General features: G+C 50.3%; 1 protein-coding gene and 1 long non-coding RNA gene across 12 annotated transcripts; both read right to left on the bottom strand.

Moving 5' to 3' along the window:
- Positions 1-3,863: 3,863 nt before the first annotated feature.
- CHD2 (chromodomain helicase DNA binding protein 2) lies at positions 3,864-84,845 on the bottom strand. Of its 8 annotated transcripts, none has more exons than XM_044445073.1 (40): positions 84,181-84,844; positions 83,684-83,820; positions 61,866-62,085; positions 60,538-60,624; positions 59,806-59,871; positions 54,953-55,014; positions 53,970-54,095; positions 53,113-53,262; positions 51,693-51,826; positions 50,264-50,489; positions 50,002-50,102; positions 48,287-48,331; positions 47,550-47,725; positions 45,858-45,982; positions 44,398-44,614; positions 43,187-43,276; positions 41,513-41,703; positions 40,223-40,411; positions 39,162-39,324; positions 37,290-37,442; positions 36,442-36,513; positions 34,106-34,255; positions 32,974-33,122; positions 29,044-29,140; positions 27,951-28,043; positions 26,473-26,646; positions 25,154-25,329; positions 23,488-23,529; positions 21,876-22,015; positions 20,227-20,365; positions 18,869-19,019; positions 18,403-18,525; positions 18,003-18,131; positions 17,183-17,317; positions 13,741-13,875; positions 12,734-12,912; positions 10,193-10,292; positions 9,383-9,584; positions 7,026-7,272; positions 3,864-6,772 (listed from the first exon to the last, which is right to left on the bottom strand). In XM_044445073.1, exons 2-40 carry the CDS (start codon positions 83,743-83,745, stop codon positions 6,439-6,441), a joined length of 5,550 nt encoding a protein of 1,849 aa, XP_044301008.1. In that variant the 5' UTR covers positions 83,746-83,820; positions 84,181-84,844; the 3' UTR covers positions 3,864-6,438. The 8 variants fall into 8 exon arrangements, 7 of the variants coding, with proteins under 7 accessions (XP_044301008.1, XP_044301007.1, XP_044301011.1 ...); XM_044445072.1 differs by having other exon boundaries at positions 9,383-9,587; positions 84,181-84,843; XM_044445076.1 differs by lacking the exon at positions 18,003-18,131 and having other exon boundaries at positions 9,383-9,587; positions 84,181-84,845.
- Positions 84,846-86,730: 1,885 nt separating this feature from the next.
- LOC123030825 lies at positions 86,731-97,650 on the bottom strand. Of its 4 annotated transcripts, none has more exons than XR_006416172.1 (4): positions 97,196-97,650; positions 94,470-94,538; positions 91,691-91,759; positions 86,731-87,098 (listed from the first exon to the last, which is right to left on the bottom strand). It is a non-coding gene; the product is annotated as an uncharacterized LOC123030825 (long non-coding RNA). The 4 variants fall into 4 exon arrangements; XR_006416175.1 differs by lacking the exon at positions 97,196-97,650 and adding an exon at positions 96,871-97,147; XR_006416174.1 differs by lacking the exon at positions 97,196-97,650 and adding an exon at positions 96,460-96,864.
- Between the last annotated feature and the right edge of the window lie 20,090 nt (positions 97,651-117,740).

The following is a 117,740-nucleotide window of genomic DNA, read 5'->3' as shown; positions in this document are numbered from 1 at the left end:
CCCCCCCCTGCCACCCCCCCCCCGATGCATCAGAGAGCGCAGCTGGCTGAAGGCTGATGGGAACTGAACTCCAGTCCCGCAGGAGGGCGCCAGCCTGGGAAAGCCTGCCCAGTCTCTCTCTGCAGAAGCGGTGCCGCCTCGAGAGGGCTTAGCTGCAGATTGCTGGGCAGCTTGCCCTGAAGGAGCCCTTCCCCGCCGCTTTGCCCCTTCCCTCACTCCCCTCCCGCTCTTGGCCTCGGCTGGCTTCCCGCATCCTTTGACTTTGGCCCCACCCAAGCAGGCAGTGTGTGAGCAACTTGTAGTCTCCCAGATGGCTTTGGCCTACAGCTCCCAGCAGCCTCCTGGCTTGCATGGCCCATGACTGAGGGCTCGTGGGAGCTGCAGGCAAGACTATCTCTAAGACAGGTCGCCTGTCTCTGTGGCCGAGCCTCTGGCCCTTGCTTGCCACACACGCAGCCTGGCCCACCGGGTGGAAGCCAGTCCCAGGGCTGCTGTGCCTGCAATTCAGCCAGTGGTCCAGGGCCAAGTGGAAAGTTTCCCCAGGCTGGGAGGAGCCACAGTCCAAGTCCACTGCAGGGAACTGAAGGGCAGATCAAAATGGCGCTCAGTGCTTGCTTCTGGAAACCAAGAATCCCAGAGGTGGCTGGGCCTTCTCCCATGCAGGCCTACCAGGCGTGTGATGTGCTTGGGAAAATGCCATTATGGTGTGGCTGAGGGGGAGAATTGCAATTTTAACACGATGTTCCATTTTATTAATAAATTATAGCCTCTTCCCCAGAAATTAAGAAGGTGTCCAGATTAGGGTAGGTGGGGTCCAGCTTCCTCAGCTGATGCTTTTCTCCTCGTTCCCTCCTCCTCTTCCTCATCCCAGACTGAACCATCCAATTGCTTCCGCATCCATTTCCTGGTGCTGGAGTATCAGTTTTAATGCTCAAATAATAATTGAAGGCACTTTATTTTGGATACGTTTGGCCGAGTTCTGGCTCATAGGTGAAATGGAGCCAGCGAAGACACAACAGAATAAAAAAAAAATTGAAGACAAAGCCAACCTCACAAGTCCCGTTCCTTTCTCGCTTATTTTGTGTGTGCAGAACTTGTGTGGGGTATTGATGTAAATATTGTAAATTATTTATTGACAAAAATGCTAGTAAAAACTTCCTTCCCAAAAATGCAGCAGTGAATGACTTTCCATTCCAGGAATCTTGCAGATGGTAGATTTTGCAAATAGTTGTGTCTGTTACCACAACAGCCCTCACGCCAAATAATCACCCTTTTCTTAAAACAGTGGTGGCCCAACAGGCCATGGGCCTTCCAAGCACTGGAAGGGACCTCCCACTAGCCTAACTTGCCTGGTCAGTGGCAAGCGATGCTAGGAGTTGGGCCAGTAGACGCAGTGGCCAGAAGTTGCCTTCCTCAACTTGAGAACATTAGAGAGAAGCGTAAAGTATGTGGCTCCGCGTTCTATCGCCACTGCAGCGCGTGAAGACAAGCTGCATCTCCATCCAGCGCTTTCATGCCAAACCAGAGTGCAAAAGCCACATTGCTAGGAACCTGGGTTCAAATTTGTGGCAGACATCCAGCTTACAAAGGGCTTCCCAAAAGAGTTAGCCCATCACTACTTTGCAAGGTAACACAACTTCCTGCTGCCTGATACCCAAGCAGACCTTGTCCAGCTGGCCAAACCAAGGTCCTTCGGTGCGCCAAGTGTGTGTTCCACACGGCCTTTTGCCAAAGGGGCAGCCTCCCAGTCCCATAGCTCCAAGCTGGACCCAGATCACATGCCTCCCGGGATCCTTCTTCCACAAGCTCTGCCAAAGAACACACAGTATCTTCCCCATGGAAGAGACCAAATAATTTAGGAACACGCATGCTTCACAATAAAGGCAAATTTAGGACACAGTATTTGGGGGCTATCATCCTCTTTGCAGGACTGGACAGCCCATCCTTGGCCTGTTGCTACAGAGAGTTGAGCTGCAGAGCTGTCTTGGCAGCCTAGCCTGGCATGTACAGGATCCAGTTCTGCCTTTTTCAGTCTTTGTTGTCCAGTAGCTGCTCCTTCAGGTAACTGTTGGAACCTTCTTCAGGAAGAAAACGCAAGAGTCACGGGTTGTCCAGGCAGAGGAGGAGGTGATGCATTTACACAGCTGAAGGGTGTGAGACCCAGGAGGAGAACAAGAGGAGGTGTGAATTGGGGAGGTTGGCAACTACCCCCAGACCTGCCCAGCGTTCAGAGGAAATCTCTGCTCCAGCCTGGGGCCTCTTTGCAGAGCCAGACTGCTGGCCTGTGCAAACCCGCTGAAGTGAACGGCTGAGTCAGTGTTTCCAGTATAACAGCCGGCTCCGTGTGGAACAGGGCTCAGCTGTGAAGCTCCCGTGGCTGCACTTTCTTCCAGGTGCAGGGAATCCTTTGCTGGGATCGCTCCTCGCTTCTACCCTTGCCCGGGGGTGGGGGGGTGGGGATGACCTTTCCCTTGCAAGAACGGGGTTCTGCTCACTCTTAGGAGAGCGGGAGGAAGGAAGCGGCCGACAAAGCCCTGGCAGGAATGGCGAGCGACCAGGCGAGTCAAGCGCCTGGGCAAGTTCGGCAGCCTGACGTTGCCCAAACCAGGTGGCCGAGAACTAGCACGGGATGAAGGAGCCGCGATGGAGCCGGAAAGCGCTGCAGAGGCGCGGCTCCCGTGGACAAGTGTCTGTCCCTGCCAGGTGACGTGTCCCCGGCTCGCGGAGAAGCCTTTTCGCTCGGCGGTGGCCGAACACAGTCAAAGGGCCCCCTCGGAGGCTGGGGGCGTTGGGGTGGGCGGCCGTGAAGGCCTCTGCAGTCGCCACAGAGCTCTTCAGCAGGCGCAGCCCACGCGGGCACCGGGGACGGACACCGGGAAGCGCTGCTGTGCGGCCCGGGAGGCACAGTCTGGCTTGCTGGGCGCGAAGGTGATGCGCATCATTTGTCCCTTCATGAACCGAGCTTGTCTGAGAGGAAAGCAAGGGGCGGTTGGACGCGGGACGGCTCTTAGCGGGTTTGTTGTGCAAGCTGCTGTAGGCATCAGTGGCATCACACCCACACGGACCGTGTGGCTGGGGATGATGGGAGTGGTAGTCCAACACTTCTGGAAGGCGCTGACGGAGGGAAAGGTACTATAGTTAATGGAAGGTGGCACATTTGGGAGTGAAGTCATTCAGGCAAGCTTCGGGCAGGGCAAAAGTGAAGATATTCCTTGCAGGTCTAGATTAAAAAGTCAGTGCTCCCCTTAAAGAAGTTGGTGCATGGTGTTTGTTATCCTAGTGGTTTACACGCACGTACAACACAACATTTTCAAGAAATTAATGGTGTTTGGATTTGGGCAGAAGAAGATACACCTTCTGGGGGTGGTCCAGGAAACTGTCTGAATTGGTAGCCTGCCCTTCTTCTTACCAGCCTTCCTGAACTCGGTATTCTGCAGATGCCCTGGACTACAATTCCTATTAGCCTGCTGGAGCTGATAGAAGTTCAAGCCAGGTCCAAACCATGTAGCCGATGGCAAGGTTTGGAGATGCTGAGCTCCGGAAGTCAACCCCATCCATGTTGCAACTTTGGAGACCGGCCGAAGTTTTCTGGCTGCCTGGGATTTGAACCTAGGGGACATTATGATATTAGGAGTGCTTGTAAACTTTGGAGTATGCATCCCAAAACCCTCTGCCTCTCAGCTGCATTTTTATAGCCTTTAGAGACCTTGTCTGCTGTGCCAAGGACCAGTCCAAATGCATCTTCAGGTAACTAAAACCTCACTCAGCTGAACAAAACGCCAAGATGGAAATCACAGCAAACACGGGCAGAAGGATCTCTCTGCTTCTGTGGCAGCAGTAAAAAAAATCAGACGGTGGCCAGATTTGTGAAAATGTCCATCTCACATTTTAATATACAAGAATCCAAAGTACAGCTGTTTTACAATGTAGGAAAATTTAATGCATACTCTATAAACAACATATTTACATCAGAAATCACTAGGACAGTGGCAAAGTTTTGTCACAAATATAAATTAATATTAATTACTGTTTTCTTTTTCTTTCATCAACGGGGCTTATTTTTTTCCCCTTAAGTCCATGATTTTATGGGCGTGTTCTTCCACCCACACATTTTTCGGGGGGAACAGGGTCACTGGCCATAGCATTAGGTGAGTGATAGAAAGAGGTCACCACAAGATCCATGAATAATCCAATGGTAAATTGGATCCCCTGGGTGAACCCGTCCTCCTTCCTTACCTCCAGGACACACCCAGCAGTAAGAGCTCGATCTACTTTAAGTCTTAGCAGTTAAGTCCATGTTTAGGAGAAATAAAGATCACCCCATGAAACCCCCGCAATTCTGCTTGCAGAGAGATGGAAGCAATTTGACAACTGAGCCGGGGAGACCCCAGGTGTGCTGCAGAAGCAAACACGGCTGCTGCCGACCCTCACACACTCCTCACAATGACAACTGTCTTCCATGTGGGACATTTCCCGGGGTCCTACAGCGGTAACGATCCAGTGACACTCGGGACGGTTACTGAATCTGAGGTTTGCCAAAATACAAAACCTGGCAAGTACCAGCGTGCCTCCTCCACCCCTCTCCCCTCGTGGGCGCACCCTTGGCAAAGGTCGCAGGTTAGACTCTGATCCCGGCCTATCCCTCTGACCTGGCCTTCCTTCTTGAATGCGCAATGCCTCCTTCCTCACAGCCTGATTCAAGTCTCATTACTCTGGATTGGCTGAGTTTATTTTGGCCGACCCGTAATACTTTGTGGATCGGGCGTTTAAATTTAAAGAAAAGGAAAGGAAAAAGGCTACACAGTCACACCCCACTTGTCGGTCCTGCCTTTCGCGACGAGTGTATGGCACGGGGGTACAGTTCATCCTTCAAGCAACGCTTTATGTTTCCGAATGAAATAATAACCGTTCTAATGAATTGTTATTTATAAACGCCCTTCTCTCTCCCCCTCCATCTTCCCAGTAGGGGAGAAGGCATTCAGAATTCACATTATAAGCCAACCACCCCATGTGAAAATGAAAGGACCTCGTTAAGAAACTCCATAGTGTGTTTTCTACCATCACAGCTTAATGAAATCAGAGGAAACCTAGTATGTGAACACACACACGTGCTTACACGTCACTCGCACACACATTCTCTCTCACACACACTCCAAACCCTTCTGAAACTTAGGAGAAAATACTGCAGTTTAGTTTATCATTCCTTCTTCTGTAGTTAACTTTGACACTTTAACACAGCCTCACAAACGTTTCAGCTCCTGTCCCCCCAGGAAGCAAACCAGGGGTGTTGTGTTTTGGGGTGGGGTGGGCAATGGGGAGGGGCAGAGACTACTTCCTGGCTGGTCGGTGGATGCCTGAGCGACAGCAGCAAGCCTAAGGACGCCCTTCCAGGGCAACTGCAGGTGCGACGACGGAGCCAGTGGTTTGCGGAAACGAGGGGCTGCTTGGTGCATTTGCAGGACAAACAACCATACCCCAAAAGAGCAGATTTTAGGCCCGCGCCCACAAGCACGGCTCCCGGAGAGAGCGTCTTTGCACATCACTGTTTCTCAGCGTGACCCCCCCAGACCAGCAGGCCTCGATCGCTTCATCTTGCACAAAGCCGCCCTGAAAACGGCGGTGGTAGCGGTGGGGAAACCATTCTGCGGGTCCGGCGAGATCCTCCGGTTCAGAGGACATCCTTCCCTTGGGCCCCGTGACCACGCTTGGTTCTGCTGCACGCAGCAATGCGGCCGAGATCATGGAAGGCAGACGGGGAGGGAAACAGAGTCGGGAAGGAAAGCGACGGACTTGCGGAGACGCCTGTGCACTTCTTTCATGGTTGCGTCTGTGTTTGGCGTTGCAAACTGAAAGAAGAGGTCTGGGAGCTGGAATGCCCAGGCACCTGCAGCTGGATTTCCTGGGTCGCTCATTTAAGGGCCGCTTCACCTCCTGGGAACGCATCCCTCCCACTCGCCCCTAGACTGGATCTCCCTCCTCTCAACCAGTGGGCCCTTAAAGCCGGGGCTCAGGCCGCCTCTTTGCCAGGACCCTTCCAGAAGGAACATGACCCGCGGCAGCCCAGCCAAGCCAAGCCAAGCCACACGCGGCAGTCCCCCACCCCACCCCCATGGAACACCGGCGGGAGTCCAGCTTGGCCTTCCACACAAAATCCATTGCTGAGGCGGGCACAGCCTTTTCCTTGACGGGTCACTCGTGTGTGGGGAAGACGATTCCCGCCCTCCAGCCAGCGGGATTATGGGAAGAGAGGCCGGGGCGGAAGCCAGGTGGGGCCCCGGCTGTGTCCAGCTCCGACGACCCTCCCTTTCAAACACGGAGCCCGGCGGCAGCATCTTCGGAGTCTCTGAATCCGGGCGCGGCGAAGCAGAAGCAGCCGTTCAGCTCCGGCCAAGGGGCCTCGGGCGCGGCTCTCCCTCCTCTCCATCCGACCCTCACGCTCTATGTTTTCCGGCCGCTCCAGTTATACTCCGGATTGTTCTTCTGTTCTAAAGACCGGTCCAGGGGAGACCGGTGGTCGAGGGGGGACTTGGCGTCGTGTGGGGACTTCTGCGAGGGCGGGGAGCGCGGATCCGAGACTTGGGAATGGGGAGGGAGGAGCAGCTGTTTGTACTCGGCCGATTTGTCTGGATGGAAAGGCCGGTAGTGGTCCGAGGGGCCCTGGCCGTGGTAGCCAATGGGGGGCCGGTGGTCGGACATCCTCCGGAACTCTTGCTGGTGGTAATTCTGGGACCGAAACTCATCCGATCTCCGCCTCTTAGAGTCATGGTGGTGCCTAGACCGCAGGCAAGGACAAAAGGGCTCAGCAGCGGAAGACGACCAGGAGCGTGTTCCTCGCCAAATCCAGACTGAGCTCGGGCACCGACCACAGGCGGCGCCCCCGCCTCTTCCATCCGGGTCCCGGAGGCCCCGCTTCCTGGCCTCTTCCCCTTTCCCCTCCCGAGAGTCCATGCCCTGAAACGTGCGCCAAGAACAACGGCCCCTCCCATCCCCAGCACCGGCCACCCGGCCCAGGGCAGGCCGCTCACCTGTCATAGTAGTCCCGGTGGCCCCGGTGGTCCCGGTCGCTGTTGTACTGCTCGTACGGCCGCTTGCGGGGCGGGTTGTTCGGCCGGTAGTTCCCCGAGCTGCGGTGCGGCTCCCCACGCATCCGGCGGTCTCCATAGTGGTGGTCCTTGTACCAGGGCTCGTACTGGTGGTGCCGCTCACCACCCCACACCTGGTTGGCATTCCCGCCATAGTTAAACTTGCGGTCCCGCTGCCAGTCTCCCCGATCTGCACAGCAGAGGAGGAAAGGCGAAAGTCCCAAGGGCCAGCCCTGCAGGGATGCTCCTGCGGCGAATCTGCCAGCACACCTGTCCCGCACACCTGCCCCACACACCTGTCAGAGCGCCTGTGATGGCCTTGAAAGGCCGAAATGCTTTGAGGGTCAGGCACACAGAGGGACTGGCTCCTCCCCAGTCAGCCGGGCCGCACTCAGAAATCCCCTTCTCTACGGCAGGGCCCCATCCAGGAAGGCGAGAGGAAAAACGCACCTTTCCTGGCCACATCATTACTGCGGCATTCCTTAGCCCGGGCGGCTTAGTTAGTTGCCCGTCTCTCAACACAGCAGAAACCGCAGCAGGTTGTTTGATCAGATGGGTAACTTTCACCCAAAGCCTATTTAATCTGCAGCATCGGTCTGTTTTTGCTATGCTGCAGCCGCTTTTCTCCTTTATCATTCATCCATCCATTTATTAAATTTGTTTAAAGGCCACCCATTCACGTCATGCTGTCTGGGCAGGCATTATAATAGAATGTTATTGTACTTTATGACCGATACTGAATTTTGCCATCCTGGTTGGGATACAAAAAATTGCACAAATAAAAATGAGGCATTATTTCTTCTGACAGAGCTGTCCCGAAAGGGAGTAAAGGGGGTGCCAGTGGCTTTGAATGGGCTTCCTAAAGAGGCCCGCATGGAGCCATCGCTACTTTTGCTTCAGCGCCAGGACAAAAACTGTCCTCTTCTGCAGATATTTCGAGGCTGGATTTTAACACCTGATTGTAAGCGCTCACTCTGCTCGGGCAGATTTCTCACCTCTCTCCTCCCCCTGTACTTGTAATTCTAATGTTGGATTAATTTATTTTTTGTAATTAATGTATTTTAATGTTGTTAGACAGCCCTGTCAGGCTATTCAGCAGCACATAAATTTGAAAAGGGGAAGGGAAAGGAAAGGCTTCTGTAGCAAGAACAGGGAAGTCTCCTAAGGGACCCTTAGAAGCTTCTCACGAACTTCTCCTGGAACGCAGCTCCCTCAGTGACCTGTAGAACACTGCCCTTTCATTAAGTGCTTCTCTATTTATTGCCTTTGTTATGATCAGGCGATCCTATGGAATGAGGCAGCGATTGAGATCAAAGTGTGAGACACGCTCTTTCTATCTTTCTAACGAAAGGGGCAACAACGGCACAGCCACAAGAGAAAGTTTCAGCCCGGGGTGTGTACGCGATTCCCAGGGTGTGACAACACCTAGATAACGCACTGGCTACCTGAGCCTACAGAAGCCCTGCATCTCTTCCCAGAATCCTCGGCTGCAACAGCAGAAATTCCTATCCCACCCCCATGGAAAATGAGAGAGCACAACCTTAACCTAGAATGAAGCTGCCTCCTTTAGCCAGAAGCTGAATGTGGTCTCTTTTTTATTTATTCTTTGTTAGGTCACCTTCCAGCCAAAGAATCCGCAGCACTTGATGCGTTATAACACGTCTTCATTTCATTCATAGCCTGCCCGTCATTAAAAAAAAGTCCAAGGGCAGGTGGCAACAATAGTTTGAAAAGCCCAACTCGACAATAAAAGAAAGGACTCTGGTAAAACCCGCTGGCAGCTGCAGAGGTTATCTTTTCGTAAAGGCTCAGGAAAAGAACGGGGCCTGAGCCCAGTGACCAAAGGCAGCAGAGTTAGAATCCCAGAAGAGCAGAACTGGAAGGGACCAGAAGGCCACCAGGCCCGGCCGCCTGCTGTTGCAAGACGCCACATTACACCTTCCCACTCAGGTGGCTGGCCAGGTGACACCTGGCGTGCCGTCCCCATCCTGACGCCAGGCCGCCCCCGCCGAGAAGGGAGGAATGGGGGCCGCGGCTCAGTCTGCTCCCCTGCAGTGAGCCCCTGCGACGAGGCGAGGGCGGGGGGCTTCTGGTCGGTCAGAGAGGCAAAGCAAAAAGCGCCGTGGGGAGCACTCTTGCCCCAGGCCCGTCTGGCGTGAGGAGCACTGTGGGGGGCAGCTTCCGAAGGGGACGGGCGTCCCTCCCTCCTCGTCCCCCGCCTCCTGCAGCCTCTCCGGAGGGCGGAGGGCGGCGCCGGCACAGCCAGATGCTTTCCTGCCACTCTCCCTCCTCGCTCTCACCTGCGTTGCTGAAGTGCCTTTTGTTCGGGTTGTAGTTGTCCCGCTGCGTGTGCATCTGGGAAGGATGGGGCAGCGGCTGGTGGAGCTTCTGGGAACGAGGGCTGTGAGGGATCTGGGACATCACGGAATCTCGGCTGGATCCGGAAGGCTCCGGCCGGAACAGCTTCTTGCCCCCCGTGGCCTCCTCCCGCTTCTTCTGCTCCTGCTGCGTGGGGACAGGAGGGGAGAGGAACACCTGAGCACCTTTGGGGCCCCGCAGCGGAGCGAGCTCACCACGAGCGCTGCAGGTGGGTCTCCGGGCACAAGTGGAGCACCGCGCCTGCGGCTCCACCCCCGGCACCTGCCAGCACACCTGAGCGGTTGAGACACGGCGGCAGGCCACACTCCATAAAGCCAGTTCGGTGCTGCCGGTTTGGGCCCTGCCTGCTGCATCTACGGATCATGGGCTGCATCCGGACGCAGAGCAGGGCAAAAAGATGCAGTGGGAGGAGGGCCGGGGCTAAGGGCAGAGGCCGGGCTCCAGAGCAGACCGAAAGAGCTCCACCTGGGCTCTCTTGAGCCCAGCCCGGCCCTTCCAGTTGCACAACAGCGCAACTCCATTCTCCCCTGCCAGCATGCTGGGATTTGCAACCCCACAGACTAGCAAGGAAGCCAGTTGCAGAAGGAAGAACTGTTTGGGAGGGTGTGCTCCACATTTTTTCTTCTCCAGAATGTCCCCTTGCTTGCCTCTTCGTTTGGAGCAGGATCGTGCCACGCAGCTACAAAAATGCCAAAGGAGCACTTGGCCACCCCACCCACGTCTGTGCTCACCTCCTCGTCCTGGGACCGCTTCTTATGAGCCATCTTGTACAGCTTGTGCAACTTCCGGGCATCAAATTCGGTGAACTTGGACACAAATATCCACAGGTTCCTGGGAGGAGGAGGACAGAAATGACGCTTGCTCTGGTGAACCCCGGAACTGCCGTCCGCAGCCCACGCTCTTCCTGTTGGGCTACCCTGGAAGTGCTGCCCCTTAATACACGGTGAATTTGGCACAGCTGGAGATAATGAAACCGTGGCAGGGAAACCTTCCGGGCATGTGTTCAGAAATGCTCTCCCTCCTCTGAGAGGGTCGAATGTTCCCGTCTTGAAGATCCTCAAATCAAACCAAGCCCAGGGACTTCAGTGTTCAGCACTGTACATCCCTGTCCAGATATCATGCACACCTGGGCTAAAATCATTATTTTTACAAGCTGATTAAATCAAAATCCTGAGCCAGAGTAGCCCAAAAATAGCTTCTGCTGCCTCTCCAGTTTCGTTTTTTGTTGCCTTTTGATCCTGCCCCGTCCAGAGCATACAACATAGGAACCCACTGATATGCCTAGCACCGAATTGTGTCACCTTAGAAAAAGCACACACGGGTCTGGGTGACAATGCTGGCAGGTGGCCTTGCCCAGGATGAGTGCAGCCACCCGTCATGACCGACAACTCCGGCGTGGCCTCAGGAGTCCCCGCCAAGGGAGGTTTGGAGGATGGCAACCAGAGATGGGCCTTCTCAGTGGCGGCCCCCAGACTGCGGAACAGTCCCTCCAGGTAGGCCCAGCGGGCACCAACACCGCCGTCCCTCCACCGCCACCTGGTCAAGATGTTCCCCTGCTCCCAGGCACGTCGAGGCAAGTGAATCAATGGCTTGGCTTATGCCCCAGTGTTTGCTTCGTCATGGTTGGGTATTTCCATTTTCAGCTGTTTTGAATGCCTGCGTCAGTCTGTTGGAAGTCATACGAAGCCGCTGCCTCCTTACTGACCAAGGCTGTCCAGGGTTTCAGTCTGGCGGCCCAGCCCTCGTGAGCGCTGGGATGGCAGGGGGCCTTCCTTTGGCCTCGTGGCAAAGTGCACTTGCGAGAAGCAGCCACGCAGGCCGTCCCGCCAAGCAAGCTCCTCCTGAGCAGAGACGGGCGGGCAGCGCCATAAATGCACGCTGACTCCCTGCCCTTGACCCAGCGATCGCCGAGCCCCGGCGGAACCCCTCCCTGGCTTCCAAAGATCGCTGGCATTTCTCGGGGCGGGGCGGGGGGGGATCCTGCAATTCACACATGCATGCGAGGTGATTGCAGAACTGAACAATAACGAGGGGCTGACCACATAGCATGCAAGCTGTTGGAGCGGCGATGCCAGAGTTCAGACCGCCGAATGTCCCAGTTCAGGGCTCCCCTCTGCCACACACGCGCTTGGACAGCTGGAGGCGAGTGAGCTGCTCTCTTCCGCGGCCTCCGAGTGGGGAAACAGCACCTGGCCACTGCACTGGGAACCTTGCATCATTTACCTAAACCTTCTGATCATTCACTATCTAAACACCTCATATTAATCGCTGTTATTATACGAATGGCAAACATTTCCCAGTGCAACCAAAATGGGTTAGGATGACGGCATCCGGGGAATGCCAAGCTTTGCAGACACACCAAAGGGCTTCAGGGAACAAGCCCTAATGGGGCACTGATGCAAAAACAGCTCAATGGAGGCGGTGGACACGCTCAGTGGACAAGAAATGGAATGGAGTACCCCAGAAGGGGGCATAGAAGGCTGGCTGGCTGGCTGGCTGGCTGGCGTGCGAACAAGAGTGCTTCGCAGTGCAACCCTTTGTTCCATTTTCTGTTTTTTCCTACAAATATTAAAATGTCTGACCTTTTGAAGGGCCATAAACACATGAAGGGGAGGCTTACATATTGCAAGGACGAAAGAGGACTGCAAAGCGTCTTTTCCTGGCTGTTACTACCACTATTAAGGAACTCAACCCTGACTGCTCTTTAGAAGGCCAGATACTGAAGCTGAAGCTCAAATACTTTGGCCACCTGATGAGAAGGAAGGACTCCCTGGAGAAGCCCCTGATGCTGGGAACAATTGAGGGCAAAAGGAGAAGGGGACGGCAGAGGATGAGGTGGCTGGATGGGGTCACTGGGGCGGTGGGTGTGGGCTTGGGGGGACTCCGGGGGATGATGGAGGACAGGAAGGCCTGGAGGAGTGTTGTCCGTGGGGTCGCGATGGGTCGGGCATGACTTTGTGACTAAACAAACAAAAAAACCCTACAACTTTTAATATTATGATTATTGCTAGTGATTTGAGGGATATCGTGCCCTTCCCTGCCACGAGCCCAGGGTGGCGAATCACCCTCATGAAACAGCGCAACACACAAACCCTATTAAAATCGCAACTTTGACATCACAAACAGAAAGCAAACTATTGCATGGTCTTTGAAACCAAGATAAGGCATCGGCCGGCGACACCCGCAAAGCCAGGGCCGGCCAGTGGGGCTCTTGCCGGTGCCCCGCCCCCCCGCAGCGCGGCCCTTCCGGCCCGTTCCCGGCCCAGGCAGACCTTCTCCACAGCTTGACATGCTCCTGGTCAGAGTACGCCTTCAGGCACTCGGAGATCCGGTCGCCGATCTTCAGCAGGCAGCTGCGCGTGTGCTCCAGCTGCTCCTGCACCGACAGCCCCTTGTCCGGCTTGTCCAGCTGCTTCAGCGCCTTCTTGACCGGCCGCATTCTCTCTTTGCACTCGGAGGGGAAGAGCAGAGAGCAGAGCCACAGGTCAGCGCGTGGGTGGAGGGCAGGGGGGCGTTTCCTGGGGCCGACCCTGCCCCAGTCTCAGGGGCTGCTTTGGGGGCGGCCCATGGAAGGCGGAGTCCCAAGGCAGCTCGGCGCGAGCTGGAAGCACTCTGCTAGGGTTGGACGTGCCGAGCTGGACTTGGGATGGGAAGATGGGAAGAAGGGCTGTGGTGGCCGATCTACCCAGGTGGGCGGACGGTTGGCCAGGGATTGCGGAAACCGCCCAGAGAGCTTTGGCGGGTGGGGGGGCGTAGGAAAGTGAAGCAAACAAGCAGCCACGTGGCTTGCCACAGAATGGGGAGGGGCCCCGGCTCCCGTTGGCAAAGTGGCGTTTTTCTCCTGCCTGAGGAGGCCGGAAAGGAGCACGTGTCAAGAAGCAGTGAGCCGAGCGATGGGCAAACTCACGGCCAGCTTTCCCGTGCACGACGCTGCTGATCCGCCAAGCAGCAGGGAAAGGAAGCAAGGGCAAGCCATGTGCCGCGCGCAACAGGCGGCTGCTGCTAGGTTTATTTTTGCAAGAAGGGGGCTGGCAACAGAGCAGGGGCCACCTGGGAAAGCAGCGCTTGCTGTACGGGCCCCCCAGGGCCCCTCCCTCACGCCTCATCCCAGCACGCAGGCGCAGAAGCCTTGCTCCGGAGTTCACAACCCTACATCGCACCTGGACCCCCGAGCCTGAGTAAAAGTGACCCATCCGAACGCAGAGCGGGTCCCACAACCCTCCACTCGTCCAGCCCCAACGCTGAGCGCCGCCTCCCCGCAGAATCCGAAAACACTTACTATGCTGAAGGTCTCCTGGTCCAAGTCATCATCCTCGTCTTCCCCGATGGGGACAGGGTCACTCCCTGCGGTGATATGAACGGGCCCCTGGGTTTGCTTCCCTTTGCTTCCAGATTTGGCCTCACCACCTTTGGGCTGCAAGAGAGCAAAATGAGGCCCGGTGCAAAACCCACACTTCCGAGAGTTCTCAGAAGCACCAAATCAGGGAGGGCACCGCGATGTGAGAGCTGCAGGATCCAGCCACTGAGGTGCCCGGTGGATCGACGGGGACAAAGCACCGGGAGGCAAGCACGTTTCCATTTTCAGGTGAACAGCCCAGAGATGCAGGCTTTGGAGCCCACAGGAAAGCAGGATAAATATTCCTGGCTTATTAAATGGAGGCAGAAGCGCGGAGAGGCCATGCAATTAAACCACCAAGGAATTGCTGATACACACAGAGCAGGTTGACAGGAAACAAGTTCCTAGACCAGATGATTCTGAAGAAGTACTGAAGTATCAGGAGCCAACGGGCTCACTGATTAAAATTTTCCTAGGATCAAAGACAGAAGTCCAGAATCTTGCATCACTCCTGCACTCACCTAACAACTAGCAAAGCCAGTACGGAGTGTGTGAAGGAAGACAACTTAATGCTAATTGCATAATGAGTGGGCATTTCATAGCTGGCAGTATAATAATAATTAGACCGAATCACTGAAATGCATTTCTCTCAAGGGGAAAGAGGGTTCCTATTTAGAGGTCTAATGCTTCTAGAAACTTTGAAGCAGTCGAATAAAACCATTTTTTCTCCATTTTTTTTCTGTTAAAAAACGGTGTTTTCAGAAAAATGGGGTGAATGCAATACTAATATCCTTTATGAATGGAAAGCTGTTTGGTTACTTTAGGAATAGATACTGTGTTAGATCTAATTTGATTTGGCATAAAATTATGTTTTGCATATTACAAATGCAGCTTATTCAGACAATAATTACAAATGGGATTCACTTTTTCAAAATCTTTATTTTTGTTTATGTCCTGGACTGTAAGTAACCTCTTTGATTTTGCCCATCTGTAAGAAGCAGGCAAGAAACAATAAAAACAGAGGAAAGCATCAATTCTTCCACTTCCACATGGCTACCACAGACTTCAAGAAAGGGAAGGCCTGCTCAGAGGGAAACAACCATCTCTCCCCTTTCACACATGAATTTCTTCACTGGGTGCATTTCCAAACACAGGCCCATTTCTTTCAAATGCTGTGGAAGAGGGAAGAATCTGAAGTGGGTGGGAAGGGAGAGGCGGGAGAAGCCGGGTCCGGCAAATGCCCTGCTGCCACATGCCGTTCCTGGACCAAATCAACAAGGTGTTGCTGTTCATTTTCCAATCCAGTCCAATGCAGTGTTTGTGCTCTCACCACGTACATTTCTACCTTTGAATCTTAGCTCTGAAGGATCTGTCGCAGCATGATGAAGGCTACAAGATTCCAAATTTTCCCCATCCCATTCAGGAAATCTTCCGCTTTCCTTTCTTCTGTACTGTCAATGAAGATACTTGGATTCTCAAAGAGGGTTGGCCAATGGGTAAGGAATTTCCAACAAAATGCAATATCTGATTTGGATGCAGTGATGGCTGAAGAAATTGGCTTTGGGCTTGCAGAGAGATCTGCAACTGAACTCAAAAGGCTTCCTGATCACATAAAGGGTTCCTTACATTCTGGGTACTTCCAGATCCTCAGCTATCACCATTTCTGGAAGAGCATCTCTGTTTTGTTTAGTAAACTTTTGCAGGCGATCTCCACTCCACCCATCACGTTTCGGTGCAGAACTTCACTCTCACCGTTTGACTTCTGCATTTCTTCTTCTTGCTTCTTTGGAAAGAGTGTGCGAGTTGCTTTTGCCTGTTTTCGATCTGTCTTGCTTCTGCGATATCCTTAAGGAGTAAGTTCCGATAGAACTCACACACCCTCTTGCAGGAATGCATGGACGCTTGCCCATTAAGATCTCCTGGACTGCTTTCAGGTTACCTGCACGGTCTTCGGCAGGACACCACGTAGTGTAACGCTGATAAATCCTGCAGGAGTTCTGTCCTCTCCTGTGCCAACGCTTCCGTACCAAGCTGGATGAACTGCTGGCACCACAAGGCCTGACATTCCTTCTGCCCTTCACAACTGTCCACCTGCCTGTGCGAACTGCGAAAGCTGATCTTTTCTTGTATTCTGACTTGAAAGGAGGGTTTGCTCAAAGAAGATCTGCTGAGAAACAGTGAGGCCCTCTTAGGAAGTCAGCTGCTTCCTGCCAAGTCGCACGTCCAGTTATTGACGATGGGACTCCAGAGGAATGTGCAGCTCTCTGAAGGGTCTGGCAATCCCTCCCCCCTGGTCTTCCGGTGCCACCGTGCCTACAAATGGAGCTCCTGCGGATTTGGGGGGTCCCGTCGATTGCATTTGTCCCCTGAAGACGCTGCTGCTGGAGAAACGCTCAGCAAGGATGCTGGAGCTGGAAAACAGGCCAGCTCTCATCAGTGTGGCTCCCCGCCCTTCAGTCCAGGAAGGGCCCTGAATGCCTGCAGGCCGCTTTCAAGCCTCACATGATGCGGGGGTCTGCTTTGTCATCCCAGTCGCATCCAGAAATGCACACCTGACAGGATGCCTCTTTCCTCCAAAGTACTTGCAGTGCGGAAAGGCCTTCATAGGCTAAATGTTGGGGTCATCATTTTGCTGAATGGAGGGAAAGGAAGAGTCATTCAGCGACAGCTTGTCAGCACACACTCGGCTGCGGCATGGCAGCGAAGCGTCTGATTAGCAGGAATGTAATTGTGCTTCAAAGGTGAACAAATGCAGTTACACTAGTCAGATGAACTTAAGCACGTACCTGTCACATAGGTATGCTTTCCGGTCCTTCTTGTGGCTTTGTACTTTCTTCCAGTCCTTTGAGGCCCAGTCAAAGGGACAGAGACAAGCCCGTCAACTGTACCAACGCAAAGCCAACAAGCGCAGGAGGAGCTGAAGCCTCCTTCCTGCGCTCGGCAATGCTCCCGAGAGGCAGAAAGAAATCTCGCACCCACTTCTGAGAGCGGCACTCTCCGTTCACAAGCAAGGAGCTGCTTCCCCCTCGGCGCACAAGAATTACAACGGCCTGATACGTTGTCTTCCACATTCACCCATTCCATAGTCTTTAGAAAAGATCTGTGGGAGCAAATGCACAGACACCTTGTCTGGAATATGTTATCCTGCATCCTGAAATGTTCTATAGTGCATGTTAGCCATTTCTGGGGAGAAGGGCTTCAGGACACAATGGAGAAAAAATGGTTTTTCCCTGTTTTCCTCTCCTGGGCTTCCACATCTCTAGTTCTGCTTGTGGCATTGCCCGAGGACCACTCGCACCTGTGAACCTTTCTTAGGAACGTCAGCATGGCCTAGTCCAGGGTAGGCCATGGGCCCTGGCAGTCCCAGGTGAGAATCATCCAGTACCTTCTTTTTCTCCTTCGTTCTCCTCCTCTCCTTCTCTCCTTCCTTCTCCTTTCTGCTTGTGGTCTGCTTGTCTTTATTTTCCTTGTTCTCCTTTTTCTGCTTCTTCTTCACGGGGCTCTTATCCAATCCATCCTCCTGCAAAGGAAGCAGGGAGGGAGAGGCATCCAACATATTTACTCCAAAGGAAACTGCCCCTGCTTCCCATGAAAGGACCTTGAGGCGGCTAGCAAGCAATGGCTGAGATCAGCAAAGTAAGGACACCAACAGTTAAAACGGCAAAAATTAGGAGGAGCAAAGTTTACAACAGCAAAGCAAAGAAAGTGGCAGCAGCAAAATTTAGAACACCAAGCGAGACCAGAACATGTCCAAAGGCCACTAAAGAGGCAGAAAAGGTGACTTCTCTCGGGAAGAACTCAAAATGCTGGCCGCAGCCTCTGGCATCCTCCATGAGATGCCTGTCTCCCCCTTGCAGCTCATTCCCCAAATTTCTGGCATGTACACGCAGGGCCTGGTGGGCTTAATACGCTAGCTGACTTTCTTGGCTGCATTCCCTGAGACCATCATCCTCAGCAAGCCTCAGTCTGAACAGTGACCCTACCAGAAGCTGTCCAGTTGGGTCCACAGGGTCACTGGTTGGCCCATGAAGGAGTCAGGCTTTGGTACCCAAGGCCCGCTCTGGGGTGGCGCAGAAATGTCCCCTTCCCCCATCCCAGAGGGGGCTGCTGCCCCCTGGACTTGAACCCGGGGTCTCTGGCACGTGAGTCGGCTCCCGCTGACGGGAGGGGGGCACATCGCAGCAGCCGGGCAACACCCCATTTACCTTGACCTCCCCCTCTTCTGACTGGTTGTCTGAGTGCCGGGGAGAGGAGACTTCGTTCCCGTGCTCGTCCCGGCCTTTGGGAGACTTGTTCTCTTTCTTTCCCCGGGGCTTCCTCTTTTTCACCTTGGTCTAAGGCAGGAGAGATGCTGATCAGGGGAAGGTCCAAGAGGCCGGCGCAGCCCTCAGCGCCCAGCAAGGCAAACGGGGCCCTCCCGCCTGTCCGCTGCAGAAGCCCTGCCGAGACCCTGCTCTGCCCAGCGCAGGGAGATGCTGCAAAGTACCAGCCACACATCCACAAGCTCAGACCTGCCACCACCAGGACTAGAAGCTTGACATTTGCACGAACGCAGGAGGACCCCAAGCAGAGGCAGAGGAGATGCAAGGCCCGGCCTGAACTGACCTCTTCCATTTCCTTCACGCTATCCTTTTTCTCCATGTCCTTCTTGAGTAACTTCAGTAAGTAGTCAACTCGGGTCTGGAGCTGCTTCCCCTGAGGTTTTTTGTCTGTCTCAACAGGCAGGATCTTGGAAAGAATTTTTTTAAAGCATGCGAACATCAGTGAAACCCAAACCCAAGAGTTGCCAACTGCAGGCAAATAACACAGGGAACAAGGAGCCTTATCAAAATGAGGAAGTGGATCAACTCAGCAAGAACCCAAAGGGAGGTGGGGGAATTGGGTGCACCTGTTGGATTGACAGCCAGCGCTGCAAACGGGCCTCTGCTTTCCTCTCCAAGTGCAACCCGGCATTCCGCCAAGGTCTCCGCCTCACATCATTTGCCACCGTGGCAAGCAAGCCGGGCAGGTGTCTGGGGGATGCCAAACATGGAGACGCACAGAACAACACCGAGGGTCAAGTTCCTGGTACCTTGTTGGTTAATTTCAGCTCCGGATCCGATTTGATGAGCTCCCAGTTCCCGTAGCCGTGCTCGTAAATTCCGAGCAGCAAGCGAGAGTCGTCTTCCACTCCCCAGTCCACGTCAAAATGGGCAGCTTTGGCGCGGCAGGTCAGGCAGAACCTGCCAAGGTGATCAGAGAGCAGAGGATGAGGAGCGCTTTCCTGGAGGCACACCCTTTCTGTGACATTCTGGGGCAGGAGGGTGAAAGGACAGAGGACAGCCGTGTGGCTCTCTCGTGCCTCCGCACCTTCCGAAGGTTTGGGAGGCATAGAAACATAGAAACAGAGCGGGTCAGAAGGGACCTCCTGGGCCATCTAGTCTGACCTCCGGCACCAGCCGGCTCCACTCACGACATGCCCAGCATGTGGACGTCCAGCCTCTCCTTGAACACCCTCACCGATGGGGCCTCAACCACCTCCCGGGGAAGCCCATTCCACACCCTCGGGGTCCTGACTTTCAGGAAGTGCTTCCGGCATCCAAATGGGACCTTGGCTCCCTGAGCTTTGCTCCAGACAGCCTTGCAGCCCAGAAGGAAGACAACTAGCCTAGGGACAGGCAGGTGAGATGCCACAGCTTCCTGGCCATGTGCACACTGGATCACAAGACACGGGGCAAGAATTGCGCTTAGCAGTTAGCCAAAGTGATACCGCTTCCATTTATCACGAAGCCGAGTGTTGCCACGGCAAGGATCTCTTGAGCAGCGGCAAAGCTGGTGTGCCTTCCACTGCAACAGTGGGTGTTTTCAAATAAACTCCCTTTTGGCAGCAGCTGGCAGGATCCTTGCAAGGGGTGCAACCCGGGGACCGCTTCCCAGCCTCATCCCACACCCCCGTGGGGCTGAGCGTGAGTGCCGGCCGATCCAAGGGGAGCAGAAGGACGCCCACGACGTGGTCCCTGAGCTGTGGCAGGCCGTCCTCGCAGCAGCCCTGGCTGCGGGGGCAACCCCGTCACGCTGCTCCAGCCCAGGACCTCCTCCAGCCCAGCCCAGCCCTGCTTTGCAGGCAGTCCAGGCCCGGGGGACATGCCCAACCACAGGGGATCTGACAGACCCCAGCGCAAGTTGTGGCTGTTGCGGCGGTTGTTGCCACTCCCCAGGAGGCAGGGAGATGACACACCACACCGCCGTCCCTCCCAGGGGCTCGGCAGCCAAGCCAGCCCCGTACCTGTGCAGCACAAGCCCCGCCGTGGCTGGCCGAAGCCATCCTACTGAGCTCCTCGGCTTCGCTACACGCGGGAGAGGCAGGCGCTGGCCTTCACAACACGCGGCCCTTCGCCACCTGCCGCCATCACACCCCGCGACCTGCCCGCCCGGCGCGTCCGCGTGCACCTGGCTCTCTCCTCCGGGTCCCTCGGAATCGTCTGGTGCAGCAAGGCGAAGTCCTCCTCGTGCTGCATGATAGCTTTCACGTTCACCTGGACGCCAGAGATCTTGATGGTGGGACCTCTTCTCTTCCCCGGCCCTTTGCCTGCGGAAAGGGCCAGCCCTGCATCAGCGACACAAAGCAGAGGCCGGATGCAAAGCCCCCATTCCAAAGCCGCCCCCCAGCAGCTAGCAGCCTGCTTCTCAGCCCTGTGCCATTTCCGAAAAGCACTGACGTCATGCGTGTCTTTGAAGCATGCCCTTCCCAGCTCGCAAATGCCCATTGGCCAGATTGCTGACACTCCAGCAACGCTTTGTGGAAAGCATTTTCGGCTACACCTGAGTAACACCAGTGTCCATGGGCAGGTGTCAGGATCTGCAGCAGCTTCACGGCTCCTCCTACTCGCTGAGCACCAGAATAGCAGCCGTGGTCACTGCAGGATCGGTCCCATACTCTAAGCAGCGGCCGGGCCCTCAGGAGCACTGCCTGGGAGCCCTGGGGAAAAGGTGGGCAGGAACGGACCCCAGAAGCTGCCTTGGCACGGGAGCGCTCCTGGTTTGCTGGGAGTGTCTTGTTTCCTTGTTGTTGCTGCCTCAGTCCCCGTTCTCATTCCTGGACTTTGCTCCTGGATCTTGTCTCCTGCCTCGGTCCCAAGGTACCCCCTCCCGCTTGCATCGCTTCTTCATTACTAACTCCCGACCTGCCTTGACTACGTTAATATCCAGCGGAGAGCACTTTGTCTTGCGCCTCTGCTAACCCCGGCTCTGGTTTTGCCTGACTGGACTTGGTTAGGACTGGCATCTGGGCACCGGCTTGGCTGCCCAGGTCCTGGTGCCACGCCTTGCTGTTCTGCTGCACATGACCCAGGCTCTGGCAGCAGGAGGGCCAGCAATGCTTTTGTGAGCTCGTGACTTTAGCATGCCTTTGCAAACGCCGCCCAAAAGCACTCCTTTGGCTTTGGGATTAGCCCAAGAAGGAAACGTCCTGAAAAAACTGAGGCAGAAAATTGCACTTGCATGGAACAAGAGCACACTTCTTGTGCAGATGAGGAGTGATGGAAGTTCAGGGCAGAAATGGCCACCCATTTCAGCCGCTGTTCCCACCTTGGCCAGCTCTGGAAAGAAGCCCTGTAGTTCCTTTCCAGAGCAGCACCCCCGTCGGTTCCTTTCCAGACCTGCATTTCCTTTCCAGACCAGCACCCCTCCTCCCTTGCTGGCTGGAGATACCCCAAAGTCAGAGGGGGTGGCCACTCCCAAGGGCTGCCGGGCCTTGCAGAACCCCTGGCCAAGAGGTTTTTCTCCCATCCCACTGCCACCCCACAAAATGAACGTCCCATTTTGGAACTGACTGGGACCCACAACCCTGAGATGCTCATCTTTGCAGCTTGCTGTCACCTTGACTTAATGAAAACAAATCCAATGAGCTTCCTCAGCAGTTCTGCCGCCAGCAGAATTCTGCTTTCCTTAGCAGAACGACAGACTCACCTGGCACAGAACCTGAATAACGGAAGCTCTGCCCATCTGCCTCCTAGAAATAGCAGTGATTTTTCTGCAGTCCTAGGCCCAGAGAAACTCAGCTCTGACACTCTGCCAGCAGGCAGAGGAAACCGGCGTACCTTCCGTCGGGTTCCCCTTCAGCTGCTCTTCATACTCCTGCATGGCTGAGACGCAACTGCTGTGGAGGAGCTCTCCCAGCCGCTTCAGGTCTGCCACGGACTTGTCCACCAGTTCGGCGTCCCTGGCAATGCACTCCAGCCTGGGGAGGAGAGCGGAAGGCGGGGAGTGAGAGCGAAGGGGTGCCGAGCAGCCCGAAAGGGGCATTCCAAAGGCCGAGCCAGTGTGGTCCAGTGGTTACAGCAGGGGCCCTCAAGCCTTTCCGCCAGGGGGCCAGTTGAAAGCTGCCGGTGCTGGGCGCAGGCCGGAAAGGTGGTGCCAGCGGTGCGCAGGCCAGCACGGGGTGGCATGTGTGGGCACGTGGCGAGGCGAGGCGAGGGGCAGGTGGGGGTGGGCACGTGCCTCACCGTGAGGTGGGCACACGGGGCAGCAGCTTGCTTGCTTGGAGATCGTTTTTCTCTGAGCACGCAAACCGCTGCCTCCTCATGCATGGGGCGAGGTGGCGGGTGGCGGGCGGGCAGGCAGTGGGTCCAAATGGGCATGGCAGCCGGATAAATGGGCATGGCGGGCAGATCCAGCCCCCAGGCCACAGTTGGAGGACCCGCGGGTTAGAGTGTTAAGTGGGAGATCTGGATTCCAATCCCTGCTCGGCCATGAAGCTCACTGGGCGGCCCCCTCTCCGCCCGAAGGATGAACGAAGGGGAAGGCAGAGTGGAAGCTCTGCGGGAACTGCCTTGGGTCCCTCGCAGGGAGCAGGCAGGGTGTGAACAAAGAAACAAGTATTTATACTGCCTCTGCCCTGTCTTACTGTATGCTGGACCTCTTCACTCTAAAGGGCCAGAGCTACAGAGGCAGTGCGGAGTAGTGGCCAGAGTGCTGATGGCACTCAATGGGAGGGTCAAGCTCCCCCCTAAGCAATGGCTGTCTGCAGCAGCTAACCACCCATTCACCATTCATGCAAATGCTTCTCATATGTCACATCTCCATCCTAGCTGCCTTCCTTCCAACGACGTCACAGGAGCACCACGCGACTTCCCCCTCTCCCATTTATCCCGCAACCACCCTGCGAGGGACAATGGCTCCTGCGAGGTTACCCACGGACCCTCGCAGCTGAGCAGAGGTTTCCACACTGGGCAGTATAACTGACGCCCAGCCAGGCCAAGGGTGGCGAGCTGCTTCGGGGCCGAGGGCCACTCTCCAGCAGTGGGCAGGGCCGGAGCCCAGTACAGGCAGCATTTGCATAGTGGGCGGAGCTGGAAACCAGCCCGAGGCCCATGGGGGGCCCTTGGGCTGCAGTTCCCCACCCTCACTTAATACCCCCCCCCGGACTGCCCCCACACAGAAGGAGAGCAGCATTCGGATCCAGGGCTAATGCTAGAGCCAACCATGGTCCCCCACTGCCTGCATCCTGCTGCTTTCTCCCACCAAAAACTAAGACCACCCCCATCACAACGAATAGCCAAGTCTATCCCCCTAGGAGAACTCTGGATAGCTCTACAGGCTGGCCTGGGGGCCCAGTGGGTTGGACGAGGCCTGCGGGCCACGGGCTCTGAGCCTCTGCCCTTGTGAGGAAGGTCTGAGGGTAACTCCACAAGCAAATCTCTCCACACTAACCTCTCCAAAGGAACGCCAAACTTCTTATAGGCCTTGATAAACCTGGGGAAATCCAAGAAACAGAAAAGCAGAAGCTGTCAGGGGTAGCAACCAGGAACACCTTTATTTGAATCAACTCTTGCATGGGTCTAAAACTTGCCAACTCCCAACCCACAACCTGTACCCCCAGCCAAGCAATAAATTCAGCAATGCGCCAGCTAAAAAACCCCAAACAAATGTGGACCGCGCACCCTTAGCAAAAGAGGCACCCTGTGCTGCCGTGGCGGGGATTTGGCGCACACAGAACTTGTGCCCCATGATGCACAGGGGCCCCTTCAATCCATTTTAGGGTCCGGGCCATTCAATCAGCAGAAGCGCCCTGAACGGTGGTTCATGAAATGCTTCTCCTTCAGGCCCCTGTGCTGCCTTTCGCATGCATGCATCAAACACGAGCGGGCACAGCGCCACGTTGCGGGTCGGCTGACATCGCAGCAGCTTGCAAATCTGAACAGCTGCAGCATTTCATCAGCCGATCAGGTGCTCAGAGTGGCGTTACACAGGAGAAAGCAAATTTAACTACCACTGTCCACCCAACTCAATGGGCAACTGATTTGAAATACTTTATTTTCGGAATGAATGGGGTAGCGCAGGGACTTGTTCAAAAGCCCGGAAACCAGCAAAAGATCAGCGGTGGGGAAAGGCGGGCTGAGCCTCGAGGGAAGCGCACAGGGCCAGCTGACAACCTGGGACCCCAGGCGCTTTCCCGTGACCCTGATCCCTGCTCCTGTCAGGGTGGGACTTGCTTCCAGTCCCAACTTGATCTCACAGTAATACAGGTTTTAAGAAGAAACCATTCATTAAGTTAGGACACAATGGGGAGGCCGTGGCAGGTCCGAAAGCCAAGGTAGATGCATCCAGTCTCGTCATGGGTAGCTGTGAAGCAACAGGGGAAGCATATGAGCCCACAGCTCATGCACGCTCGACCCTGTTCCATCGGAGCCAGAAATTTGTTTTTGTCCATACACACAGTTTGATTTATCAACAAAGCATGAAAACATGCACAGCCCTCTGACTGCTACGCAGAATCCAGACGGCCACAGGAACGGTTGGCTGGGAACCCACGTGGGAGCACCTCCCTCCAGGGCAACATGGCCGCTCCCACGCTGGCTGCAGTTCCAAGGCTGCAAGACCAACCTCGGAGTCAGTGTTGGGCGGGGGGGGGGGCGCAGTGAAGCTCTGCCAGGACGCACTGCATCCTGGCAGCGCCTCAGCCTGTCCTCCCTGTGAGCTGTGGCAGAGTTGGCCGTCTGTGTTTTGCCCTCCGCACCCCTCCCAGCCTCGCTGGAATGGTTCAGCTCGGAGGAGGACAGGTAGCGCCACTGAATCATGCCATCCGTCCATTAAGATGCCCTTCAGCTGCTGGCAGGCCCAGTTACTGGACGGGAGCACGAGCCTGCCAGGGCCATCTGGTCAGCTACTGCTGTGCACCAACTGGGATTACAACAACTGTTCTACATAGCAGGAGTCCTTCGCTTTGGGGGCGGGTGGCCACAAAGCCCTCCAAGGATGCTGCAGGGACTTAATTTTTTTTTAAGTAAGGGCCATTGAGGATATATTAAAGGCAGGGGAAGCAGTGAATTTGGAGCTGTCCCGGTATCCGCAACCCTAGTTCGGGCCCAGTGCTGACCTCCTGATTTCTGTGTCTGTGAATCCCTCCACCATGTCCTTCCGAACGCTCCGGGGACGCCCTCTGCGTTTCGGCCTCTTATCATCATCCGAGTCCTCCGTCTCGCTCTCTGAGCCCGAAGACCTCTGCAATTTTCTCTTCATCTCGACGTCCGAGTCACTGTCGTTGGCCTGAGCCTGCAGGAACCAGGACGGCAACAGACCACTACAGATCACCTACCAAAGGTGTGTTTCCCGCAAACCCAAACGCTGTGCTTCACAACCTGTGAGAGAGGCCAACTGACTGGGCAGCAAGCTTACTGGAGCTCGGAAGGACCAGCAACTGCTTAGAACAGTTTGCAACTGTTTAGAACTCCTCAGAGTCATTTGGAATTGCCAACTGCTCTTCTCCAGAGAGAGGCAAAGTGGACAACTGGTTTATACTGGAGCTCCGAGTTTCAGGAGGGAAAAGAAAATTCTGCACCTTGCTAGCTTACACAGGCCCTCTCACCTGCAAGTTTACTTCGGAGTGCAGGATTTTTGTCAAAAGGCTTTTTGATGCCCCAGAAAACTAGACACTTGCTTAGCTGAAGGAAGCTAATCAAAGTAGCAAAATGCATTATGAATTACAGCAGGTTCAGAAACATGAGGTGGGCGCGGATGGTTGGGAGACTATTAGCAGCCACATGGGAAAGGAAGTCCCTGGAAGAATAAGGGGCTCATCTGTAAATGGACAAAAGGAAACGATCAGCAGTCTATGACTGCATCCACTTCGTTTCCGGAGATCGTGCTGGTGACGTGGGGTCCAGAATGTCTGTTTTCTGTACTTCTTGCGAGACTGATTTGGGAAAGCTGAAGGGCCGTCTCAGCGCATGGGCCGGATGGGCCCCATACTTGCCCGTGGGCCCCATACTAATCTGTGCATGTCAACCCTTCAATGCACCTTGTATCATATATGGTACATACCAATCAAAGGCGTATAGTCTCTTCACTCATTGCTAATTTAAGTTCTTTTCTGCTTGGTATCGTAAATATATGTTTAATTTTATCGACATTTACGTTTTTATTCCTGTGAGTAGTTGTCGTAGGGGCCCCAGCGCACTGCTTTGCCCGGGGCCCCTCATGCTGTTCAGACGGCCCTGCTCTGTCCCCGTTTATTCTGCAGGGCACTAGAATAAAACTGGTTTTGGCTCCAAGTCTCCTCTCAGGCTCCTTCTGGCTCGGGGTCTGGGGTCCACCCGGGTTGCTCCTAATGAGTACGGTAACGGTGAGAAGCTGCACCCATGACACACCCAGCACTTCTGCCGCCAAACCGCGGCACCCCCGCCGCCTCAGCAGTACCTTCTTCGCCGAGCTGCGAATCCTGGGAAGCATGTATATTTCCTCCAGCTCCTTCTGGCGCTCCTCCTCCTCCACTCGCTTCCTCTGCTCCTCGGGGATGATGTCATCCCAGTCCCGCTGGGACTTCTCCTCCAGCTCAGCTTCCTCCTCTTCCATGGTTGTGAAGTTCGCCACCTGCGACAAAAGGCCTCCGTTGCCGCCTTCTCCGCAGCACATCCAAGACGCAACGCCCCGGCTGCCCACGCTGCAGCCTCCCTGCCACCGCCACACTCACCCAGCTTGGACTGCCGGGCTGCGTCTTCTCCAACGCCCCGGGCAAAACCAGAATCCGAGTCTGGGCCACCAGGCTCAAGCCCAACAAGCCCACCACCAGCTGGACCGTGAGGGGGTTGTGGCTCCCCCAGCGGCTGCTGCCATTCAGACTTGCTAGGCAGGATTTGAAATGAGTGGGGTGGGAGCATTTCTCCCCTCCCAAAATGGGAACCTGGCCACCCGTCCTATGCTGCAAGCTGCCGGGGGAAGACAAAGAGTAGCGACTGAGGGATTTGGGGAGCGGGCCAAGTTTAAGTGGCCCTGGGCCCCGTTTCCCAGGCAGAACATGCCATGCACAGAATCGAGCGTCTGCACGTCGGCAGAGCCAGGGGCAGGAGCGCCCCGAGCCACTGTGCGGACAGGGCAGCTTTACAGGTGTGCTGGCCCGACTCCCAGCGTGACAGTGGCGATGCTCGCTGCAGGTGGCGGAAGCTGCCTCTTGCACTGACCATGCAGTGGGGTGGGCGGGTGGCCAGGCTTGGAATACAGCAGCATTGTCTCGTCCTGCCTGCAGAGATCTGAAATGCTTCCACCCTACGAACCATCATCCTACGAACTGCCATGCCGGGTCAGACCAAACTGCCCGCCTGCAGTCCGGCATTCTGACTCGGAAGGGCTGTAAGCTCGGTGCCCAAGTCCCCGCCAAGGCGTAGACGGTTCGAGCCATGCTGCGGAATATCCTGTGATCCTGCCATTCCAGGTCCACGGATCCCCTTGCTTCCTGGCTGGTGGACGCATTGGGCATCCGTGCAACATTCTGGGATGGTCACGAGCACTCTCGCAAGGCTGCCACAAGACAGCCTTCCTGGTCACAAAATGACAGCCAGGATGGGTGCGGCCAGTGTCAAAGCCCTGAGAAGACCAACTCAGGAAGACTCAAAAGGAAAAGGACTTGCCCAAGAAACTAAGTTTCTTAGTTTCCAAGTTTCCACACACACACAGGGCACCCCCTGCACCAAGACAATGACACAAACCACGCGAGGACAGCAGGGGGGCTTGTGGCCACCAAGGAAAAACCCACGGGCACAGTGCTGCAGCCGCCAGCACCACAGGCCGGGAGAGCAATATCCACGATGGCTAACGGCCTTGGGGAAAGCTTCCTCCCCTGGGCCTTCCCCCCCCCCGAAACTTGCACAGCTCCGCTCCCTTCCCTCCCGTGCCCCGACCTTGAACTGCGAGAGGAGCTCATCCGTCGCACTCGAGGACGCTTCGTTCTCCCGCGTTTCAGCCAGGCGCAAGATCTCCTCGATGTCCATTTCCTGACAGCATGGAAAAGGTGGAGGGTCCGAGAGAAACACGGCCAAAAATGGAAGAAGAGGACAATCCGAGTCATTCTCACCCAAAACAAGGTTTCTTTCGAGCCCCGTAAGGCACAGTGTGGAACCCACGTATTTGTGCGCCAGGCTGGGGTGCCATTTTGCAGAAGGGCTCTGGGGCTGCACTCCAGAGGTGGCAGAGTGGAAGGCAGAGCAAGGTGAGACATGGAGCATCTCCTGCCGGTGACCAGGCCGTTTAGAGACAGCGCAATATCTGGCAACCTACCAGGAGGGCAATCATCCGGACTGGCCATCAGGAGGAGGGGTCGTGGCTACCTGAGGAGCCCTGGTTCTGCCCCCTGAAGCATGAGGAGCGGAAACACCTGACCTCAGTGGAGCTTCACGTCATGACCATCCTTTCTGGAATCCAGCTCCTCTCCACTTGCAGACTTTCTCTTGTGCTCAGACCAGGCTAAGCCAGCAAGCCAAGCCAAGAGGAAGTCCACGAACTCTCATGGGACGAAAGCTGTGCAACCGGCAACTTTCTTCCACAGCACACACGGCATCACGAACAAAGGTTGCAAAGAGGGCACCCCCTTGCGCGGCATGTGCCGGGGCTCAAGTCCTGCCTTGAACGAACGCTGGGTGTGCTCCCCAGCAACTCAGACGTGCAGCTGCAATGAAGTAGGCCAAAGACCAAAGAATCCACAGGGTTCCCATCCCTTGAATGGATTCCTCACAGATCCCCAGTGGAGCAAGGGATATTCCATCTCAGAAGCATGGTAAAGGCAGTGGAATCAGCAAGAACCATGGGATGCAGCCACATTGAAGCATGCTGGTCCTCCTTAATCACTGAAGCACCTTATTCATTGTGGGATACCAGGTTGGGAATTAGAGTTTTCTTCAGCTAACCTGAATGTACAACAACTGAAAAGGCCCAGCCCGTTCCCCATGAAGCATCAGGCTTAAATGCTATCGACCAAGGTCGTTAGTGCCACCCCACCTGGGGCTCTGATTCCTCCCCTTCTGCTTCCTTGAAGAGGTCCTCTGCTCCGAACTTCAAGATGGCTGTCAGCTCCTCTTTGTTGAAAGGGTTTGAGCTGTGGAGGTACAAAAAGGCACAGGGTCTCACTCAGGAAGGATCCCACTAAACCACGGTGGAAAAGCACCTGAACGGCTCCTTCCCCTTGCTCCTGACACAGGACTCCCAACAGTTTTGGTTCCTCTGATGCAATGAAGCCCACCCAGTTTCCAGCCCTGCAGCCTGTGCTGAAACGAGGCATTACGGAGCTGCATTCAATGTCACTGACATTTTTCACTTTGATTTTTAAAAAATATTTGGATGTTTTCTTGAGTAAGATCACATATTGCACAAAACCATGAACTTAAAATAGAAATGAAGGATGTACTTTCATTTCATCAAGCATTCCAAATATCTGTTGGGACCAAGCTAATTTAAATTATCAAATGGAAAAATTCCAAAATGGAATCAATTTAAATAATTTTAAACATTAAGAAATAGATTTAAATAAAATCTCATTTTCCCTTAAAAGTCTCCATCAAGTTACCTTTTTTGCTTTCTGTCTTTCCTTATCCTACCCTCTACTTAGTTATTTAAGGTAGGAATTGTGCCGACCTCTTAATATATACACTATACTGATTTTATTTCTTCTGTGTAAGCAGAGATGTAGCCAAAACTACACTACCAAGAGAGAGAAGACTGTAGCCTCAGTGTAACCTAATCTTTCAAGGTATGCAAAGCATTGTCTGGAAAAAAAGTTAAGGGTGTACAACCCCCAATTCACAGAAAGCCCTGCAAGAACTCAGGAATTCATGGAACAACTAACTGAATAGGGAAAAAACTGCCAGGTTGGTGGGAGGAGGGATTAGAAGGGAGTAGCCAGAAAAGGAGGACATAGATTTACATAAAGGGTAGAAAGAACCACTTCATTCTAGATAAGTCACTTCCTTGTCCATACTGAGAAGCTTTTTTTTTTTTTTTTTTAATGCTACCAGTGGTGGAAGAGAGATATCAGCAGAGAAAGTTTTTTAAAAATGACATAGCTGGGACTGGGAATGAACGTGCCCAGACACATCCCTAGCAAACACACAGCTCAGCTAGCAGCAGCAAGAAAGGGGAACAGAGAAGGTGACGGCTGATCACAAAATGAAGGAAATAATGCTAAAATCAATTATCAGCATCACAATCTTTTCTAGGCCAGCTTAAAGGTCAAGAAATGCTGTGCAACCCCCTTCGAGTGCTCCAGAACTCTTCATTAAGCAAGATGGAAAAGAAAACAAGCAGGGAGGGCAGCTAGTTGGCTGATGTTCAAGCCATGGAACTTGTATTTGGTTACAGTCTTCGGATGGAAAATAGGAGAAGGCCACAGACATTAAAATTAGGCTGTAGCAGGTACAGAGATCGTTTCAACTTACTCCTGCAACCTTCCCAAGGGCTGCCAGGAAGAAGAAACTAAGAAACATAGATCTCCGATTCCTTGGTCAATGGAAACAGCAGGAGGCTGTTTTTATATTGACAAAGCAAGCTGGGATTAATTCCAGATGATGCACCCTAACCCTGAGCAAAAAGGCTGGTAGAAGCCACGTTTGGTGGTTTCAACCAATCCAATAATGAAAATAATGTTCTGCAGCAGAGAAATTCAGTGGTATCGGCCAGAGGAGCCTTGCTCCGTGATCGACCCATTGTGGATTCCCAGGATGACAGGGCAGAGGACCGTTACTCCTTCGGCTGCTCTGAGGGCAAGGAGGGTCCCAGCAAGCTGGACGTGACACGGGCTCGCATGCATTAGTTATCCACCCTGTGATGCTCCATCCAGACCTTTTCCAGTACAGAAAGCAGATTTGGGAGAATGAAAGGAGGTGGGATAAGAATAAATGAGCTTTGTGTGACCCACAGTTAACAAGCTAGCCTGACTTTGAATACAGTACTCAAGGGAACAGAGGAAACTGGTGGCAGCCGCCATGAAAGTTGCAAATGTGCAGGTAGGAAGAACACGGCAAGCCCTTGTGAAGCTCGAGCTGATAAGAAATAGATAAGGAAATGGAAATGCCAGTCCTTGACAGAAGAAAGGACTCTTGGAAGCAGGGGAGGCGGTGCACAGATTGGTGTATTGATGCATTAGAGGCGTATTAGGTGACCTAAATGCTCATGTGGGGTATAAAACGCACGTACTGGGGCGCAACACTGCTTTGGGGAGCGTATCCTCTTTCATCTCCCTTTATTCTGTAGTGCACTAGAATGAAGCTGAATGGCGCCCAGTCTCGTCTCGGTCTCCTCTTGACTCGGGCTCTGGGGTCCACCCGGGTTCGCCCTAAGTGGTTGACCGGTTGAGTTCAGCAACAACGGTATGGCAAACGCACAACTACGGGAATGCACTACGGGATCTCAGCACTGTGCAGGGAGGGGAGGCCTTAGACTCTCAGAACGGGGGTTAGCACAACCTAGCTTAATGCAGGAAATTTAGCGTCAGAGCACCCGCCCCCTCCGAGGTGGCTGTCCCGTCTCTGCTTGGAGATCTCTAGAAGGGCAGAACTCACCCCTGTTCTGGGCCATTTCTGCCCAGGCTGAGCACTTCTTGCTGTTCAGAAGTTTCTCCTAAAGCTCAGCTTACCCATAAGACTATCGGAAGCTGCTTTGTGCTGAGTTGGACCGTTAGTCCACCAGGCACAGTACCATCAGCTCCGATGGGGAGCAATGCCTCTCCGGGGTTCAGGCATATATTCTTCCTGGATCCACTTGGGGACACCCGGGATCGGAGCTGGAGACTCTGCTCACCCGGAAAGGGGCAGGCCTGGTCCCGCTCTGAGCCTTCCAACCTGGGCCACCGCGAGAGCGATGCATAAATCAGTGGGCGGAACTCTCGCTGCTTAAGTCATGTGATCGTTGACAGAACCAGGCCTGAGAACAGCCCTCTTTTCTAGGAACCAGCACGTGGGCATCCTCACGACGGAGCTCACACTGGCCAGGCACCAGTCCAGAGAAAGCTGGTTGGCACTGGCCGGGTAGCAGCAGCTCAAACAAAGGGTAGCCCACACCAGCGCCCCCACCCTCCTCCTCCATGGAAGGGCACCGCATCCTTCCCATTCCTTCGGAGCATCTTCTTTAGTATGCATGTGGGAAAGATGCAACTTCTTGCTTCTGTAACTTATTGGAAAGCGTTCGCTGCATTATGTGTAACGCTTTAATGATCAATGCGTGAATGGGCCAGCTGAGGCGGCGCACTGGCTGGAATGATTCATTGGTAGCCGCTTAGTCTCGAGAATGAATCCTTTGAAAGAAAACCTTCCCCTGTCGTGCATTCTGGGCATGGGCACACCAGGATACCTTTTGGTCAACAAGAGGAGCGCAAGATGGGCTGTCAAAGCCCTTCCACCAAGAAGAAAGTTGCCTCTTCGGACAGTGGCACCCAGTCCCTGTGATCCCTCAGCAGGAAGGGGGCTCAGCAAGCTTGTTTGCTTGCTTGTTCATTTTATAACCCACCTTTCTGCTGCAAGTAGCATTCAAGGCAGCGAACAATGCCAGAATACCAAAATATGCTTTGAACACAGAAGCAAATCAGTTAAGAAGCACATCACTAAAGAACAAACAAGCAGCACCCACCAGCGAAGGCCTGGTACATTTACCCTGAGGTGCTTGGCAGTCCTTATCTATCCGTCTCCTACAGTGGCGGGGGGACAAGAGAGCCCCGAAGGCTCAGGGGCTGCCTCGAGACCAGGAGGAAGGAGGCTTTTCTGTTCCATGCTGCACTGCGTCTGCATAGCTTGCCAACTGCAACGAGCAGGGGGAGAGCCCCCGTCTGGTACCAGCCTCCATGGATGAGGAAAGCGTCCACCAAAGGAAGACTGCTACCATAAGTCTGCAGAAGGTCCCAGCTCATCTCCAGCCACTCCGTTTCCCTCCTCAGCCCCTTACTTCGATCTGCCAGAGCTGTTGTCCAGAACGGTTCGGCCTGTAGTGTCCATACGTTGTATCACGAGATGGTCCAGCACCATCTTCTTCTTGGCTCGTTCAATGATCTCCTCTTCCACTGTCCCCTTCGTAACCAAGCGGTAGATGTTCACCTGTAGGGGGAGGAACAATATGGAGCTGCCTTATTCCCAGAGTGAAGTCATGGACTCCAAGACCCTACAAAGGAGGTCTGCTTTCCCATCTCTGATGCCTGAGAACTTTGGAAGTGGAGATGGTCAGGGACTCAGCCCTCTGAGTCATGGCCCCAAAGCTATGGAGCCCTTAGAAGATGCCACACACGCATCCAAGTCTTATCTCTGTACAAATGATGTGCCCAACATGGCAACTTGTCTGTTGTTCCTCTCCTGCAGAAGCTCGATGGAGGCTCAGAGACCTTAAGGCCGAACCTCAGCCCGAGGCCCACCTGGGCTCCCAGTCCTGACCTCAAGGACGCCTATGATGGCGACACTCCTTTCCTGGGTCCCACCCCATGCTCCCGCACTACTGATCATGTGTTTGTTTCTCAGCTTTTATCCCGTTTGTTCTTCCATCCTAAAAGGCTTAGTGACCAAAAGCAGGAGATTCAGCTAGAAAGAGATGGTGGCTCCCCAACCACCTGGGGGAGTATGACCTGCGGGAGCATCTCCCAAGATGACTCTCCTGGGGCTGAAAAAGCTTCCTCCCCCTGCCTTAAGGCCAGGCAGCTTTCGTAGCTTAGCACATCCTCCCAGTCAGTGACCCACTGTAGAGTAAAATCCAAAACTCCACCAAGGACACAGAATTCTATCTACTCCTGAAAAGCAGTGGAGGAATGCAGGATGGCACCCTGGTGGCATCCAACTGGCGCCCGTGATGAATGCACCAAGAGGGAAATGGGTTGCCAGAGAGCTACGGGGGCAGGCGTGGTCCCTTCTCTCTCCCCTTAGCCCAAGGCCTATCCCTACAGCTTCCCAACTCTTCCTAGGGTCCCAAGAGGCTCCTCCATCAGACATGGTGAACGTTTGCACAACTGGGGGTGTCTGCAGGAACACTGAGTGGATCCAAAGCAGCCCACCTGCGGCCCCCAGCCCAGCCAGCACCCAGGTGTTCTCCTGACCTGCTTCTTCTGCCCGATCCGGTGAGCGCGCGCCTGGGCCTGCAAGTCGTTCTGGGGGTTCCAGTCCGAGTCGAAGATCACCACCGTGTCAGCAGAGGCCAGGTTGATCCCCAACCCTCCAGCTCGTGTGGACAGCAGGAAGCAGAAGTCCTGGGCACACAACCAGAGGGCCACACGTTAAGCAGATGTGCTTGACCCAAGCAGTTGCTCTGACCAAGGGGCGTGCCTCCCACGAGCCAAGTCAAACACTGGTACTTCACGCTATATCTAGGCAGATCTCAAAGAGAAACCGCCAAAGCCACAACACCCATTGCAACAGGCCAGGATGGCAAACCGAAGTAGCAAAGTTGCAGGGAAAGGCAGATGCAGCGCAAGGCTCTGAGCAAGCCCATGGCAGGGGCAAGATCCGGAAGCGGACGCTTCTCAGTTCACAGCACGTTTCTTTAACTGTGCAGCCACCTAGGACCATCCGCAACACGGCTTCAGGGCCGGCCCTCCCGTTCGGCAGAGCATTAGAGTGAGGCAGCCCTCCAGCAGGTGGACTGGAAAAGTTAGCAAACGAGTCCCAGTCCCTGGGAACAGGCGGGATATACACAGATACGGTGGGTCACTGCCGCTGTGTCTCTAATGCCAGGGGCAGCCCGAGCAGGGGCACTCGTGGAATTTCCTGCCTCAGGTGCCAAAATGACCTGGCCGGCCTTCTGCACTTGGTACATCTCACCTTGGACTGATTCGCTGATTTGTAAACCAGCATTATTAATACCAGTCGCTGCGCAAAGGGCCAAAGGTGAGCCGCCCCCTTCAAGTGTGCCCCTGCCCCTTGGCACATTCTCTCCAGCGGAGATGCGGTCCAGGCCGCTGCCTTTGGCCCAGGCCTCCTTGGGAAGACAGCTTCTTGAAAGACACAATGCGAAGCAGAGGAATGCAGCCAGAGCCAGAGGTTTCCAGCTTGCCATTCCCACCCATCCTAGCCGCCAGTCAGCCGTGAGAGATGCCGGGAGCTGCAGGCTGACACATCTGGCAGGTCACATTTATTTATTTATTATTTGTTTAAAACATTTTTATGCCGTCCCCATCGCAACAAAGCCTCGGGGCGGCTCACAACAAAATTTGCCCACCCCAGCCACAAAACGTGGTCAGGGAACTGACACCGGAAGGTCGCATCCACCCCACGGAGCACTTCGAGGTTCAGAAGGACAACACCCACCCTTGGCTTTTAAACCTGAAGTTTTCTTGTTTGGCATCATACCGGAAGATATTAACAGACAGGAAATGTATTTGATGTTACACTTAATCACAGCGGCGAGGATTGCATTTGCTCAGTACTGGAAAAGTGAGGAACTACCCACCGATGAACTGATTTTAAGAAAGATTCTGGACTGTGCAGAAATGGATAGATTGACTTTATCATTGAAGGAGAAAGAAGACACTGACTTCTATCAAACTTGGGATTTTTTCTATAATTGGCTGGAGAAACGGGACCTGGCGTAAATGTAGACATGTTTTCAAGTTATTATAAACTGATTTGAATATGATTATAGAATGTTAAAAAATATGTAGTAGAGGGTTGACCCAGTAAATCTGATGTATGTGAGAATTGATGTTTTTAGTATTAGTTTAAAACTTTAATAAAAAATTCTAAAAAAAAAAAAAAAAGGACAACACCCCACCGTGGCTTAATGTTCTTCCGGTGGTCGTTGGGCAGCCTCTCTCCATTCCAAAAGGTGGAAATGGCTTTCATAAGGCTTAATTATTTGTAAGACTTAATCATTAGCAACCAGAACCCCAGGCAACAACAGGCCGGTATGTGGGGCACGGCCCATGTTCCTCTGCCTTTCTGTTTTCTCTCTCATGCTCATTTAATGGATCGTTTGTTGATGGAACGCCCCACTGCAATCCAGGACACACTTCCATGTAAACACAGGGGGGCTTAGCTCCGAATGCACGTCCCTGAGGGCGCACTGGGAAGTGTCTTGGACTCCCACTGGCAACCAAACAGCAGAGGCCTTGCAGAAGCCGTGCCCGCTGCCCGTGTCTTTCTTCTCCCAGCCTTCCCTTCCCGATGCAGGCAAGGCCAGCCCTGTTCGGGTGACAGCCAAGAAGGAGATCGTGTTTCTCTAGCTGGGTTACAACAGGAGCCGGGACTGGAAGGAGGGAGCAGGTCTCACCCCGGAGGTTTTTACCAGAAGCCCCAAACTTTCAGGCCCCCACACACTTGCAAAGAGAGTCTCCGGCTGCCAGGCAAGCGCACTCTGGCACCCAAGCCCCACGGCTTCCCCTCGGCCACGCCACCACGGCCCCCCGCCCTGTCTTCCCCCACACGGGCCACGCGGTACCTCCGAGCCTTCTGCGTTGAAGTGATCCAGTGCTTGCTTCCGGATCTCGCCTTTGATGGAGCCGTCCAAGCGCTGCAGAGAGAAAGGGCAGCTGAGCAGGAGGGCTCTTGCAGAATCATGGCCCCCCCGGCCGGGGAGGGGGCTGCTGCGCCTCCGGAAAGTCAGCCCCCGCCCCAGTGTTGCTCCCTCCGGCTAGGAGCAAAGTGGCACTTTAAAAATAACAGCAATTAAAAATAACCGTGCCGCTGCAGGGGAAGGCGCTCTGGCTGCCTCAGCCAGCACCAGGTGACTGCAGCTCCTGTTACAGGCTCTGGGCCAGGGGAACATGGGGCCGAGCAGAGCGAGGGGCAAGGTGAGCCCAGTGGCTGGGCAGGACTTCAGTCCTGCAGGGCCAGGTCCAACCCCCGCATCCTCAGGTCGGGCTCTGATGCAGCGAGGCAAAGCGGGGGAACCCAGCTGGGCTTCTGCCATGCAAGAGAGGTGGCTGGGCAGGAGGAACCGGAACTCCCGGTGGGTACTGAGGCAGTTTCCTGCATCCACCGAGGCCAGGCCGAGGGCAGCGGACCCCCTCCACACATCCGCGGTGCCTTTCAAGGGCCGCCTCTTCTGCAAACCTCCCCACTCAGTGTAGCCTCCGAGAAGTCAGTGACCCCACCCCGTTCTGAGCGTCCCTGGCCGCGCACGTGTTCCTCACCGTGAGGCTCTGCTTGTCCATCCGGGGCTCGGAGGGGCACAAGCACGGGGCAGATGGTCTCCCACCCAGACAGGCCCACACCGAGCCCCTAAAGGTCATGCCGAGCTCCCCGCGCCACCTCCAGCCAAGCTCCACCCACCGTGCCCATCCTCACCTGGAAAGGGTAGTGCTTGATGGCCAGGTACTCTGCCAAGATGTCCAGCATCCTCACCATCTGGGAGAAGATGAGGACTCGGTTGCCCCTCTCCCGCAGCCTAGTCAGCAGTTTGTCCAGGAGGATTAGCTTCCCGCTGCTCCTGATTAACGACTGAAGAGAACACAGGCGGCATTGGCACGGAGCGCTTCCAACGTCGATGCAGCGGAGCAGCCGAGAGGCTGGGCTACCCGTTGGAAGTCCCCCCTTTGAATCTCAGCTCTGTGAGGAGCTGAGGAAGGAATGCTTGGCCAGCTGCTCTCCCTCTCATTCTTGTGGCCTCAGTTGCCCATCCCCATCTGTGAAACGGGCATAATGCCACAGGGCCGGGTGGCACTCAGCCGGAGAACGTGCAGCGCTTGCAACACTTAAAAGCACTGTACAAATGCATCACCATCAGCTTCACTGTCAGCCATTTCTCCGCCTCGTGCCAATCCTTCTCTGGAGGAGTGACCACGTGCCACGCTGAAATCACGTGGTTCACGACTCAGTGGCAGCACTGGTTCAACCCCTCTTCTCCGGTGAAAGCAGCGCTGATCTTATCAGCTCTGGGATGTTTGGCCACTTGTTTTTCGATCCATGCATTGTTTTGCAGGCCAAGCCTGAGGAAGGAATCAAAACCAGCAACAGCTGGAAAGGGCAGCGCCACTCATTGCCTCTGTATTTGAATAAGCTGGCCGCATCACCACCGCCTCGTCTATTCCTGTCCCTGCGAGCTAACACAGTGGCCACCACTGTACGCAACAGATGTTGTGGCAACCCACCAGGGAGCCGTGTGGCTAATAGAACTGGTTAGAATGCCAATACATGCATGCATGCATAAATACTCATAAATAAATTGCCACACTGGAGGAAGTGTCCATTTATCGCAGCATCCGATTTTGCCCAACAGCTGGCCAGATGCCTCTGGGAAGCTGAGACACTGTGCTCCGCCCAGCTCCCCATCTGCTATTCCCAGATGTTTCATCTCTCACTAGGGAACTTCCGGCCGCAGAAATAGCCATGGACTGGTCCCCCAACCACAAAGCCATTAAGAATGCGATGCTGAGCGTGCTGAGCTAAGAAAAGGGGCTTGAATTCCCAGCATTTCCCAGCTAGTCATGCTGGCCAAGGAAGGCTGGGAATTCAAGGGCCGTTTCCTGGCTAAACACGGCTAGGATTGCCCTCGTTGTTCCAAACCATCAAAATGGGTGGTTTTGCAAGCTCCTCCAGTCAGCGGGCACCTCCGGAACCTCAATTGTTTTGGAGCACTTTGCCAAAGCAGCTGCCACAAGGATGGGGTTTGCCCAGGGCTGGTGCGGCCGGCCAAGCACATGACGCTGATGTCTCCGAAGGCAAGCTGGGGAGACGCAGATGGAAATAACCTGCCCAAGGGCCTAAGTGCATGGTAGAAGTAGGAAATGAGTCCTGAAACAGGACTCTTTTATTTAACTCGGATGAAGACGGGGCTGGAGGAAAGCCCTCTGCCTCTGCAGTGTGACAAGCTACCAGGTGTGTGTGTGTGTGTGTGTGTGTGTGTGTGTGTGTGTGTGTGTGTGTAAACTAAGAAGAAAACTAAAATTCAGGAGATGCATGCAGTGCCGTGGCTTCCCGTGGTACCCAGGCCCTTGACATGGAGACCCCGGGCTATGGACACATCGGATGCCAGGGACCGTCACTTCCTTAACCCGCAACTCGCTGGTCAGTCAACTATTAAGCTCGCTGGGTTTGAAATGGCGCAGAGAAAGGCCTTCCTTGCAGGATCGCCACTCTGGGCTCCCTTCACGAGGCCCATCCGACCCAGTGCCACCTCAGAACCACACACAAGCGTCCGATCCACACCCGAGCACCCACCAAGAGCATCTCCTGGCTGTTCTCCTTCTCGTTCTCCTCGGGGGCCTTGATCAGGAAGCAGTGATTGCAGCATTTCTTCAGCTCCATCACGATGTTCAGGAAGCCGGACGTGCTCCCTCGGACCCCCTTGGAGAGGGCTTTGTAGTTCCTGGTTAAAATCCACCTGCAGCCACACGGAAAGGAAAGGATGCTCTGTTGAGATCTGCCGCAAGGCTTCCGGGTGGGGAGAGAATCAGAACCGCAGGGCAGAAATGGCAGCAAGTTTGCAGAGGTTCAACATGGGGCAACTGGGAAGGCGATTCGGGCTTTCGATCCACCTGTTGCCGGAGGCCACCTTAACCTGGCGTGCTCTCCAAGCAGCCCAGTGCAAGATCACTCCAGGCTGCCTGTAAGGTGTCTCCTGGATTTCCAACTCGAGACACTTAGTTTTACCTAAACTGGGAGGCAACACGGGGCCCTTTCCGTGCAGGAAGCAACCGCGAGGAAAGGGCATCTGGTTAGCAGGGTGGAGGGCAGAAGGGTGAAGCAAGCCAAGAGCAGTCCGTTTCACTGGGGGTGGGGTGTTCGTGGGCACACGCGTGTGCACAACCGCAGCCCTGCACCAGCCATGCCCCCTGGCCAAGGGCTGGAATGGCTGCTTACCGCTAGGATAGGGAGGGTGTGAGGAGCAAGCACGCCCTTCTCCGGAGGGCCCTGAGCAGGGGGACTTCTCGCTCGCACATCCTCTGGATGAGAATGAGTGGCTCAGAGAGCTAGCTGCAAGCAGAGCTGTGGCTGGGGACATCCCGAGGGTGAGAGCGAGCACATCCCTCCCGGCAGATGCGGGGGAAGTCAACGTCATTCCGTCTTTGCAGAGGGAAAGACAGACTGCTCCAGACGGCATGCTGAAACAGGGAAAATTCCAAGACTTCCCTTGGCCAAAAGCGAAGCCAGAGTGAGTCCCACGCCAGGTGGCCTTTTTCAATGGGGAAGAACCCAGGCCCTGTGGCCCCCAGTTCCCATTGCACACCGATCGATCCACGCTTTCTGGGCACAACGTCGTATCCCTGCAGGGCACCTACTTATAATATTGCTTCTGGAGGGCAGACATCTCCACCCGGAGAATCTGTTCCACTTTGGCCGGCAGGGACTTCTCCACGTCTTTCTTCACCCTACGCAGCAGGAAGGGCTCCAGGACCTTGTGCAGGCTCTGGTAGCCGTTCTCCCGCCCTTTCCCGTGGTCCTCTTCAAATTCCTCCCAGGACTCAAACCTGGTGGTCGAAAAGAGGTACGGTGAGATGCATGGGCGGTAAACATTCCAACCTCCCTTTCCTCCTAAAATACTGAAATGCTTGATGAATATTTCGCAGGTTTGGAAAAGAGGCGTTTGGTGTAGCTCGCTTTTGGCAAGAATGCAGAGTGGTTGCAAGGTGGGGAAGTGCGGGGGGGGGGAGGTTTGGGAGACATCAGGGAAAAGGTGATGAGCTAGCTAGCTTTACACACTGTGTGTGCTCACTTTCTTCCTCACATTTGCACGCACACGCACACACACCCTGCCCAAGGAACCTCATAATGCAAGCTACAAAGAGCTGAATGCCACAACCTTTCGTGCATTGGCGTCTATGGTGTCCTTCTCCGACCTTTTATTCTTCAGCACAGCACTGGCAGAGGCCAGGAGCTCTAGGAAGAGCAAGAAATCTTGCAAGATGTGCAAATCTGGCCCTTCAAAGCTGCTTGGCACTCCGCCCATGCCCAGCGCCTACATATCAGGGTGTGGGCCACTCATCCGCCATCGTCTGTGTACTCCGAAAGCTTTGCTCTCGGTCTCAGGTTCAACGATCCATTTTTCTAGCTAAGAAAGGGACTGAACATTCAAGTGACTGCACTGAATTATCCAACACTGCAGTTCCCTGGCACAAGAAAGGTCAGGGGGATCTACCGCGTATGAAAATGGATTTCCATGACTGTGGCTTGCAAATTCTACAACAGACCGGCCTTTTCTGACTTGCATGGATTCCACACCCCATTTGGTTTACTCCTTGGAGAGGTGTGTGCTAAAGCAGATTAGTGCAAGCACACATTCACTTAAAAGCACATTTATAAACAAACATGCAAAGTGCAATGCCATCATGACAATGGAACAAAAGACATTTGACAAGCTGCTAAAGACACATGGAACAAATTAAATAAAATCCGCACACCCCTACATGGCTCCCTCTCACAACGTGCGTGACCCAGCATCTCCCTAATGTTTGCACGCCTGTTGGTGCAAAACCTGTGTGCTTCATCCCATCAGCCCTGCATTTGCGCTACAGGAGGAGCAGCTGGTCCTACGGCCAAATGTCAGTTTCCAAAACAGGAAGGAGGCTTACTTCTCCGGCATAATAAAATGCAGCAGGGACCAGAGCTCTTTGAGGGAATTCTGCAGCGGAGTCCCGGTGATGAGCAGCCGGTGGTTAGACTTGAAGTCAATCAACGTCTTGTACAACAAGGAGTCGTCGTTCTTCAAGCGATGTGCTTCGTCCACACCCAGGAAGGCCCAGTTAATGCTTCCCAGAACCGTCTGCAAGAAGAAGCAAAATGTCAGCACTCAGCCTTGCCATCCGTGGAGATTCACAGCCTTTCTACAACTAGCCCCAGGAACTTTCTATTTTTGCCGAGGAAGCTCTGCACACCAGCTGCAAAACATCACTGCGATGCAAAATATTCCAGAAAGGATTTTAAGATGTGCAGTCCAGGCTGTTGTTCCCACTCAGCCAGAGTTTCCCTGGGTGACCTTGAGCCAGTCGCCAATTCTCAGCCTAACCTACCTTGCAGGGATGTTGTGAGGATAAAAAGGAAAATAAGGAGGAGAGGAGGAGGAAAATAATGGACTGGGTTCCTTGCAAAGTTAAAAGCCAGGAGTTGAATAAATTAAAGGGAGGAAATGCTGCAGCGATGGATCACATTTAATAAGGAAGCACATTGCCTTTGCAACAGTTACTTGGTCCCAAATATTTCTGCCAGGAGCTGCGCAGATACAGTACCAAACGGACACGGTCATGGCAGACTAGGGTGGACAATCCAGAAAAAAATCTTTCCCACTCCGTTGGGAGAGGCGCATCCCTGCCCTGGCCTAGTGTTCTGACAAAGCTCCATGAGTCAGTCCATCCCGCCAGCATTCGTGGCCTCCCTCTCGGGCTTGGCCTGGCTGCAGAAAACGAGCCGAGCTGAGAGGAAGCCTGCGAGTCCTCATGGCAGGAAGGCTGCCCCGCTGGGGACCTTCTTCCACGTCACACGCAGCAGAGGATGTGCAGGACCCAGTTCCTGGTGAGCGACAGGACGGGTGCTCTTGCCAGGGACTCGGACGCAGGGTTGCAACGAGGCGAGCAGAAACTGGGGAGCCCAACCTGGGGAACGCGTCAGATGGTCACCCCAGCGTGGATTCATGGAAGAGTCGGAAGGGGCCATGAAGCCATCGAGTCCACCCCCTGCTGCTGCAGGACACCAAGTCACACCATCCACTCAGGTGGCTGTCCAGTTTCTTCTGAATGTCTCCAGGGTGGGAGAGCCCCCCCACCTCTCCAGGCAGCTGGTTCCACTGCCGTATTGCTCTGACAGTGAGGAAGCTTTTCCTGATGTCCAGCCTGAACCTGGGTTGTCGCAACTTGAAATGATTCTTCCATGTCCTGCACTCTGGAATCAGTGAGAAGAGACCTTGGACTTCCTCTTTGTGGCAGCCTTTGAGGGACTTCTAGAGGGACAGCATGTCCTCCCTCAGTCTCCTCTTCTCGCGGCTGAACATGCCCAGTTCTCTCAGCCTCTCCTCACAGGGCAGTGTTTCCAAACCCTGGATCATTTCTGTTGCCCTCCGCTGGACCCTTTCTCATTAGCTGCATCTTGCTTAAATCTTGGTGCCCAGAACTGGGCACAGGATTCCAGGTGAGGTCTGCCTAGTGAGGCGCGCAGGGGAACCGCTCCTTCTCGTGATTTGGAAGCCATACTTCTGCTCATGCGCCCCAAACTCGGCTTTGCCCTCCGCATCCCTCCCATGCCGCCACACGCACCTTGTCCTTCAAGAGGATCTCATATGTGGTGATGAGTACATTGAACTTCAGCCGCTTGGTCTGCGCATGGACCCACTCGTACTCACGGATCTGATGGAGAGAGAGAGAGCTGCACGTCAGAGTTCCCCAGCGGTGTGTAAGGAAAGCAAGACGCTACTCTCTTGGCACGTGGCCGAGGATGATGGCCACTGTAGTCCAATACATCAGGGTGGCACCAGGCTGGGGAAGGCTGGTACACATGAACTGAGGTTTCAAGCTGCCTGGGCAGGTGTACGACCCATCTGGGGTTTGGGCTGGCTGGGGGTTGACTTAAGCACCAATTATCTGCTCCACTGCAAAGAGACTGAATCAGTCAGTCCTGGAGGAGATCAGCCCTGACTGCTCTTTGGAAGGTCAGGTACTAAAGCTGCAGCTCAGATACTTTGGCCACCTCATGAGAAGGAAGGACTCCCTGGAGAAGAGCCTGATGCTGGGAACGATTGATGGCAAAAGGAGAAGGGGCGACAGAGGATGAGGTGGCTGGATGGGGTCACTGGGGCGGTGGGGGTGGGCTTGGGGGGACTCCAAGGGATGGAGGAGGACAGGAGGGGCTGGGGGAATGTTGTCCGTGGGGTCGCGAGGGGTCGGGCATGACTTTGTGGCTGAACATAACATAAATCTGCTCCATTGACTTGGATCCAGATGCAAGTTGGATCAAATGTGCAACAGAAGAGCCCCCCCCCCTTTCCCACAGCAGCCCCTCCAGCCCCCAAATCATGGCTGTTAGGTCACCCTGAGTGGGATGAGCTTGATCGCAGGGGAATGCAGAGAACCCAAAAGTCCTCTCCTCTTGTGGGAAGCAGATCCCAGAGCAAAACCCTCTTATAACATGACTGATGCATTGCTCAAGTAACCAGATGTGGTACAGGGCCCCTGCCCAAGGATCCCAGCCTCCCTCGCTAAGTATTTTGCCTCCCCTTTGCACATAAAAATGCACCCTGTGCACTTAAAGTTTCTTTGCTTTTTGTTCAGCTTTTTGAAGGAGAAGAGCTTTAAAGCTTCTAGTCCTCAGGAGAAGTTGCAATTGTTGAAGAACACAGGAGCCTGCTTGATACAGAGATCCTTCCCTGGGCTGCCAAGAGATGCCCACAACTTTAGACAAAAGCCCACCCCAAATGGCTACCCCACTGCCCGCTTCCATCACCGCGCTTCCTTGGCTTTAGCTTACGCACAGCGTTTCTGCTCATCTGATCTCCTATGTAAACCACAACGTTTATCTCTGGGGCCCAGATCTCAAATTCTCTCTGCCACGACGTCAATGTTGACAAAGGGACCACTATCAGGAAAGGGCCGTACAGCTGATGTTGGTGGAAGAGGTAGGAGAGAAAGGAGATGGTCTGGATGGTCTTCCCCAAGCCCATCTCATCTGCCAGGATGACACTGTTGTTCCTAGAAAGACAGAGGAAAGGTGGCAGCTCCAGCCACACCAGCCCTTGGCTCCCCATTAACGTCAAGCCCACCCTGTGCCTAGGAAATGTTTGACGAACAGGCGTGCCACGGATGGAAAGACAACTCATATAACACAAGCCTGTGCCAATCAACTTTTCAGGAAAGGGGGAGGAAGTGAGGAAGGATCCGTTTCAGTAAGAAAAGCAGCCAGAATTCTGCTTGAAGCTTCAAGCTCCGTTCTCAGATAAGATGAAGGCCAACAGCCCAGTCCTATGGCCCACTGGATAGCATCGAGAAGGCCAAAGGATTTTTCCGATTCCCCAGTCATGCGGTTGGAAAAATAAGTGTTTCTGAGGAGTAGGTCCATGGGAACCTCTGAAACTGTTTTGTGCCCACTCAGATCAGGCTCATTATTGCCCGGGTTCAAATAATACGGTAACCCCCATTCAGGGGAGGCTGAGCATGGGCTGTGTTGAACTGTGGGTGGCTGTTGAAATGTGCTGTCTGAACCCAGGTGAGATAACAGTCCATGGTACATGGTCCACAGTGCACAACCCAGCAACAAACCAGAGATTCTCTTCCTGGATTGTTTGTGGTTTATTTATTTATTAATTTATTAAAAACTTTGCTACCCCCATTCCCCACTGGTGTCTCGGGCTTACACTAAAACGAGTAAGAAAAAACAAAATAGCACAGCATCCAATAATTGAAATAATAAAACCCCAGTTAAAATCAATTAAACATTAAAACAATGGGGAAATGAAAAGCTTTTAGCCTGATGCCAGAAAGAATATAACATTGGTGCCGGATGAACCTCTCTGGGGAGTGTATTCCACAATCGGGGTGCCACCACAGAGAAGGCCCTTTTCCAGGTAGCCACCCTCCTAATCTCCTTCAGGGAGGGCTCCCGGAGAAGGGGCTCTGCTGCAGATCTTAAGGGGCAGGAGGGCATGTCGGGAAAAGATGCTCCTTCAGGTATCCTGGTCCCAAGCCATTTAGGGCTTTATAGGTTAATACCAGCACCTTAAACTGAGCCCACACTTCAACTGGCAGCCATTGCAACCGGTAGAGGACCGGCATTATATGTGAATACCTGCCAGTCCCCGTTAACATCCTGGAGGTTAATAAACCACAGTGTGGCTTTTCCACGGCAAAGGAGCACGGAAACACGATGCTTTATTCCCGGGCTGGAGGGTCCCCATTCCATTCACAGCAGCGCTGGTGAAGCCCCTCTTTCACCTACTTGCACCATGAGTGAGCGAGCCAGTTGAGGCCTTCCAGCTGATAATCTCGGAGCTCCAAGTTCTCGCCACCAATATAGGAAGGCTGTTTCTTCAGGGCCACAAACCGCGGTCTTTGCTTCAGCACCTACGACAGAAAGTTCATAGACTCTCAAGCCGACCGAAGAAAGCCACAAGAGTTGAAAGGCTCAGTGCTCGGGGCCTTTTCATATACCACCCTGGAATTGGCAGTGAACCGAGAGTGCCCCAAGCCCCTCTTTTGTGATCATGGAGGTGCATCTCTGCTGAGATGGCACCTGCCAGAAACGAGGATAATGAAGGCGCCTTTTGGAGCACATGGAATAGCTGTCCTAGGTGAGCTGGCAAGCATCCAGTGGAGACCTGCCACAGCTTGAAGGGCCGGCTTTCTATAGTGAATGCTGACACTATCACTTTATTATTGAATTCATTCAATGTGTAATTTACATTTTGTTGTCAGTTATTAATTTAATTTTTGGCTGCTAATTTACAGATTGTATTTTCTCATGCTGTGAGTGCTATTATAATTTGATTGTGTGAGAGGTTTACAACCTATTAGTTGTACCGTTTTTATCTGTTTTATCCATTGTATTATATGCTGTTTGCAGCATCTGTAAGCTGCCCAGAGGATCTTTGGGTTATGGGGTGGCACAGAAATGGAATTCAGTCATCAATCAATCAATCAATAAAACAAGGAAGGTGATTTGCTGCACCTGTTCAAGGAATCGTCTTCCAGATTTGGATGGGTGGTCCACTGTGCATTTTAAAGAGGGGGGGAGCACCCTGTACACATGGGTTGCACTGAATGAGTTTTGCTGTAAGGAGGCACTGATGCACTTGGCCTGAGGTAGAGAAGGAAGCTGGGTTTGGAACTCAAATGCTACTCTAAATCAGGAGTTCCACAGAGTTATTTTCTACAAGAAAGACTCACAAGCAAGCTGCAATGGGTGTCTGTGCGTGTGTGGGGGGGGAGGGGTCTTCTTTGCAAAGCAAGGAGGGTCTTCAAGCTGAAAAGCAGGGGTGTGGAACCTCCGGTCTGGGGATTCCCTCTGTGGCCATGCTCCTTCGGCTGGCCCCTTTCCCTTTTCCCCAGCCACCAACCTGGGCTCGCTTCCCAGCTGTTGTACAGATGTTTCTCCATTCTAAAAAGCTGGATTGCCTTTGCCAAGAATTACTTACTGGCACCAAAAGGTTTCAGCTAAATGTATGGGTCCCGTCCTTTCTGTCCTCAGTTCCACCCCTTTACCCACCTTGCCCACCAACAAAACACAGCTCAAGAGCTTCTACGGAACGGGATGGAAAGGAAGTTTTCCCCAGGCTGAAAGCGGCACTTCTTTCTGCTACAGCAGAAAACAACTGCTAATCATCCACCGTACAATGATCAAAAAGCCCCAATCTTTTTTTCAATGCAGAGCCAATATTTAATTTGAAAAGTCCCTCTTATATCATATCATCTTATTCTATTTTAGCTTATTTTATTCTATCAATGTCCTGTGCCACTTTTATTCTCTCTCTCATTGGTCACTATAGTCTATTGTGATAGTCATTTGAATTCACTGATTTCATTGCTGCTTCCTATGCCGTGAGCCGCCCGGAGAGCCTATGGCTAAGGGGGCAGAGCACAAATCAAATAAATAAGCAACCAGACTTAAAGACAGCACGGGGGAACGGCCTACCTTGCAGTCCCGAGTAGGCATCGTTTTGGAGTTGTTCCTGCTGTTGAAGCTGTCGATGCAGTGCTGGAATTTCTTGCTTATCAGGGCTTCGTCCTCCCAGCTACAATCCGCGTACGGAAGCCCCATCCACTTACAAAGGTATTCCGGCTCGTTGGAGGGAGTTTTGCGGTTGTGAGCTACAGACAGTACGGGGAGACAAGGGAGCAGTGTAGCAGGGGCTTCTGCTTTGGTGGGAGATGAATTCCTCGGAACTCCGGAGTCCAGCCTCCACCTCTGGTTTCTCCCATTGCAATATCTTGGGGGCAGAGCTGGGAAGGTCAAGCCGAAAGCCCAGGGGGCTCCTGGGCAAGCCGCAAATGGCCCAAGCCCCTCCCTTGCCTGTTCACCCAAAGCAGCCCAGAAGCCCCTGCAGGTGAGTAACCCGGCTGGGCAAGACCAGCAGACCGACGGCGCTTCGTAGCCTCCTAGCAGGCTAGGACATCCGTTCTCAGGCCAGCGGCTTTTGTGGGTTTCTTTACCAGGCCACCGGTTACGTTTCCCTTACTATAGGGCAATTGGGCCATTCTTTCACCTATAGGAAAGAACCTTGCATGGTAAAGAACCATCCCTGCATGGCTGCAACGCAGCAGTTGATGGACGACGACCTGGGCAAGCTTTGAAACGAGGGCTCTGTGGGCTTTTACCAGACCTGTTCTTCTGTACGCAAGTCAAGTCAAAATGTTAAGAAGCCAGCTTACCTAGAAATTCAGACCCCGGTGTGGCCGATTTGCTGGTCTTCATAGCTACAGATACCAAGGACAGAAGAGTATCCATTAATTTCATGACTGAGGGCCTTCGCCACAGACATGGAAGCATGAAATGTGTTTGCAGCTCGCACTGTGTGCTTAAAAGAGAAAGCGCTTCAGTGCAAGCCTGCTATGGGCTTTGGAGCCTTCTCGACACGATACTGCTGCATCACAGCCTTGCCCCTGGAGGCAGGCTCCTGTGATTCCTCGAAAAGTGATAGAACCAAGTTGAACCTTCAAGAGATCAAAGAAGTAATTGTTTGTATGTGTTCATTGAACTGGCTGGGTCAGGTCCAGGCACATGGTTTGCCTTTTTGAATAAGTAAAATCAAGGAATCACAGAAATAGGTTTTTAGGAACCGTGCCTTTGACATATGCTATGCTTACTTCAACTAACTCCCTTCTGAGCATCTCAGCAACCACTGCGAATGTAGCACTTCGCTCCATGGGACACATTTAATCTGGTCAAATAATTGCTTTGGATATGGCCCTTAACATCTGGTGCTCTATAGCCTGAAGTGCCAGATCCTGCCTAATCTCAGAAGCTAAGCAGGGCCTGGCCTGGTTAGAGTCTGGATGGGAGACTTGAGTCCTGCATTAAACAGGGGGCTGGACCCGGTGACCTGCTAGGCCCCTTCCAGCTCTATGATTCCATTACTCTAATTAGCTGGTTCTCAATCTTCTCTCTACGCCCGCCAGGTTATGATGTACCTATGTCCTGTTTTATGTTGTAGCATGTTGCAATTCTGCTTTCAACTGAGCCAACTGCACAAATTCTGTACGAATTTTGCAGCACAAATAAACAAGCTTGGAGCAAACACCAGCGGCATGAAGTGCTGCTATTCCAGGTTCCAGCCAGCCATGTCCTTTCATAAGGTGCTCCATGCCAGGCCTCCACTGCTCCTCTTTGCCCCGCAAGACAAAGTCAGCATTGTGTCCCCACTGCGTCTGATCAGTCTTCTTTGAGCAGGTCGTGGCGAGTTCCATTTCAGTCCTTTCTCTCTCCTTTTGTATTCTGCAAACCTTCCTGACACTTGCCCTGTGTTTTATGCAGGAATGGGGAATTTTGGGCTGTAATTAACCAGTTACGGCGGCAACTATGCACATGATTAGGCAGGGAAAAGTCCCCTAAATGGGAGCCGTAGGACTTTCTCGGTCTAGATAAGGATACACTCGTGCTCTAAACTGAGATGTGCTGTGCAAAGAATTCCGAGATGTTCAAATAGGTGACAGCGACCTTCCCTAATAGGATGCCTGAGAGATGTGCTGGATTACAACACCCACCAGTCCCAGCCAGCACAGGAATGATGAGATTTGTAGCCCAAAACCATTGCAAGGTACAGACTGCAGAAGGCTGGGGTACGATATCAATTCAACAAACCAAAGCCATCCTTATAGTTCAAAGGAACACTAGCAGTAAAGTTTTATTTTTCATTCCCTTATGTACTTTTTCCATTAAAATATTTCTCTGCCAGCCTTGCGCCATCTTCTAAAGCTCCGACAAGACCTCCTTCAGCATCAGAACCGAAGCAGCCTCTAAAGGACGGCAGGCTTCCCCATTGCTCAAGGCTTTCCCCACCAAATGACCCACTGAAGGTTTCACCGATTGATCTCACCCACTCCCACCACCCACGGCACGTGGGGCAAAAAGAAGCCATCGCTCTCACCAATGACTCGTTCCACGATCTGGTACTGCTTGTTCAACTCGGAGGCCAGTTCCTGCTGGCAGTTGTAATACTCCACATCTTCGGGGGTCACCTTGGCCAGCCTGTACAGGAAGAGGCAGATCAGGGCCTTTGCAGAGAAGGGGCTGGCAGAAGCTGCCTTCACTTCAAAGGCCGCCTGGTGCAGAAAGGGCCCCCTGGGCTTGGCGCAATTCCAGGCCAGGTCGGGAGCCCCCCCCCCAGAGAGTCCGGCGGGGCGACGTACCACTGCTTGACCTCCTCCTCCTTCTTCTTGTAGTTCTCCAGCTTCTTCAGGCCTTTCACCTTCTGCTGCTGCAGGGAGTCCTCGCTCTCCCACGTGCTGTGGATGTACGACCAGCCCTTCCACTTGATCAGGAACTGGGCCTCGCCTTCCTCCTTCTCCGCATCGAAGTCGGCGCAGGGGTCGCCGCTGGCTTCTGTCGCGTACACAGTGGTGGATGCGCCGGTGGCTGCCGAGAGGGGAGAGACCAGACCTGACTGAGATGCATACCGGAGTGTTCCTGTGCGGAAGCATTTTGGGGTCTCTCCCCCTCCAACTATACATCCATGTTCTGTCCCTGCTGAGTGCGCAGAGCACTTTCCATTTATTTATTTATTAGATTTATACCCCACCTTTTATCCTTCGAAGGAACTCAAAGCAGCTTACATCCTCCTCCTCCTCCTGCGCAAAATCTCACCCCCACAACAACCCTGTGAGGTAGACTGGGCTGAGAGTCCGTGACTGGCCCAAGGTTACCCAGATGGCTGAGCGGGGACTTGAACCCGGCTCACCCAAGCCTCAGTCCCACGCTCTTAATCACTGCACCACACTGGCTCACTGTCTCGTTCCACTTTGCGGTTCCCCCCACTCCACTGCACCCGCACACCCAAGACTTTTTCTGGGAGGCATTTTCATGATGGCATGTCAGTGCCAAATGTGCCGGCGGACGGCTGTCAGGCTCTAGCACGAGACAGGATGCCCGGCCCTCGGCAGGTGCTGCGGGTGTGTGTGCGTGGCCGAGGTTGGCCTGATGCCGCCGGAACGTTCCGAGCTGGTCTGCGTTCCGCCCCTGCTGCAATGCAGAAACGTGCTCCAGGCAGGGCTGCCCCGAAAACTGTTCCCAAGCTGTGGCTGGCCCAGAACGGCGTGGCCGCAGCATTGACGGGCCAGCCGCAGGGAGCATGCGAGCCCCTGGCCCCGGCAGCACCGCTGGCCACCGTGCAGGTGCTGCTTCAGACTTACAACGCCCCGTGCGGCTCGCAACCGGGACGCCGAAGGACCGCACATCTCTGCCAGGTCCCCCCGACCATCAGGAGAGGCCCTTCCCTGCAGAGCGCTCACATTCGGTGGTGCTTGGCGGCAGCTCCCAGGCTGGGCAGCTCCCACCCCAGGGAGGCCGCGTCTCGCCCTCTCTGCCGCCTCCCGAAAGCAAGCAAAGGCCGCTGTGCTTCAGACAGCCTTTGGCCTGCAAGTGGCCGCTGCCAGGAGCCTCCCGAGGGCCTCCCAGAACGGCTGCCAGAAACTCCCCTCTCGCGCCGCGGTCCCATGTCACCCCACCGAGCGTCGCCGGGCCCCTCGTGCATCCCTGCCCTTGCCCTGCCCACCCCTTGCAGCGTTCCACCCCCCAAGGCGAGTGCCGCTGGGCCGGGCAAGCCTAGGCACCCGTACTCACCTCCTTTCTTGCCCACCCGCCAGTCGAGCACTTTCTCGATGGTCTCGCTGTTGTCCTGCTGCTCCTCCGTGCCTTCCCCGGTCATCTCGATCAGGTCGTCCGAGTCCGTCTCAAAGTCGTCGTCTTCCTTGTAACTGCGGCGGGGGCAAAAGGAGGCCGCGTGAGGTTCTCCGCCCCACCGTGCATTTCCAGGAGACAGAGCCGAGGGCAGGCAGGCACCGTCCCTCTGACCGTGTGCCCATCAGCTCTGGCTAGCAGGCCATGGTGCAGGACGATGGGAGCTACAATCCAGGAACAAGGGCCACGCCTCCCCCAGCCCTGAACTGGACGATCATGTCCTGCAAAGCACCGGGAGGCATCAGCGCTCCAGCCACCTGGCCACGCTTTGGCACAGGCATCCTGCCAGCACCGTCCGTCCGCGCGTGTGTGTGTGTGTGCGCGTGCAGCGGGGAGGTGGCTCAGAAACAGGCAGTGCAGGTTAAAGGCATCGCCCTTTCAGAAGGGGCGCTGCCGCGGCCCCGGAGAAGCCCTGTCAGGACACGCACACGCAGGAGAGTGAGACGGATCTCACGCGGACTGGATGCAGGAGAGGCGGCCCAGCCCGTGAGAAAGTAAAGCCAAATGCTGGGGCAGTTTGAAGGGGCTGCCTGCAACAGGATCTCCAAAGGCGGCAGACAGATCCTTCCCCGCCCCCGGAAAAAACCCACAAAGCTAGCCAAAGCCTGTTCTGGTCACATTGAGGGTGGGGGTGAGGCATCTTGGTATCCCCTGGAATACCTCCAAGAGGACCATTTGGACAAAGCGGGCCCCTGCCCACAACCCACTTGCCCGTGTCAGGCAAGTGGCCGCTGGATGGCTTTCTGCACCACACAAAACCGTCCAGAGAGCTTTGCTTAAGGCAACCCCGCGTGGAAACCTCGGGGCACGAACGGCCGCACCGCAGCTGCTCCCAAGGAACTGCGAAGAAGAGCAGAGCTGCCTCCAAGCGTGCCAGATCCATCACGATCTTTACCAGAACCCCGAGATCTAGTCCCCCAGAGCTGTTTGCAAAAGACGTTGCCTTTGAATTACTGAATTCTGGGCCCAGGAATTCATTCTGAGCACCGGAACGCCTTCTCCTCGGAGTCCCACTGCGGGACTTCCACTCCTGGTTGGCCGAGGCCTTCTCCAGACAAGCAGCATCATTTCTGCATTTGCGCACGAGGAGCGGGGTGGGAGCATTTGGTTGCTGCCGCCGTGAAGCCACTGGGAGCCAGAAATGGATCCAGGCTGGGCCACCACACACCCTCCAGAGAAATACCCGCAGAGCCAGACGGACCACTTTCCCACCCTTGCTGAGAGGAGCAAAGACGGTGGCTGGATTTGGGTTTGGCACCAAACACTCAACCTGGACACATGGGCTCACGCCCCACCCCATTACCTGACGTTTTTAGCTGCTCGGCGCCGGGTCTGTCTTTTAGGCGCCTCATCGTCTTCTTCATCCTCCTCATCCTCCGACGATTCCGTCTTCCGTCGCCTCTTGCCACGCTGGGGCTTGTGCACTTTCTTTGCAATGGTTTTGCCCACTGCTCTAAAATGAGCAACAGACAGGAAGATATAATGCAGTTTGTAGGATGCGAAACACGGGGCAGGGGTCCACATGCCTTTGGGGCCAGCCGCATAAACTGTGAATGCGTTCACGAAACAGATGGCCCAGGCCGACACACGGCGGGCCACAAAACTCTCCTTTCCCGGAAGGAAGCATGGAGCGGCTGCAAGGGACGTTAATTGTCCAGGAGGAAGCTGAGGGTCTGATTTCCAAAATATGAAGCCACTCCTTTCAACCTAAATAAGAACGGGGCTTGGGGAACACCCAGGCTTTTTTAAAGAAGCAATTAAAAGTATTTTAAAAGTCAGAATAGGTAAGGAACATGACGGACACCAGAGATCTCTACAGGTATACTGGGCCCCACAGAAACCAGGATGGACCCCCAGGGGAGGGTCTGTGGGGAGGAAACGGGGGGCCAAGCACAGCTATCAGGACCCTCCACAAAGCCAAGCCGCAAAATCAACCACGCGCCCCCTTGGGAGGGTCCTCGCGTTGGAGGTCCTGGCCCCCCTCGGGCTTCTCGACAGCGAAGTGGCTGCAGAAACGCAGCGGGCGGCATTTTCCCCCTTGCTTTATGTCAGGCTGGGAAAATGCCCTCTTGCTGAACATCCGTACGCCAAGCGAGCCAAAAAGGGGCAGGAGCCGCGGGGGTGGCAACCCCGAGGAGGACCCCTCCCAGTCCCTCTCACCTCCTGAGCACCGGTCTCCTGGCCTTCACTTTCTTCTGCTCCGCCTCGCTTTCCGCACTGGTGCCTTGCTCCTGCCCATCCTCATCCTCGTCATCATCCCCGGAGCACTCCCTCTTCCACTTGTCTCTAGTTTTGCAAGCAGAACGGCCCGAGGCCATTATTATCCCTATTGTCACCAGCGTTACTGGTCTTTAACTGGCGGCTCAGGGTCTGACCAGGAGAGGAGAAGAGGCAGGCAGGAGTGCATCCGTGGGGCTCCTCCTTTGCTTCAGGGGTCTCCTCCTTCCCCTCCCCACTGAAAAAGGGGGCGGCAGAACCAAGAGGCAAAGGCATTCCTCCTGCTTTAACTGGTGTGCCGAAACGGGGGCTACAAGAAGAACGAGCAAAGCTGGGTCAGCCAAAATGCCCTGCATCGCGCCGACCTGCACTGACAGGCGTCCCGTGGCCTCCCAGCCACCTTGGCAGCGTGCGGAGGACCCTGCAGGGAGAGGACAGGCCTGCAAACGTCAAAAGGGGCAGCCGGCAAGTCTGCAGGCCGGGAGGCAGCCCAGCAAGACGGGCGTGTGAAACGCCCGGCCACCGGGGGCGATTCCGCTCCCCAGAGCGCACCGAACGGTGCCAAACGCGCCGCGACAGACCCTGCAGCCCGGCACGGAAAGGTAACGCAGATGACACGCCTTGTTCAGAAGCAGAACCGTGCTCCTCAGAGGTCCAGGAGGGCAGTTTTGCTTCCACACAAAGCGCACGCAATTGGAAGATGTGGGGTAGTTTGCAAAAAGGGTGAGGGGCGCACAGGTTGCTCACCCCGTTCGACAATGTTGGGTCATTGCTCCAGGTAAGCAAAGAACCCATACATGGGCCTGTTCAGAGGACAGAAAAGCGGGGGGCAATGAACCTCAGAAGTATCCCACACAGGTGAGAATTCTTCCCAAAAACAGAGCCCACGTTTTCTTCGGAAACAAGGCACATTTCTCCAAACTTACGCTTTTTTCACTTGCTTCTGGCTTCTTCTTTTGGGGCTTTCGCTCTCAGACTCGCTATTTCCCTTAAACGAAAGGAGAGAGGAAGGAGAACAGCCAATGAGGGTGGGTGGGGCAGGCGTTTCCCGCTCTCCACGCCCAGCCAGTGCAAGGAAATCAGACGCACAATCGCTCACACCCACATGGCAACACTGCGCCACACGGACAAGACGCTGGGGTGCGCTCGGCGTGACTAGGCACACGCTGCCTGCCAAAGCGATGCCTCTGGTGCCGGCAAAACCGGCAGTTTCTTTTGGAAAAGCCCAGCTGCACCAAAGATGTACAAACGGTGGAGTGACAAGTGCCCAACAAGAAACCAAAAGCAGAAACTAAAGAGAGGAAGAGTGGGATGCGTGGCTTCCTAGGAATATCGGGAGTGGCTTTACGCTGCAGGACGCTTGGCTCCATCCAGCCCAGTACTGCAGACGCGGACTGGCAGCAGTGGCTCTCCAGGGTTTCAGACAGAGCTTTCGCCTCTGCCTGGAGAAGCAGAGGCTTCAAGTTTGAGCCTACAGACCATGGGGTCCTTCAGGCTCACAAGCTAATCTCATTGCTGTAAACCCTCGTGAGATTACTAGAAAAAATGACAGGATAGAAAAGGTTTAAATAAAACCACTAAATAAATAATCCAGCAAGAAGATGCCCAGCAGAGTCTCTGTAGGGCAATTAGAGAGAAACTGGGTGGTTCAGTTCACGCGAGGATCCTCCTCCTCTATGGGGTGGGGTCTTACACCACAGAGGGCGCACACACGTCTGGCCGGCTTGCTCCACCACGCTCCAATGCCCGGCGTTGCGCAGTGGCCCCAACAAAGACGCTGATTTGTGAGGCACCCAGCACAGCAATGTTGAAAACAGTTGCGATGCCAAGATTCAGCACCGTGGATTCTCGAGGCGGCATCACGGCAGACGGCTCCATGTCCAGAACATAATGACGGGACTGCCGCAGGGAAGCGTGGCAAGAGGGTGGCAAGGGCAAGACCTTTCAGCACGCTCCGGACACTCGGGGACAAACAGGGCCCAAGCGGGGCAAAAGTGGGCCTTGCCTGGGGAAAGGGTGGGAGGGAGCGAATCGTCTGCCTGGGAGCGAGGGGCTGGGAAGGGCTGGAAACAGGCTGCACAGCCAGCCCCCGCCCTGCCCGCGGCCCAGAAGCGCAAGCTTCGCAGCTCCTTGGCAAAGGGGCGTCACGCAGCAGTCAGGCAGAAGTGGAGCTGCTCCAGCAGAGAGCAACTCACCTGCAGATTCATGCCCGTGCGGCTGCGATTCTGCTGTGGAAGGAAGGGGGCGCACCCACACCGCAGAGCGGGAGCTGCGTCCATCCGTGTGGCTCAAGGTGGGCAGGCGCCCTGTTTGCTGATTTCTTTAGGGGGAAGGATGATGCTGGGAGAGATCGGTGTGGGAGAGAGGGTGGGCAGCACAAAAAGCCAGCTGGAACGGGGTTCTTGTTTAAGCCCCGCACCTGCCCAAAAGGAAGCTTAGCAGGGAGAGCAGAAGCGACTGCGAGGCCCAACAGCCTGGGATGAGAAGAAGAAGCTAAGCTGGGTGCTCAATCCAAGAGGGTCAGAGACAGCAAAGGCAGGAAAAGAAGCGCTGTCGAGAATTTGACTTGTACGTGGCAGGAATTTGACGCGTGAGTGTTTGAGGTGTCTGTGGTCTCTGTATTTCCAGATAAGGAAAGGAGCTTAACGCAGGGCGCCGTTCCTCTGATGGCCTTCAGTTCATGCACATACGGGTTGCCTGCAGCATGTGAAGAGCAATGGCCTGCACCCCTTTTTAAACACTCCCCAATTCCAACTCTAAGGAACTCCCCTGCTCCCCCGCCCCTGCAGATCCTTCCACATGCACACTGAGGCTCGGTCTGTTCCTAGGTCCCCACAACCCCCAACCCGGCTGTTCCCTCTACCAACTTCCATTCACTGCAAAGCCTCCAGGCCGTGCTGGGGGACACGCCACTTCTCCACCAGATTCCGCTGCAGACAAGAGCTTCCTTGCACAAGCTGATCACCGGCCCCGGTTTGCTTGGTTCCCGGCCCCCGAAAGCTCTGCGACCAGGCCGAACCCGGCAGGCGCTGCACCCCGAGCCCTGGAGGTGGCAGGCAGGAGAGAGAGCTGGCAGCGTTCGGGGCGGATGCCTGCCGCACTTCTCGTGAGCCCACGAGCTCTTCAGGAGCCAGGTAGCCTGGACAGACCGTCGTCGGGCCTTGCTTATCCACAGACTCACACCAGCCCCGGGGAACAACCAGGGCTCCGGCTGTAAGGACACTGGCCCCCCAGGCTCTTGGGCAAGCCTCTTTCACTGAAGACCAGGGCTTCTTCTTCCAGGACATTCTTCCGGCCCTTTCAGGCCTTGCAGGCAATTTGGCCGGCAACTCCCCCTGGCAGCCAGAACTGACGTGAGCTGCGAACCACAGGCTTGCAGGCGTGCCCGCTGCACACCTCCAGCACCGACGCAACTGCCCGTTCTCCCTTCCTCGGCTAGTCAGAACACCTTGTTCGTGAATCATCAAGGAGGGCGTCTCTCTGAGGTGCCAAGCAGAGAAGGCAGAGCGCGAGAGGAAAAGAGCCGAGGGAGGGGCAATTTTGACCGGAAGCACGGCCTCCAACAAACCGGAGGCTGCGTTGAGGGGGGGCTCTCGCGTCATGCGTCCCTCAGCATCTTCCCTGCAGTGGCCCAGCCAAGAAACAGGTTCTCAGCCTCCACAACGGGGGGAAAGCTCACCTGGACCCACTCTTCCATGGGGCCGCAGAAATGTGCTGGTTAAAGGAGGTGCCGGTGCTAATTCAGCAGCCAGCTTCACCCTCGCACAGAGGCTGATCAGCCACGGAGACTCATCAAGCGACCCAGGCTGGCCGGGCACATTCTGCTCCATCTCCCAATTACCCACGCCGGGGCCACTGTCCCTGTGCAACCCACCCAGCGACCTGGCAAAGAGCACTGGTCCCAGGGGGCTGTGAAGCACCCGGCCACGTGGGTGCTCGGGCTTCCCGCGAAGCCGTGGCTGGCCGGGGGAATCGGTGGATGCGGACTGCCGGCACAAGGACTGCTGGCGAGCGTCCCTGTGTTGTGCGAACCCTCCTAGGCCACGGGATCCACTGGCAGAAATCCCAGCGAGGCAGGCCTCCTCTCCTCCAGCCAGGCTTGTACAGCGTTAAGCGGCAGACGCTTTTCTTCCCAACCCAGACCGCTCCGGATGAGCTAGACTACAATTCCCAGGAGCCCTCAGCCGCTGTCCGGCACATCCGAGCGGGATTGGGTTGGGCCAGGCCTTACAGAAGGCGCCTTCCTCTGCGTTGAGGCGGTGGGCTTGCTGACAGCTCTTTTTTGCCTCCTGAAGGGAAACCAGCGTTCTTTTTTGGCTTTTACAATATTGTGTGGCATAGCCAAGTTTGCTGACGAAGGATCTTTTTCAAAGAAGAAAGCAGGGCTGGTCGCGTAACCCACAGAGGTATCGGGGAGCAAACAGCCCATCCTACGTGAGACCACATAATATTGTAAAACAAAAAAGGAAGGGACTTACCTGAGCCCCTAACAGGTACTCTCGGGTCTGCAGCGGAGCCCTGGGGTGGGGGTGTGCTTGGCCAGCGAGCCTGGCAGTGGTGGAACTTGGAAAAAGGGAAACAAAAGCGGAGGTCAATGACGGCTGCCCTTTCCGCCCGACCCTTCCAACCTGCTTGGGCGGGAAGAATCTGTCACCGGCACACCTAGACAGAGCCCGAGTGGGCGTTCCAGCAGGAAAGACCAGGCCACCCCACCCACGACCGTGCCGAGGAAGACCAGGAGACGGAGGGGGCCGTGGGGACAGTGCCACCCAAGATCCCGGAACAGGTTTGGGGAAATGGAACAGGCTGGCTACAGGGTACTGTGGTCAGTGGTGGGCTTCCAGGCACAATCGCGAGGGACGCAAGATGGAGGACTGTGCCTGCAAACATGCCACAAACCACAAGCCTGCTTTTAATTCTGCCTCTGCCACCCGCTCACCTCAGGGTGCAATCCTGAGCAGTTTTAGGCAGAAAGCAGGCCTCTTTCCTGTCTGAACACGCACAGGTTCATGGACTAAGCCGCCGCAGTCACGCTTCTCATGCCCCCTTCCTCGGTTCACTCACCTCCGGTAAGAACCCTGGCTTACTTTACAGGGTTGTTGTAAGGACTGACTCGCTAATGCCCGTAAAGCTCTTTTCACACTGCAGAGCAACGCTATTACTGCTAAGGATGACGAAGCTGCCGTGAATAATAGCAGCGATAAGCCCACAATCGACAGCCGCCCTGTGGATGAAGCGCGCTCCATACGGACACTGCCGTCTCCTTGCAGAGAGGAGCAGGTGAGGCGGTGGGCTCGGATCCAAGGGGTGACAGAGCGGCGCAGCTGGACGAAAAGCGGCGGCCTCGCCATGTGTCCCTGTGTGTCGCCGTGTGGGGGAGCTGAGCTCCACCGACACTTTGGCACGATGAACGTAGGACCAGAAACTGTGGAGACGGCTCCGAGTGCTTTGGTGGACAGAGAAAATGCAAAGGTCGGCCCAAAGAGAGAGAAAAGACCTCCAAGAGAGGGAAACAGACGCGCTTTCCAAGGTCAGCCACATGGCACGGTGCAGCAAATCAGATCTCGCTGAAGGAGACCTCGAGATGGATGCGAAGAGCCGAGGGTCCTAGTACTAAATGCTGAGGCAAACCATTCCAACACGGGTGCCTGGTACTAGGCACCTAAATCCATATATAGGCACCCAAGCATAAATGGACCCATTTTTAGTGAACTCCCCAACGGGAGCGCCGGGTGCCGCTTATATTTTCAGGTGCTTGAATATAAATTTAGGTGCCTACCTTTGGAATTCCAACTTGGACATTTTCAGTCTGATTCTGAACTTTCCTGAGCCTCATTTTCTCCATCTGTAAAAAACAGAAGGGGAAACCGCTGCTTACCCTCCTTCCTTCGAAATCAGTCGTGTTGTGAGTCGGGTGGGGGGGAGATATGCACCAAATAGATACGAAGAAGCGTCAGCCACCCACAAAAACAGCAAAGAAAAGTGGCGAGTCCCAAGACCACACTGTGCTCGATACAACATGATGGGGGGGGAGGGAGGGGGGAGGGGGGAGATGCTGCGGCCGACAGATGAAAAAGCCCTAGTCCGTTTCATGCACTGAACTCAGGCGAGGGCTACCCTACAGACACAAAGGGGGAGGAAGGGCTCGAGAAAACAAAACCGTGCACACACTCACACTGGAAACATGCACGAGAACCCTTCCCCATGCGTCCCCAGCAGGCTGCTCCTGCAACAGAGTCCCTGCTTCCCTGCATTTCTTTTGCGTCGCTCCGAACCTCAGTTAGGCTTGCACGATTCTGCCTCGCAGGCGGCCCCTCAGCGCTCAACCGGCCGTGGGAAGCCCACGGATGAGTCAGATTGCAGGAACGGTGCTTCACCATTGCAAAACGCGGCCACCACGTTTTCACCGACACCTCGACGTTTGCAACGCAACACTGGCCAGAGCAGCTGGGCTCTTTCCACCCTGGCCAAGAGCTCGTTGCCGCTCGTTTCTCCTCCCCGCCCGCCTTACCTCTTCGTTGATATTAAAGCGCGAAGGCTCCTGCCGACTTCGGTTCGACCGCCTCACCCCATACACGTCGGGGTACTCTTCCCACATCTGCAAAGCAAACCAGAATCATGGGGTGCAAGCCATCCTTCGGTCAGGGGACTTCTAAGAAACTTTGCCACAAGAATTTGGCGAGGAGGGGTAGGGCGGAGAAAGCCTGACTGGCCCAAGACCCTCCAGTAAGTTTTGGGGCTAAGCAGGCCTTGAACCCGGATCCACTGGACCAGGTCCACCACACTGCCCTCCAGAGTGCATTAGAGATTCCAGCCAAGAAGGATCCCTCCCCGTTCAATGAATGCAAGAAGCCCCCCTCTCCACACATGCACTTGCCCCGGTGCATGGAAAGAACTTTTCCCGAGTTAGCTTGAAGGAAGCACTGGACATGCAAATAGAAGTCTATGGACCTCGAAGCCACTGGCCAAACACAGAAAGCAGCATTCAGTGCTCAGAAGAACATGAGGCCCGAACGACCAAAAGTGTACCCAACCAGTGCCAGGCGACTGGATCTGTTTTGCATCTCCAGCACCGGGAAGTAGACTGCATCCACCTATGGAGGCTCGGTTGAAGAAGGAGACCAGGCCGCCATGATTTGGTCCAATCGCCTTTTCAATCCCCAAGCAGTGCCCACCCACCAGCGCGCTGCATTGCAGTGAACGTCAGAAACGGATGACAACCCTCGTCTACGAGCCCCTTTATAAGGGATGCCACGGATCCACACAAGCAGAAATAGCTATGAATAGCAAGCGTTCACGCTTTTTATGCCAGAGGTAATAAATGCTCATGGCAGCCTTTCCTAGCCTGGTACCCTCCGAAGGTTTTAGGCCGGGGCTCCCTCCAACCCCAGCCATTACTGCTCACAGCCAGAAATGCTGGGATTAGTAATCCAAAACATCCGTAGGACACTGAGTTGGGGAAAGTGGGCTTAGTCGCTCTGCCTCGCACTGCTCCCCTCGTGCCTCAGAGCATCAAGGTGTTTCTCTTGGACGTTGCGCCTGGGCAGCTTGGACAGCCCTTTGCCCTATTTCCTTTTGATCATTTCGGAAGCTCTTTTCCCCATCCATCCCTGCAGTTGCTCAAACTCCTGTATCAGAGACGCTCGGGCCCCGCAAGACACACTACCTCTGGTGGAAGGAACCCAGAAGATCCATGCGGAGCTGGCCACCCAGACCCAAAGACCAAAGAGCAGGAGGCCTTTCCATGGCTGTGTGGCCAGGCCACCCCGCCACCTCACCCCAAGACCAGGCCATGGATACTGTTGAGCCACGTGTACAAGGAGTCTGGGAGTGCCGTACTTTTTTGACATCCGCTATCCTTTCTTTCTTGGAAGCCGGCTTCTCTTTGGCTTCCCGGGGTGTCTGCTGAGATTTGGAACCCGTTGACCCACTTTCCGAATCCGACTGGCTCTCCGAAGACTCCGAGCTGCTGTTGGATTCGCTTGCATGGTCGCTGCCCTGCTCACTGTCCGACTGGCTGGCAGAGTCGGACCCCGAGGCTTCTTCAGAGGCCGAGTGACTAGAGGCAAAAAGAGAGCGCATTTCAGCATCACTTCAGGCACACTGACGCTCCCGCATCCTCAAACACTTGTGCAGTCGCCTGGTGCAAAGGTTTACACAAATCTGCAAGACTCTGTCTCCACACAGAGGCATCGAAATGCTTCTCGAGAAGCGCTCGGGGGCCGCTGAAGCAAAAGGACAGAGTCAAAAGGCTCGAAACTGCTGCCACTGTGCCCTGAAAGCTCTTGGCACCCGTAACAAAACGTTCATGAATGTGGGGGAAATGACGGAAATCCCCAGTGGTCAGCAGTGGAGGGGAAGCAGCCAGGTGGGAGGAGAGCATTGCAAGAAAGGCTGTCTCTGTGCTGAAGAAAGGCAGAAAAAGGGTCACGGGGGTGACCCAAGTGGGCCTCTGGACGATGGGGGTGGAGGTGTGCTCCAGACGTATAGGGTGCCACCCGGGGAAGTCCAGGGGGCTGATCTGGCCACCGGGCCTGGGCTTCTTCAGACTGGTCCGTGGCCAGGATCCGAAATAGGCAGCCTTCAGCATGCAAGACCCTCTGCCTGTGAGCTGAGCTGGCTCGCTCCCCAGTTCAGGCAGGAAAACAATAGCAAACCAGTGGGAACCCAGTGCCCTTTACTGGCAGTCCCAGTTATTTTCATTACACAAATGTACTCTCTCCCTTTCCAAGGGCCCCAAGTTTGCAAAGTTTTCCTCTGCCCCATGTTATCCTCACAACAACAACCCTGTGAGGTGGGCTAAGAATCCGTGGACTGGCATGGAGTCACATGAGGAGCTTTGCAGTTGAGCAGAGACTGAAACCAGGGTCCCTCGTGTCCCAATCCAGCGTTTTAGCCACAATGCCATGCTGACTCTCTCTGGTACCGCATTTGGAGACGGCGTTTTATGCACTAAACAGAACCTTCCCCAGAATGATCAAGAACAACACAGACACACTTAACACCATGAACAGAAGTGCGGAGGGGGGAGCACTCAGGGAGGGGCAAGAATAAGGGACTTTGTGCCCCCCCACCCATTAATACTACATATATGCAACACAGGTGTTAAGTGAAGAAGCAATTTGCACATGCTCTGAGGCAAGGATCCTCAAACTACAGCCCGCAGGCCAGATATGGCCCACCAAGGTCATTTACTCAGCCCGCCTCAGAGCTTTCGGACTCATTCGGAGAAAACAATCTCCGAACGAGTCCGAAAGCTCTGAGCTGGCGCAGGCACTCTCTGAAACTCTTTCAGTTTTGGAGACTAGCAGAGAGCCGGCGCACACGCCAAATTGTGACAGCTCCATTCAACTGCGCGTGTGCTGGCTCTTCCCCCATCGCACGCATGCACTGGCTCTGAATACAGAGAGGGAATATGGAGTGGGAATACAGAAGAGAGGAGGGCAGAAGAGAAAGGGAGAGAGACGAAGACACTAAAGAAAAGATAGAAGGTAAGAAAAGTATAACTTTTAAAATATATTTTAACTATATAATACTTTTATTAATGAATGTTTCTGTGTCAGATTTATTTTATTTTCTAAATGCAGTGGTTCCTCAGTTCACGGACTTAATTCATTCCACAATTCTGGTCATGAACCGAATTGGTCGCAAACCGAATCAAATTTCCCCATAATGTTCCATATAATAAGGTTAATCCGGTTTTTTTTTAAACTACAAAAGTGCAAGCCACGTCCCCAGGCTGCGGGCCGAGCCACGGCCGCCTCGCCAGGCGGGGTAGACAGGCTGAGGCGGAGCAGGCCGCGGCTCCTGCGCCTCCGCCATGGCCTTCTGTGGGCAAGCGGCCGCCACGTGGCGGGGAGAGGCGGGGGGCGCCCCGCTCGGCCCCGTCCCTCCCCTCGCCGCCCTGGCCCCGGCCTCGGAAAGCAGCCCGCCCCTCCGGCCTCCCGCTCCTGGAGCCGGGAGCGCCTGCGAGGGACCATCCTTCCTCGAAGGCCCCAACCTCACGGCTCCCCCCGTGTCACGCTCTCCCTTTCGGCAGCCGCACGGCGTCATCTTGGGCTTCTGCTGCAGCCCGAGCGAGCGGAGGAAACATGTTTTACTTTAAAAAAATATAACACAGGTTTAAAAAGAGAGAGAAACTCACTGAATATTCACTACGTCCTGCGACCCGACTCCATCTTTGCAGACTATATGCAGAGACATAATTTGCAGAGATACACCTGGGTTGCAGGACCGAGCGGACAGTCAGTGAGTTTCTCTTTTTTTTGAAGCTCCTTTATTTTTTAATTAAAAAAAATCATCATTTTTAGCAGATTCAGAAGTTGCTCCCCTCCATCTCTCCTCTTCATTTTTGCTCATGAAAAATAAATTGTAATGCAAATTTTGATGCAGGATGCCACACGCCATGTATTTCTATGGGTGTGCACTGATGTGAGTGCAGATTTATTAGTGTCATTTGGTTGCTATTGGAGACGGCGGTTAAAACAGGTGGTGTGGAGGCGACAGATCGCTTCATCGCCGCCTGTCCATCGCTTTCCAAAAAGCGATCCCCTGTGGATCACAGTACAACATATGTAAATGAGCTCTGTGCTCATGATGAGCTCATGATTGTTCTCTGCAGAAATGGTCCTCATCGTATCAGTTTTATACTCATTGTGTTGCTGCGGACTCGTTTCTGGGGTGTCACCTTCTCATTAGCCGAAAGCAGGCCCATACTTCCCATTGAAATACTAATAAGTTTATGTTGATTAAAATTGTCCATTTTAAATATTGTATTGTTTTCTCCTGGTTTTTTGCACTACAAATAAGATATGTGCAGTGTGCATAGGAATCCGTTCATATTTTTTTCAAACTATAGTCCGGGCCCCCCAGCAGTCTGAGGGACAGTGAACTGACCCCCTGTTGAAAAAGTTTGAGGACCCCAGCTCTGAGGTACGATGTATTACTCATGTCTGTGATCCTCAAAATATTTAGGTTTGGTTGGGAAAAGCCCCCGCACCTGAACCCCAGGAGAGCTGCTGACAGTGCAAATGTTAAGTGTGCGAGACACGCTAGAGATGTATTTGCTGCAACACATCCTCCTGGGGCCCACACATCTGGATCACGCTCCAGCATCATCGAGCTACAAAAGCCAAGCCAGGGCAGTCGGCTGGGCTCTCAGCGGCTTCCATCCACTCCTGTGGAGCAAAATTAACATGCGGCCACTTGGGATGCAAGGGGCCAAACCTACCTTTTGCTAAAAACCCCCCTTCCGACCCAGCACCTTCCAGGTGTGCTGCCTGCCACCCTCATCATTCCCGGGGAGCCAGGCCGCTCCTCACACCTGGGGGCGGGGGGGCACCAGGAAGGAGAAGTGTGGTGCAGACAATCCTGAGCCAAGGGTCTGGCTTAGCAGGATGCGGCAGTTTCCTATGTCCCATCCTAAAATCAAAGAATAAATGTTTCCCATCCATCCATCCAGGCCCAGTCACCTTTCTGTTAAAATCAGACCCCTTCCTCCACAAGCATTTTGCATAGATTTGCACAGATCGGTGCACTGCAGCAAAGAGGGGGTGGCAGTGGTAATGAGAAGAAAGGGACAGCCCAGGAGAGTTTCTGTCAAGACAAATGCATTAGTGGAAAACTGCCTGGAAAAAACGGATGCATTCAAAGCATGGTGCTGCAGGAGAATTTTGGGGATACCCTAAAGCATGGGTCCTCAAACTATGGCCCGTGGGCCGGATCCAGCCCGCCAAGCCCATTTATCTAGCCTGCCTCAGAGGTTTTGGACTCACTGTGCACGCACCCAGCGGAGGCTTGCTCATGCGGGGATTGTTTTGGACTCGCTCGGAGAAAAGGCGCCTCGCCATGCGCGCACCCAGAGGCAGCTTGCTCGCAAGGAGATCGTCTTGGACTCACTTGCGCACCCCCCAGCCTGGCCCGGCCTGCGCCCCCTGCCTGCAGCCCCTGCCTGCACCGCCTTGGCGGCCCACGCCCATCGCCGACACCTTTCAACTGGCCCCCTGTTGAAAAAGTCTGGGGACTCCTGCCCTAAACGGTCAGAAAGATGTACACGAGGGCCCTAGATCAATCCAAGACAGAGCTTTCCCTGGCAGCAAAAATGATGGTAATTTATTATGTTCTATTGTATTTCAATGTATTTTATTGTGTTGTAAGCCGCCCCGAGGTTTCGGCAAGGGGCGGCATAGAAATGTTATAATGATGATGATGATGATGATGATGATGATGATGATGATGATGATGAAACCAAGGCCAGACTTCCCCGGAGAAAACCGTTCCCTAGGGCAAGTTGAAGCCAGAAGACGCAAGGGAGGACCAGCCACGAGAGGGATCGATTCCATAAAGGAAGCCGCAGCCTTGAGCTGGCAAAAGCAGAGCAGCGCTGCCATGGACAGCTCATCCTGGGGAACATTTATGCGGAGGATAGCCATAAGCCAGGGACAGCTTGACAGCACATGACAAAGACAACAACAAAGATACCACAGGTCTTCCTTGCATGCACTACACAGACTCACACATCCGCACTCTTGCAATAACAAGACGATGATGATTTTTGTCTCCTATTTTCTTTCTCAGTGACTCTGAGAAAGCATTAATTCTGCAAATGTGGTACACAATATATATATATAAACAATGTTAAAGAATGTTAAGATTGTCCTGCTTCAGAAGCTCAGCTGTCCCATCTTAAAGTCCGTCAGACTTTTTCCTGACTCATCAGCATGTTTTTTTCCTGTTCCCATGGGACATTCTAGATTTCCACAAGGGCCCTTTTATTTTTATTTATTTTTTATTTTTTATTTTTTTGGAAAAAAGCTGTTTTCTTCAAGTTGACTAAGCTACAAACCTATGCATGCTTAGAGAAAAATAACTTCCACTGTTCAAAGCCTTCCCCAGCCCATGTGGGGTAAATATTCAACTTATTTCAGTCTAAAGCCGCCCCGAGGTTTCGGCAAGGGGCAGCATAGAAATGTTATAATAATAATAATAATAATAATAATAATAATAATAATAACAACAACAACAACAACAACATGCATAGGACTGTCTGTTAACTAAATTATTGGAGAGGGGTTTGAAATTCAGAAATACTTTCAAGTTCAGTACAATGAAATGTGGCCAAATGTAAAATAATGTTATCTGTAACAACATACTGAATGCTGAGTGCTTTAAAAGTATACTTCTTTCAAACACAATGCAACATGCATTTAAAAGCCTATTCAAAAGGTGAATTATTTAAAGGGAAAATCATGAAAGAGTGAAAATAAGATGCACTTCTTCGGGAAACTGGCAGGGGGCAGCAGGGAAACAGCTGGAAAAGGACCAGCTGCAGAGATGAAGTAAACCAGGAGCCATTTTACATATATCCTCTCTTCCACTTTCCACCATCTTACAGATCTCCCTTCCTATTTCTCCCCTTGAAAAACTCTACCCGGACTACAAATAAATGCAAGGATGGACACCTAAAATCAGAAGGATGCACTAAGACCTGCCACCTCTTATTCTGTTGCTTCTGGGGGAAAAGGCCAGGTGGGAGACATTACAGGTAGCACAACGACCACCTCGCATCTTGCTGTGCAAAGGCCAGGTAATGCATCGTTTGGCACCATCCAGGCTTTCGACTTTGGTGAGACAGAAAGAGGCCATTTCTGTTCTAGCTGCATGCAGTTAAAGCAAAATGTACACAAGCAGTGTGCCTATTTTACTCTGAGTAAACAGACAAAAAAATCCAACAGTGTGGGACTCTCGGCTGGGGGGCGGTGAATTGAAGGAGCCCCTGTGACTAGCACCAGAAAAACCCAGCTTCCACAGTTCCCATCTGCTCTCACACAGTCATCCTCTCAGTCTAATGTTCCTCCTAGGCAGGCAGGCTCCAGGTAATCCACCTGAGAAGAGCCTTCTGGGATGGGGTGCCACCACTGAGAAGGTCCTGAAAAGATGGTGGAAGGGTCCAGGCAAGTACGTAGAGGAGAGGTTCCTCTGACGGAGGTCCCCAACCTTTTCGGGTCCATGGGAATATCTGGGGATTTGACAAGCTGCTGTGGACACCTCAAAATGCCAAATCAACGAATCGCCGCCATGACCTCTACCTGCTTTAGGTATGGCTCGTTACTGGACAGCTAAAAGTCTCTTCAATTCAGCTGCTTGCTGGCAGTGGGGTGCAAGTGCCCCGTCCTTTGAGGAGGAGGCTATTACACAGATAAATTTTGTCCTGGAACAGTCTTTTATATTCACTGCTATACGTCCTCTTTAAATTATCCACCTGCTTTATGGAAATTAACAAATGGAAATCCTTTAGAGAGTTCAAAGACTGGTTTTATAAAATTGGAAGGCTATGCACCCACCTCCCATAATGCCATGGATTGAGGACCTGGCAATGTTTTCGATCTACCATTAAAAAGATACTTAGTTGGATATTTATTTATTTGTGATATTTATATGCCATCCTATTGCAAAAGCCTCAGGACAGCTTACATAATAAAATACAAATATCAATATAAATAAATTATAACAAGTATCAACAACATAAACAAATCGACCCACTCTGGCTGCAGTTAAAATATAATATTAAAAATACCATATTAAAACTTATTAAAATATTGATGAAATAAAAAGGTCTCAACCTGCCACCGAAAAACATATAATGACGGCACCAGGCGGACCTCTCTGGAGAGCACATTCCATAGATGGGGCGCCACTGTACAGAAGGCCCTCCTCCGGGTACTGTCTCCTAATATCTTTCACGGAGGGTTCCCAGAGGAGGGCCTCTGCTGCCGATCTCAGAGGGCAGGAGGGCAAATACAGAAGAAGGCGTTCCTTTAGGTATCCAGGTCCCAAGCCATTTAGGGCTTTATGGGTAATAACCAGCACCTTGATTTGAGCCCAGCTTTGATGGGAAGCCAGTGGAGCTGATAGAGGACTGGGGTTATTTGAGAATAATGCCCAGTCCCCGTCAGCATCCTGGCAGCTCTGTTCTGCACCATCTGAAGTATCCAGACAGTCTTCAGGGGCAGCCCCACGTAGAGCGCGTTACAGAAATCCAACTGGGAAGTAACCAATGCATGTGTCACTGTTGCTAGGCAATCTTCCTCCAGGTAGGAGCGCAGCTGATGGATCAGCCAAAGCTGAAGCTGAAGGAAAGCGCTCCTCACCACCTGAGCTTCCAATGACAGCTCTGGGTCGAGGAACACTCCCAAGCTGCGGACCCTGTCCTTTAGAGGGAGTGCAACCCCATCCAGGACAAGGCCCAAGTCACCTACCCAGGAGCTCGAATCACCTACCAACAGGACCTCTGTCTTGTCTGGATTGAGTTTTAGTTTATTGGCCCTCATCCAGCCCATTACCTCGGCCAGGAATCGGTTCAGTACAGCCACTGCCTCACCTGGATTGGTTGAAAAAGAGAGGTAGAGCTGGGTGTCATCAGCATACTGATGACTCCACAGCCCAAACCTGATGACCTCTCCCAGCAGTTTCATGTAGATATTAAATAGCAAGGGCGACAAAATGGAACCCTGCGGAACTCCATGGCATAGCTGCCATGGCGCAGAGACATGGTCCCCCAGCACCACCTTCTGGAATCGGCCATCGAGGTAGGAGCGGATCCGCTGCCAAGCAGCGCCTCCTACTCCCAGTCCCGCCAGTCTATCCAGGAGGATACCATGGTTGATGGTATCAAAAGCCGCTGAGAGGTCCAGGAGAACCAACAGGGACACACTCCCCCTGTCTCTCTCCCAGGTCATCATACAGGGTGACCAAGGCAGATTCAGTATCATACCCGGGTCTGAAGCCGGACTGAATTGCGTCCTGATAATCAGTTTCATCCAAGAGTGCTTGGAGTTGTTCCGCCACCACCCGTTCCAACGCCTTGCCCAGAAACAGGATGTTGGCCACCGGTCTATAATTGGCAGCCATCTCTGGATCCAGGGATGCCTTCTTTAGGACAGGCCTGATTACCGCCTCCTTTAAAGGAGCGGGCACCTGGCTGTCCCTCAGAGAGGCGTTAATGACCTCCAGGATCCAGGAACCAATCCCGTGTTTGGCTTTGGTCACCAGCCACGAAGGGCAAGGGTCGAGTAAGCAAGTGGTGGGATGTACTTGTCCAAGCACCTTGTCCACATCATGGGGCCGCAATAACTGAACTCATCCATTAATGCCTGACCAGACGGAGTCATTGGCATCTCCCCTAAAGGATCTGAATCACTTGTGGAGTCCAGCTCGTGACGAATCTGAGCGATTTTCTCCTTAAAGTGCCGGGCAAAGTCGTCACAGCGGGTCATTGAAGGTGGTACAGGATCTTTCTTAGGGCCACGATGTATCAGCCCATGTACCACTCGAAAGAGCTCTGCGGGTCGGCACTGTGAGGAGGCAATGGAAGTGGAGAAGAATTTCTTCTTCACCGCCCTCACCGCCACAGCATAGGCCCGATAATGGGCTCTTGAGTGTGGGTCAGATTCATCCCATGATTTCCTCCACCTACACTCTAGACGTCTCCCAACCCACTTCATCACCCGTAATTCAGATGTGTACCATGCGGATGAACGGGCTCTGCCGGGCAGGAGAGGACGCTTAGGAGTGATCGTGTCAATCGCTCTGGCCATTTCCTCAATCCACAGTGAAACCAGAGCATCAACAGGAGCGCCAGCTTTATCAACCAGAAAATCCCCCAGAGCCTTCAGGAATCCATCCGGATCCATTCGGCTCTGAGGGCGGACCATCACAACCTGGTCCACACCCTTACAGAGGGAAGGGCCAGCTCCAAGCTCAAACCTCACGAGGAAGTGATCTGACCATGACAAGGGAGTCAGACACAAATTCCTCACCCTCAAATCACCCTCTTCCTGCCCCGTTGGGAAAACCAGGTCCAGCGTGTGACCACATTCATGGGTCGGGCCTATGACATGTTGAGACAGTCCCATGGCCGTCATGGAGGCCATGAAGTCCCGAGCCGCCCCAGTCAGAACAGTCTCAGCATGGAGATTGAAGTCCCCCAGGATCAACATCCTGGGGGTCTTCAACACCAGGTCCAAGACGATCTCCCTCAGCTCAGGCAGGGAGTCTGATGGGCAGAAGGGTGCACGGTACACCAACAGAATTCCCAATCTGTCTCGGTCGCCCAGCACCAGGTATAAGCACTTTAGACCTGGCCTCGAGAGGACATGAAGCCCCGCAATATACGCATATATTTTATAAACAGGAAAATGGAGGCAAATTCAGGTGCCTGTTGATGCAGCAGATATCAAAACAGCCCAAAAATTAGGTATTAAAGTAAAATGTACAATGTAAAACTTCAGTTTCCGGTGAGATACAGAGGAGGCCTGGAAGATTTCAGCCAGAAGGGCATTCCAGAGTCACAACATCACCACCAAAATGTCCTGTGACTCCTGCCAAATTTCCCAAGGTGGAAGTAAAAGAAAGATGCCCAGTAGTCACATGTATTTCTGGCAGAATATAGTACCCTGTATTTTGGCAGGAATTTAACCTGAACTAGCTCAGCTCCACACATTATACCAGATTAATTAAAGCTAGGATTATTTTCATTTTTTATTGATGCACCCCATTCAAAAAACAAGGCAAGATGACATCCACAGTAGGGCAATATCCTTACCCATAATAATCAAAATGTCACCAAATGGTGAGAACACCTTTGGGTTAGGCTAGAGGATAAACAAACCTGGAGCGGAGGACTAAAAATGGAGACTGGGAGTTAAAATAGAGTATAGGAGAAAGATGCAGATGCTGGATAGTGATGGATTCTAGCGCAACCCTATCAAATGCCGTTTCCATCTGATGGATTTTCTGTGGTAAGGAAAGAAGTGAGAAGTGGCACTGGGAGAACACAGGACATTTTGGAGCCCTGTCAAAAATCTGCAAATGAGGCAAGCCAACTACACAATAAAAGCTCTGTCCGGGAGCAAGCAAAGGTGAAGGAGCCCCGTGAGGGGAGAACGCGGTTCACCACATCCTTAAGACCATGACATGACCTAAGAGATGCAGAAGAGCACGCCTGAGAGATTCATGGAGAAGCTGTCATTACGCAATTGCTCGGAGATCCCATAAGCTTCCAATGTTTCCCAGTTTTTCTTCCACACAAAGTTGCAGGGGAACACAAGATAATTATACAACGCCATTTGACTCACCATCTGCCTAGGCTGGGAGCAGCTTTTGGAACTTGTAACAAACCGAGCATTTCAACAAAAATGTATTTTCCTCTCTCTCCTATGGGAAAAGCTAAAGATCACATCTTACATTTGCAAGAGCTCCAGAGGCAGTATGAAGGAAGGAGACAGATAAAAGCTCAGAAAGAAAAAGTGCTAGAAGAAAAAGCAAAGGAAACGGACATCCATCCCTAATGTAAAAGACTCTGCTCACCAAGGGATTTTTCTTTTAAACCTACACGCACCACTCCTTAATTCTAACCATGCTGCAACAATGCAGATATGAGGAGGAAAGCATTCTGCATGTTCTCAGGGGCAGATGCCTGTGCATTATTTGCTTCACCCACTGCTGAGATTTCAAACTGGTTCTGGAGTTGAAACAGGTACTGAAAATCCTTTGGAAACGGGGAGTTCAGACCCAGGCTGGTGCAGGAAAAGAACGATGGAAGGGACAGCAGTGTTTCAGAAATGATCGAGATTCCTGCAGCACCTTAAGGACAAGCAGATCTAGTTGGCACAAGCTGTCGTGCCCATGCATCAGGCGCATGAGAGGTTATCCTCAAAATGACAGATTATGAGTACATGATGGTCTGGGCAGGGGGAAAGGGGATGTCAGCTGGTGAGAAGCACAGACAGTGATCATTAGTTTAATAGTGGCCATGCACAAAACATCACTGGGTGAAAACTCAGACAACTATCAGCTGATTGTCAAATGCCATTTGATATATTAAAAATGTGTCCTTTTTCAAACCACAAAATAGAGTTAGACTTCATGAATTACATTTCGTGGTCCCCCATTTCAACTAACCTTAACCCTGTGCTTTTAGCAGTGCTTTGTTTGGAAATGTTTTGACCAGAGTGGACTGGTTCAGCTGAGGCACCTTACTTTAAATTCAAGAATATGTAGGAAGAAACAAGAACGGCTGTACCGAACTTGATATACAGTTTCTTAAAGACCTAAACACATGAAAGAAAGCTCATATTTCCATTGTTTGTAGCCATACTGGCTCTCTGGGGCCTCCCAGGTTGCTTGGATGAGTGGCCAATTCTTCTCCCTCATATGAGAACAAAAGACGATGCTTCTTGCCATGGATTTCATATTGTTCTTCTCTGCTCCTATAGTCTCCACAATCTCCCACTCGTTTCAGGGCACATGGAATGGCAAATCTGCTTCGGTAAATCAAACAGTCTTTTTTACACAGCAGAAGCAGCTCTTCTCTACCGAGTGACTGGGGGGAGCCACTTCCAAGCCAACTTTCTCTGCTGCTCCTCTTCCTAACAAGCTGGACACCACTAAGGCTTAGCATGGCTTCAAAAGACTGTCCTGGCTTTTAGATACTGGAAACGTTCACTACTTTACCTGTTGAACCTTAATAATCTCCTCGCCTTTCTTCTAGTACAGTCGATCCAAAATAAGAGATAAACCTAATTGCTTCTGGAGAACTAACATAAAGGTTAGTCTGCTCCCACGCTTTCTGTGTTTTGCCAGATCAGTTTGGCAATCTCAGTTGGGATAGAGTCACAGGAAGGAAATATATAGAAATTCATTGGTAACGCATCATAGGAGGCATTCCAGACACCTTGCTAGGCTGCAGCTTAAGCCAACAAGTCTTTCAGATTAGTCCTATCTCTGCAAACAAAAGAGGCCAACCCCAGTTTCAAAGAGGAATGGGGAAAGGCATGCCAAAGGTACAGGAAGCAGTCCCCCTCCCCACAGGCCTTGCAGCTCCCCAGCTCAAACCAAGCAGCACAAAACAACTGCAAAATTAGCCTCCCAGCACAGTTCGAGGAAGCACCTTGCGTGAGGAACGGGGCTTCCCCTTCTAGCGCCAGGCTGCTATGAGCAGCCTCTAGTGCTGTGGGCAGCCTTGGTGGGGGAAGCAACTCTAGCAATTTCACCCACGCGGCGCTGCCCTGCTGGGTACCCAGTCAACCGAAGATCGGCCAGGTGATCAGCAACACCTCCGGAACTGCAACCCAGGAAGGCGCTGCACACCTTCCTCAGAGGGCGTGTTAAACCAGTTATCTTAAACCACAAAATATTTTCAGTACATTTTCCCCCGGCCTCTGGATGCAGGTACTCTGGTGCACCGTGCCCGAGTATCAGCCAGTGAAGCCAACTTTCCTTCGCCAGCTCCCTGGGGCAGTTGGTTTGTAGTTTCCGCGGTGCCTCGCAAGGCGATTGCAAGCTCAGGGAGAAGCCCAGATCAGCAACCCAGAGACAAGGGGGCAGGGCTTGCTTTCTCCCCTGCAAAAATGAACGATGCTCGCAAAGAGATACTTGCTATTGTCCACTGAATGTGCACCCTGCCTTCCCCGCAATGGGGGTGACGGGGCTCTCTCTCCACACCCCCAGCCTCTGCGGCCAGGCCAGGGACAGCTCCTGCCCCAGCCCCTGGTCCCGCTGCCGGGTCTTCCCGTTGCAACGCATGACCGGGGGCCCTTGCAGCCTTCGCACCGGACGCCGGGGCGCCTCGGAGAAGGGCTGGAGTGCATCAGCCCGGCATCGCTTTCCTTGCAGCAGGGGCGGGGATTTGGAGAACCTCACAGGTGTGAGCAGGTGCAGCAGTCAGGGGTGTGGGTCTGGGACTCGGGCGATCTGGGTTCTAGTCCCCGCTCAGCCATGGAACCAACTGGGTGACTCGGGCCAGTCACTGAATCCCATCCCAGCCTACCTCGCAGGCTTGTTGTTGTGGGGATAAGGCTGAGAGCCGCAGAAAGAGAATGATGTAAGCCAGGTGGGACATAGACGATAAATCCCAATATTACTCCCATAATTCAGCAGAGAGGCAGTTATATGGGCCCTAAGCGGGGGGTTTGTTGCAGGGTTATTCCTGCATTTCAGCATGCTTGTCGTGAGGGAAGGGAGCGGAAGCAACGATGCGATGTGCCCCGATGAAGAGGATCTCCCCTTCCCCCAGAATCCTCACCCCTCCTTATGGCTAAAGTGTATGAAGTGCTGTGAAATTCCACCTGACTCGTTCTTGCTTCAGGTACTCTTTGCCTCCTGGGCACTGAACGGCCCAACCTGAGTCAGCGCTCCAGGTAAGGGTGGAACTCCAGGAAATAAGCAGCTACACCTGGCCCCAGGTACGAGAATGCTGCAGGCACTGGCCTCGTTCCTTTTCCAAGTCTGGGGCCAGGAAACGTCCCAATTTGCCCAAATGTCCATTTCTCGACAAAGCTGCCCTGCCCTCCGCCACATCTCCTACTGTCTTTTAAAAATTGTTTTCACATTTACAGGCTGCTGGATAGCATTCCAAGGGCTCTTAAAGCAGCTAAGATTTAAAAGAGAATCATAAAAGTTAGAAGGGACCTTGGAGGTCATCTAGCTGTCCCGGGATAAGGGCAGGCTCTGCACTGCAGGGGGCACCTTTGCTTAAATGACGCCAGCAAAAGAGAAGCCGCTGCTTCCACCACTGAGCAGCTCTCACGGGTAGGAAATTCCCCCTCATATTTCGCTATTTTATACCCACTTGGCTTTTGCCCTGCCTTCTGCAGCAATCATTATTCTCCATGTTCTGCAGGACAGAAGTATTTTGAGTAAGTAATTATGTCCGCCATTGATCATCTCTTCTCCCAGTTTCACACTGGCCCGTCTAGCCTTTGGAAGTCTGGTGGGTTCCAATAAAAATATTGCTCAACTAGAGTTAATTCATACATTTATTTGTTTGTTTTATACCACCCAATAGCCGAGGCTTTCTGAGTGGTCAACAAAAACATACATACACACATTTAAAACACAACCAAAATAGCAATTGCAATTGAATCAGCAGAGAAGCATGGTAGCAATACAAAATAAAATGCAATTTTAAAAATAAAGTTAAATTGTTAAAATAGTGGGAAAATAAAAAGGTCTTCACCAGGTGCCAAAAAGAATACAGAGTAGGATCACTTTTTAAAAATAATGAGCTAACGCAGAGAGCTTTGTTTTTACACCTCTTTCTAGTTTATGGAAGGAAACCCTATCATCCCCTAAACTGTACCCTCCCCTACTCCAAAAAAAAGGCCAAAAAAAAAAAAAAGGAAACGTTTTTCAGGGTTCTAATTTTCATTATTCCTTTTCGCTGCTGCCCAATGCAGAATTCAGGTCTGGTGTTTCCAAGCTGTGACAATCAGCCCCACAGTGAGTACCTATAATTTGGAAGGAAACCCTGTGAACAAGGCCTTTGCGGAGGAAAAAGGCTGCCTGGGTGTAACCAACCAAGAAGAAGGGTGGGAATGGAAGGAATCAGCAAAAAACCCCTCCCATCAAATGATTAAAATGGGTTCTTGTTGTGTGGTCAGTCTCATTCCAGTTCACCCTGCCTAAAGAAAAAGCAAAGAGGATTTTATACTGAAACAAAGAATATAATTCTGCACTAACCCTAGGAATGTGATGGGGACCATTGTTTTTTTTAAAAAAAGATAAATGCCCCTTCACATCTGCCCTCCCCGTGATATTCCGTGCTAGATGCCAAACTTTTCTTCGGTCAAATGCATTTAAGCAAAAAGCAAAGATTAAAAGGTGATGCTAACTCAGTAAAAATTTCTTAAGTCCAAAACCAAAGTGAAGAAGAGCAAGAAATACAATTTTTTAAAACATTTTTAAATGTTTTCTAAAACTTCACACCTTGTTTGGTAGTAGCTTGACTTAATGCATCACCTTCTTTCTTGAGTTTTTCAGTATATGGATTAAGGCTTTGGCCCTTTAGAAGCAAACACCACACTTCAGCAAGAGGCCTTTCTTCCTTCCCCCCCCAAGCATAAGGACTTTGAAGCTGTTCCCTTGAGCAACACACTTGAGCCATGCCTTGAAAGTGTCACTTCCCAAGTGTGAACAGGCTCTCCCCCTCCCACCTGCCTCCAAAACAGCAGAGGCAGAATTGCGTAACCACGTGCCCAAGCAAATATACCTAGAAGGCAGCAGATCTCTTGGGAAAAAAATCTGTGCAACGTCAGAGGAGCTCCAGAGTGAGTGCATGTAAGGGCTGGGATCCATACACATTACCTGTGCCACACGGGTGGAATCACGTTCTTGCAAACTCTCCTACGTTAAAGCAAACTCACACACAAAACTCTTTGTGCCCCACATCAAGAGCTAGATAAGAACCTTTCCCTCTTCCAAGCAGATCAAAATGACAGTCCCATTGTTTGGTCTGGAACTTGTAAAGGAGCAGAAAAAAGTAAGATTTAAATCAGATTACGCTTTGTGTTACCTTTATTTCATGAGCGCTTTTCTGAAGTATGAGGGTGTTGCATGGAATTTTTAGTTGTCACCTGTCATGGGGAGGGCAAAGAAGAAATGCAAGCTGCCCTGATGGTGGAGGAGCGGCAGGCGCATAGCGGGAACAGTGGGTCTCCAGCCCCAAATCTGGTTACTCCAGTGCTTGCCAGGAATGCTGGGATCTGAACAGCCTTTTTGTCTGAAGACACACAGGGACGCACCTTCAATTGCCACACAGGGATAATTTTCGAGGAGGAAAATACACCCAAAAGAAAATCTCCCCTTGTGTGGCAATACACATTAGGGGAAAAAACGGTTTTCCATTGGTTTGTTGAAGCATTTGTTTTATTTAGGATTCTTTGGATGAGAAATGAATTGGCTTTGCCTCATGTAAAGTTTAAATACTTCCTAGTAATTGCATAGCTCAGGATAGGTTTGCATTTTTCTACTCTCAAAGGTTTCACACAGTTTGATCCGTTGGCTTTTCTCATTCCAACTGTGAATTGTCCACAAAGAACAACCGTCTTGTTGTCTTATTAAAAAAATCAGCTCTATAAAAGTGTTTTTCACCTTTCCAGAAAACAAAAACCAAGTTTGCAAAACACTAGAGTCACAGGAATCAATAATTTTTAAAAGTTACTAACAATGTAGCATACTCCGATCAGTTGTATTCCAGTTACCTGTAAGACTGTCTATAGTTCAATTAGCTGATGGATATAATACCTAGTGTTAAAAGTTACCTAGAGCAAGGTAATTTGATTCCTCCTTCAGAAAATCAGCCAGTATTTGGACTAATGCCATTTTAACAGGAACTTGCTTCCGGGAACAATGGACAAACAAAAATGAGGTCACCTGTAAATTGCACCTATCATTCTGGCTAAGTCAGAAAAGCCAGGGTGAAGAAACCGGCCTGATAGCATTCCAAATCTCTTACATCTTAACTCGTTTACATTTGCCCTACTGGAGACCTAAAAGCCAGCTTGTGTAAGCGTTCAACAGTTATGGGAATACCACTGTACAAGGAAATTGCTCACCAGCAACCACATAATTCTTATTTTTGGTTCAAATGCTTCAAATTGCTAAATTAGAGTGAGGACCTACCCTGGGACCAGACTTGAACCCCAGAACCTATTTGCAAGCAAACTCTGAGAAAAAGCATTTCTCATGGGCAGAATATATTTCCTCCAGCACTCCTACAAAATTGAAAGGGTGAGCCTCCAAGGACAAGGTGGCGCTATTTTCAGGCAGGCATAGTTGAAGAGAACTTAATATTTAATTCCATCTAATTGCAAAACAGTTAAGTAATCGCTTGTAAATGGTGTTTTATCTGAATTGCGGCACAATCGTCCAGCTGCCTGAAATGGCAGGACTGGCAGCCTAGCCTTTCTACCAGTGGAGCCGAGTCTGAAATGCCACAGTTCGATGTCTTCTTAAAAAGGAAAACGGAAGCCTGCGGGAGAGAACACCAGCCTACTGCGTAAAGGGTTTGACTTCCTTTTGTTGAATTGCAGCCAAACACTAAACACAAACAAACAAAAGAGCATCCCTGTAGGTTAAAGCACTGTTGCCGAAAATAAAGTGATTCTGTTAAGTCGACAAAACCATCATAATTCTTCGGAAAACTGGAGGCAACAGAGGCTGTGGGACTGAGATCACAAACAGCTTCTGCCCCGTGAAGGCACGGGGCGCATGGCAGGCAGCGCAGCCTCGCCCAACCCGGCGCTGTCCAGATGCCAGCCCGGCCCGGGACCGCCATGTGCGGCCGGTGGATGCTGCGCGTCGCGGGGCAAGGCACCTGGAAGGCGCCAGACCGCTCCGAGGCGTCCCGCGTCTCTCTCTCCCATTCGCCGGAAACGGCGCTGGGGAAGGGCAGCTTCCAGCGAGCCGCGGGGAGGGGGGCGTGCGTCGTGCCAGCGCAGCCGCTGAAGCCTGGCGCACCCCCGGCGCACCGTCCACACGTGGCCCGATGCGAGGGCGAGCGCCTCCCGCAGCCAGACAAAGAGCGAGGGCGCGAGCCCCGCGCGGCTCTCCAGGAGCGGCGGGGCAGGGCAGGGCGCGCGGCGCCCCCCCCAGCGCGCTCCCGAGCCGAGCCGGCACGGCGCCGCCCCTTCCAAGAGGGCTGCGGGCGCGGGGGCGCGCCTGCCGGCCGACGTCACGGAGGCGGGGCTGCGGCTGCCGGAGCCTGACCCGCCCGCCGCCGAGCCAGCCGAGCAGCGCGCATGTCCAGCCCGGGGGCCTTTGAACTCCCCACCAGCAACTTCCTGCTGCAGTTTTTTTTTAAGGGTGCACAGTGCAATGCAGTACATGGCTGTCAGCTCTGCGGCACAAAGGAACAGCCATTTTGCGACAGTCCGGACGTGCGAGCCTGGGGCTCGCCGCTGGGGCTCTCCCCCGCCCAGCGCGCTCCTCTGCTCCAAATAAGCCCCTGCCGAGCGCACCGCAGCGCAGGAGACGCGAGAGGGTCTCGCCGCCTGCTCCTCTCCCCCGTCCCCTGTATTGTCTCCAGCGAAAATCCTCCTGCACGCCAGTGTGGCTACATAAAATGGCTGCCACGAAGCGAATGGTGCTTGTTACGCGACGCCTGCAACGTGCAACTCCACACGTAGCCACTTAATGAGAAAGCACTCGGAAAAAGCCCCAGCTTGCAAGCATGAGCAGACCCCGCTCCCTCCCCGCCGGAGAAAACGCTGCTTCTAACGCTAAGCTCTTTGTCTAGCCCTTCAGGCTTTGCTGCAGGAAGAGAGAGATGGGCAGGCAGAACTGTGTCGTGTTCCGAAGAGCACAAAGGCAACCTCACGCAGCCACTCGCCCCGTGAAAAAGCGCCACGCTGCACGGCATCCTCACGCAGCCATTTGCTGCACCAGTGCCCCGATCCTGTACAGTTTATCCAGAACACGTTCCACTGATTACAGTCGGAGCTCCTTCCACGTAAAAGCCTATCCCAGCCATGCTTATGGAGAAGCAAGTCCCACTGAGTTCAAAACAATGTCTGAGTATCCCTCTTTTTAAGACTGGGCTGAAAACACAAGTGGAATGGCAGTCCTGGGTTACTTCTTGGGCATCACAACTCTCCACCCCTGCAGTTTACAGGAATATAAAAGCTCTTGAAGATGCCCCAACCACCTGAAACAGGAGGCATATACATATTTAATATATGTATTATATACATAATACAGAAAATATGTATTTATTTAAGATGCAAAAGTGCATGTTGTGAGAGCTTTTTGGTGGTAGCACCCAGTTCTAGAACTCCCATGCCAGAAAGAATCTCTTGGCAGCCTTCCTGCTGGCTTTTACTCAGCAGGTGCAATCTTTGCATTTCAAAGAGCTTTTCATTAACATAGCAAGCCTCAGTTTGTTTACTTGCATGTCCAGCTGAGTTCAACGGAACTTACCCCTTCATAGCAAGCACAATTGGATCTCTGAACTTTCAGCTCTTGTTTTTTAACATTGTGTGTGTTACCTTTTTTTACAAAAATTATTTTGTAAACTATTCAGAGCACTTTGCTATGGAGTGGTACAGAATTTAAGGAATTAACTGGGGAGGTGTTTAAGAAATCTTACAGTTTCACTGAAGACCTGGTGCAAAACACCAATTAGGTTGTGTTTAGAAAAAGATGAACCACAGTGTACATTCCATCTTTATCATAACATGTTTGCTGCACAATAACAAACAGCTCTTTCATGGTCATGGGTAGATATTGGGGGTAAGGTTGCCCAACCAGGTGCCCTTCAGATGTAATTCCCATAACTGCTCACCAAGGCCATGCTGGTCAAATCCACTTGGGGCTCAGAAACAGCTTAGCCCAAAACATCAGAAGAGCATCCAATAGGAGAAATCTGGTCTGGATTTAGGATATATTAGGCTGCAGGTGAATTAAGACATTTACAACTATGAAAAGCTTTCATGGTTAAAAAAAAAACAAGGAAACATGTGACTTCTGTAACATGCAACAATTTGGGTAATGCTAAGTTGTATCTGAGTAGGAACAGGAAGCATTCTCCAGGAAGTCAGTGTTTGGGGGATTTTAGCCCCTCTGGTATATCAATACTGAAGGAAGGGAGAACAAATGAAAGGGCGAATCCTTTCCTAAAGATGTGGAGCAAAAGTTAATGCAACACTTCCCGGAAGAACAGGATGTGCTTTTCAAACATTTCCCAGAAGGAGCCTGTATTCTCTGCACAATGGATTCTTATACTCTCAACCACAGGCCACACTTGAGGAGAAAAAACTTGGGATAGTCTTTTTGGGATGAGCAGTAGAAGAAAGGATTTTTTCTACTAGCCATCCTATAAGGTATAGAAGCATCAATCACACACATCTGTTATGTAGATCTTGTCCCAGCAGCACACACACACACACACACACTTCCAATCAAAAGATGACTTGATGTCATGGGTGGATTACGTGGTCCCACACCCCCAAGTCTCATTCAGAAAGGAAGTTCCAAGTGTGATATGCACACACAAGTTTCAGTCAGCCTTCCTAAGTGTAATGTCCCCAGACACGCCTCGGAAATCTTACCCAAAGATGGAAGGGAACTTTTCACACTAAAACAACTTTTGCTGCTCAGAAAAGCAAGCCTCAAAAAAAGAAAAAAATACACAGCATGTAGATGTACTTTCCCAGAGTACATGTGGATTGCGCATTGCCAATAGTAAATATAAAGATATATAAATATGGTCTGATGAAAAGGAGTATTTTTAATGTAGGTTTTAAAGTACTGCTTGATGCTGAACATACTTTTGTTACCAAGAAAGCAAAAGTGCATCTGTGGAGCTTATGCAAATAATATACCCAAGGGGCAAAAATGTTAGAGGGCTCAACTTATCTTACTCCTCAATCACTCAGCTGCAGAGTTTATTAGCTTGGTCTTCTTCACACTGCCAAAACCCTTTGTTCCATGTATCACACTGATTAAAAAACACATTGCATTTATTTCTGTCATCAGAAAGCATTCGCTTTTTCAGTTTCAGTTTTCACCAAGTCAGTAATTTCAGCCTTTAGAATTGCATTTTCAGAGTAGTGTATAACCGAAAATTTAGCTATTTAAATGAGATCCAAGCTTTCATATATCTTTGTGTGGAAACTAAATAGATTTTTCCATCATCAGAAACTGCAGTTAAATCAGTTCAAATTTCCAATTAAATTATGCCCACTTCCACTGAAATATTTTGAATCTCTCACCCTTGAAATTTCTTAAAAACATTTAACATACTTTAGGAAACACTCTTACACCTCCAAGGATTTTTCCTATAGGCTATACATTCAAATCCAAGCATACGTAATGGAGTAAAATCTGGGCATCATACGGTATCAGTCATACAATTGTAACAAGGAACAGGTCTGAATACATGAGTTTGAATATTATAAATATTCAAAAGCTGAAAAAATTAACAACAAAAATGTAAGTAATATGTTGTTGAAAACTGTATTAGATTCCTCAGGGGCTCCCTTTTCATTTTCTATAGCATTAAAGTGAAAAGAGTCACAAACAAATTAAAAATCATATATTGTTTTATTTTGCTTGCCACCCATTATCCTCCAAAGGAAGGATACATAAATCCCAAAACAAAGTGCATATCGAGTTAAAAACAATAGCAAAGATGCCAAGAGAGCCCATTCAGTATCTTAGTTATTTCTCTTTTAATCATGGAAGCAAAAGCAATGAGAGTGAAAGCATGGTTAAAGTGTATCAAAATATCTTAAAATACCTAAACAGTACCACATATCTATAAAAACAAATTGAATATCAAAGCAAGGGGTGTCAACCGAGCACACACTTTCTGTTTTTTATTTTAAAATCTATGCTTTTTCATTCATAGAACTTTCTGTAGTTTTATTTACAATACCATCAGGCTTCTCTCTGGCCTTCAGGTGAAGTTTAGACTTCATAAATTCTCCAAAGGAAAAAAAAAATCCCTTGTATGTAAAATGGTGCAATGCACCAACAGCTACACAAGGCAAGGTCATTTTTCACAGCACAAAACCCCTCAAAACCACAAAATTTACCCACTGAAACTTGCATAATATACAAGAAAGGGTGGCATCTGTACAAAGGTGCTTTACCTTTTAACTATGGCATGCGGCCTTTAAGGCACGCCACAACTTCCAGAAAATTGCTACCAAAAAAATTAGGGTGTGGCATATTAGCAATCTCAAGGTCATTCCTTATGAGAAGAATCAAAAGCATTAAAATAGGTATTTTGCTTCTGTATCAAGAGTAAGGCAGGACTGTCAAAAGGTAAGCAGTGTGATCAGGTTAATAAAAAAATAATAAAAGTTGATAGAGCATACCTCGATGCATTGCTGTGGACAGAACCCTCCTCTCCTTGGCTTTTGTCCGTATTTCTCATCATCTTTTAATTCTTAAATATTAAGGTAAAGGTAGAGGGATGGCTGGTTTGCTTTGAAGTCCTGTGCCCGGGTATTTACTGTCAAAAGTTGAAAGAGAGATAAGGTCCCAGTTTAAGCCTTTGGCTTTCAACACTAAGAACAAAAAGTCCTGACGCTGCAATGATATTTGTTACAATAATGCAGAAGGCTCATCAGCACGGGAAAAACGGAGAATATTTACACTTTCTTTAAAAAAAAAAACCACACACACACACCAGGGTACACAGCCCTGGGGAGCATGCTACAAAGTTTCCTGAAGTAACCCTGGAAGCAAAGTATTCTCGGTATTTTATTGCGTCATTCCAGGGTCGTTCAAATCGGTTGAACGAAATAAATCCAAAGTATTCCAAAAAGGTGGAAAAAACCCTCGAAATGATAGTTAATCATCGCCCACCTACCTGATCCAGGCACCCGCGCCAGGTCCAGCCCGATCTTAGTTTCAGGTCGTGGGAAAACATGAGCTCCAAAATCTTTCAAAGGCAAGCCCAACGGAGAAAAGGCCGTTTTTCTTTCGAGAAAATTTCATAAATACGCGTTTAATCCCAACCGATCTGCATTCGTTTAATCGCCGGAGGCGACCATGAGAGCCAAAAAGAAAGAAGAAGATCCGGAGGAGACGCTCATTAGGACAGCGCACAAAAATGGAGGTACACCATGGCTTCCAAGCTGGGAAAAACAACGACCTGGGCTGCCTCCACGGCTGCTTCTTTCCAACCAGGCGAGGAAAAAGAGCCCCCAAAAGCTGCCTTTCTGCCCGAAAAACGCTCGATCCCCTCCACGCCAGCCCTCGCGGGAGGCCAGGGGCCGCCAGAGCCCCCTGAGGATGCCCAAAAGTTGGGCAAAGTTACGCAAAAGTGGCGGAGGGGGGAAAAAAGGCAGGGAGACTCAGCGCGCTCTCCAAGGCACAGCCGCCATCTAGAGCTTTCTTCCCAGCTCTGAGCTCAGCCTTTGATTGACACTCTCTACATTTACCCCACAACTCAGGTGATGTACCATAGACCCACCCCTTCATTTCCACCCAAAAAAAGAGAGGGAGCCTCCATCTGAAGGGAGCTCACCCCCCATCACTAGCATCTCCAACCAACTCCCATCTGGAGAGGGGGCAAACTTAACCCCATCTGGTTCAGGCACCCTTTCCAAGCCAAGGGAGAGATTATTGGTTGCTTTTGTAGGAGAGGATTGGCTTAGAATTCTGTCCTTGGGCTAAAATTACTTCCTCCCTGGACAGGAAGTTGTGGTATAGTAAGCCATTTTGAAGGAGTTTAAGAGGGACTTGTGCACACTGGGGTACAATCTGTAGTCTACAGGGCTTGGCAAGGACCCCCAAAGGGTAGCTTTGGAAGAAATGAGGTACTCCAAAATTTATGCTGGGCAATGTGAGATAAATGACTGTAAGCCATCCTCCTTAGAAAAGTAATCCCAATGGAGATTTAAAAAGATGGTGAATTAACCTCTCCAACTCAATGGCGCCTCCCTAGTGGTTCTGTCGGGAAGGAGCAAAACGGTATCGCTCACATTTCAACTCAACATCATTAGTTGAATGCTGGAAAATAATACTAGACCAATTAATTTTCTTGCAGGCCATTTCTTTAAAGGATCTGTATTTTAGCCACACTCCAGTCCCAAAAGTCTTCTGCACATCATTGATCAAGGATTAACAAAACCATCTGCAAATTCTAAGATGAAGGTAACAGCACAGTTCCTTGTCCATTAACCACCTTCACACTCATCCAAGTATTGGATATGTACCATACCATGACTTTTGACAATTTGTCAAGAGCCATGGCCTACAACCACATAGCAGAAGGTCCCAACAAGTTCAGGTTCCAGCACAAAAATCAATAAGCAGTTGTCATTTCCCCCATATCGTTTCAGTCCATAGTCCTTACTACATTTTTGAAGTGACCAATTTGAGGATTTGGCTTGAGAATCCTACAGTGGTGGCAAGATATTCTTGCAAATAGGCCCTTTGTCTCCCAACTCATTAATGCATTTGGGCAAATGTTAGTTGCACTACAGATAGGAGTATCTCAACCTGAATTAAATATCCAAAGAATGCTACTAGCCTGAATCTCAGATGTGATGTCTGCTAAGCATCACCATTTAAGCAAACTATACTGGGTCAGGATACACATTAAGAAAGGAGAAATGGGCAATCTTTGCAACATTTCAAAACCATGATCATTATTAGCACTATCAATAAAAGTCACCATTCAAAGTTATGTCATTTTTCATCTATTTTGCCCTCAGATCTTCAACCCCAAAGGTATGCATCAATTATGATTATTTGGTTGCAGGAACAATAGGTCATTAGTAATGCAATACAATCAAGGTTAGCTTTAATGGTGTTATGTAGGCAATCAGAAGTGGGTTCAACCCAATATGTTCAACCAACTAGCGTTCATAACATGGACAATACAGTAGGACCATAATGACATCTGTATAAACATTGATACATTTAAAACTACCGGGAGGAAGTCAAGCATTAAAGGTGTTCAGAAAAAGACCACCAGTTTTTAGGTATGTGTAGATCCAACCCTAGGTTTCTCACAGAAGTCTCCAGGCCACACAGTGTGTGGTCACTGAGCACACCACTAAATCTGTACCATTCAAAGAGTTGTATTGATTTGCATTCTTTTGCAGATGTCCAACATCATTTAACCTAGATCAACCAGATATATAACTAAATCAGGCATTAGAGGATTCAAGCTTTTGCAACTGAACAGAAAACACAGCAAGTAAAATCCCAACCAAGAATATAACCCTACTGAGAACTTAAGGCAACTAAAGAGCCATTGAGAACCAGTACTTGAAGCATCATTTTGCAGAATTTTAAATTCCCTCAGTAAAATAAAGCATTTCTCATCAAAACTACCACTACCAGTGGCAGAAGAAATTGAATACATTAAGACTTGTTCAGCCTGAAAGACGACAAACAAGAATAAAAATGTAAAAAAAACACTTTTATTTAACTTTTAAAATAGCATTGCACTTCTGTCATATAAAATGGGCACAAACATATGTATACATCCTGGTTTGGAAATTTAGCCAATCCATTCCATCCCTCCACTTCCAAATGAGTTCTTGTACGAGATACTGGAATTATTTAATAAAAAAAAACATTGATCACACAGTCATTAGCCCAAATCTTCTCTGGTTTAGAAAACACCGTAGTCCATGCTAAAGTGTCCCTGTCTTGGATGGACATAATCAGCAATCATGCATTAGTTCATTTCCTCAACCTCTCAATCAGTAGAACTGCCATCTTGATTTGGAACTCGTGGTCTCCCTTTCAGATTCTTCCTTTGTCTGGTCTCTTTATAAAAAAATTAAAAGAAAAATGCTGTTGGAATACAGGTAATTTTATCCTTAAATTAAGCAACCAACATTCAACTGTCATATGTGGACACATTTTCAACATATGTTTAAAAAGACTAAAACACTGTAAAAACTGGTAATGTTAGTAATTCAGTTTCTATCCATTGCTTTTCAGGATTACTACTGGGAAGGGGAATGTATGCCTCTATTGAATACAAAAATTGACATTTGAACCACTAGCTCACTGGTAAGAAATGGAAGATGATAGCTCTTGACACAAGTTTTCTGACCACATTTCACTATTAAAATCATGTAAAGATATAATAGTTCCATTTCCAAGTCCTTTAAATATCTATTAAAAACCATTCTTTTTTGTGTGAAATTTTAATTGATTTCATACTGTTTTGTGGTATAGCAGGAGAATCTTTCCCTTCCAAAAACTCTTGTGAGTTTAGGGGGACTCCAAAGCTAATGAACTGTAAGTTATATATGCAGCAAAAGGGGAAATCACAAAATGTGACAAATGGTCTGGACAAATACATGCAACAAAATGGAGGTTTCAAAGCGTGACAAAATATACATGGAACAGCAAGCAGAACAGTACAAGGAGTATATTGTCCTGCTCCTAAAGTCTTATGGATCCAATTAAAAGCTGAGGAAAGGTGGTGACCATGCAAATATACCAGAAGATATAACTGGTTATATACAAAGCTTAAGCTATGACTACACAAGAATGCCTGAGAGAAAAACAGGTTCCCATATTTTATTTGGATCAGCAATTGTCAGCAATACTGACTATTTACATAAGCAATTACTGGGGTAACAAGTGCTCCTCTCCCATTTACTTCTCTTGAAGTATGCCTCAACACTTGAAATGCACTTTTATTCAGGGTGAATTCTATGTGGATAGCCAATCACAAACAACTGGTTAAGATGGCTTTGCTGTGCTTTCATCTTTGCCTGCCCAGTTGCCAACTGTACCTATCTATTCCAAAGGGTGTGACCCACAGTCCCAAGGGGCAACGTATAATGCAGCAACTCCCAGCATGCTGTCACTGTGGGCCATGTAACAATAATTTGAGTCTTTCAGATTTGCCAATCCAGGAGAAGGTCTGGAATGCACTCAGGCACCATCTTGAAATTCCAAATTCAAGGCAACTTCAAACCTAAGCTAATTTAGTGAAGAAGCTGGCACATAATGTTCTTCTCACAAAGAGTTTATCAAAACATATTTATCAACTTCACAAATATGTAGGGATAATTAGTCCATGGAAGGTCAAGGAGTTTCTTACTTCCAGTTTAACATGCAAATCCAGCTGCAATTTAGGATACAACATGGAAACATTCAAGGTTAACAAGTGAAGAACTCAACAGTGAAAGTGGCTAAGACTAGAACTGAAGAATTCCAACTGACTGTTCAGCTGAGAATGTACTGTTTTGAGAGAGGGTTTCAGCTCTGGATTGACCACACAAAAACCATTTTATTTAGGTACATCTACCATCACATGGTGCTACAGAAGCCAAAGGATTAACTAAGCAAGGTCACAGCCACAGTTGTTATGGTGCACCACAAGAAATTTTGGTAAGGCTATTCCAGAAGTAGTTTATGAGAAATTTGGAGCTACTGTCTTCAAGATGTGGGTTTGGAACCCAAGTTCTCCTGGAGCACGAAAATTAGCCAAATGTAAATCCAGCCAAGTCATCCTCAAGCATTTAGTTAGGGCAAAATTAAAGGAACCATTTGGTGCTCAAAGAGAAGGGAAGGGCATATGCAGACTTGAAAAGGCTACCAAAAGGCTTTTGAAGTTGAACATTTGTTTGAAAGCCATCCATTTGGTTATTCTAAAGACTAAGCAACATATTCAAGGGTTCTGGCAAAAACAAAACAAACCCAACCCATAACACAAAAACCACCAAGGTTAAGCTTATATTGATACATCTACTAACACTCTTTATATTACTTACAGCCCTATCTATACTGGAATTTACTCTGATCTTTTCCCTGTGCATGATGCATCACAGGAGTAAACTCCATTCTGCTGCCTTCAATCAAGAGCATACTTGTATCAGGAATGGATGGAACAATATTAGAAGCCCACTCTAACGACCTGGATTTTAAAATTTAAGACTGACATCCACAGTCTACATTCTATGATATTCACTACAGAGATACAGGACATATATATTGCATCAAGCATACAATTTGACTAAAATTTAGAGCAAAAGGATGTGGCAAATATGTTGACATCTTCACATAAGTATTACAACTCCTAAATGCTTAAAGTATCCCATTTCAGTCTGGTGCACAGTTATAATATTGCACGTAGGCTGAGGTTGAAATCCCCACTCAGTTAATGTACTAAACAAGGTTATTGTGAAGATGTGGAGTGAGAGCATAAACCACCTTGAGCAGAGGAGGAAGAACAAGATAAAAATGTACGAATTCTTCCAAAGATAAAATGCTTCCGATCAAAGGCCACAAGTTTGGTTCTAAAGATTACATACTGGGCAGAATATTTCCTTAAGTAGCAATCTATATTTGAACAAAAGATTCCCAGTTCTCAAAACTGCTGTCATTAATTTATGATTGCAGTCCTTTGCATACTTAACCTTGAGTAACTAGGCAGGAATAACTTATGAGTAAACATGCACAGGATTCCACTATGTCTTTTATTATCATCATACTAACCAGTTAGTTCATGTTTGCTATTTTGTTTATTGGATTTATAAGCCACACCCAATAGTCTCTCACAGGACTCTTTCGGCTGTGTTATTATTATTCTTAATTCATTTGCAAGTTAGAGGGTAAAGTCAGGTTCACATGGAAAAATACTCCACACATAGCAACAAAATGTTTAGTTAAACAGCGAGCAAACTGATTTAGATATCATTAGACAGTTTTTCAATCATTTTAAACTGGTATCAGACATGTCAACTTTCTTCTGAGGTAATCAGAAGTATTGTTTTGTTCTATTTCAGTCCAATGCTTAACACTTCAAAGAAAAGTTTGAATCCTGTCAAACATTAACTTCAGAATCCAAATTCTATATTGCTCCTTTTTTAAAGTACCATGCAACAGGAATACCTGAAAACATACATATTGAAAAATCATTCCATTCTGGATTAGACAATGTAGCTGAGTTTACCATACAACCTATTTCTTGTTAAGTCAACAAGATTAAGGTAAAAAATGTACTTTGTTGTTATGGCCTTAAATTGTGTATATGTAAACTGGTGCTGTACATAAAGAAATATGGTATTACTTAAGATAGTATCGAAGAAGTAGGTCAATAGAGTATTTTGAAGCTTAAGACTCAAGCCTCTGATTAAAATCTCAGCCCAACAATGTAAGCTGAAAGCAGTCTTAGGCTGCCATGATATGTCCTATACCTGGTTGTGTAGCTTACTGAGCTAATGTCTGCAAGTCACTTTGGGCATTTGCGTGACTTATAAAACAAGGCATCATTTTGAATTGCTCAGCTACATTTGGTGCAGCCACACCTGGAATACTGTGCACAGTTCTGCTCACGGCACCTAAAAAGGGATATTATAGAACTGGAAAAAATGTAGAAGGGAGAAACCAAAATAAACAGAGCTGGAGCAATTTCTCTATGATGAAACTGTACAAGAACTGGTATTTAGCCAAGAAAAAGGGCATCAGAAAAGTGCACCAAACTATACTCTAAGTAGACAAAGTAGATAGGGAGTTACTTTTCTCCCTCTTTTACAATACTAGAACCTGAGCTTATCCCATGAAGCTGAATGATGGGAGATTCAGGACAGATCACAGGGAACCATTTTTTCACATAGCACCTAATTAAACAATGAGATTTGCTATGACAAGATGGAGTAATGGCCAGCAACCTGGGTAGCTTTGAAAGGGTATGAAATGGTATTAATGGCAGATCAGATCATCAGTTACTATGATGATGACAATGCATTTATATCCCACCTTTTTCCCTCTTATGAGGAACCCAAGGCAGCAGACACGGCTCAATTTCATCCTCACAACAACCCTGTAAGGTAGGTTAGGCTGAAAATGAATGATTGGCCCAAAGTAACCCAGTGAGCTTCAGGGCCAAGTGGGGACTAGAACCTGGATCTTCCAGGCTCCAGTCCAACACTCTCACCATCACACTACACTGGCTCTCAGCTGCTATTAGTCATGACAACTGTGTACTAGCTATCGGAGGTTGCGTGTCTATGCATGCCAGCTGCTGAAGAAGGCAGGCGGAAAGGGGCTTCTGCACACATGACTGACTTGCAGGTTTCCCACAGGCAGTTGGGTGGCCGCCATGTGAACAGCAGGCGGGACTAGAGGGTCCTGCATCTGATCCAGCATGGCGCCTTGTGTTCTTACGTTTCATTTCTAACGCTAAAAAATACTGGTATTTTCAATTGCTTCAATTATGATTAAACTTGTGAAGTTGGCAGCTATTTGAAAGATGGCATTAGGAACTCTACTAAGGATTTTACATTTAATAGTTGGAAGATATTTTTTTTAAAAAGCAAGATTTCTCTATGAAAAGTTTGAGTGCTACAAAAGAACTGAAAATACAAAGCACCAAATTCAGCATAAATAAAACATACCTGAACCAATCATCATGTTCTCTTCAAGCTCTATATGAATCTTTCCAGAAATCAGAGCCTGATGCAAACCTTTAAGAAAACATAAGTGTCAAACAAGGGGCATTCAACATAGACAAGAAACAGCTGCAGCGATGAGCACATTCAACACCAGAATAGCAACTAGTTCAGCATGATACTACTGATACTACTAACAAGAATCCTTTCAGAATCAAAGCTATTTCACATTTGCTCAAGCTACACAAACCCAAGAAATTGGAAAGTATGGATGATGCCTTCATTGACGTGTCCTGTGAAGGTCCATGATGTGGTGCTACGTCACAAATGGCTCCTACTTACAATTTACCTTCTATGCACTCAACTCTTTGAATTTTCAGGCCCCAATTTAGATAGGAAAGATGCCTTGGCCCAGCAAAGAAGCTTCACACTGTTCTGGTCCCATATTGCCCTAGGAAGCACCTGAGCCTTATATTAAGAAACCTGCCTGTGAGTTGGCACAAGCCAGTCTGTTCCTGATGTCAGAAACGGGCAGGGTGAGTTAAACAGGGAGCAAACGCTTTGAACAGTAACACTAGATGCTTCATAAGGCATTACAAGACCACGACAATGGAGCATCTTTGCTGTTCCAGGCACTCTGCCTTCCCATCTGGCTTGGGACCTGAAAAGTATGGGTGCACAGGAAAATTAACTGCAAGTAAGCACAAATTTCTGATACTGCACACTGCCATTACTGATCACAGAGTACATCAATTAAGGCATCAGCCTCAGCTTCCAATTCCTTGAGTTTTTATCGCCTAAAGCCTACACGAAATAGCCTTTAATCTAATATTGGCTTTAATCTAATATTTAATCTAATCTATCATTAAATTTTACTGGATTTTGAAAAGTTTGTAAATACAGTGCTGGCAATTCTATTGTCTCAACATACCCAAACCTGCTTCCTTGGAAGTTTACCAATTGCTTGGTAATCATAACATTTCAAGAAGCAGGATTATAAAATCTAAGGAATTTCCACATATAAAGGAGTTGCGCTATGCAAATAGCTGTCGTCCATGTGAAGAACCAATGATCAGGACAAGGCAGAGGGGTCAAGTTAGCAAGCTCATCTTCACTTCCCTTCCTTGGGTATATGACTTATACACAATGAGTATAACCCAGGACTAGATTCTCAATACTATCTGGATGAGTATACACAAACTGCGAGCATAGATTCACTGTAACATGTAAATGCTATCCTAGCATGAGACATTATCTTTGCATGTCCTTTTCTCACCACAGAAAAAGCAGGAATTGGGACACTTCTGCATTTGCTGTCAATTCCTTGATTCTTCTGCTACCACTACCTGCTCACTCCAACCACACCCATCCTGAGTTTTCAGTGTGTCCTACTGCATGTTACTTTAAAGATAAAGCAATGTTTGTTTGGAGCATTGTTTTACTCAAAAGCAAGCTCACAGCACTAAGTATAGAGCCAAACCCTCATCAGACAGCAGCTGATTTTAACTTTTTGCCTGATCCTTGACATTGTCATTACAAGTACTTGCTTTTGGGCAATGTAAACTCGAGCTAGAGTAGAACTACAGCAACAATGAGAACACTGTCTCCCTACCACAATGTTACAGTTCTAACTCAGGGAATAACATGTAGTCTGACCTTGTGAGGTCACATTCCATAACTAAAAGTACAGGCATTATATGTATGTAAGTGAACTGTTTTTCTCAAGACATTGAAGACTGAAAGCAGTCTACCTTCAGAGAAAAACTGAGAATGCCCAACCTAACTCAACCAGCATTGGCTGTTATGGCCTTTCATCAGATAAAAGAGATTAACCTTTGAACCACTACCCTGAATGTCAACAAACCAATAAAGGGTGCACTCCCTGGACAAGTCCAGACAGCATACATCAGTATTTTTCACCAGTATGTGAAAGAAATGTATGACAGGCTTTGAGTCAAAGTACAAATGTGTCAATTTCCAGCACCCTTGCAAAATGGTAGATCTCATGAATGCCAAGTATGAAGTAATCAAAACACAGCTGTCATTTTTTAAGCAGTAGAATGTTGAGGCTTATATTGGCAGAAGCTTTTCTGAGACTCACCTAAGAGTAACTATTTTTTAATTACAGATAGATCTTCTCAAAAATTGTATGTGGGGCACTTATTAGACTGCAACACTATTTTTATAGTGTTCATTCATCTAGCCTTCTCGGAACCTACAACTGGTATTTAGAGTTCCCCATCTATTTCTTCTCAGTATTAAGATTCCTTAGGTCTCCCATCCCACTGATATATGCAAAATCACTTTCTGAATTTGCAACCTGATCCAAAACCTATTTATCTGGAAATAAAGCCCACTTACTGATGGCTGACTTTCTTAAACACATTTGATTGCCGTCTTAAGATTGTAACCCCAAGCCACTTAAGAGATATATTTGAAGACTTCTTCAAAGTAGGTACTTTAATAAAATATTTAGTTAAAAGGGAAACTTAAAAAACCACACTCCATTTACAGTTTTAACAGGATTTGGTGTTTTACTATTTAGTCTAAGGAAAATTATACATAATGGACAACTATGCTCAGAAACTGAAAAGCAGCTGTTCAAACAAGTTTGAAGCCATTCTATCTTTAACTAAAAATCAGTTAGGCACCAATTTAAATATAATCAAATTGCAATCAGTTTGAACAGAATTTTGTCTTTTACTCTTATTAGGTAACAATATACACAATGCACAAGCAGGCTTAAAACTGTAAAACAGTCAAACAAGTTCAAACTCATTCTTACCTTAAAAAAGCATTCTGCACAGCCCTTGAAAGCCACTACATATGGAAGTGGTAAACATTTGCAGAATACCTGAACAAAGAAAAATGTATTTAGATTTATTTTAAAGGTTTTTCATAATTTACAGAGACTCTACAGTTGTAGCAAACTATTTAAAAACATTGTTCAACAGATACTGAAAGCATAATAGTTTTGTTCATTGCAGCTTATTTTCACCAGCTCCCAAGGAAAAAAACATGTCTGAGGTATAATTATGCATGTTTCTCTCAAAATCAATGTGTGAGCTAGTTAAATCAGAAGGCAAAATCAAATATGGTTTAGCCTTCATATTTATTCTCAAGATCATTCCTGCTATCTGAAGAAAACACTTTTCTAAAATTTCTACGCTCTACATGAAGGCACAAATCACACCATTTTAACTGAAATGCCATCAATTATTCTTCAGTGTCTGGTTCTGAGACTTTGAAGGTTTCACCTTCACCACTCCCCTGAAGTAAATGAATTCTACTACCTCCATATTTACACCTGATTTCTGTCCTATTTTCTTGCATTGCTGTAAAAAATCTTTATGTAACTTGGTCACCGTTAACTTTATTCCCAACAGCACCACCAAGTACTACAAATTGCCAGTAATTAAAAACACACACACACAATTTTAAATCCATAGGCATAGTTTTAAGGGACCACCGGCTACTACTGAATACCAATTCTTAAAAAAACAAAAAAACAAACACATAAGATATAAGGTGGAATTTGCCACAACACATCTCTTGATTCCCTAACTGAAACCAGTAAGCACCCAATAGTTTTTTAAAAATTTGCAAACATGCTAAAATATTGCAAATAAATGCTCCATGCTACAATGTTTTCCCTGGTAAACGCCTTATTTCAGTCAAGGTTTAACACATCCTAAATGTTACCACCATGGTAAACAAAAAAATCTAGAAAATTGACAAACTGGCAAGCACATAAGTTGAACAAAGTAACACTGCAGTTCTTCCAAACACTAATGTCAAATTTTAAAGTATAACTTCCAAAGAGAAGGCATTTGAAGACTTCATGCATCCAAAGAAAATAATGGCTAAATATTCTGTTTACGCTTTTACTATAAAAGGAAAGGGATTTTATAACTAACTCCAGTAATAAAATGACAGAAAATTCAAGCTTATGAAAGATCTGGATAATGACACTTAAAGAAAAATGCCTTTTGCAATTTTACACAGCGAATTTATTATATTTATTGCTCTGCATTCCTTTTTACTAAACCACGCTTTCCACGGATCACAGATTCCAATTTTAACATTGAAGTTTACTCAGCTATACATTTGACACCAGCAAAAGATTCCTGCATTTAAGTGAGATCATTTTAATCATCGCAAGCACAAAACATAAAAACAATTTTTACGTATCCTATGAACCAAGAAAATTAACAGCCTTTTCTGAAGCCTGTTAGCAATTCTTAGTTTAAAGAGAGTTAAAAGGCAACACCCCACCTATGAAAAACAAGTTTTAAATTTGAGAGATAGAGACAGACATGGCGTCTTTTGTTCCTACAAAAATAGATGAGTTGTTTCTTTTTTTTATTTTCAGCAGCAAGGGAGATCTATCACCCTTTAAAGTATTTACGAGTTTGTGGTAGAAATATACGGAGTCATAATGCACCTTTCACTTCCCTCCCACAAATATTTTTGGAGGGGTGTTGTCTCAATTTGCTGCAGCCCCCCATCTTGTCAAGCCCCACACAAATGCTGCATCAGAGTAACAAATTGTCCTCAAAGATACCTACCATTGGCAACCTCTTTAAGCAAATAATTTACAGGAACCCCCATAGATACTTTTCAGTCTGCATTGGAGTGAAGTTTATAAGGCTTTTGTGCTGGGGGAAATGCAACCCCCCCCCCCCCTTTCTGCTGCAGAAAACGGGGGGGGGGGTGGATAAAGAAGGGTGAAGAGAACTCTGCAGCTCCAATGGCGGCTTTGCTTTGACACCAACCTTTTATTTCAGGTTCTGCACCGAAGCCCAGGATTCCTTCCCTGGAACCCCTCCCCGAATTGAAGAACTACTCCAATTTGAGAAAAAAGGGTATTTTAACGGGCACTTCAACTACCGCAGACAGAAAGCACAGACAGACGAAAAAGAGCAGAGACTTTCCCAGCCTTGATTTTCTGGTTCTGCTCCCACCCCAGAAGCCCCTCCTTGGTACCCCCATTTGATTTAGGCACGGGCACTCAAACGGGGAGCTTGGAAACTTCCCAAGCGAGGCAGGTAAAGTGAGGGAGGAATAGGAAACTTCTCCTCGTCTCCTGTCCAGAATCAACCCCCGTTCTGATCCGACACCCCCAATTCCAGCTGGACAACCACCCCGAAATAGGGAACGGGGTACGGGTCCCTTCCCACGTTCACCAAGCAAAGCCCAGGTCGAGGCGGCTGCTGGAGGGCTTCCTTCTCTTCGCCGACCTCGGGATCCACTCCCGCGTCGGCAAGCCCCCAAGGCGGGCACCCCCCTTCGAGCCGCGGGGGACCCCCTGGAAACGGAGGACACGAGCCTGGGGTCCTCTCCTGGGGCGAAAAGAGCCGTGCAGATCGTCCTTCTCCAGCCGGAGCCCGTCTCCCCACCCGCCTCTCCCGGGCGGCTTCAAGGACATATTGTTTTCCTTCTCAAGGACAAAGAGACAATGGCGGCCGAGGGCGGAGGGAACATGGAGGGCGAGGGACGGGAGATACTCACCATCCTCAGCGGAGAGGCGAGGGGAGCGGCTCAGGCACGCCGAGCGGGGGCCGCCACGCCGGCGCTTCCCGCGGCCGCCCCTGCAAGGCAGCCGCGCGGCGAGCCGAGCCAGCCCGGCCGCCGCCTCAGCTGCCTCTTGGGGGTTCCATCGCCGTCGATCCGCCCCGCGCCTCCGTGCGAGGCGGGACGGACCTCCCCACCCCTCGCGAGCCGGGGTGGGCCCCGGCCGGAGCCCCCCGAGCCGCGGGCCGTCGCGGGCCAGGGAAGGGCGAGGGCAGCGCAGCGCCCGCGGAAGGAGGGCAGCGGCAGCAGCCGACCGCAGCTGCTGCCTCCCCGGCCATCTTGCGCCGTGTGTGTGTGAGGGAAGGGAAGCCCGTGCCCGTCTTCACCGTCTCTCAGCGAAGCCTTCCTCTCCTCCCCTCCCCCATCCGCGCCCCTACCCAGCGCCACAAAATGGCCGCCTGGCTCCCTCGGCCACTGCTGCGGCAGGCGGGGGAGGGGAGCGAAGCGGAGCGGAGGGGGCGGGCCGGGGGCGGTGCCCCAGCCCCGCACCCCTCGCGCTCTCCGACTGCGCATGCGCGAGGCGCCGCGCCTCGATTGGCTGCCCGCTTTCTCCGGAAAGCTATTGGCGGCAGCCCGGCTTTCGCCCGACGCGCGGCTGCGGACGGTGATTGGTTCGTTCCCTCCACCACCCCCCGCTTCCTCTCCCCTCCCCCTCCCCCCGCCGTCTTGTAGTCTTGCCCTCCAACGGCCGCTTGCAGGTTCAAAAACAGAACCAGACCCTGAAAACAAGCGAGCCAACTGCATAGAGCGCGATGACGCGAATCCTCGCCCGCCCCCTCCCCTGCCCGCGGATGTCGCGGCTTCTGATTGGCTGGGGTAGGGTTACTCGCGGTCCCTCTTCCCGCTTTGCCTCGCCCCCCCCCCGCCGAGGATGAAACGGGCGGGAGAGGGGATGCTGCGCGCGCCCCAGGAGGCGCGGCCCCGCGAGAGCCGCGCGACCCCGTTGGGGGTTCGCGGTCGTGATAAAAGCAGAACAAAACAAGGCAGCAAACACGCATTCGTCGGAATGCCCTTTCCCAACGCGGGTTCTCGTCCCGCTCGGCCGTGGGGGGCGCTGGGCCCGCTGCAGACCCTCTTAGCACGGCCTACCGCGCAGGGGTGTTGTGGGGAGCCGATTGCGAGCCAAAGAGGAGAAGGCTGTAAGCCGCCTGCAGTTCGTGGTAGGAAAAGCGAATCAAAAACCCGCATCGGTTATTGAATGTATTCCAGGCAGGTCACGCAATTCATTCCCTCCTCACAACAACCCTGCGAGGTAGGCTGGGCCGAGCCTGCAACTGGCCAGCAGCACTTGCGGGGCGACATAGCCTAGCGGGCACTCGAACCCAGCGCTACCGGAGTTCTCATCGCGGCCTAACCACTACCCCAAACTGCTTCTCCGCTGCATGGCCTACCCGGGGCAGCCCCTTTGACAGCGCCCTGGCACCAGGTCCCAATGGCCCTCTGCGTGGTTCAAGGGGATTGCCCACCCAGGCTGCTTCCCCTTTATGGGGTTTTCCTACACTGCAGGGTTTGAGCAGCTTTTAATTCTTCAGGTTTCTTTTCTGGTAAATTGTCATGCGGCTTTTTCGGTATCGTTTTGATGTTTGTGGTAAATGGCCCAGAGAGCTTCAGCGACTAGGCTATATAGAAATGAAATAAGATACTTAATAAAAGAATGCACACCCTACTGCACATCGAGCTTGCAGAAAAGGATTAAAACGAGCCTTAGGGTGCAATCCCATGCATGTTTAGGTGATAAGAGTATTGTAGGATCTTTTTCTGTCTGAGCAAGCATCAGCTGGCACTCTAAAGCCTTCTGCTGGAAGAGTTTGTGTGCGCATATATTTGCCCTTTTAGTTGATACTAACCAAGATGACTTTGGATAGGTTTTTAAAAGATTCATAGCACTAATTATCAGATCCTATCTGACTAATGGAGCTGGATATAAATCTAATAAATTTACATATAAATCTAATAAATGCATGTTTGTTATATACTCCTGTGCATCTCTATATAGCGAGATATACTGCTGTTATATTTTACTTGATCTACTTTTTCCCTCTAAGGTGTGGTTTGGTTTAGTAATAGACAATAAAAACAAATAAATGGTGCTCACCCCTTAATGGATCATGCATAGACACTTACGTTTTGTTGCATGTTGGTTCAGGGGGATATTTTAATAAATAATTTAAATCTATAAAACATTTGCAGTTTCACAGGTGCAAAGTATTTTTCACCTCTTCAACTTGGGATTTACTTGTTAATAAGCATACTTGCTGAGCATCACTGCAGCTGGCAAAATTTTCCCTGCAGAGAAAAGAGGACATGAAGATGCTTTCTACGTCAGAAATGTTGTTAGAATCCTAGCAATGTTTTTAAACAATGGAGGAGAAAGATACAGGGCAAAAAATAAAATGGCAAACTTCCCACCACCTCAACCCATCCCTCTTAACATAATAAGGTTCAAGGCAACCTTAAGACTTCTAAGGAATTGTTAAACAGTCCATAATGACTGGCTGCCAAGAAATTGGCACAAAGGTGATGGCAAACAGACAATAAGAAATGCAAAAAAAGAGAAAGAAAAAGGATTTGAGCAGTAAATGCTAACAACTTCAAGGTCAACCATAAATCATTCTTTAATAGTCCAATGCTGTGCATGAGAGAAACAAGGGCCTGATTGCCAGCATGCCCAGCCAGGAGTTAGAGGGGAGTTTTTTCATAGGATAGTGGAAATGTAAGAACCAGTTGGGCAGACAGCTAAATCACTGCACATCAAAGGAGTTAAAGGGATGCTGAAGATGAGGAGATTGTAAGAAGCTGCCTTCACTGCAGAGGATACAAAGCAGATGTTAGCCCCTGGGCTGAAGTTTTCAGAAGGGGAGTCTGAGGAACAGGGCAAAAGTTGGTGTCCTCAGCCAAACTCAATTTGGAGTGGAAGGTAGCATATAAATGCAGGAATGAATGAATGAATGAACTGAAAGTTAGTGAATCACCAGGTCCAGATGACATCCACCCTAGAGCTCTTCAAGAAGTCCAATGTGAAAGTGCTAATCTTTTCATTAAAGGATGCAACATGTCCTTCAGTTGATGGGCCAGTAGATTGGAGAATGGCCAGTGTTTAAAAAGGAATCCAGGAAAATGAAGGCCCATTAACTGGTAAATTATTTGTTATTAAGGAGAACATTGTTGTTGTTAGTCACGAAGTCATGTCCGACCCATTGTGACCCCATGGACAACATTCCTCCAGGCCTTCCTGTCCTCCACCATCCCCTGGAGTCCACTTGAGCTCATGCTGAGCCAACTGCTTCAGTGACTCCATCTAGCCACCTCATTCTCTGCCTTCCCCTTCTCCTCTTGCCATCTATTGTTCCCAGCATCAGGCTCTTCTCCAGGGAGTCCTTCCTTCTCATTAGGTGGCCAAAGTATTTGAGTTTCATCTTCAGGATCTGGCCTTCTAAAGAGCAGTCAGGGTTGACCTCCTCTTGGACTGACCGGTTTGATCACCTTGTGGTCCAAGGGACTCGCAGGAGTCTCCTCCAGCACCACAATTTGAAGGCCTAAATTCTCTGGCGCTCAGCCTTCCTTATGGTCCAGCTTTCACAGCCATACATTGCAACTGGGAAAACTATAGCCTTGACTATACGCACTTTTGTTGACAGGGTGATGTCTCTGCTTTTTAGTATGCTGTCTAGATTTGCCATAGCTTTCCTCCCCAGGAGCAAGCGTCTTTTAAATTCTAGGCTGCAGTTCCCGTCTGCAGTGATCTTGGAGCCCAGGAACATAAACATAGAAACAGAGTGAGTCAGAAGGGGCCTCCCATGCACCATGTGGACGTCCAGCCTGTCCTTGAACACCCGCCCCGATGGAGCCTCAACCACCTCCCGTGGAAGCCCATTCCACACCCTCGGGGTCCTGACTGTCAGGAAGTGCTTCCTGGCACCCAAATTGAACCTTGGCTCCCTGAGCTTTGCTCCGTTGGAGCACATCCTGCCTTCCTCTGCAGGGGAGAACAGGTCTCTACCCATCTCTGTGTGACATCCCCTCACATACCTGTATGTCGCCAACATATTCCCTCTGAGTCTCCTCCAAGCTGAAGAGACCCAGTTCCCTCGGTCTCACCTCATACCCCATCCCCTGCAAATCTGTCACTACCTCCATTTCTTCCCCATCTATTTGCCAGGAAATGTGAGGACCGGATGCCATGATCTTAGTTTTCTTAATGTTGAAGTTTCAAGCCAATTTTTGCACTCTCCTCCTTCACCCACATCAAGAGGCTCTTCAGTTCCTCTTCACATTCTGCCATGAGAGTGGCATCATCTGCATATCTGAGGTTGTTGATATTTTCCCCAGCAATCTTAATTCCAACTGGCGATTCATCTGGGCCCGCCTTTCTCATGATGTGCTCTGCATATAAGTTAAATAGGCAGGGCGACAGTATACAGCCTTGCCGAACTCCTTTCTTAGTTTTGAACCAATCAGTGGTTCCGTGTCCAGTTCTCACTGTTGCTTCTTGACCTGCATATAGGTTTCTCAAGGGACAAATAAGATGGTCTGGTACTCCCATCTCTTTAAGAACTTGCCACAGTTTGTTGTGATCCACACAATCAAAGGCTTTAGCATAGTCAATGAAGCAGAAGTAGATGTTTTTCTGGAACTCCCTAGCTTTCTCCATGATCCAGCGTATGTTGGCAATTTGATCTCTAGTTCCTCTGCCTCTTTGAAATCCTGCCTGTACTTCTGGTAGTTCTCGGTCCACATACTGCTGGAGCTTGTAGGATTCTGAGCATAACTTGGCTAGCATGTGAAATGAGTGCAATGGTGCGGTAGTTTGAACATTCTTTGGCATTGCCCTTCTTTGGGATCGAAATGTAAACTGACCTTTTCCAATCCTGTGGCCACTGTTGAGTTTTCCAAATTTGCTGGCATATCGAGTGTAGTACTTTTACTGCCAAGATCCTACTTATCTTATAATTCTGTGGTGCATTTAGAATACTGTTTGCAGTTCTGATAACTGTGCCTAATATCATATCGTACACTTAGGAAAAATGTATAAAAGTGCAAGGACCAACCTACAAGGAAAAGTTACAAAATCTAGGATTGTTTAGCCTAGGAAAACAAAACCAAAAAAGCAACCAAGGGAGATGGGTTAGAAATGCACAAAATTATACATGATGCAGAGAAAGGAGTTAGGCTGATGTTTTTCTTTCTTAACCCTCATATTCAAAAGTTCTTCTTGTTTAAGCCGGCTTGATGAAGAGGGCACAAATGAGTAAAAGATGTAAAGTAAGCCCTTCAAGTGCTCAATAAAATAGAGGAAAGGGAGTTTAGTGTTTCCTAAAGTCAGAGTGGTTGTTGCTTAAAATAAAACATGACCTCAGCTGCGCAATCCAGAACTTGGGAGGGATACTGGATTCAGCTGCTAGGTTTCCCTTTAATGACATTACAAAATGGATTGACCACACATGGTTGCACTGCAGGCTGACCCTGCAGCATGGTTCAACTATCAGTTGCCAACAGCAAACAATTGAATCCACAATTAAACAACTCACAATTCAATAGCAACCCAAACTCTGGTTTGTTGCTGCGTTCAGACTAGTTGATGGGTTATCAAGTATCTGCTAGCTGGCAAGGGGTGGGGGAGACAGAAGTTCCTTTATGAGCTGGGGGGCTCACTTCACCAGCTAGACTGGGAAAAGGAATCGCACTGTTTTCAGAGTATGCAAACATCTGTTGAGGCCCAGGGACATCACACACCTAAAGTGGCGAACTGTTTTCCAAGAAACACCTGACCAATGGGAGAAATGTCTCTACAAACTGAACCTGATTGCTTGCACTGTCTTAGGATTCGCACAAGCCACCCTCAGGCAGCAGTCTTCAGATGGGTCTGTGGAGCTGCTTCTACAGTGCATCATGCCCCCGTCCCACCCTCCCCTCAACTTCTGGCCCTGAATGGTAGGCTGCCTTATCATGACAACACCATAACAACACCCAACCCGAATCCTTGTTGATTCTTCCTCACTTTGGCATAGCAGCCTTTCACATCTACTTCAAGACGTGCAAAACGAAGAACATTAGAATGTAATAAAACACTTCAATCAATATAATATTATTGATATGCTGCTTTAGGGCCCTAAAAAGGGAACCCAAAGCATCTTAAAATGAAAACAAAAAATACAAAGTGCTCAATGTAACAACCGCAGATTGTTGTAAGCCGCCCCGAGGCTTCGGCGAATGGGGCGGCATAAAAATGTTTTAATAAATAAAATAAATAGCCAGACAAATATTGCAAACCAAAGGGAGTCCCATAATCTGTGTGCTTCACTTGAGGAAGAGTCAAATTCCACTCAAACAGGCCTCTGAATGAATTAATGAAAATAGCAAAGATGGACAGAATGGGCAAACAGGCTACTTGGTCTGGCAACTGGAGGCCAGGCACCCTCCAAATGAAAGGGTTTCTTCCCCAGGGGGTTGGCAAGTCTGCATGAAACAGCAGTTGCATTTCTGTCATGGTATGCAGCAGCGTTGGGGTCTTGAGTCGAGCACCTTGTTCCCAAGTCCGACTCAAGTCATGTTAGGGACTTGACTCGACTTGACTCAACTCGAGATTTCTACATTTTTTAATGACCAAGTGGGCGGCCTGGACACTTGTTTGTTTGTTTAACTAAATCATGGTTGGAGTAAAGGACTTTGATGAATCACTGTGAGAAGGGCAGTTGGGAACATCAGGGGGTTATGACTCTTCCACCTCTCCACATAGCCCACCACCCTTTTTTCTGCTAAAGTTGGCTCTTGAAAATCTACTCAAAATTTTCTTGCAATGACTTGAGACTCAACTCAGACTTGAAAGACTTGAGACTTAACTCTGGACTTAAAGGACTTGATCATATCACTGGTATGCAGGGATATCACTATCTGGGGATTTGTCTGAGGAATCAAGAGAAGCACTCAAAAAAGAGGGCTGGAAGGCCAGAGAGAGAGAAAAACCTACACAATTATTATTATTATTATTATTATTATTATTATTATTATTATTATTATTATTATTACATTTCTATGCCGCCCCTTGCCAAAGCCTCGGGGCGGCTTACAACACAATAAAATACATTGAAATACAATAGAACATAATAAATTACCATTAAATACAAAAATACAAAAAATACATTGAGTTACAAACATAGTAATATAAAATTAAAATTATTAGTATAAAATAAGTAAATAAATAATATAGGAGGAGAAAAGAGAAGGAAGAAGAAGTTGCCCTGGCCAGATCATATATTTTAACAATTAAAATGATGTTTAAATGAAAAGGTCTTTACCTGGCGCCGAAAAACCAGTAACGACGGTGCCAGGCGGACCTCTTTGGGGAGTGAATTCCATAGGTTGGGTGCCACCGCAGAGAAAGCCCTCCTCCGAGTACTTACTCTCCTAATTTCTTTCATGGAGGGTTCCCGGAGAAGGGACTCTCCCGCAGATCTCAAAGGGCAGTCGGGCATATACGGACGTAAGCGCTCATTCAGGTAGCCAGGACCCAAGCCGTTTAGGGCTTTATAGGTCATAATCAACACCTTGAATTGGGCCCGGGCTTCAATGGGCAGCCAGTGAAGCTGACGGAGGACTGGAGTCATGATATCAGCACCTCCCAGCACCTCCCAGTCAACCGTATCTTATGCCACTAATACGATCACTAAGGTGCAGTGACGATTTCTAGGGAAATATTGGCAGCCAAGCAAGCCGTCGAGTGCCAGAGAGAAAGAAGCCTAGATAATCCAAGCTATTCCACTGTGTCTTTTGTGTAGAAAAACTGCTCTGCTTGATCAGCTTCCCCAAAAGGCAAGTGAGGAACTGGTTATCTCACACTTGAGGATAACCCATAGGCAGAAACTTCCTTCACAAGATTGTTTCTTTCTATTATTAGAATGTCTTTTCTACATGCCATTGCAGAACATGGGAGAGCCTCAGAGAAATGTTACACTCTGAGGTAATCATCTCAGCTAGTGAAGTGCTATGACTGAATTTATTTTCCAGATAATGAACTTCAGACAGAATGTCACAGTGAGGCCCTCAGTAGTTTGGAAAACTCATATTTGGCCGTTGCAATATTTTCTTCATAAGATTTTGAAAGAAAAATCTAAGAAGAGTTTGCATTCGTGTTGTTATTCCTCTGGAATGACATTCCCATCTGCTTCTCCTCTCCTGGTTATTTCAAGCATAGCTATTTTGCTTCCATGTTACACATCGGCTCAAATTACCCATGGTGCAATTATTTCTAACACACACCAACTCCACTTCCATTGGTCTTGGTTGCCATTCTCACAGAAAGTTTGGTCAAGAGCTCAGACCAAGACAATCTGTCTAGGGGATGTTAAAGTATACAGAGTACAAGACCAAACACACTGTCCATCTCTCTGAGGTGGAAGGCTGTTGAACTGGAAACTTCAAACTGGGAAATTTGGTGTGGTAGCAGATCTCTAAGGAAATTAGCAAACGCATCACCTTTGCTATCTTCCAAGGCCCTCCAGATGGGTGAATGTGTCATTACAGTTGAAACTTTCTTTCCTCATTTAGAAAAACACCCTCCCACAAAGTTGTGCTTTTGTTGCCCTGATCTGTGTTTGTTTGCTCATTGCCAACCTTATTTCCTTTGCACATTGATATTCAAACAAGGAAGCTCAAAACTGCAGCCTGCTAAATGCAGAACTGTGAAGAAGAAACTGCCACCTCTTGTCTCTGGCTGGCAAGCTGCCTCTTTCACATCCCTCTTAATGGGCGTTAGCTGTCAAATACCAGAGCTATACACCCATTAATTTTGCAAATAATTTGGTCTCGGGAAATACATGAATCTGCTACACAACCCAAAATGGCGTTTGAAAAAATTATCTTCTCCTTACATTCCCAAATATAATAAGCCCTGTGTGTGCACATGTCATGTGACTAAAGTATTCCGGCTGCACTGTGCCACGTAGCACTCAGTTTCGCAACACAGGATAAGCATTTGCAGCCATGGAGGATGGGAGAGGAAGCAGCTCTTGTGTCAGTAATCTGTCACAGAAGGCTGGAGTTCTGCAGACAAGCTTGTCTTCGCTTTAACTATTCAGCTGCTGCAAAACCAGAGTTTCGAACACAGAATGAAAGCGAATATGGGCAACTCTGGTGTTCCTGATCCCAGTATTTTGTTTCCAAATGAGTCATAAATGAATGATGACCTTAATTCATATGCTATGAATCAGTCACAAAGGCTGGGCATAATGCAGTTGAAGGGGTAATATTAAAAACAGTGATGGAAATATATAATTAAGTTAAATGTTCTGCTAATGGACTAACTAGACAGAAAAGCACCTGGCTTTTAAGATTCATAGCTCCATCAGGCTCAATGAAATGCCCAGTTTTACACTCTAAACTTCAACATCTTCTACCATCTTCAGGAGACAACAGTTAGCACTTTGATCCCAAACAATGGAGAAATGTTCCCCTTCACAAAATAGGATTCTGATATAAATTGTTATTCCTGGATGTAATCAATTCCTTAAAATACTAAATTACTTCCTTCTCCAGTAGCCCCTGACAAATGACAGAAGGTATGTAGCTACTTTAAAAGGGGGGTACTTCTGTTGCAACATCCCACCTGTGCCAAGTGAGGGTCACCTTTCACCAACATTGTGGTCTTCTTGCACCAGGTGGCAACTATCTTCTTTTCCCAAGAACTGTAGCCTTTCAAAATTAGGCCAAAATTAGAATATCCAAATTCAAAGGCTCCCTTCTCCTAAGATGAGGGAAGCTGCTGCTTCTGGGGTGCTGGATGTGTCCAGGACTTAGCTAGTGTGGGAAGGAGGGTCCCTTCTATGGAATCTTTGGTTTCTCATTCCAAATCCAATCCAACAAGGCATGACACCAGGACGCCCAGGAACAAGCCGTGGGTGCAATGGTACCTTCCCACTCATGTTCTCTAGCAAAGTGCTGTTTGGCGTGTCTGACACTGGAGATCGCATGCAGCCATCAAACTGTGGCCAGTGTCGCTTTATCCTCCATGATCCTAGTCCAGTCTATCTAATCTGAGCTGCTCAAGATGGCAGCCATGATGTGTTTGTGAATTCCATAGTTTAACAATGTGCTTTGTGAATGTCTGCCTAGATCGCTGTGTGAGTGATTGTTTTTCTACCAGTGGAGCAAAAGCCATCTCAGGAGTAGAAACAAATTAGGCCACAGATACTGCCACTTGCATATTTGCCACTTGCATATTTCCTCTGTTGTTTTGCATTTTAAAAAAACCGACGAGCCATGCTGGCATTTTTGGGAGTGCCAAACTTGTTTGGTTGGTTACTGCAGTGCCCATGACCTTATTATGAGTTTGCCATTTGATCGCTGTGAGTCAGTCTGGACGTTAAGTTCCTTCCAGGACAATGGATACATGTTTAAGGGAGCTATTAAAAAGCAGTTTCTTCATTCAGGAATTAAATGGGACAGAGATGAGCTTTGTCAGAATCCCGGAATCTCAATTTGAGAAGAGGGAATAAAACTCGGGTTCGTGGGAAAGACCAAGCGTCCAGACCATCTGAGGCTTTATTGTTTTACTCCAAGTTTCCCCGCAGTACTCACGATAATGCATGCATTACCGGGCCAGCAGAGATGAACTCTGCTGCCAAGCTTCAATACCACTACAGGGCATTTATAGGTACACAGGTACAGGGCAATTGATGACAGAATGCAGAGATCACAATAAGATTCTGAGGTCATCACATACAGGACAGATAAAGAAATGTCAGTCAATCACACAGTAACAATGAGATTACAATATTTCTAATTGCCTGTATTGACACTTTAGTTGAGTAACTTGAACCCATCTCCAGGTCTGCTCAGACATGCAAATTCAAGCCACTAGAAACTATTCATGATAAGCTCAGACCCCTATCTTGACTCTAAACATTCTGCATGATCAGGGCACATGAAGCCCTCTGGGCTATCAAAAGATTATTGTAAACTGAATTCCAACAATGACTATTTATAATGTATATTTGGGCTAAAATGGCCTGTCTACTGTAGCCCACAGCTAAAGGTGAGAGAAAGGAGCCGGGGAATGTCATTTTAAACAGTGACAGCTTGGTTTTGAGAAGGAGTACAGGATTTGATCCCACAATGCAAAGGCACACAGAAGTAATGCTTTTCAGACAGGATTTACCCAAATTTTCCCAACAGCTTTAAGCAAGAGCAGATTAGCATCTCTCGGAAGATCTGGTGTGGGAAGGTGATCACTATTTTCCTTTGCCGCTGATTGTCGGAGGTGGGGTTAGGAAATGGCCCACTAGCTCCTGAGCCCCAGCTGTCTGGGAGGCCATGTGTCCCCCTGCCCTGGTATCCAGGGGCACTTGCTGAAATAAAGGTACAAGGGCCTGCCATGATTATTTCTGTCGCATCTGAGCCCCCCAGAGTAGGAGGCTTTTGCTCATACATGCTTCATCTCCTGCTGCCCTGCTGCATTTCTGAAATCCAGTTATCTCCTCTTCCTCTTTCCTGTCCATGCATCCTTTTTTTACAAATAGTGATGCCATGAGGAGGCAAAGTCTTTTAAAAACACATGTATGCTTCTTTCCCCCACCTTGTAGTCCTGATTTCCATACTTAGCACCATCCTTTTCCCTGTTACTTGTGCCCTGCTTGTATTTTTTAAAATAAAATATTACAAAAACGCCCTATGTCTTCAGAGATCTCTCTTTCTAAAGGAAGCCAGACCCCAGTAGAGCTGCCTGGGAATGATTCACCATGTGGAGGGGTGGGTGTAACAGTACGGTTTTCAGAACCAGACGACATTCAAGTTGTAGCATGAGTTTAAATTCCAGGCCGACGCCTTCCCCACAAATTGCTGGAGGGTAGAAAACCTAGCAGGGAAGCAAGAGAATTACAAGTGCTTCTTGTTTCTACCGCCCGCTGCAGCTGTGCTCACTAAATATAGCCGTTGCTTTGCAATGGATTTCTCTCCAGCCCTTTCCTAGCCAATGAAGTCTTAGCAAAGAGCCGTCATTTCTCAACGGATGGGCCCCGTCTCTCCCTTGCCCTAGTTACAGGCACAAGAGGCTGGCAGCGTCTTAACAGGCACAGAGCTCTCCAGATTAAAATGGTTCAAGTGGAAATACGTCCCACAGATTCAACGTGCGGCAGAGGGGGGAGCACAAATGGGCCCATCTTTTTAGACACTGCCTCTCCAAAGCAGAACCCACTTCGGCGCTTGATTTATCTTCACTGTAGTCCCACACAATCACTCTGTTCTTGCTGTGTGTGTGCATGTGCACGTGCATGTACACATATGCACATAGAAATGTACACACACTTGCTGATCACTAAGGGAAAATAGTAGTGTTGTGTCTTTTTTAGCACTAACCAACTCAAGGCAAAACTATATGCAAGTGGAGGAGCTGAATCCATTCACTCACATTGAAAATGGGACTAGCGCTGCTTTTACAACGGAAGTTGTACAACGGAATTGGCTGTTCCTTGAAACATTTATCCCCTGGTCTAGCACTGGTCTGGGAAGTGTGCACGGGAAAGCAGCTTGAGGAATGGAGCTTGGTTCCCTTGCATACACGTAACAGTTACACACCCCTCCCCACGTGAAGGCATGGAAATCAGCAAAGCAGGAGTGGTTGTATTTACTCTGGAATAGGTAAGGGATTCCCTGCACAGCTGCCACGCTGCTTCCGTTTACTTAAGGAACGCAGAAAATCTGACTTGGGGAGAAAGAGGATACAGCAGCATGAACATTCATTATTTCTACTTTTTTCCGAAGTCTCAGAGTGCCTGGTATTCTGACTTTGGACTTCCATACAGCTCTTCCTCAAATATTAAACAAACAAAAAAATTGAGTTGGGGAGAGAAGGGGAGAAATCTTACTGGCAGAAGGCATGGTGGAAGCCACATCTGTAATAATTATGTGGGCATCTTAAAATGGTGATTCTGTTGTACCTGACTCCCCAGTATCCTGACATAATAGAGATACCTATCAGCTTTCTCAGGGCATTCAGGATAGGCATGACTCCTCTAGGCTCCAGATAGGCATGACACGGCCAAACACTAGAATAATCAGCTGTCTCAGGGTATGCATGATAGGCTTAGCTCTCCTAAGCTCGAGCCCATTCAAATGACTAGTAAATGCCTCAGAGAATTCCCCTCGGAAAGTGGAAAGAGCTTACCTACAATGTAATGGGCAAAGATTGCTTAGAAGGTGTAAATTAAAAGATAAAACTTACTGCTAACCAAATCTGCTTTTGTATATCGCTTGCTTAACTGCTGCTATGTGATTCTGTAACTCCCCATTGTCACCATTGTTCTGATTTCTGTCAAAAACTGATTGTATTGTTTACCATTTACCGAAAACTCACTGTGAAGCTATAAAAACCTCATTCCAACTCTGTCCAGGGCAGCATTCTAACCATGAATGTTGGCCCCTGCAAGAAATCTTGCAGGTAATAAACTCCTCTTTATTTTACCATCCGGTCTCTGGTCTCATCTGTAACACCGCGGGTTACAACAGATTCGTGGGGCGTTTGTTAAACTGGGGACGGAAACAGCCTGCAGCCCCTTGAAAGCATCTTGGGAGCACAGGATAGTTGTGGTTGGAGATATACGCTGACCCTGGAACTCAGAATCAGAGCTTGGACCCTCTTCGCTCTCGAAGCCATCCTGGAAGGAATTGGACCAACTGCTCTGCAAGGCTGAGAAAGCAACCTCGGCGAGGGGGAAGCGGGGCACTTCGGGGGGTGGAGGGGAGGGTGGAGAGGCCAGGACATGAAGCCACATCCTTCCCCCACTTTGAGACCCTGCAGCTAGATGGACAACCCCCCCCCCCCCCGGGAGTGTGAACATGGCTTACAGTGCACCTCCTGCTCCATGTTGGGTGCCCTTAAATCTGTGAGTTTGGGGACTTACAGATAAGGCCATAGGATTGTGCCCAAAGTTTGTCCCCCACCCCAGGAACAGATCTCAGGTTACCCAGAAGCAGCCCAGGACACAGAAACCACGTCAACCCTCCCTTATTATTCATCTCGTCCCTCTCTGCCCCTTCCGCTCACCTCATATTTTTGTCTGTCATTTTCTCTGATGAAGAGTTCAGTGCAAGTTGAAAGCTAACATACTTGTCCTTTTTTTCCTTTCTGGTTTTCCTGTGAAATGTTTTGCACTCCTGCTACTGTTTGGTTTTTCCATCACTGGAAGTTGAAGTTGTAATACTGATTTGCTGAGGGCTATTCTCTGAAGGATTTCCTCCACCCGTATCTGTATGCCTTCACTTTAAAATCACCAGGGGAGACTCCAGAAAGCAGTTGGATGTGTGATCATATCAAGAAGCACCTGTGAGTGGGACCTCGAGAGCAAGTTGTCCTTGGGGGTCCATCACTGCAGGCTTTGAAGAAGGCCCTGGTACGTACATCTGCTTTTATTGCTGCTTTTATTGCATTTACCATTTTACTGTTCCATCCTTGCATCATTTTTATTATGTGTTTTATTTTTATGTGCCACCTTGGGAAGGCTCTTGTGCTGAAAGATGACCAAGAAATATTTTAAATAATAAATAAAGCTGTGCAATGAATCTTGAGTCAAACTCCAAATTCTGTGATGCAAGTCCAGCATTATCTGATGGGTCACGCTGATTTCTGCGTAAATGGTGTGTTATTTTTATCGTCATTCTTTGACACTGCAGAAACAAGCCCGAACTGGTACCAGCTCCATTCCACAGGGGAAGCAACCCAGGAGGAGTAAGCCAGAGGAATCCCAATCTGGGATGGGTTCTTTGGCATATCTGACTTAAAGCGCAATGGCCCCTCCTTTTCGGAGGTGACTTGTTTGATCAGCCGCTACAAAGCAAAGGCATTCAGTCCTGGGACTAGTAAGGCTGGCATTCAGCTACAGGGACTGCTGTCCCAGTAGTGTGGCAGGAACCACATCCTTGCAATTTTTCTTAAACTGAAAAGCCATTGCAGGACAGTGGAGGAAGTCAGTTCAGGGAGAGACGCTAAGGAAATGGGGCTCTGTGAAGGTACAGGATTCAACCATCAACCCACAATATTTTTTACACTGGGGATGTGCGCTGTCTCTTCCCTCCATGTGTTATAGATCACGCACAAATCCGCCTTATACCCCCAAGAAAAAATGTATAGGTACCCAAAACACCTGGGTGCTTTCCCCTATGGGTTGAATAGCAGCAGGGAGTAGGGTTGTTGAGGGAGAAATGGCACAGAGAGAAACGGTTGAATTTCCCCCCTCCAACCTGAGAAGCCCCCCAGTCCATGCTTGCTTTTAAGCTGAGACAGAACTTCAGTAAGGACTGTCTGTCCTTTGATGGCCAGGTGCACCTCCTCGGTGAGGACCAGGGATGGAAGTGCCACCACATGTTAAGAGTTTTGGGACACAAGCCAACACATTCACCGAAGCCAGTCTGGTTTTGGCGTTGCTGTTGTTTAGTCACAAAGGCATGCCCGACTCTTCGCAACCCCATGGACAACATTGCTCCAGGCTCTCCTGTCTTCTGTCAGAATCCTGGAATCTCAATTTGAGAAGAGGAAATAAACTGTTATGAACCTCCGCGTCTTTATTTTCTATCCCAGGTTCCCACAGTTGACTCACGATAATGCATTACCGGGCCAGCAGAGATAAACTTGCTGCCAAGCTTCAATACCACTACAGGGCATTTATAGGTACACAGGTACAGGGCAATTGATGACAGAATGCAGAGATTACAATAAGATTCTGAGGTCATCACATACAGAACAGATAAAGAAATGTCAGTCAATCACACAGTAACAATGAGATTACAATATTTCTAATTGCCTGTATTGACACTTTAGTTCAGTAGCTTGAACCCATCTCCAGGTCTGCTTAGACATGTAAATTCAAGCTACTGAAACTATGCATGAACTCAAGACTCTTATCTAGACTCTAGACATTCTGAATTGGCCAGGGCACATGGAGCCTCTGGGCTATCAAAAGATACTTCCTTGTAAACTGAATTCCAACAATGACTATTTACAATGTATATTTGGACTAAATGGCCTGCCTACTGTAGCTTACAGCTAAAGGTGAGAGAAAGGAGCGGGGAATGCCATTTTAAACAGTGACAGCTTGGTTTTGAGAAGGAAGAAGAGGATTTGATCCCACAATGCAAAGGCACACAGAAGTAATGCTTTTCAGACAGGATTTATCCAAATTTTCCCAACACCTCCACCATCCCCCAGAGTCCACCCAAGCCCACCCCCACCGCCCCAGTGACCCCATCCGGCCACCTCATCCTCTGCCGCCCCTTCTCCTTTTGCCTGAAATCGTTCCCAGCATCAGGGGCTTTTCCAATGAGTCCTTCCTTCTCATGAGTTGGCCAAAGTATTTGAGCTGCAGCTTTAGTACCTGACCTTCTAAACAGCAGTCAGGGTTGATTTCCTTTAGGATGGTTTTGGGGAGGGGGTGTAAAAAAACACTTTAGAAACACCCCCTGCAGCCTTCCAGTTGGTGTGCCTGTCCCATCCACCAGCCCTGCTGAAAGAATTTTGATTCCACATGGGACACAACAGGAGATGCCAAAAATCTTGTGGCACCACAAGCCCTGGAGGTATTACCAAATGGGAAGGGGCTTTCAAGGCTGCAGGATGATTTGTTCAATCTGTGGAAGATGTGTGGAGAAGTTATGTGTGAGCAAGGCCCAGGGTCCGGCTTGGGCACTAGGCACAGGGACGTGTTAGGCTTCGTGGTTGCGAGAATCTGTAGTGAGGAATGGACACCTCCCCACACACCCCAGACACTCACCTCATCCTGGAGGTAAGGATGCTTAGTTCTGTTTGGTGAGGTTATCCAGCAAGGCTGGCCTTCTCTGACTTCCCACGGCTCCCAAAGGGGACTAACTTTACCATGCACAGCCTCTGAAGCAGGAGAGGAGCTGTATAAAATCCATGACAAGAGGCGTCACTCTAGTTTTCCACTAGGACCCAGGAGCACGCAAGAGTTCCAGTAACTAGCTCCCTGGCAGCAGCATTTGCGACACCAGAAAACTCTGGACCGAAAGGGATGTCTGCAAGGTTTGCATTCGTGTTTCTCATTTGCTTATTTGGGCAAAAGCAGAACCTTCCTCCATATTTCACCTGATAGTATTCGATAAACTGTGCATCCTCTTGGACACCGGTGATTTCGCTTCTTCCTAAACATCCCCAAATGGGAAGTGAGGTGACATGGCAGGACCAGGCCTCTGGGCAGAACGCCTTGCTGCGGCTAAAAGCAGGTCATATTCTTCTGCGGCTCCATGCATATTTTTCCTACCTCCATTTCCTTGCTATTCGCTGTTGTTTCCCTAGGTCTATTTTTGGATTGTAGGTCCCTTGGGGACAAATTGCTCTTTCTACATAGGTGGTGCTTGATAAATAAAAACCCGGCAAACTCTCCGTGCTGCTGGGAAGGAGATGCATCCAAAGCACTTCCCTGGGAATTCATCCAAAGCATTCTTAAACTGTTGTGTTGGGCTGTAAGAAAAACAAGTAAATCCCCGTAGTGCAGTGGCATAGTGGTTAGAGTGCCGGACTGGGACCCTGGAGGCCTGGGCTATGCTCCCCTAAGCCGTGAATCTCTCTGGTGACATGGACCAGTCCCTGACTCTCCACCTAACCTACCTCACAGGGTTGTTGTAACAAGGATACAGTGGAGAGGAAGTGAACCATGGAAGTCACCGTGTACTCCCTGAAAGAAAGGGAGGTTTACATGTGAGAAATATAATAATGTATAGAATGAAATACAGTGGTACCGCAGGTCATGAACTTAATCCGTTCCAGGACTCTGGTTGTGACCCAAACTGGTCATGAGGCAGGTTAAATTTCCCCATAAGGTTCAGTGTAAATTAGGTTAATCCGAGGTCGTTGAGGCCCCATCGGTGAGGCTGTTCAAAGATAGGCTGGACATGCATATGGTGCATGCACATGTTTTTTTATCAGAAAAATATGAAGAAGCAGAGTGACAAAGAACAACAAAGATTGCGGCCCTCTCCCCCCCCCCCCCCCCAGCACAACTGCGATCGTGCCCACCATCCCTGCATGAGATGGCCGAGATAGTGGTTGCGCTGATGCAGGAAAATCGGGCACAATCATAGGCATGCTCATGCAGGAAAGATGGGTGCGATCTTGGCCATCTCCCCCCACCTGCCCCCAGCACGATCGTGGACATCTCCCCACTTGGGGCGGGGGGAGGAGATGGCTCCGATTACGGTCACCACCCAATGTGGAGTTCGCAACCTGAGTCAACATTTTTTGAAATGTTTGTTTGTGACCCGATTTGGTCGTGAACTGAGGCGTTTGTGAGCCGAGGTACCACTGTAATGTGGCATAAAGAGCAAGTCCTTGGAAGTCTCCAGGTCTTTGGGCAAAATTGTAATGGGGGTGGGGAGCCGGAAAGGGCTTGCCATGAGGACTAGTGTGGTGTAGTAAGCACAGCAGGCAGGGGAAGCCTTTCCGCCAGATGGCTGAATTTTATGTCAGGCAGTTCTTGGGGTCAACAGTCCAACAATGGCTGGGGCCAAAATTGCTAGCAAATGCCAAAGAAATGCCAGCACGTTGCTCCTTAAACCTCTGCCTGCCATTAACTAACCCACAGGAGAAGCAAGCCAACTTATTTAAACAGGAAGAAAACTTAACAAAAGCTAGGAAACTACTGAGCAATGGGTGGAAACTCAGTGGGGCCATGGGGGGAGGGGTCCCAGAACACCAGTTTGAAATCTCAGGAGAGCTGAATTTGGCCCCTGGGCCAAAGGCTCCACACCCTGGAGCAGAACATCCTTCCAGGACTGGGGACCTGGGTTAAATTTGTACTCAGGGAAGTAGTTTGCTGAGTGACTTCTGGCTAGTGTTCCTCTCTCCCCCCACCTTCTTTCCTCCCCGGAACTACCTCGCAGGGTCGTTGTGAGGAGGGGAGCTGTGAGAACAGGCCACACCGTTTTGAGTTCCTTGGAGGAGGAGTGGGAGAGCAGCATATTTAATAACAACACTCTGGAAGCAGCAAGGTTTGCAGGACAATGCAGTGAGGAGGGAGGAGGCCGAGGAGTCTGTTTCTGGGTTTCTTCCCCTTCCGCAGACACTCTGCTTCACATCGGCCCTAGATTCTGGGAGACGCAACAGTGGTCGCTCCGGCCTGCATGCCCTGAGCCATCCATCACTCTCCTGTCCACAGAATCTGGCAGCCTTCGTCTTTTGCAAGCGCTTCCCTAGCAAAGAGACCGGTTTTGGGTCTTTGCTAGTGCTCAGCCTCCACATCCGCTGGAGGATAAAGGCCCCCCCAGGAGGAGCTGGGCACGCAGCCTGCATACCAAAACCAGTTGCTCGGCAACCGTGGAAAAGGGATCCAAAACCGGGCCTCTCTCATCATGCGCCCTGTGCACCATTCTTGTCACATAACCAGAAGGGTGGGAATTCACGGCAGTCCTTTTCCTTAAAGGGCCAGCACCCCTTTGCCTGTTCTGCACCTGCCCCCGCCCCCCTCAGTACCCACCAGCAGGAAACTGTCATGCTGGGGTGCTTATTTGCCAGCTAGGCCTCCAAAGGGTTCTCGTATTCGGAGTGAGTGAAGAGAGGCTTAATCCTAGACACCTCACCCCTGACATTTAGAGGTTCTTTACAATAAAGGCACCCACGAACCTTCAGGAATATATTATCATCACTTGTTCTTGTTGTGAGACGCTGGCTAGCTGAAAAAGGATTGGTCGACATTCACGGAGGTGCATCTGCACCTGGACTATTTTGCACAGGAGCCCGGAAATACCCTTGACCTTGAGCATGTGCGCTGTTAAGGGGGATAGGAAATGGTTTAACGGAACACGTATTCTGGTCAATGTCAATTTTATATAATCTGCTTAGAGAGTCCGACAGACTAATTAATGCAGAAGATAAGCTAAATAAATATGAGTTACCAATGTGAGAAAAACAAAGCAAGGTGGAAAAAAAGTGGGAGGGGAAAACCACGAACAGTGGGAGGCAGGATTTAGACCGGGCTATACTGGACTTTCTGAAGCCCAGTTGCTCACCCTCTCCCAGCACACACACCTGTGTGTGGATGTCACAGGATTCCTGGTGTGACCCAGAGGAGGAAATGTCCGTGAGCTTCGTCCTTGCACTGGTCTGACCGTTCAGCATGAGGCAGCCCGCTGCTTAATTCTTACCCCGTGGCACCTGCCTGAATCAGTGGCTTTTGCCTGGCCCGGCCGGGCTGGTGAAGCTTGGAGTTTGGGTAAAAAGAAACAAGCAGACCACCAAACGAGGTCTTGCAACCCTGCCCAGGCCTGAGGCGGCTTCTGTACTGATGAGCCAGTGGCCCGGGGGGCAGGCAACTTTAGAGGGTCTTGGAGGGGCCGGGGAAGCGATTTTCCACCATGCATGCATACTAAAATCACATGCTGAATTGCTGTCAAATTCCAACAACAACCCAGTGGCAGCCAAAAAGCCACCTTTTTGCTTTAAAACCAGGTGACAAAACCATTGCTGGGAGCCTCACATGAGCGTGAA

The sequence above is a fragment of the Varanus komodoensis genome, unplaced genomic scaffold (assembly GCF_004798865.1).
Source record: "Varanus komodoensis strain SLA01 unplaced genomic scaffold, ASM479886v1 scaffold46_3, whole genome shotgun sequence".
Taxonomy (NCBI): Eukaryota; Metazoa; Chordata; class Lepidosauria; order Squamata; family Varanidae; genus Varanus; species Varanus komodoensis.
This window is presented reverse-complemented; position numbering and strand designations above follow the sequence as displayed.

Excerpts from the sequence above, each read along its gene's own strand:
- CHD2 (XM_044445072.1), bottom strand. The coding sequence starts at position 83,745 with ATGATGAGAAATACGGACAAAAGCCAAGGAGAGGAGGGTTCTGTCCAC. Across the intron at positions 60,625-61,865 it reads GGATAGCGGATGTCAAAAAA|ATGTGGGAAGAGTACCCCGA; the intron begins GTACGGCACTCC and ends TTTGCTTTGCAG. Across the intron at positions 44,615-45,857 it reads CTCGCTCACTCATGGTGCAA|GAACAACAGTGTCATCCTGG; the intron begins GTAGGTGAAAGA and ends CTGTCTTTCTAG.